At 46.7% G+C, this 144,179-nt stretch overlaps 3 protein-coding genes across 7 annotated transcripts; 2 read left to right on the top strand and 1 right to left on the bottom strand.

The window, feature by feature from the left end:
• Positions 1-49,239: 49,239 nt before the first annotated feature.
• On the bottom strand, positions 49,240-50,154 carry LOC146566703 (cyclin-dependent kinase 3-like). The gene has a single exon (XM_085287857.1). It carries the CDS (start codon positions 50,152-50,154, stop codon positions 49,240-49,242), a length of 915 nt encoding a protein of 304 aa, XP_085143983.1.
• Positions 50,155-87,112: 36,958 nt separating this feature from the next.
• On the top strand, positions 87,113-112,418 carry LOC146566702 (MAGUK p55 subfamily member 7-like). 2 transcript variants are annotated; one of them, XM_085286300.1, is made up of 20 exons: positions 87,113-87,312; positions 87,522-87,640; positions 91,594-91,671; positions 92,808-92,888; positions 94,856-94,987; positions 95,144-95,225; positions 95,842-95,927; positions 96,424-96,498; positions 96,787-96,983; positions 97,513-97,577; positions 99,000-99,041; positions 99,591-99,611; positions 99,724-99,738; positions 100,488-100,520; positions 103,179-103,349; positions 103,800-103,880; positions 104,860-104,953; positions 105,640-105,748; positions 107,346-107,489; positions 110,233-112,418. In XM_085286300.1, exons 2-20 carry the CDS (start codon positions 87,605-87,607, stop codon positions 110,410-110,412), a joined length of 1,722 nt encoding a protein of 573 aa, XP_085142426.1. In that variant the 5' UTR covers positions 87,113-87,312; positions 87,522-87,604; the 3' UTR covers positions 110,413-112,418. The 2 variants fall into 2 exon arrangements, with proteins under 2 accessions (XP_085142426.1, XP_085142427.1); XM_085286301.1 differs by lacking the exons at positions 99,000-99,041; positions 99,591-99,611; positions 99,724-99,738; positions 100,488-100,520 and having other exon boundaries at positions 87,114-87,312.
• Positions 112,419-115,246: 2,828 nt separating this feature from the next.
• On the top strand, positions 115,247-134,937 carry LOC146566701 (outer dynein arm-docking complex subunit 2-like). Of its 4 annotated transcripts, XM_085286294.1 has the most exons (23): positions 115,249-115,421; positions 116,033-116,280; positions 116,543-116,700; positions 117,051-117,255; positions 117,392-117,498; positions 119,143-119,279; positions 119,645-119,758; positions 121,829-121,959; positions 122,428-122,559; positions 122,704-122,835; positions 122,963-123,116; positions 123,518-123,664; positions 124,005-124,214; positions 125,103-125,336; positions 127,332-127,442; positions 127,554-127,708; positions 130,601-130,781; positions 130,874-130,935; positions 131,574-131,688; positions 133,184-133,372; positions 133,582-133,803; positions 134,425-134,572; positions 134,759-134,937. In XM_085286294.1, exons 2-22 carry the CDS (start codon positions 116,057-116,059, stop codon positions 134,548-134,550), a joined length of 3,246 nt encoding a protein of 1,081 aa, XP_085142420.1. In that variant the 5' UTR covers positions 115,249-115,421; positions 116,033-116,056; the 3' UTR covers positions 134,551-134,572; positions 134,759-134,937. The 4 variants fall into 4 exon arrangements, with proteins under 4 accessions (XP_085142422.1, XP_085142420.1, XP_085142421.1 ...); XM_085286296.1 differs by lacking the exon at positions 134,759-134,937 and having other exon boundaries at positions 115,247-115,421; positions 121,832-121,959; positions 134,425-134,636; XM_085286295.1 differs by lacking the exon at positions 134,759-134,937 and having other exon boundaries at positions 116,039-116,280; positions 134,425-134,636.
• Positions 134,938-144,179: the final 9,242 nt, after the last annotated feature.

Below are 144,179 nucleotides of genomic sequence, written 5' to 3'. Positions count from 1 at the left end.
TTTGGGTTTCACCTACACAATGTGCTCACGGTGACCATGTGTCGCTTTGCGACGGCATTGCAATCAGCCGCAAATACCCCGATGAGAAGCATCCTTCTAATCGGTGGAAGAGAATATGCGGTAGCGTAGCAGCTTTGCTGAGAACCACCCCGGTGCGTTTCGAACACGGAGCCGGCTGCCTGTCTAGCTTGATCACCGAGGCCAAGGGGATCAGATTCCCCACCATACCTGAGATACTGTCGGTGGAAAGCCGTTCCGGCGTAACGGATTACTACATAGCACACAAGCTATTTGCCGCAAAGGTGGTGCATCTCACAGATGCGAAACCTTCCAACGATTTGGTCGAAGCACTGTCTTGTCGCGATGCGGTTCTTCAGTTTGGACGCAGACACCGATTTGCTCGCCACCGGAGTGTCCGTGTGAAACTTTACGCTCAGGTTCGGCTCACAGCCGGTCATATCCGATCGCACTACGCCTTCGGCGCACAGTATCAGCCGCCGTTCGGCCGCTTGGATGATTGTGACCATGGTGGTCAGCTGCGTGGAAAGCGTGTACACTCCGATCTTCCACGTTTCCAACATGTGTGACAGGCGAGTACTGTTGTTGCTGAAACGCGACGCCGTGTCGGTTTGCTTTGCAGGTAGAACTTTGGCGATCTCGCTCAGGCCTCCTTGTATCGCGGCCCTGTAATATTCCAAGACATCTATGATTCTCGGTGAGTTGTACTGCTGCGAGCCTACGGCGGCGTGCGTTCGCGACTCGGCCGTGTGATCCGGCATCCTGTTCACGATGTGAGTATCCAGTATCGCGGCTAGGTCATTGTAACTGGCGTCCAAGGACTCTACCGCGCGGTCGTATCCGAGGAGCGCGGTCCGGAGAAGCGCGTCGACCTGATTCCAGGTTCCACTCAAACACAACGAGTTGCATCCCGTGTGATATTCGACAAGTCCTTCGCACGCGATCTGTGCACACGAAGGGTGTGCGATTCGCGACTTTGAGAGATCCGCCGGACCCAAATCGAAGTTGTACGTTACGTATATAGGCGGGTCGCTTCTTCGTATCTTCCACTGAGCGGGAGTCAATACGACCCTGTGCTCCTCCTCATCCGTAGTTGTGTGAGCATCGGTTGTGGCGTTGGGTGCGATTCCGTCGGTGCCGCTGCAGCAAACGCGCACCAGCGCGCAGAAGCATAGTAAGGCGATTGCATCGTTCGCCGTCATTGTAATTTTCTATATCGGTGTTCTCTGGATCGAGGGCCCGAGTACACACAATATAGCATCACGATGCACACCACGTTGATTAATAAAGCCAGTACAGTAGCAACCAAAGAGAGCGCTGCGACGCGACTCTTGGCGGCAGCCACACGAGGCACGTTGCTTCGTAAGCGCGCCTCAGCCTCGTACGAAACTTTACCAAAGGCCACCACCGTGGCGTTCGCCTCAGCGGCGAGCCGTTCCGTTGCAGAAACACAGTCCTTCGCCCACATCGCATAACCCCCACGAGATCCGGCATCATCGCCACACGTCTCATTGTGACACAACCCTTCTGTAATGACGCGTGAAACGCGTGTGTTGATCGATTGTATCTTTCCGATCTCGGATGCGACCCGATCGAGCAACGGTCTGCGTTCGCGTCGGTAGTATCCGCTCGCTTGTCTGTTGACCCTGGTGTCGTGAGAACCGAAGGCGAACGGCTTCAGGTCGCAGGACAAAGTAACTGTGAGCGCTCCGTGGTTCGCGACGACGATCATTTTTAGCACCACTCCCGCTTCCACCTCAAACCCCCGAACGTCTACGGGGTACCCGGTTCCACCTTGAGGCCAACCGTTCTCGACCACGTTAGCCAGCGCGAGGCACGAGCTGGAGCGCTGCAGACATTGAAGGACGAGGGAAATCGCGTGCGTTTCCGCCACCGCACCAGCCTCTCGCTTTGACTCGACAGAGCTGCGCTGCTGTTCAATGTCGGCCGCGTGAGACAACCACATCGTGTCTTCGAGCGACAAAACGGGCTCGCTCATCGATCGGCGTATAAGCCGTATGTTTTCAAGTAGCGTCTCTTTCTCCGTTTCGGTCCGCGCGGGCAATGTCACCGCGAGCCTAGTGTGCCGACGGTCGCCGGGTACGCTTTGAACGCACCCGACGCCCAGTAGATTGCGCTCCGCGTGTTTGACGGCGACGCCAAAGGGCAACGTTCGAAGCGCTGCCCCCGGTGTTGTCGGTGGTGGAACGTGGTAACATATGACATCCCTGTCTGTGTCCACAAACACGACAACTCCGCTCCGATTCACAAGGACCGTCTTTGCCCCGTACGGTATGTAGCTCATTTCTCGTGCGGCGCTGGCCATTGCGAGTTTGCTGATAGGCAAAGTGGAGCCTACGTTCATATCGGAAGACAGCCCGAATTCCAACTCGGGCACACCGGGCATCGACACGAAGCTTTTCACTCGAGGACTTTTGTCCGATACGCGTCTAAAAAACATTCCTGCCTCTAGCTTGTACACGCCGTTGACTTCTACGGACGAAAACCCCCCGTCGCCAAACGCGAGGTTCCTCGTGTAGCGGTAGTGTAACGTCCTGAAACGGGTGGCGGCTACCTCGACCGCGTTGGCCAGCACGGTGAACAGCGGCACGCTACTAGCCCTAGCGAACGTATAGTCGAGGTAGCCTAAGCCATACCGAGAGACACCCCATCTGGCCATGTCTAGTGCGAGCACAGAGAGTTCTTGTTCGCTGTACATCAACGCGTTCGCCGAGCGTGCGTTGTATCTGTTTGTCGGATTCGGCGGTTCTACGCAATCGGGTCCCAGTTCGTACGCAGAAGACGGCAGAGATACTATTATGCCGCCTCGATTGTTCGAGCGTCTGCTCAGCTCGTCGAAGACATAGAGGCCCGACAGTTGCAGACGCCTAACGTCCGACACGTCGACGATGAGCTCGTGCTCGTCGGAATACCCTTCGGCTCGCCATATCTGGGGATTGAGCGTATCGCAGCAGCGCTTTTCGAATGGGACGCGCACGTTGGTCAGATCTAAAAACGCACCGTGTCGGGACACCACACGTCCCAGCGTCCGTAACGTGTTTTCCGCGGAGGTCTGCCTGGGCGTCAGTCCTGCGAGCAGTTCGGCGTGAATACCCCTGGCGAGCATTAGCTCTGCCAATGCGCTAGAGGTCAATCCCGGTTTCACGTCAAACCTAGATCCGTACGTTGTGCTGACGAGATCCAAGTCGAGAAGCGCGCCTTCCTCCAAGCTCGCGTCGATCACGACAATCTGAACGTCGCTCCTCGAGAGCGCCAGCCAGTCTAGCGCACCGGACAGTTCTTCCTGGGTTGGGGTCGTCAGAGCGTTACTGCCGTTGTGAAATCGGAGTTTCACTCCGATTTCAGTCCTCCACCTTTGGCGATCGATGATCGCAATAGCGTGCTTAACCGCGCTAGGAACACACAGCTCGCCGTTCGCCAGAGCCCCCTCGAGCGACCTCACCGGTACACGGGTGCACTTAGATGATGCCCTCGCAACGCTGTCTTGGTCCGTGGGCAGCACGGTCGCGTCCCCCCCGATTGTGAGAATGTTAAATTCTAGCAGCGTGACATCGCATCGCATCAAGTCCAAGGGAGCGGAGGGTGCTTCTGCGGTCGGTCCTTGCCAAGATGAAAAAACCGCCGGTGTCACGACGCAGAAGATCTCGGTGTTTGGTTTGATGGATCCGTGTACGACTCTGCTCCGTCCCAGCGTAGATTCTGCATGATTGTAAAAAACCTCTAGCTTCCAATCGTTGTTGGTGCCGGGCAGGCCTGAGATCACGCGCGAGAACGGCACACAGCTGGGTGAACAAGGCCCGTCGCGGTCCGTGTAGTCCGCCGTGTTCGCGCAATGGCAATCGGCGTGCCGTTTGTGTTTCCAAACATATTTCAGATGTATTCCTCGTGTGATTACACTTTCTGTAACGTTGCCGTCAGGGCCAACCCGGTCGTACCACAACTCCACTTCCAAGTGTCTAAATACGTGGAGAGACGGAGACTTGACGATCAACGAAATGTCAAACGCGTAGACAAAGAAGCCCCGCGCGTAGTCCTTATTCCACTCGGCACCCTTGGCGATATCACATCTGCGATCCACGCGGTTTACGGTCGAGTCGGTCGCGGACACCAATAGAGGGGCTGTCGTTTTCATAGGCGAGACACGTTGCACTCCGTACCACATGACGTCCGCGGATCTGAAAATGCGCTCACCGCCCAGCGGTACGGTTGCGCGGGCCTGTACGATTAGCGTGTCGCCGGAAACGTCCACCGCTAAAGGGTCTTCGTGTGTCGATTCAATTTTAACTCCGGTAGGATCCAGTCCGGGTGACATAAACGGTTTCAATATGTCTTTGTGCATTCTAGCTGCCGCGTCGAGCAAAGACAATGCGTTTAGGGCAGAGTACAGATGTTCGGCGACCCTCGACCCATCGGCAAACAAACGGTCCGCGACGATCTTGTCGGATATCGTAGACGGTGAAAAGTACTTGCGTAGTTTCATAAACTCTTCCTCGGTCAGACCCGCCATCCAGAGTTTAGTCAGCTCGTTCAAGGTGTCGACTAATGCCGTCGACGCGGGGGGTTCGACTAACGTGCGCATAGGTGTGTAATCGTCCGGCTGGCCGCATATCGTATCGTGCCAGAGGGAACCGGGAAGGATGACTTGCTGGTTCGAAGGACACGTTTTGTGCAGGGCGCATGTTTGGATGAGGGTATCTTGGCGGTCGGCCGCCCTAACGTGATAACCGTTAGGGCACGCGTCCCCACATCCCTCAAGCAGAAGAGGTCGCCCCAGCGGACACCGATATCGACATGAAAACAACCCACATGTGTTGAGTGTACTTTATTCACATTGCGAGATACACCATCCACTTAGCGTGGCGAGTCATTTGAACTGTGCGAGTACTTCTTGACGTAAGTTGGGTCGAGTCGATAAGGATGGCCGTGAGACAGCCGATCAGCTTGTAGGGTTTTGCGATGGCTTTTCAATTTCTGTTTCAGGCGGTGTTCCACAGACCTGTCCTTTGTCACCACCGTTTGCTCTGGGGGTTCTCGGCGCTCCGAGTCGCCTGGGGTATCCTCTTCGATTGTGCTCTTTGGCCCGCCGAGTTCGGAATCCTCCGAGGGTTCTCTGCCGCTGCTGCTACTGCTGCTCCGCAGATGCCCTCGACGGCCTTTTGTGTCCTCTGTGTGTAACGCTTGTAACCATCGAGATGTCGGCGGTTGCGTCGCGAAACCCCGGCGGTGTAATCGCACTTTGTCTTTCGGGGTCTTAGAATACCAGGGATTTAGGTCCCAGGGTACGGTTTCGTCGTTGTCGTCCAATACGGTGGGCCTGCATCGTAGTCCAGTGAATACGCCGCAGTTGCGGTAGGGGGAAGAGATGCCCAGGCGCCACCTGCCTTTCTGCGCGCCACCGGTCATGACGCTGGTGTCGCTCTGAACGCACGTACGTACAGATAGCACTTACCGAACCACAGCATAGTATTCGCCAATACCAGGGCACGCAGAGTTAATGCTACCAAATCCAACAGGGTCTCCTTGTTGCACTTTCGAATGCCACTGGCCATGGTGCCGGACGGCGATCTGTAAGCACGTACTCGCAGAAAAAGTATACTCGACGCCCACACCAGGGGCCCGCAGAGTTAATGTAGTGTAATCCAAGAGCTGCTCCGCGGTCCTCGTGAGCGCAGGCTTCAGATCACACGTTATCCGGGCGGTTTCATTGTAGTAGTAGTACTATCTGCGTGAATCTGATGAGCACCACGTACATAGCAATCGCTGGGATCCCGAACAACAGGGCGGATGAATCTGTCACTGGATTAAACGCCAGATGAGCCGTATTGTAAAGCAGTAGGAGCAGCGATAGGATAGCCCAACCGACAGGGGCCTGATTGTGCTGGTGTCGATTTATTATCGGTATCTCCTTTTGTCTACCAAATGCGTCGTGCTCACGTCGGTCGTCGAAAGTGGTGTGCAATGCACGAGCTTCTCTGCAAAGTGCTAACACCTCCGCGTTGCCCGTCGTCGCTACGGCAGAGTACTGCAATTGCCTGAGCGTCTCGCTTAGCACCTTGAGTTCCACGGTGCAGTAGGACCACACGGCTTTCAGTTCCGCCAAAAGAAATAGTATCCTATATCCGTAGTACCAGTCGTCCAATGCTGGAGCGGTTGCCAATGTCCACAAGGCATGCAGGCTGCATAATCCGATGGCGCACATTTGCATTTTTACCTTAACTCCCATTGTCGTGCTCTCTTGTCGTTTTTCTGTGCGTAACGCACGTTATATGTGCCTAAACAGCCGGACGAAGCCAACCGCGTTAATCCACACAAACACGCCGATCGTCCACGCGTACAGGTGTGACTCCGCTGCGTCTGCGGGAGTAGATTCGCCTTCGTGGCGGGTCCTCGAATGCAGCCACGTGCACATGTAGGCCACCATCAATTGAAAGCACAGTGCAAACGAAGATGTCTTAGATACGCCGAAATCGGGATACAAGCGGCCTTTACTGTGGTCGTAGTCGGTTCGTCTCGAGGCGCACGTGGCACCGATGTACAAACCCCAAATCAGGGTCGTGCACACCGATAGCGACCAGATGGCAGCTACTCCGCTCAGCGACTCCCAACTGTACAAACGCAGAGCGTGGGCCACTGTAGTGATAAGAATAAGACATGTCGAAAGTAACCGTAAGGCCATGTACAACTTCAGCTTCCAAAAGCGGACCTGTTCGTGCGTGTTATTTATCCAACACACCACGGGAGGGAGGTATAACGGATGAATGGCCGAAGTCGTCATGTTTTTATTCAGTACGACAGATAGCACTAACTCCTGATCGGGCAAATGCGCTCTGGGAAGCATGGTCGTTCTCGCAATGTACGTTTTTTTTTTTTGGCGGCGTTATCACCGTGAATTAATACCGCGTTGACCGCAATCAACAGGCATGCCTTAAGAGTCTAGCGGAATCTGCTGTGTTGCCGGATAACTCAGAGTCCTGGCAGCGGGATACCGCAGTATCAGCTACAGCGACCATCGTCTGGAATCCTACGTGATCTGAGTAACGCCACACGCAAGATCCGTTGCATCGGAAGGTATGGCCGTGTTCGGTCCCGATGTGCACGTAGTAGCATCGTCCGCTATTTCGAAGGTAATCGCAAAGGAGTTCGTCCTCGTCTACTGCCCACACGAGAGCGAGGGTGACACCCGCGTGGTCTTCTAGGAGAACGCGCTTCCCCGAAGAAGAAGACGATTTGGCCACCAGGTACAATTTTACAGCCGACGGAGCGCCCTTGTCGCGGGGCACGGTCGTAGCCTGAACCTCGCCCGTGTGACACATATCGCCGAGGACGGATCCGATCGAACCTACCAGCTGTAGCACCTCTTTCGCCAAATGCGGCCTAGCTACAATACAGTGTATTGCAAACCAAAGGTGTTCGCTTGACACCGGAACGTTTTTGTATGCCATGCTCATCACGTTACGCATCACCGCAGCTCTGCGGATTTCCAGAGAGCGAGCTGAGCGGGAAGCGTCGTCGCATCTGATCATTTCGTGGAAGCGACCCAACGATTTGTTCCATTCTGACACCAGCAAGTGTATCGGCATAGCGGGAATGTACAGCTCTTCCATACCGACGTACCCGCTCATCAACCTTTTTGCCATCACGCTGCTGGGTTCCGCGACGTTACTGTTGTACAGGTCCACGATACCGCAGTGCCGCCCGTCCCCGGGTGTGACCGGCATGAACCTCACACACACGTCTCCAACCTTGGGCCGCGAGGAAACGCCGTCCATGATCTGGGACGCGACGTGCTTGAAATGGATGGTCCCCATAGCCAAGTTGTTACAGCCACCGCGTAAACTCACGGTCGGACATATCACGTCGTCATGCCAGTCGTCCTGCGGAGTCCTCATGACTCGGCCATTGTTCGACGCCGCGCGATGAACACCGGAGGTTTTCAGTAGAAAACAAAGCGACTTTACGGCCATGTCTCTCTATTCTGTTGTGCATATGGTCTGTGCGCACAGACTACTACTGTGGCTTCGCCCTAATGCGTAAACAGTGCAGATCATCGTACACTGTTGTAGTACGTGTAGTTAGTTATTTGCAGTTCTTCTACCACCGCACCCACGCGTCGTGGAAATGAACCTGTGAATGCATGTTGTACGATATGCTGTATAATCAACTGGTTGTTATGTCAAATAAACACACACAAACAACAATACACAAAGGAGTCGTGTTCTTTTGAGTTTTATTCTGCAATCTGTCTCGCGACATACACGGCGTTAGAATGTTAGCCGTTTGGGCCCATTGATATGACACAAAGATTACATTTTACATTTGCCTCACACTCAACAAGGAGCCGGACTGCCAGCAGTGTGTGCTCTCACGCTCAAACGTTGGCCGACCTGGCCCCAAAAGCCTACCGACTTGCAGACAAACGTTGGCCGACCTGGGCCGAAAGTTTATTAGGCTGCGTGCTTATAACTTTCGGCGAACACAAGCAAGCAAGCAAGCGACAATGGCACATGCTGGATTTGCAGCGGCAGTTCTGATCATCGCCCTTTCAGCGGCATATGCAAGCGTAGCGATCCGGGGCCCCTTACAAGATGCCCTAGTCGATACTCTGCAAAAGCACCCAAGTGTGCGTAAGGTCACTATCGGTTCACCGGAGCTGCGCAGGGGTGTTCGACCGAAACATGTACCTGGCCGGAAAAAGCCTTCGCGTCGCAGAAGCTGTAGATGGACCATGAGAGCTCTGGTCGTTGGAGACTACGACGCCGACAACAGCTTTGTGCACATGACAACCGATGACTGCGGCCGGTACAACGAGTCCGACTGGGCTGAGACATTCCCATGTGTGTTTGACAGAGAAACTCTGACTACCACATGCAACGGCCCGCTACCACGGGGCACGAGTCAGCAGCAATGGCAAGTCGGAGCCCTTATCGTAGAACCCCAAAACATCAAGGTCCCCCGTAGCCCCGCGCCATCGCCGAGACCCATCGTGGCAACCCCCTTCACAGCAGAGCCGACGCTCAACAGTCTAGGCGGGCTGGGTTTAGCTAAAACAATACAGTGCACCGGGGTGTACTCTGGGTCTGTCAAACTAGAGTCGAGTTGGTACGGCGGTGACGTTCACGTCGGCGGCGAGTGTCCGGAGCTTTACTTTGACATGGACTTTGCGTTCGACAACGCATTTACAGCTAACGGATCTCAGGAGACTCGCTTGTCATGGTACGCTTGGGTCCAGGGCGACAAATTGATAGTGGACATGCTGTACGTCGACGAAGTTGCCGTCGTACCTACCCCGCCTGACACACAAGCCGCAGACGCAATGCGTGGCACTCGCAAAAGCGTAAGCTACAGCGCAAACGATCTGACGTCCTCAGACATCACAATAGACGGTAACGTCTACAAGTACAGGTCTAACGAACACGGACGATCGTCTGCCATGGAGCCTCGACTGTGTCCGGTTCTCACGCTGGCCACGGCGTGCAGCATCGCTAGCAATTTGGCCGAGACAGACAAGGAGCGGCTCGGTAACATAACAGGCTTTTACCTCACGTCTGCTAATAGGGATTCTGATCACTTCTACATTGCCGGGAATGTACTGGGGACCAAAGGACTGCTGAATGTAAACTACAGAGCCTCTGTACTCGATCGCAACGATCCGGCGTGGGTCGAACTGCCTATGTACACACTATCACAATGCGCACAGAGGGTCTACGATGCTGAAGAGTGTCTAGAAAGTCCCGCGTCCGACGGACCTCAGGTCGGTCCTCTGGTTTACGCGCAAAGCTACGACTTGGAGGGTCAACTACACGACATCCGTCCTGTGTTTATTGCATTTTAAGGGCTGGTGGTAATTCACATGTGTGTAACCTTATATCGATGCATATTTGCAGTGTTAAATCAAAAATCCTGCAGTAGCTACATCACTGTGTACCTACACCAACCATAAATGTGTTTTTGTGTATCTTGAAATAAAAAGGAATCGTAAGCAATCTGCCACGCTGTTGTTCTTTTTTTTTTTCCTTTGTGCTACCCACCACCTGTACGCGTTATACCAGCAACTAACTGGTTCGACTTGCATTGTTATGTTTACCACTGCCTTTCGTGCATGAAATGTCGAATGAACAAAGTTCAGGAACACATAACACGTACACACACAAGTGGATATACAACACCGTGTTTAATCACAGACATATATATATATATATATATATATATATATATATATATACAAAATACACAACATTTGATTTAGCTCTACATGGTCAGTTTGCAATAACGCAGCTTCATCAGTACGCAATCCTTGATCTCACTGCAATTAATCCTATGTTGTTGGTTCGAGGTGTAGTGTGCCCCGTAGTCAGCGGTCGCTGCACAAATGACACAGCGATAACGGCCGTTTAGTTCGACGAAACCGTAGCTGTTCTTAGCCAGTGCCTCAGGGAACGCGATCTGGCCTCTCCTGTAACGCTCGTAGCCTAGGATGAGACGTAGGTTGGCCCACTTCCCTCGGAATCTATCCTCGATGTAAGGACAAAAACCGCTCTCGTTGTACACATGGTAGATGTGCTCGCCTAGCAGCGTGTCGTTTTCAACAAAGTCCTTTACTCGTATGCCGCACGCGTCGCACTGGCGATCTTCCACGGTGCCCGATACGTGACGCATATTGGCGGGGTCCGCCTGGAACACGCAGTCCGTCCAGGATGCAGATTCACGCGTGGGTTTAAATTCCCCGGTTCGCGTGTGACGGAACACGGGGCCGTCGGTGCCGGATGCATCGAGAGCTAAAGTTTTAGCCTTTCTGGTCATCATCTCGGCCAGGGTGCTGCAATTTAAGAAATGTCCGTTCCCAAAGGTATACTTGGTCGTTTCGGCCATCGAACATATTACGCAGTGCCTGCGACCGGCAACGGTGACATAGCCCTGGTTCGAGCACAGGAGATATTGCGGCAGTGCCACGAGACCCTTGTTGAATCGCACACCTCCGTGCAAGTCGATCAAGTGGTTCTCTCGACCTCTGAATTTAGCTTTAATGTATCGACACCGAGCGGACCCCTTCCATATGTGCTCTTCCAAATTCACTGTGCCACTCTTGTATCCTGCGAGAATCACATCACAGTCATTACATTTGTACGTGTCGTAGCTGTGGGGCACCGGTGTCATTATGGCACCGTCCGCCAGTATCTGTTCCTCCGATGGATTGTTGTACCACCGGTTACTATCCGTGTGCGTTACCACAACGGGTTCCCCTTGTATTATTTGAACGCGAGGCGCATGTGGAGCGTTGGCAGCGTACGCGCGCTCTCCGGCCCGTTTCTGGGCAATCTCCTGCGCGGACAACCCTCGTTCGTCCCAGCCGAGGCCAAACGTGTCTTTGTGGAATGCGCAGGCGAACAACGTTGGGCCGAACGTTGGTTGTGACACAAGGGGTTCCGTTTGAGACTCCAGGCCTGGGATTTCCCTTTCCAGTTGATGCACAGTCGCGATTGCCATAGTCGCACCACTCTCGCCAAGCACTGCGTGTGACTCAGCCTAACCGCCGACCAAACAACTAGTACTTAGAGACCTTGTCGTGCTTACAACGCTGAGATACCAAAATCTGTTTAGTAGCGTGTTGCTGTCAGTCTAGAAATGAGGACCTCCGATCGCTGGAGCCGTGATGTCGATGCCGGTGATGGCATCGGTATCCAGAAAACAGCTAACACCACTTTGTTGTTTTTTTTTTTTACACACCGCTAGTGACCTCCGATATTGCATACATACACAGGCGGTGGCTGAGATCCGAGTGTCCACACGCAAGAGCCTTTGACGCATTTGAATCAAAATAAACCAATTGAGCTTGTAGACACTAAAAAAAAAAAGATCAACACACAATGGAAATATATGAAGCGATGAGACTTTTTATTCACTGCATAACTTGCACACTGTACAACTGGAAAACATGTAGGGTGACAAGAGTAAAGCAACAATGACACACAACACAGCCAACACATCGTGTGTCATGTTCCCGCATTTGAATCAAAATAAACCAATTGAGCTTGTAGACACTAAAAAAAAAAGATCAACACACAATGGAAATATATGAAGCGATGAGACTTTTTATTCACTGCATAACTTGCACACTGTACAACTGGAAAACATGTAGGGTGACAAGAGTAAAGCAACAATGACACACAACACAGCCAACACATCGTGTGTCATGTTCCCGAGTCCGCGACTCGGTGATTTTGTGTTTTGGAAAACAATATCGTGGGTTACACTCAACAACAAGATCGCGTAAAAACCTTCACATCTCAAATGATTATACAGCCTTGAAGGCGTAATAGAAGAAAACAGAACTCGGTGATTTTGTGCTTTGGAAAACAATATCGTGGGTTACACTCAACAACAAGATCGCGTAAAAACCTTCACATCTCAAATGATTATACAGCCTTGAAGGCGTAATAGAAGAAAACAGAAATGAACATACAGCCTTGATGGGCACAATGAAAGAAAATAAAAAAAAATAATATCGTAGGTTGCACTCAACAACAAGATCGCGTAAAAATAAAAAAAAACAAACAAACAAAACCTCCCAAATCGTGTGGGACGACACATTGGTTACAATCACATGGCCTTTATCGTTTTTTTTTGCTGTTCACCGGCTCACACTGCAAGCTTACGAAGGCCTCTTGCGAGGGATTTCACGTCTGGGCAGCACGACGGTATAGCCCTATCCATGGTAATAGGCGCCCAGGCTACATATGTGCCCGTTAGAGCGTGGACGGCGCGGCGAAAGTCCATCAACAGCTTGAAGTCGGTATCGGTGATGTACTGTTTGAGAGCGTTGAGCACGCACCCTGCGAACGTGCGGTTGCTCTCACAGGGAAAACGGATGGTTTTGTACCTACCGAGCCAATCTACAGCAGTGTTGAGATCCTCTTGCTTTCCCCTTTCCAGTATACAGGCCAACCCGTCCACGACGGCCTCTATGACAGCCGGCTCGTTCATTTCCGCGCCGCCTTTGTGCTCTGGGTGATGAGGATTGCGAGCGTAGTGGTGATAGAATCCCTGGTTCGCCATTTTGGTGAGAACCGTTTTTTCGTCGACGTGGGCATGCTGGTCGCAACCCGCTTCCGCCTCCATGAAGTACGCCATGATACCCGAGTAGGCGGCGGATTCTATGCCGCTCGTCTTACTGGAGTCGTGAATCAGTAGGTCTCTCACGTAGTATCTGTCGGCCAGTAGATCCGACCAGGGACTGTCTGCGACGCCGACGCTGGCTTGCTCCAAGGCTCTGGCCACTATAGTTCCGACCATGGTCACGAACATGGTGTGCGTTAGGAGCGCCACATGATGTTCTCGTATAGGCAGACAGGCTTTCACGGCGTCTTCGCATTCATCCGCGCCGTGGCGCTTCTCGAGTAACTTGCATATGAGGGTTACTAAATTGGCGGTTTGGTAACCGCGCTCGTTCGTGACGGGTTCGAACTTCATACGGTGAGCCTTGGAGATCTGCAACAGCTTGTTGTAGTGCTCCTTCATAAGCGCCTGGTCGTAGACATACGCAAGCCTTTCGGGGATGAGGGGAGCTGGAAGTTGTCCAGCTCTGCCTCGCGTGGCTCCTTTCGCCTGGCTCGCCGGCGTCGGTGAGGGCTTATCGACCGGTGCCGTGGCGGCCGATGTACCTTTGGCTGTCCTGGGTCGCGGAGCGGTTGTTTTTCTTGACGACATGGCGTGTCCGGAGACAATGTGTTCTAGCTGCGCGCAACGGGCATTGATGTTGAGAGTATAGTATGGGTTACATGTTAATAGTTAATATTGGCGATGATAACACAGTGTATCGTCCACGGAGGAAGGCGACTTGGTAGGTAGATGGTGCCCGCTAATGTGAATTTGGCTGTTGTGCGCCTGGGCCGCGGGACGGTCAGTTTGGCGACACCACGGGTTGTCCACAATACAATATTGCCAGTGGCGTACAGTGCAACAGAGACAGAGTGTGCGTCGCGTTACATGTTGATAATTAAGGTGGTAATGGACATTAACCACGCCAGACCACAAGCTGTGAAAGAAGGCGACTTGTTGCTAGATTCAATCGTTGTTACAGTAGACCTCGGCGACGTGCACCGGCACGGGGAGGATGGGGACATTTCCACAGTACAGTTCTTTATTTTAAAGAGCCAACATTGGTTCTGCCGGCCGACCTTCGCCCAGCGTCGACACACATAGACCCGGTCCTGTGAGCACGCCTCACGCTCAGTTACACTGAAAGCAGTGCTATTTGTGATATTGTACTTCCCCGCTAGCGAATGACGTGTGGAATATGTAGCCAGGTTTCCGCCGTTGTCAATGCGATAGATCCCTCGAAACACATCGTTGTTCGAGCATGTATACCAAGAAGTAGTCGCGAAATGGTCCGCGTTGTCGGTAGGACACGCCAGCCGTACCCATGTAGCATTGTCTCTCGCCTGAGTTGGCTGTCCGTAATCGATGGTCGCGACCTCCTCGTCGCCAGCGCTGGCAGGCCGGGACGTGACCGCTGTAGTCAGCGCGAGCTCCTCGTCGCCAGCGCTGGCAGGCCGGGACGTGACCGCTGTTGTCAGCGCGAGCTCCTCGTCGCCAGCGCTGGCAGGCCGGGACGTGACCGCTGTTGTCAGCGCGAGCTCCTCGTCGCCAGCGCTGGCAGGCCGGGACGTGACCGCTGTTGTCAGCGCGAGCTCCTCTTTTCCAGAAACAACGGACTCGAGGGTGTTAGCCGTTACGTTGGCCGAAGGTCTACGTGATTCCAAGGGCGAGCCTCGACACAGCGTGAGGTCGAGAAACAGCACAACCGCCAGTGTGTTCAGCACAACGCTTGCCATGGTAACCCTCGCTGGTCGTGAGATTGTGATTCGTCCAACGGTATGCGAGGCTAATATATAGAGTGCTGGGTGGGTGTGAAGCAATAGTCGTGCACGCGCATACGTGTGCACGTTACAGCAGCGGGAATTCCGCGATATCCCTGCGTCTCGTGATGGTAAGTTCGACCGAGGACCTCATTCTTGTGCAAATGAGAATCAACAACGGACATGTCAGAATTGACAATGCGACAGATAGAGAAGCCATAACGTTCAGACGTGCGAAGGACTGCTGGTAATCGACTGTCAGCTGTTCGCAGTGAGACCGCATAGCTCGGTCCACTTTGTCCATATACTTGAGGCTTTGAGTTTTTGTGTCTTCGATAAGACCGTGCACATCCTGAGCTCGCTGCCACAGACTCGACGTGTCCACTGTTATGTCGTGGATGTAGGCGAGGGTCTGGCGTAGGTCTGCGTTCGAAAGGGAGTGCGCTCGGGTGAGCAATCTGGGCTTTGCGGTGCGACTGAAGCCGTGCTCGGAGGCTGACGTTTCCTGGGATGTAAGAAGACTGTACGTCTCCGTGTGCGTATCGTAACACACCGGTCCGTTGCAACGTGCTCCGCATTGTATCGGACACAGCAAATCTAGCGTACCGGCGACAGAGACCTCACACGAGGGGATCGTGGTCTCGTCAAGTTGCAACGGGTCGCACAATCCCCTCGAATCGCAGTAAGGCATTTTGTAGTTTTTGCTGCCGTCCGTAATCACGGAACTAGTCAACCAACACACTCTGTTGTTTTGCGAGGTGTCAACGAACGACATGTACCACCTGGATAACGACAAAGGCTCCCAGGTTTCCCGGTGTGTGACCAAACGCTACAAGGGTGCATCGGGTCTCATGTTCACGTACCCTAGCATCATGTCGGATGAGTACGAAGGTCTGATCGCCAGGTTTCGCGGAGACTATATAATTTACACGGGCGACTTGCATTTCACCGGACACGCGACGACTCCAACTGAGCTGCTGAAACAAATCACCTGGTGTTTCACCGAGCTCATACGTGTCAGCTTCGCAGGCTGGCGTGGGACATCGCACCCAGGGCATCTGGTGCTTTACACGAGAAGGAAACTACACTAAGTCCCTCCGTTAAGAGTTGTGTGCCTCTGTTGCTGGCGGACCGCAGAATGTCACATGTTTCTCTGTGCTATAATACGTTGTTACGTGTAACCTCTCGAATAAAGCCGTTGAGATGTGTGTACAATGTGGACCGTGTCATTGTTTCAGGCCTTATTTTCATTTTGACTTTGATACATTGAGTCGTGATGATATGGTTATACTTTTGCAGGTGGACAAATGTAGACAAGCACCCAAGTACTCGTGCTTAACCTAACATCTAGCTGTCACATAATGTACGAGTCACACGTCAGTTACCAGACGCGTGTGGTTTGAACAGCACACGAATAAATAAAGATGGGACATTCCACACGTTGTTCCACGGTGGTCGTTTATTATCAAATGTGATACAAAAACACAAAGCATGCATCCACCACGGTGGTCGTTTATTATCAAATGTGATACAAAAACACAAAGCATGCAAATTTCATCGTTCGCAGGTCAGTGTCAGCACAGAATCATCGACACACATAATCACTTGCGAGACACACTAGACGGGTTCCGTTTGGCATTTATTTGGAGGACAGTTTGCGGTCTTCTTCGGAATGGCTTTCGTGTCTCCCCAACTTGGGGAGCCCTGCGGTGTGATCTCACCGCGGCACTTTTTCCTCAGTCGCGATACGCCGCCAACCACTCGTACTCGTCGCTGCCAGTCCACTCGGGCCTTGATACCCCACGTTCTCCGGCAGACCGTCTCGGTGGCGGATAAGGATAGCCTTCCTCTAGTTCACGAGTACCTGTCGGGGGCTTTAACTCTCTGCGAACAACGGGACGATCCCCGTGCGTCTCGCGCGCGACCCGGTTCACGCCGGGTTTAGTGTTCCTGTTGACAGGACGCGGTGGCGGCAACACCAAAGGTCGTCCGCCGTCGTAGGAAGCAGCCTCGCGGTCTGACGTTACTCGTAAGTCTCCCATCATATCGCAGATTCCTTGAGGATACGAGGCCTCTCGGTCGGCCGTTTCCAAGCCTCTGATCATGTCGTAGTGATCTTTATCTACCGCGCGCTCGGTCGCCTGCTTTCTGCAATACAGCGTGAGCGACTCCATGTTCGGAAACACAAAGCGATCGGGGGGTTCGATGCCAGAAGACAAGACATACTCCACGCATTTTCCGTCTGGATCTCGAAACACAATCCGAGCGGTGGACCCACTGCCAGAAGACAAGACGTACTCCGTGCACGTCTCGTCTGGGCCGACTGTGTATTTCCAGATACACCCCTTGCCTTTAGTGAACAACTCGAACGTGGCTAGGTCACCGTCGGGGCCGTGCGTCAGGGCAACATACCCCGGTCCCGGCTTAGACATCGCAGAAAAGCATTGGGTTCTGCTTGGGAAGTAGGGAGTCGCACCGGCAACGACGGCACTTCGCCAAGTGGCAAAGACGCACCTGTCACGTTCTCGCATCTCAATCCTCAAGGCTCCTTTTCGGTTAAGCTGCTCCGCCATGGTGTGAAGCTAGATATATATATATATATTATATATATGTCCACCGTGGATACACTGAGTTTGTAGGATGTGCACGACTAGTTGTCCGATGAGTGTTAGTACTGTTTCATCGGTACGTGCGGTCTAGCCTACATGGCGGACATTAACATCGTGACTCTGATGCACATTCTTGTGAACCAGTTGTGTTTTACACGCAAGGTGAACAGCGTTTCGTTGCGATCGTGTTCCACCAACCATCGAGCCCCAAGCGACTCCACTCGATCCCGTAGGTCAACGGCGTTGTTCTGGTCCGTTATAAAGTCAAAGTATTTCTCATAGATCGGACTGAGGTACACCAACAGCTGATCCCCGTCGCGAATCTCAATGCCGCACACGTCCCTTTCCTCACACACGTGTAGCTCGCAGCCAGCGAGTTCGTCCGGTTCACCCTGCACGGGCAGCGGGTAGTTGGCATACAGATTATAGAACCTCCCGTTGCTAGACACGCTAGCGCGTTCGCATATGCGGATGAGGTTAGAATAGGCCGACGCGGACTCCCTCATCGTTTGACCACACAGCTCCGGATTGCTGGTCCACAGCGATAGTGCCACGCTGCGGTTTCTAGCTCTGATCGACCGGAATTTCATGTCCTCCGAACTACTTGTCACGTACACCAAATTGCCTTCGCTGGTTAACCAAAAGGCCCTGAGCGCCTCGTGTCGCCGATCGCACCGGCGTTCGAGATCCACGTCGTTGGGCAGCTCGCTCGTCATCATAAGTCTGTTTCGTTCGACCAAATCTCTATCGGTTAATGCATCCCCTCCGTTGGTGAAAATGTAGCAGTTGTCGGTAGGTGTACCCGAAAACAACCAGCAGTATCTGAAGTATATTTTATTCGGAAGGACAAACTGCATCAGAGAGGCCTTGGTGGGACACCTCAGTTCTTTTTCCGTGTGACACAACGCAGGACTATTTGCGAGAAGTCGAGCGGGACAGAGTTCCGCGCCGTCGCCGTGGACGAAATAATTGTCGCTTCCGTCCGCTCGACACTCTCCGGCTGTGGCGATGTTGCACCGCGGTGCGCTGTCCCCGTGCGCGGAGGATACCCAGTGGCTGTTGACAGAGTTCACCAGGGATCCCATCGTTACATCTCAAGTGGCTCCGATCGGGGTGTCGGTGGACTGTATCCGAATCAGACTGTCCAAGATGACGAGAGACAGCGAGAAGGACAGGGAACACACTGAAACGATGGCCGAGTACACGCAGTTGCTCACGAACCGCACAGCGCAAGCCCTTTTGATACAGCGGCTCGGCTTAGAAGGAGCTCGGGCGAGGATGCGGACTTTGCAAACGACCGACGCCCTTAGTAAGCAGGACTCGCATTCTGTCATGTGCAGATTCGGCCGCATGATCGACCGGGTGTTTGAATATTTCCGAGTCAAAGACATGAGATTGGAACCCTTTCAAATTGAACTCCTGCGAGGTGTGGTGTTAGGTGTTACGCTCACCCAACTGGGCGACAATCTCTACAAGTACAAACACGCATTACTGTCCAAACTCGGACTGGCTCCCCTGGGATCCGAGGCGTACGACCACGCGAAACCCACGCAAAGTCACTGGTATCACATAGAGAAGGACTTTCGGCGTTACGCAAATCCGTACACGCTTTGCCTAGCGCCGAGGCAGTGCGGCAAGAGTCTGATGATGAGACTGCTCCTAGCGTCTGTGTTGTTGCACTTGGACATCAACGTTATGGTCCAGGCTCAAAATAACCACATGTGCACTACGTTGAGATTGGGTGTAGAATCTGCCATGGAAGAACTGCAGAGGTTGCCGTCGTTCAAGGAGGAAGAGAAACCAGTCGGCGTGTACGGCAGTCCCGAGAATAGGATCTACAGATTTCGCGATGGATACAAGGGCTCGGCTTTTATCCACTTCCTCGCTTCTAGTAACGACGTACGTATCGCCGTGTTGGTTTCGACGTCTTGTCAACTTGACCTCGTTTTCTGTTTCTTAAAGCTTTTTTTCTTGTTCTTCTTTTTGTTCTTCTTCTTCTAATTTTTCTTCTTCACACACCCACACGTGCATATATGTATAAAAAACCGGGTAAGTGGCGTACACACGGTAAGTGCTATATGTTGCTACAGTTTCTGCACAAACATAACCTTCCAGCGCACCGATGGACATGGACGCCGAGCCCGCTGTTGCGAACCAGACGACACCTAGTCTACAGGAACACTGCTTCTTGACAAGAGGAGCGGAGGCCGATGTGTGGCACCTGTGGAATTCGTCTCGTTCGGCCTTAGCCTTACGCAAAGACGACATCGCCCGCGTCCACGCGGTGAGGTCGGACATGGAACGTACCACGTTCTGTCAACTACGTATCGTGCGAGACGTGGCGGTGCCCGGGTTGAAGGATCGTCGGTGTGTGGCAGGCCATGACATAGAGCTCCAAGAACCTCTCGCCGATGTCTCGCTTGCTGCCGCTGACAGCGAGCTGGTACGAATGTGTATGTCGAAGGGAATAAAATGTGCTGCGTTCCTGGAGCATTACGTTAAACGCGCTGACACCGAGGAACTTGACCTGGGCGAACGCATGCATTCGCTGTTTGTTTGCGCGACACGAGAAATGCTGACCAGGAAGTACGATATTATGCACCATTACCCACTTTTCAACCGGATGATGAGCATCTACTATGTGGAGAAGGACACCACAGCCCCCCCTTCGCTGCAAGATGTAATCGACCACGGAGGGCTGTTGGACAAGAGTGTTGGTGAACACGAGTCCTTACACGGACTTTCGGTCACGGGCCTGGACCACCTAGCCTTCAAACGTTGGAATTACCCTTACGTGAAGGACAACTCGCTAGACGTGACCTGTGGCGAAGACGAACCAGCTGAACCGGCTCAGGTTATTACACCGGAGCTAAAGTTCGAACTGCAGTCCGATCCCAAGTCCGAGTCGCTTACGTCCGACCGCACCTTTGTGAACAGAGATTCGGTGGCGGAACGGGAAGTCAAACCGACCGATGGGGTACACCAACACCCCACAACCCCCGGTTCACCGTTTCTAACGACGCACGCGCCCTCTCACACCGCGCCTTCGCAGCAGCGGGTGGAACACGACGGCACGATACACTGGTTCAATAACCACCCGGGGACTTTGACGGACAGACCCGCGGCGTTCCCTTGCAGGTTCGCCGTGCACGTGGGACAAGGTGTCACGTTCAACGATCTGATCCAGTACTGCGTGACGCGAGAACCTCAGGCTCAGATTGGATCGCTGCCGTCGCGTAGAGAATGGGGCTCTGTGAACCCAGTGCTGCTTATGGAGGACAATGTCGATCCTGCTACCGGGAAGACTGCGCATTCTTACGTCGTAACATCCAGAGGACACCTCAGCGAGCTGACGACTCGGCCTTGTTACAATGAGGTCTTTCTGCCCGGAAGACCAGTGACTCGGTTGAATCTCGATGTGGACATGAAGTGCTGCGCGTCGTGTCACGCACGGTACACGGTGAAGGCCAACTGCGCGACGAGACGCAAGGTTAGCCGAGCGATGGCGAGTAGTTTGTTGTTGGTGGTAGCCGAGTCGTTACTGTCCATGGTGAACGCAACGCCAACGGCGCAAAGGGCCCAACGGCCCAATAGCCCCCCTGATGGCGTAAGCCTGAAGGAGCTCACGAGAGCAATCGGTAAAGTGGCCGTGTACATCAGATCGTCGTCCGTGCAATCTAAGTTGAGCCTTAGGATGCTGTGGTATCTGCCCGTGGAACTGTGCAGTGTCCGTGGCATAGAGGCGTACAGGCCGTTATTGCAAGAAATGGAGAAGGTTTCTCTGCGCTACCTGTTGCTTTCGTACCCAGAGGAGACACGGGCCTGCAGCCTGTGCGATCTGAGCAAGGCGATATCGCAGAGCGCCTCAAAGAACGACGTTCGCTGTTTGCGACTGAGCGCAGACGCGCCTCGCAAAACGACAAGGCGTTCGGCCATCGACAGGGCTCCGTATGCCTTCAGAAAATCAGTGCGATTGCCCAACTGTTACAAACAGGGCACCGGATTCGAATACGTAGAAACGTTCAACGATCAGATCAATCTCCCCGGGTCCGGGTTCGACCATCATCTTTCTCTTTCTGTGGGACTTTCCTCCAATCCCATCGCCGACGACGTCACGTTTCTGGGTGACCGATTCGCGGACTTACTGAAAGAACGCCAGGGGTTGCCTGCAATCCAATTCGACGCCGAAGAAGACAGCCCCGACGGCGAACGGGTGGAGAATGAGGCTAAACGACTTATGGATTTGTGGGGGGTGCCTGTGACTGTTAGGCAAACTGGAACGGGGTTGTTCTGCGTGCAAGCCACGGAGAAGTCGACGACGTACCCGTGCCCCAAACATAACAGAGTGCACTCTACCTCTAAACTCAGCGCTCTCGTGTTTGCTACACAAACCAAACACAAATGTTTTGTCACTTAACAGTAATAATGCGTTTGGTGTTTGTTATGTATGTACAACAAATAAAGAATCCACTGTGGAAACACTCGTGTTTGCTGTTATTGAGTACGTGTCTGAAAGCAATAATAAGTAAGAGAGACACACCGTGATATTACTACAAAATATACAGTTTATTCAATTCAGGAAACACAACAAAGGTACACGCATACATTGATCACAAAGTAGTACATCATTGACATTAGAAAATATGCTCTCAGCACAGATCATAAAACAAAATAAGTAACACGGTAAGTGACAGGGCCGATGCTATCGTCGTAACCGCATACTCAAGCAGTACGAGGAAGATGTGGCATTAAAGCCCTAATGCGTCTAACGTCGGTGTAACATGAGCAAATGGGACGATGACGATATACAACAAAGCCGACAACAGGCAGAAGTAGTAGGCCGACGACGACAGCTACGATCGCGTAGATCCTGGCTCCATCTGCTGATGTAGAAAAAGCAACAAGGTCACCGCAAACACATACACACACACACACACAAAGCGACCAACTGTGAATTGTACACAGAAAGGTCTGAGTGTTGTTCTTTTCTGAGTGTTCTCACCGTTTGTTGGAGTAGTGTCTCGATGATCTGCAGTTGTTAGAGTTTGCAGCGGTGCCTCTGTTGTCGAGTTTCTGACAAACGTCAGCGGTGCCTCTGTTGTCGAGTTTCTGACAAACGTCAAATCTAAACGACAAAAAAAAACAAAGAGTCAACGCTCGTCATCACACTGTAGCCTGTGTGAGTGAGCTTGGCACCACACAACACCTTCTTCACCACCAACAACAACAACAAAAAAAAAAAAAAAAAAAAAAACATTTGCTCTCACCGACTAAAAGTTCGACGATCGCAAATTTCACCCGACTCTGTAGCTTTGGTACAAAACAGCGGTATCTGCCTGCGTCTCCCTCGGACACATTCGTGATCTGGAGGGAAATGTTCCCGTGTTTCATGGCGTCCGCGAACAACTGCGTCCTCTTGAGGTACGACGCGATCTTCATGTCGGGAACATCGTTCTTGTCTCTGTATAGGTGAACGTACCCCACTCGGCTGAGCCGGTCGGACGGGTCAGGTTTGAGGTCGGGTCTGGACCACTCCACCGTCAAACCCCGGACGTCGAACGCGGGCTCCAGGTGACACGGCAGCACCACGGTGTCACCCAGAGCGGCTACGGTGGGATTCGAACCAACCACCAGAATCTCACCTGGACAGAGACAGAAAAGCATACACCGTAAACTAACAGCTACACAGCTCCCCTGTGTTTAAGTCTTCGCAAGGTTACGTTTAGCGACATTGTAGACATAACCGGGGTCCTGATATTATAACACACGCTTTGTGTTGTCGTGAATGAATAAAAAAATGCCGTTGATCAACCAGCATTCGCTTGTTGTCGCTGCTTCACAATAAAGAAGAAGACCACGCTCAATGAGTACAGGTTTCTTTTTTATTTGGTTCACATGTGGAAAACACAATATCAAGATGTACTACAGCATTCAGACGGAGTGCACAGAACACCGCGGACACACAACATTAGATCAGGCCCCTCACGATACACATAAACGACCATTACATGAACGAAACGGCCGTTAGAACTTGTGCATCTTGCCACGCCTGATGTTCTGTGGCGGTCCGGTGAATCGAGCCGGCGGCTGGGGCGTTTCGCATTCAGTGAAATGGTAGACCCTCTCGGCACAACGCGCCAGAGGTCCGATGGGTAACTCCATCCACGCCGGATCGTCGGAGTTCAACATGGGACTTCTGTATTTTACGTCGATAAGCAGTCCCTTTGTCCCACGCACGTTGCCTGTGGTGCAAATGTACTTCTGTCCTTTACGCCCACATCTATTCAAATCACGGAGATAGAACGCAGTGAGATTGCCGCCGAGTTTCCGCAGCTGGGTTTCGTCTGTCACAATGACATTCATGATAGCGCAGGCACTTGTTAGGGTGATCACGGGACACAGTCTGGGTTCGTGCTCTGCAGACTTCAACAACGCAGCGTAATGTAACCTGTGTACCTCGCCAGCCACGGTAACGTCGGAAGACTCTATGTCGTTTCTACTGTAACTCACAATGGCGCGCGCCGTGTGTTTCACCGGGGCGGCGGGCGGCGGCGGTCTGTCGATTACATCGACGTGGGACACTGCGGCACTCTCTGTGTCGTCGCGGCTAGCGTTGTAGCGCGCGATGATATCGCGAAGGCCCTTGCTGACCTCTGCTGTGTCATTGGCAATTGCAACCAAGCTGTTTTCCGTTGCCGCGATGATGTCGCGAAGTTCCCTGCTGACTTCTGCTGTGTCATTGGCAATTGCAACCAAGCTGTTTTCCGTTGCCGCGATGATGTCGCGAAGTTCCCTGCTGACTTCTGCTGTGTCATTGGCAATTGGAACCAAGTTGGTCTTCGTTCGATTAATTTGCTCTTCCACTTTGGCAACTAGGGTTAAAGTGTGCAAATCTAGACCTAATGTGGATGTTATCGCAGCCAAGCCCGGGGAACGTTTCTTCCTATCCGTGCGTTTTGACGGCGCGTCGGCCTCGGCGATGTAGTCGTAGTCATCGGTTTCCGACGGGTGTTGTAGGCTTACGTTGTACCAGGACGCGTGCATGTCCACAATCAGTCTATTGCCCGCAGTCCAAGCGCACCAGGATACGTTGACGTCCCTGTACTTTTCCGCTTCTGAGACGTCTATCTTCAAATCCAACGAAAACATTACATCTTTAGAATTTAGGGTAACGTACAACACGTCGTCGTACCAAGACGATGCAATCACGCCAGACCCGGAGTACTCCCCGGACATCTGTACGGCTTTCGCTAACCCTAAGCCCGCCAGGCTTAGTAGAGTTGGCTCTGCTGCGAAAGGTGTCGCCGTGACGTTTCTGCTGAACGGTGGGGGTTTCTGTGGAAGCACGGTGTTTTCGGGATCGACAATCGTGTAGCCTAAGAGCCACGTTCCGTTCTCCGCTCCTACGGGGAGAGGGCCTTTGCACGTGGTGGTTAAATCTCCTCTGTTGAATACGCAGGGAAATGTACCCGACCAATGCTGAGTGGTGTACTCCGAGCAGTTGTCCGATTTCATGGAGATCTGAGTCTCGTCCACGGCGTAATCACCTACGATATGGGCTGTCATCCTCCAGTCGCATCTCGGAGGACTAGGCCCCAAACGCCACCTAACGATCGACTTGTGTGGATCGTACACTGTCACCTGTCGCATGGTAGGGTGTGAGTTCAGACCTTCGAGCATGGCGGCGTGCAGGGATCCTCGGTCGACGATCCCGCCACATGCTCCGGCGATGGCAAGCGCAAGAAGCGCTACGGTAAAGTGTAAGCGTGCCATCTGTGTTCGAGTGGTCCTAATCAAAACCTTCTGCGCTTATCCCCTAGGTAGCCTGTGAATTGACCCTGAAGTGTTTTCGCCTCGGTTGGGAAGGGTTTATCTATACCGCAGCTGGGGGGGGGGGGGGATCTACAGCCTGTGGTGGCTAGGTTTGTGCTGTAGGTCGGCGGCTCCAAACCCGTAGGTCGGCGGCTCCAAACCCACAGGTCGGCGGCTCCAAACCCGCAGGTCGGCGGCTCCAAACCCACAGGTCGGCGGCTCCAAACCCGCAGGTCGGCGGCTCCAAACCCGTAGGTCGGCGGCTCCAAACCCGTAGGTCGGCGGCTTCAAACCTGCGGGTTGGCCAACCTAACGATTACACAGAAGAGCTGTGTGTAGTGTTACAATAAATCTAATCGTGTGTAGTGTTACAATAAATCACGCTGTGTAATTGTGGTGTCTTTCAACAAATGAATAAAAATAAAGACAACTTTCACTTACAACTCACCATGCCTCAAAGGTTCTTTATTTGTTTGTTTTTTTTTGTTTTTTTTTTACATGCACAATACACAGCTCAACATGAAATAAAAAAAAAGACAACGATACACAGACGTACGAGACAAAGGGTTGCATCTATTGCATCTATCGTCCATTCACAGTATCCCACTTTGGCTCCGCTTTCGCCTTGTGTACGCCGTCCCTAGTGCGTGAGGGCGAAGAGTCGACGTGTCGGAAAATAACCTCGACCAAATCCGCAGGATAAGCGTGGAGCTGATCGCGAGTATGGTACCGTTTTCCCGGTGCACCAGGCGACGCTTTAGTATGAGCCCTCGGGCCTCTCTGGGCCACTTCTACATGTCTTCCTCCCACCATGCTAGCACACCTCCCGTTGCACATCAAGCCCGCGAAGGGGTTGTTGGTCATCAGTCTCGTTCGCTTCCTGTACTTGGCCTTGTACTGACAATAATCAAGCCGCATCACATGTTTGTCTCCACGAGACACCTTCGCGACATTAGCTGTCAGCTTCCACTGACTGACTTTCCTGTTCTTGCGGAGCATTGCAGCGGTCACGCTCTTTGGGTGTTTGCCCACGTCATGGTACAGCCTGTGAGAGACCCATCGTTTCCACACCATGCTCGAGTCAGGGTTCTCCACAAAGTACTGTAGCGAGCGGTTTCTTTTGTGGAAATAGTCGATTATCTCCGTGGTTTTAGCCACCAGCGAATCGGCCAACGTCAGATTCCGCGGCGTCTTAGCCGTACTTCTGGCCATGCTGTATTGCTCGCACGGCGGACCTGCGAATATCACATCGGGAGGTGGTCCGGACCAGTCCTTGGACGGATCCCAGTCCAAGATATCCACAACGATGTCAGCGCCGTGTCGACCGTCGACGTCTAGCCTCCGCACCAGCCACCCGTTATCCACGAACGGTTTACATATACTACCAGTGCCATCGAACAGACTCAACAGTGTCCGACGAAGGGAAACGTTAGGCATTGTGGAGTAGACATTGTCTTTTTTACTAATCCGTTTACGTTAACCAAACGATTTGTCGTGGTGCGTGAGTGAAAGTGCACGGCGATGGCTCTGTTCTCGCTCGCGTTCGTCGTCCGCTTGACCATGTTGGCCGTACTGTCGACGGCCCACGAGAGAGCTGCGTATGTAGTACCCGCTGCGTCTAATTTGAGCACCTGTACGCATAACGCCGTCGGCTGTCCAAACCCGACGCATGTCATACTCCACTGCGACAACACCAGGAGGCCGATCTGCAGATATCGGTGTCCGCTGGGGCGACCTCTTCTGCTTGAGGGATGTGGGGACGCGTGCCCTAACGGTTATCACGTTAGGGCGGCCGACCGCCAAGATACCCTCATCCAAACATGCGCCCTGCACAAAACGTGTCCTTCGAACCAGCAAGTCATCCTTCCCGGTTCCCTCTGGCACGATACGATATGCGGCCAGCCGGACGATTACACACCTATGCGCACGTTAGTCGAACCCCCCGCGTCGACGGCATTAGTCGACACCTTGAACGAGCTGACTAAACTCTGGATGGCGGGTCTGACCGAGGAAGAGTTTATGAAACTACGCAAGTACTTTTCACCGTCTACGATATCCGACAAGATCGTCGCGGACCGTTTGTTTGCCGATGGGTCGAGGGTCGCCGAACATCTGTACTCTGCCCTAAACGCATTGTCTTTGCTCGACGCGGCAGCTAGAATGCACAAAGACATATTGAAACCGTTTATGTCACCCGGACTGGATCCTACCGGAGTTAAAATTGAATCGACACACGAAGACCCTTTAGCGGTGGACGTTTCCGGCGACACGCTAATCGTACAGGCCCGCGCAACCGTACCGCTGGGCGGTGAGCGCATTTTCAGATCCGCGGACGTCATGTGGTACGGAGTGCAACGTGTCTCGCCTATGAAAACGACAGCCCCTCTATTGGTGTCCGCGACCGACTCGACCGTAAACCGCGTGGATCGCAGATGTGATATCGCCAAGGGTGCCGAGTGGAATAAGGACTACGCGCGGGGCTTCTTTGTCTACGCGTTTGACATTTCGTTGATCGTCAAGTCTCCGTCTCTCCACGTATTTAGACACTTGGAAGTGGAGTTGTGGTACGACCGGGTTGGCCCTGACGGCAACGTTACAGAAAGTGTAATCACACGAGGAATACATCTGAAATATGTTTGGAAACACAAACGGCACGCCGATTGCCATTGCGCGAACACGGCGGACTACACGGACCGCGACGGGCCTTGTTCACCCAGCTGTGTGCCGTTCTCGCGCGTGATCTCAGGCCTGCCCGGCACCAACAACGATTGGAAGCTAGAGGTTTTTTACAATCATGCAGAATCTACGCTGGGACGGAGCAGAGTCGTACACGGATCCATCAAACCAAACACCGAGATCTTCTGCGTCGTGACACCGGCGGTTTTTTCATCTTGGCAAGGACCGACCGCAGAAGCACCCTCCGCTCCCTTGGACTTGATGCGATGCGATGTCACGCTGCTAGAATTTAACATTCTCACAATCGGGGGGGACGCGACCGTGCTGCCCACGGACCAAGACAGCGTTGCGAGGGCATCATCTAAGTGCACCCGTGTACCGGTGAGGTCGCTCGAGGGGGCTCTGGCGAACGGCGAGCTGTGTGTTCCTAGCGCGGTTAAGCACGCTATTGCGATCATCGATCGCCAAAGGTGGAGGACTGAAATCGGAGTGAAACTCCGATTTCACAACGGCAGTAACGCTCTGACGACCCCAACCCAGGAAGAACTGTCCGGTGCGCTAGACTGGCTGGCGCTCTCGAGGAGCGACGTTCAGATTGTCGTGATCGACGCGAGCTTGGAGGAAGGCGCGCTTCTCGACTTGGATCTCGTCAGCACAACGTACGGATCTAGGTTTGACGTGAAACCGGGATTGACCTCTAGCGCATTGGCAGAGCTAATGCTCGCCAGGGGTATTCACGCCGAACTGCTCGCAGGACTGACGCCCAGGCAGACCTCCGCGGAAAACACGTTACGGACGCTGGGACGTGTGGTGTCCCGACACGGTGCGTTTTTAGATCTGACCAACGTGCGCGTCCCATTCGAAAAGCGCTGCTGCGATACGCTCAATCCCCAGATATGGCGAGCCGAAGGGTATTCCGACGAGCACGAGCTCATCGTCGACGTGTCGGACGTTAGGCGTCTGCAACTGTCGGGCCTCTATGTCTTCGACGAGCTGAGCAGACGCTCGAACAATCGAGGCGGCATAATAGTATCTCTGCCGTCTTCTGCGTACGAACTGGGACCCGATTGCGTAGAACCGCCGAATCCGACAAACAGATACAACGCACGCTCGGCGAACGCGTTGATGTACAGCGAACAAGAACTCTCTGTGCTCGCACTAGACATGGCCAGATGGGGTGTCTCTCGGTATGGCTTAGGCTACCTCGACTATACGTTCGCTAGGGCTAGTAGCGTGCCGCTGTTCACCGTGCTGGCCAACGCGGTCGAGGTAGCCGCCACCCGTTTCAGGACGTTACACTACCGCTACACGAGGAACCTCGCGTTTGGCGACGGGGGGTTTTCGTCCGTAGAAGTCAACGGCGTGTACAAGCTAGAGGCAGGAATGTTTTTTAGACGCGTATCGGACAAAAGTCCTCGAGTGAAAAGCTTCGTGTCGATGCCCGGTGTGCCCGAGTTGGAATTCGGGCTGTCTTCCGATATGAACGTAGGCTCCACTTTGCCTATCAGCAAACTCGCAATGGCCAGCGCCGCACGAGAAATGAGCTACATACCGTACGGGGCAAAGACGGTCCTTGTGAATCGGAGCGGAGTTGTCGTGTTTGTGGACACAGACAGGGATGTCATATGTTACCACGTTCCACCACCGACAACACCGGGGGCAGCGCTTCGAACGTTGCCCTTTGGCGTCGCCGTCAAACACGCGGAGCGCAATCTACTGGGCGTCGGGTGCGTTCAAAGCGTACCCGGCGACCGTCGGCACACTAGGCTCGCGGTGACATTGCCCGCGCGGACCGAAACGGAGAAAGAGACGCTACTTGAAAACATACGGCTTATACGCCGATCGATGAGCGAGCCCGTTTTGTCGCTCGAAGACACGATGTGGTTGTCTCACGCGGCCGACATTGAACAGCAGCGCAGCTCTGTCGAGTCAAAGCGAGAGGCTGGTGCGGTGGCGGAAACGCACGCGATTTCCCTCGTCCTTCAATGTCTGCAGCGCTCCAGCTCGTGCCTCGCGCTGGCTAACGTGGTCGAGAACGGTTGGCCTCAAGGTGGAACCGGGTACCCCGTAGACGTTCGGGGGTTTGAGGTGGAAGCGGGAGTGGTGCTAAAAATGATCGTCGTCGCGAACCACGGAGCGCTCACAGTTACTTTGTCCTGCGACCTGAAGCCGTTCGCCTTCGGTTCTCACGACACCAGGGTCAACAGACAAGCGAGCGGATACTACCGACGCGAACGCAGACCGTTGCTCGATCGGGTCGCATCCGAGATCGGAAAGATACAATCGATCAACACACGCGTTTCACGCGTCATTACAGAAGGGTTGTGTCACAATGAGACGTGTGGCGATGATGCCGGATCTCGTGGGGGTTATGCGATGTGGGCGAAGGACTGTGTTTCTGCAACGGAACGGCTCGCCGCTGAGGCGAACGCCACGGTGGTGGCCTTTGGTAAAGTTTCGTACGAGGCTGAGGCGCGCTTACGAAGCAACGTGCCTCGTGTGGCTGCCGCCAAGAGTCGCGTCGCAGCGCTCTCTTTGGTTGCTACTGTACTGGCTTTATTAATCAACGTGGTGTGCATCGTGATGCTATATTGTGTGTACTCGGGCCCTCGATCCAGAGAACACCGATATAGAAAATTACAATGACGGCGAACGATGCAATCGCCTTACTATGCTTCTGCGCGCTGGTGCGCGTTTGCTGCAGCGGCACCGACGGAATCGCACCCAACGCCACAACCGATGCTCACACAACTACGGATGAGGAGGAGCACAGGGTCGTATTGACTCCCGCTCAGTGGAAGATACGAAGAAGCGACCCGCCTATATACGTAACGTACAACTTCGATTTGGGTCCGGCGGATCTCTCAAAGTCGCGAATCGCACACCCTTCGTGTGCACAGATCGCGTGCGAAGGACTTGTCGAATATCACACGGGATGCAACTCGTTGTGTTTGAGTGGAACCTGGAATCAGGTCGACGCGCTTCTCCGGACCGCGCTCCTCGGATACGACCGCGCGGTAGAGTCCTTGGACGCCAGTTACAATGACCTAGCCGCGATACTGGATACTCACATCGTGAACAGGATGCCGGATCACACGGCCGAGTCGCGAACGCACGCCGCCGTAGGCTCGCAGCAGTACAACTCACCGAGAATCATAGATGTCTTGGAATATTACAGGGCCGCGATACAAGGAGGCCTGAGCGAGATCGCCAAAGTTCTACCTGCAAAGCAAACCGACACGGCGTCGCGTTTCAGCAACAACAGTACTCGCCTGTCACACATGTTGGAAACGTGGAAGATCGGAGTGTACACGCTTTCCACGCAGCTGACCACCATGGTCACAATCATCCAAGCGGCCGAACGGCGGCTGATACTGTGCGCCGAAGGCGTAGTGCGATCGGATATGACCGGCTGTGAGCCGAACCTGAGCGTAAAGTTTCACACGGACACTCCGGTGGCGAGCAAATCGGTGTCTGCGTCCAAACTGACTTTGGTCACACACCGGGAAACCTGGGAGCCTTTGTCGTTATCCAGGTGGTACATGTCGTTCGTTGACACCTCGCAAAACAACAGAGTGTGTTGGTTGACTAGTTCCGTGATTACGGACGGCAGCAAAAACTACAAAATGCCTTACTGCGATTCGAGGGGATTGTGCGACCCGTTGCAACTTGACGAGACCACGATCCCCTCGTGTGAGGTCTCTGTCGCCGGTACGCTAGATTTGCTGTGTCCGATACAATGCGGAGCACGTTGCAACGGACCGGTGTGTTACGATACGCACACGGAGACGTACAGTCTTCTTACATCCCAGGAAACGTCAGCCTCCGAGCACGGCTTCAGTCGCACCGCAAAGCCCAGATTGCTCACCCGAGCGCACTCCCTTTCGAACGCAGACCTACGCCAGACCCTCGCCTACATCCACGACATAACAGTGGACACGTCGAGTCTGTGGCAGCGAGCTCAGGATGTGCACGGTCTTATCGAAGACACAAAAACTCAAAGCCTCAAGTATATGGACAAAGTGGACCGAGCTATGCGGTCTCACTGCGAACAGCTGACAGTCGATTACCAGCAGTCCTTCGCACGTCTGAACGTTATGGCTTCTCTATCTGTCGCATTGTCAATTCTGACATGTCCGTTGTTGATTCTCATTTGCACAAGAATGAGGTCCTCGGTCGAACTTACCATCACGAGACGCAGGGATATCGCGGAATTCCCGCTGCTGTAACGTGCACACGTATGCGCGTGCACGACTATTGCTTCACACCCACCCAGCACTCTATATATTAGCCTCGCATACCGTTGGACGAATCACAATCTCACGACCAGCGAGGGTTACCATGGCAAGCGTTGTGCTGAACACACTGGCGGTTGTGCTGTTTCTCGACCTCACGCTGTGTCGAGGCTCGCCCTTGGAATCACGTAGACCTTCGGCCAACGTAACGGCTAACACCCTCGAGTCCGTTGTTTCTGGAAAAGAGGAGCTCGCGCTGACAACAGCGGTCACGTCCCGGCCTGCCAGCGCTGGCGACGAGGAGCTCGCGCTGACAACAGCGGTCACGTCCCGGCCTGCCAGCGCTGGCGACGAGGAGCTCGCGCTGACAACAGCGGTCACGTCCCGGCCTGCCAGCGCTGGCGACGAGGAGCTCGCGCTGACTACAGCGGTCACGTCCCGGCCTGCCAGCGCTGGCGACGAGGAGGTCGCGACCATCGATTACGGACAGCCAACTCAGGCGAGAGACAATGCTACATGGGTACGGCTGGCGTGTCCTACCGACAACGCGGACCATTTCGCGACTACTTCTTGGTATACATGCTCGAACAACGATGTGTTTCGAGGGATCTATCGCATTGACAACGGCGGAAACCTGGCTACATATTCCACACGTCATTCGCTAGCGGGGAAGTACAATATCACAAATAGCACTGCTTTCAGTGTAACTGAGCGTGAGGCGTGCTCACAGGACCGGGTCTATGTGTGTCGACGCTGGGCGAAGGTCGGCCGGCAGAACCAATGTTGGCTCTTTAAAATAAAGAACTGTACTGTGGAAATGTCCCCATCCTCCCCGTGCCGGTGCACGTCGCCGAGGTCTACTGTAACAACGATTGAATCTAGCAACAAGTCGCCTTCTTTCACAGCTTGTGGTCTGGCGTGGTTAATGTCCATTACCACCTTAATTATCAACATGTAACGCGACGCACACTCTGTCTCTGTTGCACTGTACGCCACTGGCAATATTGTATTGTGGACAACCCGTGGTGTCGCCAAACTGACCGTCCCGCGGCCCAGGCGCACAACAGCCAAATTCACATTAGCGGGCACCATCTACCTACCAAGTCGCCTTCCTCCGTGGACGATACACTGTGTTATCATCGCCAATATTAACTATTAACATGTAACCCATACTATACTCTCAACATCAATGCCCGTTGCGCGCAGCTAGAACACATTGTCTCCGGACACGCCATGTCGTCAAGAAAAACAACCGCTCCGCGACCCAGGACAGCCAAAGGTACATCGGCCGCCACGGCACCGGTCGATAAGCCCTCACCGACGCCGGCGAGCCAGGCGAAAGGAGCCACGCGAGGCAGAGCTGGACAACTTCCAGCTCCCCTCATCCCCGAAAGGCTTGCGTATGTCTACGACCAGGCGCTTATGAAGGAGCACTACAACAAGCTGTTGCAGATCTCCAAGGCTCACCGTATGAAGTTCGAACCCGTCACGAACGAGCGCGGTTACCAAACCGCCAATTTAGTAACCCTCATATGCAAGTTACTCGAGAAGCGCCACGGCGCGGATGAATGCGAAGACGCCGTGAAAGCCTGTCTGCCTATACGAGAACATCATGTGGCGCTCCTAACGCACACCATGTTCGTGACCATGGTCGGAACTATAGTGGCCAGAGCCTTGGAGCAAGCCAGCGTCGGCGTCGCAGACAGTCCCTGGTCGGATCTACTGGCCGACAGATACTACGTGAGAGACCTACTGATTCACGACTCCAGTAAGACGAGCGGCATAGAATCCGCCGCCTACTCGGGTATCATGGCGTACTTCATGGAGGCGGAAGCGGGTTGCGACCAGCATGCCCACGTCGACGAAAAAACGGTTCTCACCAAAATGGCGAACCAGGGATTCTATCACCACTACGCTCGCAATCCTCATCACCCAGAGCACAAAGGCGGCGCGGAAATGAACGAGCCGGCTGTCATAGAGGCCGTCGTGGACGGGTTGGCCTGTATACTGGAAAGGGGAAAGCAAGAGGATCTCAACACTGCTGTAGATTGGCTCGGTAGGTACAAAACCATCCGTTTTCCCTGTGAGAGCAACCGCACGTTCGCAGGGTGCGTGCTCAACGCTCTCAAACAGTACATCACCGATACCGACTTCAAGCTGTTGATGGACTTTCGCCGCGCCGTCCACGCTCTAACGGGCACATATGTAGCCTGGGCGCCTATTACCATGGATAGGGCTATACCGTCGTGCTGCCCAGACGTGAAATCCCTCGCAAGAGGCCTTCGTAAGCTTGCAGTGTGAGCCGGTGAACAGCAAAAAAAAACGATAAAGGCCATGTGATTGTAACCAATGTGTCGTCCCACACGATTTGGGAGGTTTTGTTTGTTTGTTTTTTTTTATTTTTACGCGATCTTGTTGTTGAGTGCAACCTACGATATTATTTTTTTTTATTTTCTTTCATTGTGCCCATCAAGGCTGTATGTTCATTTCTGTTTTCTTCTATTACGCCTTCAAGGCTGTATAATCATTTGAGATGTGAAGGTTTTTACGCGATCTTGTTGTTGAGTGTAACCCACGATATTGTTTTCCAAAGCACAAAATCACCGAGTTCTGTTTTCTTCTATTACGCCTTCAAGGCTGTATAATCATTTGAGATGTGAAGGTTTTTACGCGATCTTGTTGTTGAGTGTAACCCACGATATTGTTTTCCAAAACACAAAATCACCGAGTCGCGGACTCGGGAACATGACACACGATGTGTTGGCTGTGTTGTGTGTCATTGTTGCTTTACTCTTGTCACCCTACATGTTTTCCAGTTGTACAGTGTGCAAGTTATGCAGTGAATAAAAAGTCTCATCGCTTCATATATTTCCATTGTGTGTTGATCTTTTTTTTTTAGTGTCTACAAGCTCAATTGGTTTATTTTGATTCAAATGCGGGAACATGACACACGATGTGTTGGCTGTGTTGTGTGTCATTGTTGCTTTACTCTTGTCACCCTACATGTTTTCCAGTTGTACAGTGTGCAAGTTATGCAGTGAATAAAAAGTCTCATCGCTTCATATATTTCCATTGTGTGTTGATCTTTTTTTTTTTAGTGTCTACAAGCTCAATTGGTTTATTTTGATTCAAATGCGTCAAAGGCTCTTGCGTGTGGACACTCGGATCTCAGCCACCGCCTGTGTATGTATGCAATATCGGAGGTCACTAGCGGTGTGTAAAAAAAAAAAACAACAAAGTGGTGTTAGCTGTTTTCTGGATACCGATGCCATCACCGGCATCGACATCACGGCTCCAGCGATCGGAGGTCCTCATTTCTAGACTGACAGCAACACGCTACTAAACAGATTTTGGTATCTCAGCGTTGTAAGCACGACAAGGTCTCTAAGTACTAGTTGTTTGGTCGGCGGTTAGGCTGAGTCACACGCAGTGCTTGGCGAGAGTGGTGCGACTATGGCAATCGCGACTGTGCATCAACTGGAAAGGGAAATCCCAGGCCTGGAGTCTCAAACGGAACCCCTTGTGTCACAACCAACGTTCGGCCCAACGTTGTTCGCCTGCGCATTCCACAAAGACACGTTTGGCCTCGGCTGGGACGAACGAGGGTTGTCCGCGCAGGAGATTGCCCAGAAACGGGCCGGAGAGCGCGCGTACGCTGCCAACGCTCCACATGCGCCTCGCGTTCAAATAATACAAGGGGAACCCGTTGTGGTAACGCACACGGATAGTAACCGGTGGTACAACAATCCATCGGAGGAACAGATACTGGCGGACGGTGCCATAATGACACCGGTGCCCCACAGCTACGACACGTACAAATGTAATGACTGTGATGTGATTCTCGCAGGATACAAGAGTGGCACAGTGAATTTGGAAGAGCACATATGGAAGGGGTCCGCTCGGTGTCGATACATTAAAGCTAAATTCAGAGGTCGAGAGAACCACTTGATCGACTTGCACGGAGGTGTGCGATTCAACAAGGGTCTCGTGGCACTGCCGCAATATCTCCTGTGCTCGAACCAGGGCTATGTCACCGTTGCCGGTCGCAGGCACTGCGTAATATGTTCGATGGCCGAAACGACCAAGTATACCTTTGGGAACGGACATTTCTTAAATTGCAGCACCCTGGCCGAGATGATGACCAGAAAGGCTAAAACTTTAGCTCTCGATGCATCCGGCACCGACGGCCCCGTGTTCCGTCACACGCGAACCGGGGAATTTAAACCCACGCGTGAATCTGCATCCTGGACGGACTGCGTGTTCCAGGCGGACCCCGCCAATATGCGTCACGTATCGGGCACCGTGGAAGATCGCCAGTGCGACGCGTGCGGCATACGAGTAAAGGACTTTGTTGAAAACGACACGCTGCTAGGCGAGCACATCTACCATGTGTACAACGAGAGCGGTTTTTGTCCTTACATCGAGGATAGATTCCGAGGGAAGTGGGCCAACCTACGTCTCATCCTAGGCTACGAGCGTTACAGGAGAGGCCAGATCGCGTTCCCTGAGGCACTGGCTAAGAACAGCTACGGTTTCGTCGAACTAAACGGCCGTTATCGCTGTGTCATTTGTGCAGCGACCGCTGACTACGGGGCACACTACACCTCGAACCAACAACATAGGATTAATTGCAGTGAGATCAAGGATTGCGTACTGATGAAGCTGCGTTATTGCAAACTGACCATGTAGAGCTAAATCAAATGTTGTGTATTTTGTATATATATATATATATATATATATATATATATATATATGTCTGTGATTAAACACGGTGTTGTATATCCACTTGTGTGTGTACGTGTTATGTGTTCCTGAACTTTGTTCATTCGACATTTCATGCACGAAAGGCAGTGGTAAACATAACAATGCAAGTCGAACCAGTTAGTTGCTGGTATAACGCGTACAGGTGGTGGGTAGCACAAAGGAAAAAAAAAAAGAACAACAGCGTGGCAGATTGCTTACGATTCCTTTTTATTTCAAGATACACAAAAACACATTTATGGTTGGTGTAGGTACACAGTGATGTAGCTACTGCAGGATTTTTGATTTAACACTGCAAATATGCATCGATATAAGGTTACACACATGTGAATTACCACCAGCCCTTAAAATGCAATAAACACAGGACGGATGTCGTGTAGTTGACCCTCCAAGTCGTAGCTTTGCGCGTAAACCAGAGGACCGACCTGAGGTCCGTCGGACGCGGGACTTTCTAGACACTCTTCAGCATCGTAGACCCTCTGTGCGCATTGTGATAGTGTGTACATAGGCAGTTCGACCCACGCCGGATCGTTGCGATCGAGTACAGAGGCTCTGTAGTTTACATTCAGCAGTCCTTTGGTCCCCAGTACATTCCCGGCAATGTAGAAGTGATCAGAATCCCTATTAGCAGACGTGAGGTAAAAGCCTGTTATGTTACCGAGCCGCTCCTTGTCTGTCTCGGCCAAATTGCTAGCGATGCTGCACGCCGTGGCCAGCGTGAGAACCGGACACAGTCGAGGCTCCATGGCAGACGATCGTCCGTGTTCGTTAGACCTGTACTTGTAGACGTTACCGTCTATTGTGATGTCTGAGGACGTCAGATCGTTTGCGCTGTAGCTTACGCTTTTGCGAGTGCCACGCATTGCGTCTGCGGCTTGTGTGTCAGGCGGGGTAGGTACGACGGCAACTTCGTCGACGTACAGCATGTCCACTATCAATTTGTCGCCCTGGACCCAAGCGTACCATGACAAGCGAGTCTCCTGAGATCCGTTAGCTGTAAATGCGTTGTCGAACGCAAAGTCCATGTCAAAGTAAAGCTCCGGACACTCGCCGCCGACGTGAACGTCACCGCCGTACCAACTCGACTCTAGTTTGACAGACCCAGAGTACACCCCGGTGCACTGTATTGTTTTAGCTAAACCCAGCCCGCCTAGACTGTTGAGCGTCGGCTCTGCTGTGAAGGGGGTTGCCACGATGGGTCTCGGCGATGGCGCGGGGCTACGGGGGACCTTGATGTTTTGGGGTTCTACGATAAGGGCTCCGACTTGCCATTGCTGCTGACTCGTGCCCCGTGGTAGCGGGCCGTTGCATGTGGTAGTCAGAGTTTCTCTGTCAAACACACATGGGAATGTCTCAGCCCAGTCGGACTCGTTGTACCGGCCGCAGTCATCGGTTGTCATGTGCACAAAGCTGTTGTCGGCGTCGTAGTCTCCAACGACCAGAGCTCTCATGGTCCATCTACAGCTTCTGCGACGCGAAGGCTTTTTCCGGCCAGGTACATGTTTCGGTCGAACACCCCTGCGCAGCTCCGGTGAACCGATAGTGACCTTACGCACACTTGGGTGCTTTTGCAGAGTATCGACTAGGGCATCTTGTAAGGGGCCCCGGATCGCTACGCTTGCATATGCCGCTGAAAGGGCGATGATCAGAACTGCCGCTGCAAATCCAGCATGTGCCATTGTCGCTTGCTTGCTTGCTTGTGTTCGCCGAAAGTTATAAGCACGCAGCCTAATAAACTTTCGGCCCAGGTCGGCCAACGTTTGTCTGCAAGTCGGTAGGCTTTTGGGGCCAGGTCGGCCAACGTTTGAGCGTGAGAGCACACACTGCTGGCAGTCCGGCTCCTTGTTGAGTGTGAGGCAAATGTAAAATGTAATCTTTGTGTCATATCAATGGGCCCAAACGGCTAACATTCTAACGCCGTGTATGTCGCGAGACAGATTGCAGAATAAAACTCAAAAGAACACGACTCCTTTGTGTATTGTTGTTTGTGTGTGTTTATTTGACATAACAACCAGTTGATTATACAGCATATCGTACAACATGCATTCACAGGTTCATTTCCACGACGCGTGGGTGCGGTGGTAGAAGAACTGCAAATAACTAACTACACGTACTACAACAGTGTACGATGATCTGCACTGTTTACGCATTAGGGCGAAGCCACAGTAGTAGTCTGTGCGCACAGACCATATGCACAACAGAATAGAGAGACATGGCCGTAAAGTCGCTTTGTTTTCTACTGAAAACCTCCGGTGTTCATCGCGCGGCGTCGAACAATGGCCGAGTCATGAGGACTCCGCAGGACGACTGGCATGACGACGTGATATGTCCGACCGTGAGTTTACGCGGTGGCTGTAACAACTTGGCTATGGGGACCATCCATTTCAAGCACGTCGCGTCCCAGATCATGGACGGCGTTTCCTCGCGGCCCAAGGTTGGAGACGTGTGTGTGAGGTTCATGCCGGTCACACCCGGGGACGGGCGGCACTGCGGTATCGTGGACCTGTACAACAGTAACGTCGCGGAACCCAGCAGCGTGATGGCAAAAAGGTTGATGAGCGGGTACGTCGGTATGGAAGAGCTGTACATTCCCGCTATGCCGATACACTTGCTGGTGTCAGAATGGAACAAATCGTTGGGTCGCTTCCACGAAATGATCAGATGCGACGACGCTTCCCGCTCAGCTCGCTCTCTGGAAATCCGCAGAGCTGCGGTGATGCGTAACGTGATGAGCATGGCATACAAAAACGTTCCGGTGTCAAGCGAACACCTTTGGTTTGCAATACACTGTATTGTAGCTAGGCCGCATTTGGCGAAAGAGGTGCTACAGCTGGTAGGTTCGATCGGATCCGTCCTCGGCGATATGTGTCACACGGGCGAGGTTCAGGCTACGACCGTGCCCCGCGACAAGGGCGCTCCGTCGGCTGTAAAATTGTACCTGGTGGCCAAATCGTCTTCTTCTTCGGGGAAGCGCGTTCTCCTAGAAGACCACGCGGGTGTCACCCTCGCTCTCGTGTGGGCAGTAGACGAGGACGAACTCCTTTGCGATTACCTTCGAAATAGCGGACGATGCTACTACGTGCACATCGGGACCGAACACGGCCATACCTTCCGATGCAACGGATCTTGCGTGTGGCGTTACTCAGATCACGTAGGATTCCAGACGATGGTCGCTGTAGCTGATACTGCGGTATCCCGCTGCCAGGACTCTGAGTTATCCGGCAACACAGCAGATTCCGCTAGACTCTTAAGGCATGCCTGTTGATTGCGGTCAACGCGGTATTAATTCACGGTGATAACGCCGCCAAAAAAAAAAAACGTACATTGCGAGAACGACCATGCTTCCCAGAGCGCATTTGCCCGATCAGGAGTTAGTGCTATCTGTCGTACTGAATAAAAACATGACGACTTCGGCCATTCATCCGTTATACCTCCCTCCCGTGGTGTGTTGGATAAATAACACGCACGAACAGGTCCGCTTTTGGAAGCTGAAGTTGTACATGGCCTTACGGTTACTTTCGACATGTCTTATTCTTATCACTACAGTGGCCCACGCTCTGCGTTTGTACAGTTGGGAGTCGCTGAGCGGAGTAGCTGCCATCTGGTCGCTATCGGTGTGCACGACCCTGATTTGGGGTTTGTACATCGGTGCCACGTGCGCCTCGAGACGAACCGACTACGACCACAGTAAAGGCCGCTTGTATCCCGATTTCGGCGTATCTAAGACATCTTCGTTTGCACTGTGCTTTCAATTGATGGTGGCCTACATGTGCACGTGGCTGCATTCGAGGACCCGCCACGAAGGCGAATCTACTCCCGCAGACGCAGCGGAGTCACACCTGTACGCGTGGACGATCGGCGTGTTTGTGTGGATTAACGCGGTTGGCTTCGTCCGGCTGTTTAGGCACATATAACGTGCGTTACGCACAGAAAAACGACAAGAGAGCACGACAATGGGAGTTAAGGTAAAAATGCAAATGTGCGCCATCGGATTATGCAGCCTGCATGCCTTGTGGACATTGGCAACCGCTCCAGCATTGGACGACTGGTACTACGGATATAGGATACTATTTCTTTTGGCGGAACTGAAAGCCGTGTGGTCCTACTGCACCGTGGAACTCAAGGTGCTAAGCGAGACGCTCAGGCAATTGCAGTACTCTGCCGTAGCGACGACGGGCAACGCGGAGGTGTTAGCACTTTGCAGAGAAGCTCGTGCATTGCACACCACTTTCGACGACCGACGTGAGCACGACGCATTTGGTAGACAAAAGGAGATACCGATAATAAATCGACACCAGCACAATCAGGCCCCTGTCGGTTGGGCTATCCTATCGCTGCTCCTACTGCTTTACAATACGGCTCATCTGGCGTTTAATCCAGTGACAGATTCATCCGCCCTGTTGTTCGGGATCCCAGCGATTGCTATGTACGTGGTGCTCATCAGATTCACGCAGATAGTACTACTACTACAATGAAACCGCCCGGATAACGTGTGATCTGAAGCCTGCGCTCACGAGGACCGCGGAGCAGCTCTTGGATTACACTACATTAACTCTGCGGGCCCCTGGTGTGGGCGTCGAGTATACTTTTTCTGCGAGTACGTGCTTACAGATCGCCGTCCGGCACCATGGCCAGTGGCATTCGAAAGTGCAACAAGGAGACCCTGTTGGATTTGGTAGCATTAACTCTGCGTGCCCTGGTATTGGCGAATACTATGCTGTGGTTCGGTAAGTGCTATCTGTACGTACGTGCGTTCAGAGCGACACCAGCGTCATGACCGGTGGCGCGCAGAAAGGCAGGTGGCGCCTGGGCATCTCTTCCCCCTACCGCAACTGCGGCGTATTCACTGGACTACGATGCAGGCCCACCGTATTGGACGACAACGACGAAACCGTACCCTGGGACCTAAATCCCTGGTATTCTAAGACCCCGAAAGACAAAGTGCGATTACACCGCCGGGGTTTCGCGACGCAACCGCCGACATCTCGATGGTTACAAGCGTTACACACAGAGGACACAAAAGGCCGTCGAGGGCATCTGCGGAGCAGCAGTAGCAGCAGCGGCAGAGAACCCTCGGAGGATTCCGAACTCGGCGGGCCAAAGAGCACAATCGAAGAGGATACCCCAGGCGACTCGGAGCGCCGAGAACCCCCAGAGCAAACGGTGGTGACAAAGGACAGGTCTGTGGAACACCGCCTGAAACAGAAATTGAAAAGCCATCGCAAAACCCTACAAGCTGATCGGCTGTCTCACGGCCATCCTTATCGACTCGACCCAACTTACGTCAAGAAGTACTCGCACAGTTCAAATGACTCGCCACGCTAAGTGGATGGTGTATCTCGCAATGTGAATAAAGTACACTCAACACATGTGGGTTGTTTTCATGTCGATATCGGTGTCCGCTGGGGCGACCTCTTCTGCTTGAGGGATGTGGGGACGCGTGCCCTAACGGTTATCACGTTAGGGCGGCCGACCGCCAAGATACCCTCATCCAAACATGCGCCCTGCACAAAACGTGTCCTTCGAACCAGCAAGTCATCCTTCCCGGTTCCCTCTGGCACGATACGATATGCGGCCAGCCGGACGATTACACACCTATGCGCACGTTAGTCGAACCCCCCGCGTCGACGGCATTAGTCGACACCTTGAACGAGCTGACTAAACTCTGGATGGCGGGTCTGACCGAGGAAGAGTTTATGAAACTACGCAAGTACTTTTCACCGTCTACGATATCCGACAAGATCGTCGCGGACCGTTTGTTTGCCGATGGGTCGAGGGTCGCCGAACATCTGTACTCTGCCCTAAACGCATTGTCTTTGCTCGACGCGGCAGCTAGAATGCACAAAGACATATTGAAACCGTTTATGTCACCCGGACTGGATCCTACCGGAGTTAAAATTGAATCGACACACGAAGACCCTTTAGCGGTGGACGTTTCCGGCGACACGCTAATCGTACAGGCCCGCGCAACCGTACCGCTGGGCGGTGAGCGCATTTTCAGATCCGCGGACGTCATGTGGTACGGAGTGCAACGTGTCTCGCCTATGAAAACGACAGCCCCTCTATTGGTGTCCGCGACCGACTCGACCGTAAACCGCGTGGATCGCAGATGTGATATCGCCAAGGGTGCCGAGTGGAATAAGGACTACGCGCGGGGCTTCTTTGTCTACGCGTTTGACATTTCGTTGATCGTCAAGTCTCCGTCTCTCCACGTATTTAGACACTTGGAAGTGGAGTTGTGGTACGACCGGGTTGGCCCTGACGGCAACGTTACAGAAAGTGTAATCACACGAGGAATACATCTGAAATATGTTTGGAAACACAAACGGCACGCCGATTGCCATTGCGCGAACACGGCGGACTACACGGACCGCGACGGGCCTTGTTCACCCAGCTGTGTGCCGTTCTCGCGCGTGATCTCAGGCCTGCCCGGCACCAACAACGATTGGAAGCTAGAGGTTTTTTACAATCATGCAGAATCTACGCTGGGACGGAGCAGAGTCGTACACGGATCCATCAAACCAAACACCGAGATCTTCTGCGTCGTGACACCGGCGGTTTTTTCATCTTGGCAAGGACCGACCGCAGAAGCACCCTCCGCTCCCTTGGACTTGATGCGATGCGATGTCACGCTGCTAGAATTTAACATTCTCACAATCGGGGGGGACGCGACCGTGCTGCCCACGGACCAAGACAGCGTTGCGAGGGCATCATCTAAGTGCACCCGTGTACCGGTGAGGTCGCTCGAGGGGGCTCTGGCGAACGGCGAGCTGTGTGTTCCTAGCGCGGTTAAGCACGCTATTGCGATCATCGATCGCCAAAGGTGGAGGACTGAAATCGGAGTGAAACTCCGATTTCACAACGGCAGTAACGCTCTGACGACCCCAACCCAGGAAGAACTGTCCGGTGCGCTAGACTGGCTGGCGCTCTCGAGGAGCGACGTTCAGATTGTCGTGATCGACGCGAGCTTGGAGGAAGGCGCGCTTCTCGACTTGGATCTCGTCAGCACAACGTACGGATCTAGGTTTGACGTGAAACCGGGATTGACCTCTAGCGCATTGGCAGAGCTAATGCTCGCCAGGGGTATTCACGCCGAACTGCTCGCAGGACTGACGCCCAGGCAGACCTCCGCGGAAAACACGTTACGGACGCTGGGACGTGTGGTGTCCCGACACGGTGCGTTTTTAGATCTGACCAACGTGCGCGTCCCATTCGAAAAGCGCTGCTGCGATACGCTCAATCCCCAGATATGGCGAGCCGAAGGGTATTCCGACGAGCACGAGCTCATCGTCGACGTGTCGGACGTTAGGCGTCTGCAACTGTCGGGCCTCTATGTCTTCGACGAGCTGAGCAGACGCTCGAACAATCGAGGCGGCATAATAGTATCTCTGCCGTCTTCTGCGTACGAACTGGGACCCGATTGCGTAGAACCGCCGAATCCGACAAACAGATACAACGCACGCTCGGCGAACGCGTTGATGTACAGCGAACAAGAACTCTCTGTGCTCGCACTAGACATGGCCAGATGGGGTGTCTCTCGGTATGGCTTAGGCTACCTCGACTATACGTTCGCTAGGGCTAGTAGCGTGCCGCTGTTCACCGTGCTGGCCAACGCGGTCGAGGTAGCCGCCACCCGTTTCAGGACGTTACACTACCGCTACACGAGGAACCTCGCGTTTGGCGACGGGGGGTTTTCGTCCGTAGAAGTCAACGGCGTGTACAAGCTAGAGGCAGGAATGTTTTTTAGACGCGTATCGGACAAAAGTCCTCGAGTGAAAAGCTTCGTGTCGATGCCCGGTGTGCCCGAGTTGGAATTCGGGCTGTCTTCCGATATGAACGTAGGCTCCACTTTGCCTATCAGCAAACTCGCAATGGCCAGCGCCGCACGAGAAATGAGCTACATACCGTACGGGGCAAAGACGGTCCTTGTGAATCGGAGCGGAGTTGTCGTGTTTGTGGACACAGACAGGGATGTCATATGTTACCACGTTCCACCACCGACAACACCGGGGGCAGCGCTTCGAACGTTGCCCTTTGGCGTCGCCGTCAAACACGCGGAGCGCAATCTACTGGGCGTCGGGTGCGTTCAAAGCGTACCCGGCGACCGTCGGCACACTAGGCTCGCGGTGACATTGCCCGCGCGGACCGAAACGGAGAAAGAGACGCTACTTGAAAACATACGGCTTATACGCCGATCGATGAGCGAGCCCGTTTTGTCGCTCGAAGACACGATGTGGTTGTCTCACGCGGCCGACATTGAACAGCAGCGCAGCTCTGTCGAGTCAAAGCGAGAGGCTGGTGCGGTGGCGGAAACGCACGCGATTTCCCTCGTCCTTCAATGTCTGCAGCGCTCCAGCTCGTGCCTCGCGCTGGCTAACGTGGTCGAGAACGGTTGGCCTCAAGGTGGAACCGGGTACCCCGTAGACGTTCGGGGGTTTGAGGTGGAAGCGGGAGTGGTGCTAAAAATGATCGTCGTCGCGAACCACGGAGCGCTCACAGTTACTTTGTCCTGCGACCTGAAGCCGTTCGCCTTCGGTTCTCACGACACCAGGGTCAACAGACAAGCGAGCGGATACTACCGACGCGAACGCAGACCGTTGCTCGATCGGGTCGCATCCGAGATCGGAAAGATACAATCGATCAACACACGCGTTTCACGCGTCATTACAGAAGGGTTGTGTCACAATGAGACGTGTGGCGATGATGCCGGATCTCGTGGGGGTTATGCGATGTGGGCGAAGGACTGTGTTTCTGCAACGGAACGGCTCGCCGCTGAGGCGAACGCCACGGTGGTGGCCTTTGGTAAAGTTTCGTACGAGGCTGAGGCGCGCTTACGAAGCAACGTGCCTCGTGTGGCTGCCGCCAAGAGTCGCGTCGCAGCGCTCTCTTTGGTTGCTACTGTACTGGCTTTATTAATCAACGTGGTGTGCATCGTGATGCTATATTGTGTGTACTCGGGCCCTCGATCCAGAGAACACCGATATAGAAAATTACAATGACGGCGAACGATGCAATCGCCTTACTATGCTTCTGCGCGCTGGTGCGCGTTTGCTGCAGCGGCACCGACGGAATCGCACCCAACGCCACAACCGATGCTCACACAACTACGGATGAGGAGGAGCACAGGGTCGTATTGACTCCCGCTCAGTGGAAGATACGAAGAAGCGACCCGCCTATATACGTAACGTACAACTTCGATTTGGGTCCGGCGGATCTCTCAAAGTCGCGAATCGCACACCCTTCGTGTGCACAGATCGCGTGCGAAGGACTTGTCGAATATCACACGGGATGCAACTCGTTGTGTTTGAGTGGAACCTGGAATCAGGTCGACGCGCTTCTCCGGACCGCGCTCCTCGGATACGACCGCGCGGTAGAGTCCTTGGACGCCAGTTACAATGACCTAGCCGCGATACTGGATACTCACATCGTGAACAGGATGCCGGATCACACGGCCGAGTCGCGAACGCACGCCGCCGTAGGCTCGCAGCAGTACAACTCACCGAGAATCATAGATGTCTTGGAATATTACAGGGCCGCGATACAAGGAGGCCTGAGCGAGATCGCCAAAGTTCTACCTGCAAAGCAAACCGACACGGCGTCGCGTTTCAGCAACAACAGTACTCGCCTGTCACACATGTTGGAAACGTGGAAGATCGGAGTGTACACGCTTTCCACGCAGCTGACCACCATGGTCACAATCATCCAAGCGGCCGAACGGCGGCTGATACTGTGCGCCGAAGGCGTAGTGCGATCGGATATGACCGGCTGTGAGCCGAACCTGAGCGTAAAGTTTCACACGGACACTCCGGTGGCGAGCAAATCGGTGTCTGCGTCCAAACTGAAGAACCGCATCGCGACAAGACAGTGCTTCGACCAAATCGTTGGAAGGTTTCGCATCTGTGAGATGCACCACCTTTGCGGCAAATAGCTTGTGTGCTATGTAGTAATCCGTTACGCCGGAACGGCTTTCCACCGACAGTATCTCAGGTATGGTGGGGAATCTGATCCCCTTGGCCTCGGTGATCAAGCTAGACAGGCAGCCGGCTCCGTGTTCGAAACGCACCGGGGTGGTTCTCAGCAAAGCTGCTACGCTACCGCATATTCTCTTCCACCGATTAGAAGGATGCTTCTCATCGGGGTATTTGCGGCTGATTGCAATGCCGTCGCAAAGCGACACATGGTCACCGTGAGCACATTGTGTAGGTGAAACCCAAACCGACCGGGTGTCATTCTTCTCCATAGTTGCGAGCTGGGTCTCGGAGCAAGTGCACCGTAAGTCGTCCTCGTGTTCCATACGTGCAGCCAGCATATTCCTAGGTCGGCCAGTCTTCCGGCGTCTAGGTCGGCCGCTCCCGACGTGTAGGTCGGCCGCTCCCGACGTGTAGGTCGGCCGCTCCCGACGTCTAGGTCGGCCGCCCCCTACGTCTAGGTCGGCCGCCCCCGACGTCTAGGTCGGCCGCTCCCGACGTCTAGGTCGGCCGCTCCCGACGTCTAGGTCGGCCGCTCCCGACGTCTAGGTCGGCCGCCCCCTACGTCTAGGTCGGTCGCTCCCAACGTCTAGGTCGGTCGCCCCCGACGTCTAGGTCGGCCAGTCTTACGGCCGTCTGTAAAAACATGGTACACAAAAACACACACAAGCATCAGTGTACCGACCAACATATGTACCACTTGATGTATAAAGTACGCAGCATACACAAAATGCATATACTATACACCATGTTCAGTGGGGAAAAAAAACAGAACGGTGTGTACCGAACAAAAACTCTGTCTCTGTCAGCATTCTAGGTCGGCGGTTGCTCGTTCTCAGTCGGTCCGACTCACACTCACCGAACCCTTTCACAAGAGTATAAAGCCCCAAGACTACCGGTGTGTTCGTCGATTGCAAGTGGGTTTGCTGGAAAACATGTGGCAGTCAAAAGCTTGCGTTCGAGTGCTAGTCAGCCTGCTAGCACTTTGGCTGGAGTGTTGCAACCAAAGTGCGATTGGCTACGCTGGCCAAGAACAAGTAGCTGTATTTGGGAAACTGTCTTATTCGCTCTCATTACCTGGCTATTTGGAAAGTCCTACTTCTGTCTTTCGAAAAAACGGTCAGGTCGTCAGGCCAGCTAGCCACCATCTGTATGAAGTGACACACACTAGATTGGGGTACCAGGTCACCATTCGATTTCTTACTTGCAATGACGAAGGGCAATATGTGTTAGGCGGGGCGAGATTCACTGTCATCGCAAACCCAATCGATCGAGGTATATATTATTACACGTCAAAGGCGCGCTGTGGAACGGGAAGGACGCCGTGTAGCGTAACAGACAGCACAGCAGTTATCGCTCCGCTAGATGGAGTCGGCGCAATTTACAAGTTTCACGTTGAGACTCCCGACATCTGGCGTGTAATAGAGATATGGAACCACACTATGAGCCCAACACAAAGGCTGACCGGTGGCTGTTTTATAACCCCAAACGGTACGACGTTTGTGGGGCGCGGCAATGTAAACTACAAGTATTTCATTTACACACGGCAAAGTGCTGAAGCGGATCAGTCCTGTTCACAAGTCAGTCGGTCTCTCGACGGTAATCCGGACGACGCTGATTCAATCGATGATCCTGCCACTGGGAGCACGGCAGAGGAACCCGAGCACATGACACCGCAGACTACCACTCGCTGTACGTAGTAAGCACATATTCCCCCCCCCCCCCTGCGATATCACGATATCGACACGGTTGTTGGATGGGGTGTCGAGTAAAAAAAAAAATAACAATGCACTCTTTTCATCCTTAGTGTGCACAGACGACTGCCGCATTGCCATACCCAAATTGGTCCCCCTGCAGCCCGTGGACACCACCAAGGTGCAGCTGTATGCCATTTTAGCCAAACGTAAGCCCGCCGAATGCCACACGTGTGTATGTTTGTGTAATATATAAACTACGTGTTAATTACCATGGTATATGTTCACAGTTGACAGGATAGAAGCCACGATCAACAAAGTCAACGTTTGCCGTTCCGACGCCAGCCGCAACGGAGGACTCGACGCAAAAGTGTTCCTCCTGCCACTGTTTGCGCGTCTCTACATATGAACAACGACGCTGTTGGGGTCTGCTCAGTGTCAACATGTGGTATTATATGGACTCTGGTTGTATGCATAACAATCTTGTCTTCCACGCAAATAAAACAAACATGACAGCACAATGACAAAGGGAGTGAGATGCTTTATTGTATGAATGCACAAACATACACATACACATACATATGAGCACACTAGTGTGATTTACAGGCTGTGCGCTGAATGCCAGCGTAACGTTTCACACGGTCAATATCAACATCGGTGATCGCGGCGGCGATCCGTTTCCATCTACTGTCATCCAGTAACGTCCGCGCAGTGAGTCTGCGCTTCGGGTCGTACTGAAGCAATGCCAACGCGATTCTCTTCACCTCTGTACACCGCATCAGGGTGGGCATTACACACATGGGATTCCAGATGCTTTCGTCGTCGTGGTCGTCGCGACCGAGAGTTTCATTGATGATTTTATACGTTGGAAAGTTTTTACTGTGAAAGGTCATCGTCGCCTCCATGGCATCTACTATCAGCACGCCCAGGCTCCACATGTCGATAGCGCAGGTGTACTGCGCGATACCCTCCTTCTTTGTGTCAAATAATTCCGGGGCTCTGTAGGACTCCGTTACCAACCCAGAACTCATGGACTTCGCAGCATACCTAGAAAGGCCCATATCTGCCACCTTCACGGTTAGCGTGTCCGCTGTGAGCAACACATTAGCGGGTGTCAGATCTCTGTGTATCATGTTAAGCCCGTGCATGTAAGCCAGAGCGTCGGCGATCTCCAGAGAGAAACGGCCGATAAACGTAATCGGCAACAGGCCCGAGTGATAGCGACCCTGGTAGATCACCTCAAACAGCGTTAAAGGGAGGTAGGGCATGAGCGTTGCTATCTCGCCATCGTGAAGAAAACAGTCCAGCGTCTCCACTATATTAGGATGGCCTCTCAAAGCCGATAGACAAGACAGTTCCCGGACGGTGGAGTCCGTCATAGTGCCGTTTTCGTAATTGCGGTGGCACTTCAACGCATAGCGTTGATCGGTAACGCGACACTTAACGTGGTACACAACACCATATGCCCCTTCGCCTACCTGTGCAACAATCTCGTACTTGTCCATGGCGGTCACGCGAGACGCATGTAATGTTAATCCGCTACAGTGACAAAAGAGCGATGGCGGTGGTACAACCGCAGAAGCACTTCGCAGGTGTTGATGTTTAACAGAGCCTTGGTGGTTTCGCACGTGTCGATGTCGGCCGAGGTAATGGGCTGTAATTCGGTGGCACGCTTACGGCGTGCCAACCAGTTAATTTCTCTGCAAAACACACTGTTCCATTGACGACTGTTGGAATTGGAACTGCGGCGGACCGCTGATCGTTTAGCTCTTCTTGTAGCCGTTGCGCGGCGAGCTAGAGTGCTCGCCGATACAGGTTCGGCTTTCTGAGTCTCGGAAATCACAGCGAGCAACTGCGACTCTGGTTGCTCGAGTATCGGTGTGCCTGCTGGCGGATCGCGTATAACAATGACATCAGAACACCCGGGTTTGTTTTCCACCTGATATCTTCGAACCAGCAACTTAGACTCCCCCGTCGAAGTGGAGCTGTGTGTCGGAGCGATTACGTTGTTCACGTCGTCCGTTCTTTGGTCTTTCGCACATAGAACGGCAGCGTTTCCGTTGGACACTATAGACTTGTAGAAGTCAATGGCGTCCCCGTCAGTTGTGCCCGCGTCGACTGGGTCGATAATCAGGTTGCCGCTTAATGATTTCCTAATGAGCCGCGAGCACTTGGCATCTTTCGCATGTATGAACCCACACACGGTACTATCTTCCTGCAATAATACTATGCACGACACGTAGTTGGATGTCTCCAGGTCGGCCACCAGACACGATAGATCCGTGGAAGTGTAGCCTGTTGCGGCAAACGTATACCTTGTCACCGCTCTGATATCGAATTCCTCTCCGTGTTGCTGTTCGAGCACACCGCCGCCGTGCTGCACAAGCGCGGAGTACTCCCGGAGCAAGGTGTTGGCGGACTCACGCTGAGGAATTGGTGTTACTTCTACTCGGCAGTTTGATGCTATGCTATTTAAGTACGTGTCCACACTGTTGATAGTACCTTGCGTTCTTAAATAAACAAAACCACTAAGCGTCTGGTCGCCCGTAGATCTGATCACCGTGGAATACGAAACCAACGCCTTGTCCCTGAGTCGTTCCAATAAGTCCTTTGTGAAGCTCTCTGAGTATATAGGTGTAGTGAATCTAAAGCGGTTTAGGTAGTATCTCATCGTTTGTAGGGTAATGTAACCCTCATGCCGTCCCTGTGTATGATCAACAAACACAAGGCAACACAGCACAGCACGTTACTGCCCGCCGTCCCCACAGGTCGACGATATATAATGCCCGCCGGCTTGCCTGCTGGACACTTATTGGCTGTGTACTGCCTTTTTATTGCGTCTGTGTGTAATGTAACAATAACCGAAACCCTGATATGACAAAAGAAATACAAATGACATTGGGTTCATTGTGACATTGAAGACTTTATTGTTATTCATATGTACACAATTTTTTGATTACATTATTCAAATAAAAGACAACCATCGCCACCTTCAGCCTAGAGACCAGGTGATAGTGTCACTCCAGTCGCTCCAGTATTTCTGAACTGCCATTGGGATCCCGGGTGTCCATCTAGCTCTCGCGGTCACGGTTCCATCTTCGTACGAGGCAGGAACCTTTAGTTGACAGCTCTTGTTCCTGAAACACCTTCGAATCTCTCTGAAAAGATAGAGCGTTTTCGTCGTTCCGCCACTCTACGTCCACGTACATGCTGCAGTTCCAAAGCCCCCGACCTGCAGTTCCAAAGCCCCCGACCTGCAGTTCCAAAGCCCCCCGACCTGCAGTTCCAAAGCCCCCGACCTGCAGTTCCAAAGCCCCCGACCTGCAGTTCCAACTCTCCCGACCTACAGCGACCGTTTTGTATTGAGTTGAGGTTGAGCACATTGATGTGGTGCATGTTGTGAGCTTTCTATTGACCTATGCTGTTACTTTTTGTTACAATGGATCGCAACAAAGGGCCCCCAGAGCGGGTTGTGGGACTGTTGTCCAGAAAGAGGAAACTAGGTTCTTGCACCCCTGTAAATCAACCAGCTGACACATGTGTTCTTCGTGGCAACTCCGACTGTGCGGCGAACACCGACGACCAACTTGTCATTCCCACGCCAGACATGGAATTAGGCTTACAGTCGATGACTAAGGAGGATCTGAACAAGGCCGACTGTGCGGCGAACACCGACGACCAACTTGTCATTCCCACGCCAGACATGGAATTAGGCTTACAGTCGATGAATAAGGAGGATCTGAAGAAGGCCGACTGTGCGGCGAACACCGACGACCAACTTGTCATTCCCACGCCAGACATGGAATTCGGCTTACAGTCGATGACCATGGAGGATGTGAAGAAGGCCGCCGTGAGCCAAGTTCGTCTACACCGTGTCCACGCACCAGCGGCTTTGGTGCACGCCCAAGGCCTGCATGGTATAAACCTGGAGAGGTACAACAATTACAGACTGGCCGCGGTGTCGTGGTTTGCATACATCGTACCACTCTGCACATCCGCGGATGTGCACACGGTGGTTTCGGCCACACTCGATCTGTTGGACAGACATGTGGTAACGTCACTGCAAAACGGCATCGAGCTCCAGGACCTGTTGCACGAGATTAGATCTACACGTGCGGCATGCTTGATGCTTTCGTGTCACATGCACTGCGTTTTCAGGACCGTGGGGTTGCAGCATGTGTGTCTCGCGTATCGCTGGCCTGTGAAAGCGGTTACCGCGGACCCCAACTGTGACGAGGACGACGAGCAATGTACTACAGTGGACGGTGTACGGCGAAAACTCCAAGAGATAACAGTGACACTAAAAGGCAGCCTATTCCCCACGCACACAGAGACTGCGATCAGCGTGCTTTGCAAGTACATGCTCCTAGAGCATGTGGGTGAGACGGCGAATCGAGATGCATTCGCAACGGAGCCGCGTATACGGTCTTTAGCCATGAAATTGTACGCACGACGAGCCCTGACCGTAGAACTGCTTAAATATAAGCCTGTCCGCTGCATGGCAGCGTGTTGCCTAATGGCCATGACCAAGACGTTAGACATTGCACCCGTCAACGCAAAAACATTACGGCTGACTGTGATAGATCTGCTTCTGGACATGAACTGTCAGGGCGTGAGTGAACAAGAGCTAAATGACATGGCTAGTCTACTGGCGCCGGAGGACTGCGTGGTGTGCACCGGTCCATTTGTGACGACCGCTTGTGCAGAGAGAGCATTGCGAACATTGTCGGCTTCATCCTGCTGCGGTTGTAAAGAACTGGTCGGATGACATTGCTGTACAAAGCGTTTGTGTCATGTATACACATTGTGAAAACAAATAAACAAATGCATTTGATATATCAGACTGTATGTTTTCTTTATTTGTGGTTGGAACATAAACACATTTTCCTTGTTACATTCACACATTATGCACATGGATGAACAAGCAAAAAAAAAAAAAGATCGTTCGAATGGCACGTTCATCACTAACTACATCCATAGTCGTTGGCGTGTAACACAAGAGGAATCGTGCCGACTTCGTTGCCTCGCCCGTCTCTTGTAGGTTCCACGTCCCGTATTTGCCCGGTGCCGCTACGATCCCGGACGGCTTCTTTGATTCTGCTGTCACAACACCAGGCTTCAGTCGGTGAGGCCCACGCTAGTATCACCGCGGGGGTCTCGTTTGTGCACAGCCATACCCTCGAGACCGATCCTGGGTTCGTAGTATATGTCACCTCGATGTGTTCTCCAATGCAATACACGCGAAGAGGTCGAGCTAGGATCCCCGCTTTAATCAGCGCATCTAGGCCGGTCGAGATATTTGTTTCGAAAATAGCCCCTTTTAAGTCGAAGAAACGTTTGGGGCACAAGCACCTGCCCAACGGGTTTTGATCGGGGCGCCTACGGCGGTCCCGCGTGTACACACGGGTTTTGACGATCGTCTGTGTGACCACCAGCTCGGTTTCACCATTGTTCGCTCGTAGTTCCACGGCGGTATTCATATTTGGGGTTTTTTGTTGTTGTTGTTGTTGTTGTTGTTGTGTAATTTACACAGAGTAGATGAGAAAGACCACAGGTTTGCTCCTTGTCCACTCCCAGCGATCGACAACAAGTGTCGTGTGCTGCAAAGGGTTGTTACCGGCTTTGTGTGAACCTCGGCGAATGAACGCTCTGAGTCGGCGGGCGGACTTATGCTCTGGGAAGGCGGACGAATGGTTCGAGTCGGTGGATGAATCCTCTTGGTCGGCGGACGAATCCTCTGGGTCGGCGGACGAATCCTGTGGGTCGGCAGACTAATGCTCTGGGTCGGCGGACGAATGAGCTGAGTAGGCGGACGATTGCTCTGCGTCGGCGGACGAATGCGCTGAGTCGGCGCACGAACGCTCTGAGTCGGCGGACGAATGCTCCGGGTTGGCGGACGAATGCTCTGAGCCGGCGGACGAATGCCCTGAGTCGCTGTGAATGGACATCGCGGTGAATGGCACTGCGCATCACTGTGAATGGCATTGTGCATCACTGTGAATGACAACAAACTGTGAAATGTCAGATACCGGTTTATTATAAACTCTGTGGAGTGCACTCTCAGCTGAACACAAACGGTCGGCGATGACAACCAAAGACACTGATTAACACCCAGGAATTCATCGCTTACAACCGCTAGAACACCATGGCCAGTAACTCAAGAGACCTTGATGAGATGCCACAACCGCGGACCTCAGAGCGCGTGGTGAGACCGTGCTGGCTGAACATAGACGCATCGGGTCCACGTGTTATCGTCTCTGACGGGTTGAGCCAAAGTGTCCGGCATCTCAACGACCCCCCCACCTTCGGATCCGGTTGGATGGCAGACGCCACGGGCATGATTCACATCGCAGGGTCGTACGACACGTACAAATGCGTAGACTGCAACATAGTCTTGTCGGGATACAAAAAGGCCGACAGAAGCCTAAACGAGCACGTCCTTCGTAACGCTGCCACAGGGCACCGATGCCGTTACCTAAAGGCTAAGTTCAAACGACGCGAGAACGAACTGCGGCTGTTGGAAGGCCTGCTACGCTTCCAGGAAGGTCGAGTTGCTTTCCCGTTGCACCTGCTGCTCGCAAAAGAGCAGTACATGATACTGGCGGGGTGCTGGTATTGCGTGCTGTGCTCGCAGAAAAGGGGAGACGTTCACCATCCAGCATGTGCCGACATGGCGTCGGAGTTGAAACAGTTTCTCATCAAGACAACTCTGGCGACAAGGCCCGCGGGAGCGCCGTTGTTCACCAAAGCGGCGGTTCCTGGGACCGTAGACTATTATGCACTGGGCGATATATGGGAATCCGACGCATCCGCCATTCGCACCGTTTGCGATTTCTCGGAGTTAGGCGATAAGGCGAACATGGAACATCTGCCATGGACTCGGGACAAACACCAATGCGCTGCTTGTGATTTGTTTCTCCACAGCTTTGTGGTAGGAGACACCTTTGTGGGCGAGCACATCTATTACATATACAACGAAGGTAAGCGTTGTCCGTATATCGACGCGAGATACAGCAGAGACGAGATACTCTACGAACTCGGACGGCAACGTTCCCGGAGAGGACTACTCGCCTTCCCGAGTCGCGTACTCACAGCCGAGCGGGGCTACAGCTCCGTGGCCGATCTGGAACGATGCCTAGTGTGTGGAGTTACCACTTTACAGGAAAAGTATCTGCCTTCGCTTGGTCATGATGCCTGGTGCTGTGATATGAAAAAGGCCTTGGAGAATAAACTGGAAAATCTGCGACTCGTGTAAATCCTAAAGACAACACGGTTCATTTTCTTCCTCTACAATTTGATATATGTCTGTGCGCTTCGCACCTCATATGTTACACAAGTTGATATCACCCCCCCCCCTCCCTATGTTTTCATGTGCTCTCGTTTAGCTCTCGATAGAGTGTAGCGGATTGTTGTACTAAGGGACCGTGTTCACAATAAACAATCTTTCTGTGGAAAACCTAGTATTGTTTTTGTTTCTGTTTCTGCCTCTTCTTTTTCCACCACCACTCACACTACTGTAGCGCAGGGTTGCAGACGCCATGACAGAACACAACCCCTCGGTTGCTTATCAAGATAGCGTAGACACGCTGCTCTTGACCGTAATAGATGGAACGATAACACACCGTACCCAGCAGTGTGTCGCTAATAAAGGGCGAGCATTTAGGGTGTTGAAACGTGCAGTCCGTGATGTGTTGTGGACGCAAAGAACGGAATACTGCGGTAAGTGTTGGGTGTTTCTCCACGACGACTATCTGCAATAGTGTCGTTGGCGGACAGCAACGTAGTGTACTTTGAAAAACTTGCAATTGTAATAACCACACGCACGTCCACACAGGCATGCTCTCACTGCAGACCACCGCCGCCGAAGTGCCAATGGTCACACGTGTGGCACGCACCTTGTTTTCAGACGGCATTATAAACTGGGGACGCATAGTAAGCCTTGTGGCTTACGGCACAGTGTTACTGCAAGCGTCGAAGTCAACCTTGGGACCCGAGTGCGCTTACGCGATCGGCGTGTCGATAGCGGCTTACATTACAGACAATCACATGGATTGGCTCGCTGGCACCGATGGTTGGGTATGTTCTTTCTTTACTGTTTTTTTTTCGTCACTTTTGCCTAGTAGACACTTTTAAGCATTTACAATGATGGACACAACAACCCTCACATCTGTTGTCACGTGTTGCTTTTTTCAGGACGGATTCGTGGACACCTTCGACCGAGTACACCAACGGCCGTGGCTGTCAACGGAAGGAAAGCTGCTTTTGCTTTGTGTGGGATTCGGTTTATTGTCAGTTTTACTGTGATACAAGATAATAAATACTTACACACACACACACACACACACACACACTTGGTACATGTCTTCTTTCCATGCTTACACTGCGCAATGTACATGGGGAACATGCACCATCACCATCACAACCTACAAACATATCACATCTCAGCCCCAAACCCCGTGACTTCGAACGGTTCCAGTTCCAGTGTGAGGTCGAAAGTCGACGTTTGGTCTCCGGAATAGGGTTCTTCTAGGTTAGACGAAAGCCAACTTGTCAACACATCCCATTCGTCGTAGACACACTCGTGACCCGTGTGCACATTTACACTGTCCAACATAGGGTCTGAGTCCAGTAATACATCCTCTGGTACAGCTGACGTGACGTGAAGCGCACCACCGGAGCTCGTGCGCTTCTTGGGCGTAGCGTTCCTTCTCACCCCGGCGTTTGCGGCTGCAATAATCACTTGACGATGAATTAACATCGTGCGATCCACCTCTCCCCAGTACTCACACAGGCGGCCCCACCAATAAGCTGCGCTTTCGTCGAGCCAGGGTGTCAGAACGTAACGTCTTATGTCATGGTACACCAGACCGATTGCGTGTAACACATTTAAAATATCGTACACCCTTCTTTCTTTGACGTTCAGTGTCACGGAGAGACTCCTGGGGACATAGGGTCCGGGATTACTGTGCACGTGCCGATACACCACCTCGGTGTAGTGCAGCAGACGACAATCTCGGTTTTTCTTGTGTCGGTTACATATCTCCATCACAGGCACGACTTTGAGGGCCTGCAGGACGTGCAGCGCGTCGTAGAATCTGCGCACCGAGGTCTGAGTTTCATGTTGAGCCCGCAACCCCTTCAAGGCGCCTTGAACATGTTCCGGTTCAGTGTGGCGCATTATCGTCAGCATTTTGGTAACGTGGATCTGCAGACGAGTTTCGCTCCCACGCCTCCGAGGTGCCATGGTGACAGTGTGTAGCATTGGCGCTCCACCGCCGCTGCTTTTGTACTGCCCTTCGCAGGGTCCGGTCGGTGGGTCGGTCGGGTCTTTTTCCGACCGACCCACCGACCGGGCGCAGTGTTGTAACACTTACTTAAGGTATACAGAAGACAACACAAAATGGGTCTAGCGCGATAGCTTTCGCATGAGGCGAGGCAAACTATTAAAGGTTGAAGTAGTACACTACGGCAACCGAGGACTGTGCTAGAATGTCGCGGGTTAACGCCCGCACAGGGCGCCCGGTGGTCGATCAGACAGTTTACAAGTTGGTCAGTGGTTGGTTGGGTGATGTTCCGGAAAGTTTGAACGTGAGACTACGTGAACTTCTCAAGATGAGTCAAAGTGAAGCAAACAGATACGGAAACGTGTTCGCCAGACGCCATCGGCTCCTCGTCAACTACATTCTGGACCACTATGCGGACTCACGGGACTTAATTGACAAGGGCGAGGACGACGACGACGACGGTGTCGTTGGTGATGGTGATGATGATGATGATGATGATGATGATGGCAACGAGGACGAGGGGGCTAACAGCATCACGCCACACGAGTTAAGGCAAGGGAGTGCGGAGGACCGGCTCTATGAAGACGATGACACTATACCCTACGTGTTACGCAACACTAACAACGTGTTCAGCTCCGGCGATGAGACTACATTTCACGCGTTGTACTTCGGCTCCGGCGATGAGACTACATTTCACGCGTTCGGCGAAGCTAGTGAAATGATGTACTTCAACTCAGACACTTGTGACGCTTTAATCGGAAGGAGTCCGACGAACCCACCCGAAGCTAGTGAAATGTACTTCAACTCTGACACTTGTGACGCTTTAATCGGAAGGAGTCAGACGAACCCACCGCACAACCACGTCGATTACGCTACATCTCAGGCGTCAGGGGAAGAAGGCATGTGGATGGGACAGTAGGACGATGAAGACGACACGATACTAGGTGTCACGCGTTACTGGACGAGAGTCAGCTGCTACTACATTAAAAAAACGCATGTAGGGTATTAGTGGATGGTGTCCACTCACATACTAACCATCCACCCCAAGCTATAAAAATACGCTTTACACCTTTTCATACCAGGCGCGTCGAAATGGCGACCGAGTCAATGTCACACTTCATCCGAACCTTCCTAGACAAACACAAGTGCTACGCTCTGGCCGAACACTTGCAGGGCATGTCATACAATGCCTTTCTTCAGACATCAGCTTGGACATTGTCGCAGTGGGGCGCATCTTGGGATTGCATTTTCGATCACACAAAGTTGGTGTACGACACCTACCGCGCTCGCACCTGCATTAAGGGCCTGCGCGAGGTGCCGCCCGGGACAACGCCAGAGGCGACGCACAAGGACTTTTCCCGGGGCCGCGGCCGAACAAACGACCGGGGCGTGCCTAAAGTCTTAAGGGCCATGACGACCGAGGAACCCGTGATGAGAAGTCGAGCACAAACAATGGGGGATCGGTGCTGCGGCCAGCGCGCAACGTACCAGAAGGCTGTCGACCCGGAGGCAGGCGAACGTGCCACGGTTCGCCGAGCTAGTCCCGACCACTACCGCACCAAACCGCAGCTGTTTTAACGAACGCCACAGGCTTGCGTGGCAATAATTTGGTCTACGAGGTCCTGGGATGACATCGCTCGGAATCTTACACACACACACACACACACACACACACACACACACACACACACAGAGGGCGCTTCGTTCGAACACTCCTAAAAACACAAGGCGGAGTTCTGGTGGGCATGTGTGCATAAATGAGACCGCCTGGCTTCGTGCATACCACCAACGCTCCACACAGCATATGCGTCTGACACGAATAGAATGTCTCACTACGGCCATCCGAATATGTCGCTTTCCACATCAACCCTGACGACCGACACCAAGACGTACGTCTCGACGAGTCTAAGCGGTGAGCCGCAAGTCACGTGGTGTCAAGTAGGCCACGGTGGAGGTTCGCCTTCTGCGCAAATAGACGAGCGCGCCCCCGAAGCCACATCGCTTCGATCGAACTCCGGGTCTTTGTGCGAGTCTGACACAGATGAAAATTATGTGCACGAAGAGGGTTGTTCTTGTGGCGACGACACCAGTGACTCCGACGACGCGTGTGAGAGCGACGACGCGAGTGAGACCGATGCCGACAGTCACGACGAAGGCCAGTGTAACGACCCGTTCTGCTGCGATCCGGCTCTGATGTACCACTCCGAGGACGAGGTCTCGTACTACCGGAACAGAGGCATGGCCTTCGAGGACCAGGGTGACGGCACCGGCTTTTGGTACGACCCTGGGCCTTGGATGTCGTTTGGAAAAGCGACCGGTGTTGTGTTTGAAGACTAACGTCGGTCTCCGCCACCACCACCACCACCACCACCACCACCAACAACAACCCAGGATTGTTTATTGCTTTGTTGTATATGTTACCCACGGCCACGTAATACTCGTGTGTGTATCGTTTTTTACCTACAGTATATCTCAAGTTGTGCCCATATGTTGTGTGTATGTTCTCATCCTAAGACCTCACATGAGCCTTAATTAAAATAAATGCAGTTGACAGAGCGATTTGGGATCTTTCTTTTTATTGAGTCTGCTTTCTCTCCTCTTTCACATCATACAAAGACACACCACAGTATAGCACATTGTGCACCACGTTTAGTGTGCGCATTTCCAATAATCACAATTCTCCTCACATAAAAAAAAACACACAATCTTCAATGGTAGTGTTTGTGTGCGTAGGTTGGTTGGTTACGGTCGATCCGGCTTGTTCTGGGACTGTGGATGCTCTGGAAAAACAAACAGACACCGCCGACTCAGAGCATTTTGTCGGCCGACTCAGAGCATTTTGTCAGCCGTGCCGACCCAGCGCAAAAAGCTCCCTGACCTGGAACACTCACCGACCCAGCGCACGGTCGCAGAATGCGCATAAAACACAGCCGACCTGGCTACATTACCCGGCCGACCCGCGGGTCGGGAGCCGCCGACCTGGCTACATTACCCGGCCGACCCGCGGGTCGGCAGCCGCCGACCTGGCTACATTACCCGGCCGACCCGCGGGTCGGGAGCCGCCGACCTGGCTACATTACCCGGCCGACCCGCGGGTCGGGAGCCGCTGACCTGGCTACATTACCCTGCCGACCCGCGGGTCGGGAGCCGCCGACCTGTAGGTCGGGACTCGCTGACCTCGAACTCAACTCGTGTGCATATGCATAAATAGCAGTGTTGTTAACTGGTTGACTTTCACAAAGTCTTAGTGCTTGAGACCCATTCGACATGATGCCTGGCCTCATGTGGGTTCTCAGGATCGCAACTGCCCTGTTGTGCACCTCAGCTATAGAGGGAGCTGCTATAGCGGGATCAGCTGCTCTAGAGGACCCACCACCTTTAGAGGGAGGAATTAACAAGGACTATGTTGTGCGACTGGGCCTCTGGGCAGCGAGGCAAGCCGTAGCCCTGAATCCTCAAAAAGTCCTGAATGCTCAGAAACCTGAAACCCCTGCGACTCCAGGACCCATTCCTGTCCCTGCGCCTGCTCAGAAACCTGAAACCCCTGCAACTCCAGGACCCATTCCTGTCCCTGCGCCTCCAAGACCTCTGAAGTCAGCAGACGTAACTAGGAAAGTGACTGTGCAGCGCGATGCGTACGTCGAGTTACAGTGTCCAATTGAGGGGTCTCCTGTGACATGGACCGTGGTTTCTGGTCAGGCTAACGTCATAATGACGGCTCGTCTGTTGGTGTTTCCTCGCATGGGTGGTGCCGCCGCACAGGAGTACCGTTGTGAAGTCTCCAACAGAACAGCCGCTCTCCTGCTCAGTGTCATCGATGAAATTCCGGCTGATCAGAAGGATGGTGATATAAACTATTGCCGACACGGCACACTATGTTTGGTTCCCTGTGCGGATAAAGCTGAGTGGAAAGGTGTCAACTGCACCAAGGAACAATGGACCCCTTTGACTTGGACAACGGCTTACAAGGTAATATACCACCTTATGCATCGGCTTTGGTGACATTTGCATTCCCGCTGCTGTGTGTGTAACATTGTCACTTGTTTGGGTTTGACCATTTACCTTTTTTCTAGCCTGAACCATTCTTCGTTGGTAACGGAATTCTGGCAGCGGATGCAGTCACCAACCCATCCCGAATGGCGTGCAACTACAAGTGTTCTATAACAGAAGAGGGCGAGCGTGCATCTGGACTCCGCGTTGGCACTGAACTTGATGGTCAAAAGAAGGTGTATGGCATTTACATCAACCCACCAAAGCCAATGTTTATACGGCCAGTGTTGCGTTTTGAGCGTAGTACTGTCAGACAGCCCGTATGCGTTGGTAAGCCGACGACCATACTTTGTGACGGCCAGGTGTCTGGTATCATGGGGGAGGCATTTTGGTTGACACGGTTAGGCTCCAATGAACCAAAGTTCTTACCATGGAACGACTCATCCCTGTATGAGACAACTGTTCCGTCCTCAATCGCCAAATCCGCATTGGGCGTAGGTGTTGCCAGTATGCTAACAATCAACCCGGTAAAGAAAGAGCATTTGGGTACCCTTTTTGTGTGCAAACTGGCAAGCAGTGACGGGGCGGCATTTTTACCTGTTGAGCTCTATCCAAACAATGCTGTTTGTCAGTAAACGAATGTGTCTACTAACTTCAACCTGATGTGCCCACTAACTTCCCACTGTGGGTACTTATTTTGTTTTTTTTGGGGTTGTTTTTTTTTTGGTTTTTCATGCGCCTACAACTCCCACAGAGGAGATAGTAGGTGCTTATTGCCTTACGTGCCGCAGTACGGGGTATGTTGACGTTTAGTCTATGTGTAATGCCATTGATGTTGTATTACATATTTGTTCACACGCATGGTCATTTATGTTGAATGCGGTCTTTTATATTACGCATACTACAATGCAGTGATTTTTTTTTATATTCCTTGGTATTGGTGTATGTTTTGTTTTCTGGGGTTGGTTTATGGGGGTTTCATTTATGGTGTATTTTTTTTGTTTTGTTGGGTTGGTTTATGTGTTGTATGTGGTTATATTACGCATACTACAATGCAGTGACTTTATATTCCTTGGTAGTGGTTTATGTTTTTGGTTTTTTTTTGGGGGGGTTGGGGGTTTCAGAGTAGCTTTTGCATGCTGTCATGGATTGTGTATCTTGTATATGCGCATCTTATATATCTTGTATATGAGCATCGTCCTTTATCTTCTTGAACGTACGTACTATTAATCATTCTTGTATGTACTATTAATCATTCTTGTATGTACTACTATTAATCATTCTTGTATGTACTATTAATCACGCATAATACAATAAAGTGATTTATACACCCCAAGAGAGTTTATTGGTTTCTTACACACAATAATAAAGTCCCACTCAGTATAATACAAAACACAAGACATCGAAAACTGTATACTACATTTCTAGACTGCCATTATAGTCACCAGCATGCACATTGAGGCTATTACACCAAGGCCTCCTCTATGTTGCGGGGAGTGTGACGAACGATGACCCTCTTTGGACACTTTGTCGCCAACGGACCCTTCGTAGTCCGCGGACCCCCGTCGGACGGGTTGTTTGCCTACAACCAGAGGTGTATGGGTTGGATCCCAAATCTTTGGAATAAGGACTGTCAATTGGGGACTCTCGCTCTCGGTCAGGGGACTGAGAGCGAAAAAACCCCACACTCGTTCTAGTGGAGTGTCGTGTTTGATTTGATATTTTGGTTGTTGCCGTATGTTCGGTGTACTGTGCTTGTGATAAATAAAGACACGTTGAAAAAGAACAGGTTCCATCGAGTTTCTCTTTTTATTCAGGACATACACAATCATCATGTCACATACAGCATGTTGCAATATCCCACTATCGTTAGTCGCTGCAATCTGTGGCATTGCGGCCGCCACACGAGTGTTTGTTCTCAATAGCCGCTAGAGTCGGAACGTTCGAGCCTTTGGCGTGTTTCTCTCCAGAGCGTTTCGTTCCAGATGGCGAAACCGTACACATTAGCCGGTGTAGCGCTCAAGGTGCATATTTCCATGTAGTCTGACACATCATCTTTGTCGGAGGGCACGCCGTCCACTTTCACATACTTGAGTCTGAATGCCGATTGCGACGTCGTCGCTTTGCTCGAAGAAGCGGTGGGGGAATCGTTACGCTCGTTTGTTCTCCTGGCCGCTTCCATGACAGCGTACGCCAACATGTTGAAATATCCGGTCTCCATTTCTTTGGTATCGGAGTGGCTTTGTTTGTGTACAACTCCAACACATTGTTTCTTCAGGTTACACACCAAAGTTATGTCTGGAGCAAAATAAACATTGTCACAGCTCAGGTCAGGTTGCAAAAGCAGTAGATTTTCGTCGTCGAGATGGAATTCGTTCGGCGTGATCCCACCGGCCGTCCACACCTCCCTGAGAAGCGAAGCCATGAGTTTCACCCTCAGGTACGGCTTCACGTTACCGCACAGTTTCAGGGTCACTTTTGCGCACGATTCTAATCTTGCGGTGAGCTTGGACCACATCGCGACGGTTTTGAGGAAAATACCCTTCAGACGACCGAAGGACATCGGAATGTGAGCCAAAACCATCATCGCTCGGACGAGTTCCTTCAACAACCGCGACTTTGTGTATGGCTGAACCGAAATTGCGTCGACGATCTTGCGGGCGGCGGGCATTTTCTCATTCTCTGTTCCAAAGTAGAATGTGCGACACAACGTGTACGTCTCCTTCATCTGACACGTCTCGCGGGTAAGCCAGTCTACCGTCTGGCGCTCAGCTCGCTCGGGGAAACATTCGCACACATACGTACGGCACGCCTTTACGTCGGTGTCCGGAAATTTGTCAGCGTGTATCAACGATATTGCGGCTTTACAGGCGTCTCTGAAGTCGCCCCATACCCCGGCCGTTGTTAGCATGTCGCGAGCAGCGTTGTCGAACTCATTCGTAGAAGCTAGCAAACGTGGATAGCAGGCAGCGAACGTCAACGTGGTCCTCGTTCGATTCCACACAGTGCTTGCGCAGGGGTCGTCTGCGAGAGTACCGGGTAGATTGAGCGCCAGAGCGGCGCATTCTTCCGTGTACAACGTTTGAGGATCGGTGGAGAGCAAAGTTTCCATGGTCGATCACACGTGTAGGTTCCAGGTGATTCACAAAGAATTAATAATGATAGTGCACAGGGTAACTGCTTATATATCTCCGAGATGTGGTGCGCACATGCACACGCGCGCACACAATCAGATTATGCGCAATGTGGACTTGATGCACATCACAACCGTCTCATGGGCGACGATGGACGAGTAGCTGAGGGGACTGTGGTACACCTAAATGTAATAAACTCAATACTTCTCGGACACGAGTGTGCTTATTCACATCGCTCTCTCTCTCTCTCTCAAGCGTGAAGGAAATGAAGTGTGTTGAGATGCAACAGTTCTACCATGAGTACAATCCTACGATACGCACAGCCCAAAGTGTGCAGGTCCTCTCGCGTCGTAAAGATAAACTGTTGTTCCAGGCTGCCCAATGTACTGCCCAGATTCGAGTGCGACACCCTCGGTAGTCGCATCTTGGCGCGCGGGGTTATTCTGCTGTATTCCTCCAAGGCTCTGTGATAATCGGCCTCCTGACAAGGACTCAGGCTCAACTCCCCGTGTTGGACTCTGGACGCCACGAGCGGATTGAGTATCCCGGTGACGGAGACTAGCCGGTCGTGCTGCTGCTGGCCCGCTTGAGCACGCGTGAACTTACACACGGGCTTCTCGGACGGGTTCTGTTTAAGCGCGACGGGTGGATTGAACGCACATATGCCGTATATGTTCATGAAGTCGTAAGAGGCAGAGGGTGTGCTCATACGTTCTACGTATTCTCTCACCAACGTTCGCATATCCCCGAGCGCTCTAGTCCTTAGCTCATAATACACACGCCTGTATTCCGCGTCGAGAGCGGTGGTCCCGTCGCGCTTGGCCTGTGCGTTCGAGGGCAGAGCGTCCACCCTAGGTCGCTTGGCATCGTGTTCGGTCGGTCGTTCGAGCTCCACGCAATCTGACAATTTGCCGTAGCAAGCTTTAATGGCCGTGGCGACGAAGAACTGTTCGGGCGCACCTTTGTCGGATCCGGGCCGACGTCGGCCCGCAGGACACGTGAGCATTCTGAAATACGACGGCTTTCTGAGATACTTGGTGGACGAGCTGGAACGTGCGACCGAGCGTGAAATTCGCCTGTGCGACGAAGCCTTAATAGAATGTCTGGTAAAGCACAGGGAATTGACAAACGGTCCGTACGTGTGGTCGCCTCTAGCCCGATCGTACCTTCCTTTCCAAGAAGCTAGGCACGGGCACTTCTCCGCCCTAGTGCCAAAGGGCCCGTGTGTTGTCAAGTACGTCGACGCGTTGCTGCCGCTTTACTGTAAGCTGTGTTTCGCGGCCGACTGTCACGATCGAGCCGGCTGTACGGCTCGATCGCTGTTATCGCGCCTGCGACGCGTGGCTAGTTGCCCACCGGACCCCACGCTGGCGTACGAGCTCAGAGCGGCGGAATATTTGATCGACAACCTTTCGGCTTCCCCGCCTCGAGAATGGGGAGACGTAGCTAGGTCGCCCGACGTTTCGGTGGACACAAAGGTAGCGGTGGAATTACTTTGGTCTCATTTGGTCTTGGTGTACTCGGGGAATAGACGGCTTTTGCTGCACAACGTCGAACGATTCTTCACCACACCGCAAAACTCTTTCGCCCTGTGCCCCGTGGAACTGCGCGCGGCTCTATTCGCACACGGGCGACACGACCCCATCTCCAAGCGCCATGACCGATACCGCAGAGACCACGTATCGCGACGGACGACGTGTCCGGTGTCACCTCGGCAGACCGAGCACCACCGTAATAAGCGCAGCAGACAACATACGCTCAACAACAGCTTATACGAATCCCGATTATCGCGACTCTGCTGGCTCGGGGCCCTGTGGCTTTTGGACTTCGAGTGCAACGAGACCTTTTGCCGCTGGCTTCGCAAACCTGAGCCGTACAGAGCCCAGTCCGAACGCTCTGGCGACGACCCTCGAGGAACACTGTGAATGGCAAAACTCCAGGGCCAGGGGTCCTACGGGACATTCACCTCCGTAGTCCTAGGAACGGGAGAGACCATGATGAGTAACATGCTGTTCGCTGCGTACAGTCTCCAACCGCCCCCCGCCAACAAAGGTGTTCGTGCTACGTTGGCCTCGCCGTACAAACCAGTGCCTCGCCGCGCCGACACCGTGACAGACGTGTACATGTACGCTAGATATCATCACAGGCTGAACTCGGGGGAATTCACCGAAGTTGCACATGTGAAACCCGCAAAGGATTCCCCCCAGGCCAATATGGTCATGGAGACGACTCTGACGCCAAACAGCAAGTACAAGGTCACCGCGGTGCACGGCGCCTTGCCCATGTGCGGGCTAACGCTGGCGCTTACCGTCAGACAGACGATGATAATGGTGACTGGCTTTCTGTGCGCGGAGATAGCGCGGTGCATCTACGGGACCAAGTCCGGCGACATGATGACCGTATGCAGGAGCATCACAGCGCTGAGCATGTCCTGTAAATTCAAGCTGCCTAAAAGCGACGACCAGGAAACACTCAACACGCTCAAAACCCCTTTCGGCGAACTCTTGAAGGTGACAGGTCCCATGTTCGGCAATTCCTCGAACAGAGCACGCCTCGATCTCAACGCGTTGGAGTGGCTTGACGCCAAAGACTACAGGCTGCCCGAATACTTGCGCACGTCGCTGAACATGTTGGGGGACACCAGGCAGCAAGTGGAACAGATCATGAGAGACAAGAACATGTCGTACAACAGGGTCGTGTTCCTCAGCGACAATAGTAGAATGAGCATGACGCAGTTGTACGAAAACGAAAAGGGTATGGTGAATGCCCCTCTGATGGCGATGTGTAACATGAGGTTGTTCACCAACAACACCAAGAGCTACGCCGCTTGTAAATTTTCCAACAAGGGCGGCTACTACCTGGTCAACGTGTTTAGCAATACTTGCATAAAGACACAGCTGTATCACCGAGACGACTCGTTGGAACTCCAGTGTTTGATGCGACCCACGCAAAGCACAGTGGACGAAGTGATGGAAAGCATCGCGAAGGAGGTATCTTTCACGGTGCCTCGCATAGACATCAACCGGGTACGAATGTTGGCGGTGGATTTGAGAGCGGAGGACTTTGAGTCTTTGATCTGCGCTATTGAGAAGAAAAACATCCAAGTGACCGGTCTGGTTTCGCTGCCCTCGGCTTCAGCCAAGAAGCCGAGCCCGTCGCCTGCGTCGCAGACATCGACACAGGCACGGGATGAGGCCGATCGAAACGACAACCGTCGGGCGGACTATTCCTTGAAGAGAAAGGACAGGGAAGAGGAAGAACCCGCCAACTCGCTCTCCGGCGGTAACAAGAGTAGCAAGATTGCACACGTTTCGGCTAGCAACGCGGCCCTCGATAGCTACGGTGAGACAGAACGTTCTGCACCTGCGGAATTGTCCGTGGTGGATGACAGCGACGCAGACTGCGGATACGACGACTCTGACTAACCGGAATACTCCTTCTTACTATGATAATGATAATGATAATGATGATAATGATGATAATGATGATAATGATGATAATGATAATGATAATGATGCCGATGATGTTTTTTTTGTGATGCCACTGTCTAGTTTACATGATTTTTCATGTTCTCGTAAAAATAAAGACAACCTTAAACCATAACAGTTCCCGTACAGTGTCTGTGTTTATTCGAGACATATACACTCGTAGTGCTTACAGCGTGTCGCATGTAATATATTGCCAATACATTGCCAATCGTAATATTATGAACGCGTTGGGTGTCAATATAAAACCATCGCGTCGAAACGATGTGCCTCAGTCGGACACTCTCACTCTCAGTCGGAGACAGATGTACGTCAGTCGGTGAGATCGCATTGCCCGCAAGAGGAGAAAGTGAAAAACACCACACATTGCATTCCTCACAGTCCAAGGCCTCACAACACTTCTTTCCGTATAACACCCACGTCGGTCGCGCTACCCTTTGTGATTGTCGTCGTGTGCTGTCAACTGATTGGTCTTGCACGGTGACTTGCTAAAGGGTAAATCGGTGAGAGACTACGTGAAGGAAAGCAAAGAGCTACAAAGAGTGATAAACCAGTGTGGCGGAAGGTACCACACGCTGAGCAACACTCAGAGAGTAAACCAAACCCAAGTGGATACTCTGTTGAGTAAAATAGAGGACATGGTAGAATTCAACGGAGGTGAGCACTACAGCAACGATATGTACAAGGCAGCGCAGAAGAAACTCGAAAGAGACAGGGAGCGGAAGAGGAAAGAGCAAGACCAAATGCGAAAAGAGCACGAAGACATTATTAAGACAAGGGGAATGGTGTAGATTCTTCGGTCTTACGTCTCTGGGATTATTTGGAGCAGGAGCATACTTGTCCTCTTACGTGCTAATGGGGATCGGTGGGGCGATTGGGTACTCTCAGTTTAATTGTTCTGTGGCCATGTTCAGTTAGGTAGGCTACCTGCTGCTACGACAAACTGGCCCCCATCAGAGCCGTGTGGGACGAGTGGTGCGCGAGGTTGCCCGCCATGTACCGCCCGGGACCGGAGGTCACCGTCGACGAGAGACTGGTGCCGTTCAGAGGTACGTACGTACTATGTGGTGTGTGTGTGTGTGTGTGTGTGTGTGTGTGTGTGTGTGACTGGGGGAAGAGAGGAGGAATAGGAGCGGGAATGACGAAAACGGGCTAGCTCGCTGCTCTGTTGCATACTCGTGTTGGGTTCCGCGTTTGTGCTGCTTTCGCATGACTCTTTATGTCTATGAAGCTATGAAGCTATGAAGTCTATGACTCTTTATGTCTTTATGTCTATGAAGCTATGAAGCTATGAAGTCTATGACTCTTTATGTCTTTGGATCTATGAAGCGCCTTGAGGCGACTTTTGTTGTGATTTGGCGCTATATAAATAAAATTGAATTGAATTGAATGTCTTCTCCTTGCGTTTCTGCCCCAATCTCCCCCCCACACTTTCCCACATCTCTCTCTCTCTCTCTCTCTCTCTCTCTCTCTCTCTCTCTCTCTCTCTCTCTCTCTCTCTCTCTCCATCCATCCATCAGGACGGTGTCCGTTCAGACAGTACATGCCCAGCAAGCCGGCCAGGTACGGGATCAAGATATGGGTGGCGTGCGACGCGCGTTCCAGCTACGCGTGGAAGATGCAAGTCTACACCGGCAAGCCCGACAAGCGCGGCCCTCCCGAGAAGCACCTGGCCACTCGAGTGGTCGTGGACCTCACCGAGGGACTGACTCCGGGACGCAACGTCACGTGCGACAACTTTTTCACCTCGCGCGAGCTCGCCGATAGGCTCTATCGCGAGAGAGGCCACACCGTGCTGGGCACTCTGCGGTCGAACAGACCCGAGATCCCCAGAGAGCTGCGCTGCGTCAAGGGCAGGGCCGTGGGCTCCGTCGAATCCGTGGTACTCGGCGGCTCCGCGGGACGAGGGGGAGAAAGAGGAGGACGAGAAGGAGGAGGAGGAGGAGGAGGGCCCGACACGATCATCCTCTCCTACGTGGCCAAGAAGAACAAGAACGTGCTGCTCCTCACCACAGCTCCTCGTTATAACCACCATCGCTCCGGCCCCGAGCCCCGGCCTAGCCGCCGCATCAGCAACAGCAGCAGCAACAGAAGCGGCGCGAAACCGCCCTTGGTGCTGCATTACAACCGCACCAAGGGAGGAGTGGACAACCTGGACAAGGTCGTGAGCACGTACAGCTGCAGGAGAAAGACCCGCAGGTGGCCCGTGGCCCTTTTCCACAACATGGTCGACGTGGCGGCCTACAACGCGTTCGTGCTGTGGAGGGAAATTCACCCCGACTGGATGCCGGGCAAGCTCAACAGACGACGGCTCTTCCTCGAGCGACTGGGCAAAGCGCTCGCGCGCCCCATGCTCGAAGCCAGGGCGGCTTTAGCGCGAGGACCGGGAGGAGGAGGAGGAGGAGGCAGAGTCGCGGCCCGAGGCGCTACCGCCGAGGCAGCCTCTAACAACAACGCTACGCCACGCGACTCCTCTCCGGTCAAGAGGCGCAGGTGCCGCGTGTGTCCCAGGAGCAAAGACGTCAAGACCAAGATCCTGTGCCGCGAGTGCCGAGCGCACGTGTGTACAAACTGCGCCGTCACGTACTGTCCCAACTGCGCCGCTTCTTCTTCTTCTTCTTCTTCTTCCCGCGACGCCGCTCCCCGGACGCCACCGACGCCGTGATAACACAAGCGCCCCAACGGTGGTCCCCTAGCGACCCACCCCCACCCCACCCCACCCTATCATCATCATCATCATCATCATCATCATCATCATCACACAATATATGCCCCCGGGGGGTCCTAGTGACCCCAAACCTATCATCATCATCATCATCATCATCATCATCATCACATATGCCCCCCGGGGGGGTCCTAGTGACCCCAAACCTATCATCATCATCATCATCATCATCATCATCACATATGCCCCCCGGGGGGGTCCTAGTGACCCCAAACCTATCATCATCATCATCATCATCATCATCATCATCATCATCATCACATATGCCCCCCGGGGGGGGTCCTAGTGACCCCAAACCTATCATCATCATCATCATCATCATCATCATCATCATCATCATCATCATCATCACACAATATATGCCCCCGGGGGGTCCTAGTGACCCCAAACCTATCATCATCATCATCATCATCATCATCATCATCACATATGCCCCCCGGGAGGGGTCCTAGTGACCCCAAACCTATCATCATCATCATCATCATCATCATCATCATCATCATCACATATGCCCCCCAGGAGGGGTCCTAGTGACCCCAAACCTATCATCATAAAACACACATATCCCCCCCCCCCAGGGGATTACCAAGACCCCCCATCGCCACCACCACCATCATCAGGATCATCATCATCATCATCATCACACACACACACACACACACACACACACACACACACTCATCATCATCATCATCATCATCACACACACACACACACACACACACACACACACACACACCTCGGGGGGTCACCACGACCCACGCCCCGAGAACAGGCGGGCGCACAAGGGTTAACAGGGGATTTCTGTGGGGTTGGAGCTTTTACAGAACTAGATGTATATTCAGAAGATGGAACCAGGTGTTTTTTGAATGTAGAAATGATCGTTTCTTGGTGTTTTTCGTCTAAAACCATGGTGGAGAAAACAGCATGCTCTGGAATAGCCAGCTCCTTACAGATGTCAGAGAAAATGACAGTTTCCACATTTTCTGCGATTTCTACATCTTTAGACTCCAGCTCAGGCCAGAGTTTGTCAAACATTTCTTTCTTGTAATTTTCAGCAGAGAGATGTGCTGCTTTTTCGGCCTGAAAAATCACACCGTCAATGACTGACTGTACGGTGTAATCCATAGGAACGTCACAAGATGTTACATTGACTGGATTTTCTATGGCGCTTTCAACTCCGTCTGCGGAGCTGACAGAACTTGACTGACGCCTACAGCGCATCCACGGGTTTTTGAGTTTTTTCTTTAACCCACCGCCACGTGCAGTCTTCCTTCGCTTGACTATTTTTCTGCCAGCAGTGGCAGAGGAGACGTCAAGTGCAGGGGTGGCCTGGGAAGACCCCTGGTTTGCAGCTGTCGACTGCGAGCACAGGGTCACCATGTTTGCCACAAATTGAGAGAGCTGTTGTGTGGTGACCTTGTCTGCGCGACCTAACAGAAACTCGTCCCACTGCCCCGCTGTAATGTTGTCGAACAACTGGCGCACAAGTGATTTCACAGCACTTACTGTGTCATCAGTTGTACAATTATCCAGATTACTCCTAGCTTTTATATTTTTCATTGTGTTTAAATTTCTCTTTGCTTCGTGAAAATTTATTCTAGGTTTGTTATTAAGCAAGTAACTGCGTTTGAACCCAAGCGGTGTGTGTGTCTAGACATTGCCTTGCCTTCTATATATAGATACACGTTGCCTGTGACGTGACTACTCCTTTGATCCCTGGTTGTGATGTCATTTGATCTGCGTTTAACCCCGCCCACCCTCAAAGAAAAAACGAGAAACTGTTGCCTAGCAACCGCTACACGCTGTCTGAGCCGCAGAACCGTTTGTTGTTGTTTTTTTTGTAAAAGTAGGGAAAAATGAATTGCATGGGTCTAAGGCATGCATGCCAACCGTCCCGATTTCTCCGGGAGTGCCCCTTCCGAAAATCTCCCGGAGCCACCATTCTCCCGAATTTCTCCCGATTTTCCACCCGGACAACAAAGTTGAAAAACCATATCCCAGAATTCAAAGCACGGTCCAGCCAATTCCAGTTTCCAACAATGGCGGCAGCTACTTAGTGTTAATATTACTCTTATTATTCTTTCTGGGTCGCAAAATAAACTTTTAACATATTTTCAGGCGAGAATGTAGGTGTGTAAACCTTAAATATCTGAGCCGGCGAGAGCAGCAAACCCCCGCGGTTTTCGCTACTCAGGTTAAACATGATAAGTCACTTGGATAACTTAAAAATGTTATTGTCTGGCTTTTTTCAGTGTTTTATTTATTCGTGAGTAAATCGGTTTGGCTGAGATGATTAGAGTCAATAAAACTTTATTAAGCCCTCTGGAGGATTCCTGAGTATTTCACACAACTGAATAAACGTCAAACAGAAAACCGATTAAACAGAAGTGTGAGATGGTCGAGAATTTGCGCCAAAGTCCGGTTATATTTTAGATAGCAAGCAGCAGACGGCAGAGTTGATCTCCACCGAGAGAGCTCGTGACGTAATTCTGACCGTCCAATTTCACAGTCGCTCACTTCAGCCTACCTGGCTTTCGGAGGACCCGGCGCACTTAGACCGCGAAGGCCTCGGGTGGATATGGCCTCTGAATTTTGACACCCCTGCTGCTTCCAGCCGGACAATAATAACGATGAAATTTAACTTACTTTATCCGATAAATAAACACTGTAAAATTAAAGTTTTGTTGTTGTTTTTTAGCATATATATATATATATATATAATTTTTTATGTTTGTGTGCCACCTTAACTATATGAGGATCAAAAGCTAAACAGTCTCCTCTGTGGCCCCTTCGTATCATTAGGAATAAGGGGCCCTGCGTGGAAGGCAGTGGATGAGATTACTGATGTCTGAACACAAAAATACAGATACTGAAGCCGCAATGTAAACCTAAGGTACCTACCATTCTCCAATACAGGGTTTGTGTGTTATATTTTCAGTGGGCTGATTGCGCCATCTAGTGATTATTTTTTATCATCACATTCTTAAAAGACATCTGCAGTGTAGCATGCTTTACTTAACTTTACTTAACATCTTATCTGGACATATTTGGAGTTTACAGTGTTATTATACTATATCTATATACATATATATATATATATATATATATATATATATATATATATATATATATATATATATATATATATATATATATATGCTAAAAAACAACAACAAAACTTTATATATATATATATAGAGAGAGAGATAGATAGATAGATAGATAGATAGATAGATAGATAGATAGATAGATAGATAGATAGATAGATAGATAGATAGATAGATATGGTGTATCGACATCTAGTGTATATAATCAGTGTGACTTTTTCCCTTGAAAAATCTAAATAAATTGCACAATACATTTTAAGCAAAATTCCAGATGTAGCAAATACTATAAAAATTAAGAATACATTTTATAACAAATTTGTCAAATGGTTCAATAATCTCAAAAGAAAAAAGGAATTTGCCTGAAATGATTTCATGTTTCAGGCTTTAAAGGGTTAAAAAACATGTTTAACTAAACTGTATGTCAACACAAATGGAATGAAAAATTCCAGTTTCTCAAAAAGTCTTTTATAATTTTCTTTTTGTTTTTTGGGGGGTCAAACTGGATAAAACCTTCCCTGTCTGTTCACTATTGATTTGTAGTGTTAAGTAAATGGTCTGACTCTTATATAGCCTTTTTCTACTTCCCCAGAGTAGTCAAAGCGCTCTATACAACATGCCACATTCACCCAATTCAGATTTTGTTCTTTACTAATATTCATGCTCTCATTGATGCATCAGAAAGCAACTTGCCCAAGGATACTCGGCATATAGACTGGAGGAGCCAGGGATCAAACCACTAACCTTCTGAGCAGTAGATGACCTGCTCTACCTCCTGAGCTACAGCCACCCCTATTTAACTTACAGCCATACCACCCTGAGCACCTCCGATCTCGTCTAAAGTAAAAGAGGGAGAAGCACAGTCAAACCTTAGGCAGAAACTTGATTTCCAGGTCTGTTCAGGTGAGCTGACACACCTGGCGGGTGGGTATCATCCTGTATTCCTGTAGATTTTTGGCTGGTTGGCTTACTCAAATCTATTTCTGTGGTCAAATGATTTTTGTGTAGACAAAGTGACTTTTGTCACTTTTTATCATTATTCGTACAGTTCATACTGATTGATACGATAACCTTGTAACTCAGAGCTTATATTAACACGGGAAGTGTGAGGGTCTGGTGCAAAGTTCAAAACCTACCAGTTATTTACTGGAGTTTTCTATAGGAAATAAAAAATACAGTAGACTCATGTTGATTTTCTTGGCGTGCACTAAGTAAGGAGAGAATGATTTCACATATCTAAGCACTCTGTAAGGACAGGTTGACCTAAACACAGATTTATATCTGTATAGCATGTATTTGTTCATGTGTGTACATATATAAGCAGAAGTATTTTATGTGGAAAAACTAGAGAATCATGAGGAACACATGGCTGAGTGCTGATTCTGTCTGAGCTGTCAAAAAAATCACACCTGAGCAACACTACTAATATGTGTCATTTAGAAGAAATTGCTAAAGGACTTATTTGATTCATGCTATTATGTGGCTCCACAGCATACAAATAGAAGAGTATGAATGCAAGTCTGACCTCAGCTGAAAAATGAATACATCTTTATTTAAATGTCAGTATAGCCTGTTGGTGCGCCCACCACTTCAAGGGGAGCCCAAATTTAATTTCAGTGTAGAAAAGAATTACTATTCGTGTGCCTCAGGGTACTTTTTCTTCACTCGAGTGGACCATGTAAAACTGCGGTTGGAAAATAAACCAAAGTCTATTTTCGCTCCATTTTGTGCCCAGCTCAATGAAAAGCATACTGCTGTGAATTTACAGTTTAACAACATAGAGCAAAACGATGTTAAAATACATACACCGTGCTCTCGCCTTCCAGTTGTGAGGAGTGCGTGTGTGTGATGTCAGAACGAGGAACATGTCAGACTTGTCATCACAGAGACAGCTGGCAGAAATCACCACCTCTCCCCTCAGGAACGCTTTCCTCCTCTCAGACCGGCTTAATGGGCAGCTACATCACTGTGCACGCACACACAGAGGTCTTGACAAGCTCCGAACAGCATGAGGACAAAAGGAGGAGAGACATTAAGTCTTACGCTGATGGATAAAGAGCGTGTGTTTTTCTGTGTCCAGACTTTTAACAGAGTAAAGAGCACCAGGGTGGCTGTAGCTCAGGTGATAGATCAGGTCAGCTACTCATTGGAAGGTTGGTGGTTCGATCCCTGGCTCCCCCTAGTCTGCATGCCAAAAATCCTTGAGCAAGATTCTAACCCCCGGTTGCTCTCCAATACATCCGTCGCAGCGTGAATGTGCGTGAATGTTTGCTAAACATCCCTGAAGTATAGAAGAATGAATGGGGGGGAATGTGGCATGTTGTGCTTTGAGTGCTCTGGGAGAGTAGAAAAGCGCTATATAAGAATCAGTCCATTTACTAGTAACCAAAGGTCCTGTTGTTCTGGAAATTTGTAGAGGCAAAGTAGAAAGCCGTGAAGTTGTGTGTGCAGGTGAAACCTAATGAGCATTATGGATGAATGTTGTGTTACAGGTTGGGAGAAGTCATAAATGCTTGTGGTTAGCCTGGCATAGGGAGTGACCGACGTTCGCACAGATTACTGGTAGTATTACTCCTGGTATCCTAAGAAAGCTGTTGATTTAGGAGCCAAAGTTCTGTGAGAATGATGGAAAAAAGAATTCATAGTTTTCAAGAAAAAAAGCAACCATTTAATTGATAAATACATTTTTAGATCAGCTGTGACTTAAAACTACAGCTTCAAAATGTAATAAGGAAATAACATCTTAAAAAATATGATGACTCCTGGTGCACCACTGTTGTTTAATCTGTTTCAATACAATCTGTACTTCCAGCTGGAAGACATATGATAGATAATATTTTATTGAATTTCCTTTCTGCAATGTAGTTTTATATTTGCCATGCCCTGGTTTTAAAGGTTGCTCTGCTACCACAAATAAGCCACAAAAATGATGATGATGAAACTCTGCAGAATCGTGTGACGAGTGAGAGGCCAAGCACGAGAGAGAAGAAATGAGAAACTGAGATAAACTAAAGTGAACGGCAGTTATGGCATGGGGAGAAAGGTTTGTGCTATGCTGAGGTTTGTTGCACCCTTAGCAAGGTATTACGCGATCACACCTTCCTACCACACGAAGAATGAACAACATCCATCCATCCATCAATCACCCTGTATCAGGGACGTGCAGAGGGGGGGGCTAGAGGGGCTTGAGCACCCGCCCCTTTCCTGATGAGTGCCCAAAGTGCCCTTTTGTTGAGGCAACTTTTAAATTTTATTTATTTATTTATTTTATGTGTGTGTGCGTGCGGAGTCCTGTCTGTGCCCCTCAACAATAATATTTAACTATTAATCATAGTTTTGCTAAATAAAAGGATCTGGCTTGCATCAGTCACATGATCACATTTAACCAATGATCGCCCTCGACGGCAGAACGCGCTGGTTACGAGCCGGGAACGAGCTCACAAAGAGCACGCGCATTTTTAGCGGTCCGGAGCTGTAGGAGAAACACAAGTTAACTCAGAGACACAGACTGATGCGACAAAACCAGTAAGTAGGTGTACAGCGTACACTGTAGTGTGTAGCACACAGGAGTATTAGCTTATTACGTACACGTTGGTAAGCTGTCTTGGTGCTGTGTGTGCAACAGCGCGACAAACATTACCTGTCCTTTTATTAACTGCACAAGTAGTGCTGGTCATAGCTGCTGGCTACCTGTGTAAGGCTGTCATGGGTCTGTAGCTCTGTCACCGTTTTAGGGAACATATTTAGTTTTAAAGTAAGTTTCTGGGCATTTCCTGCCTTTCTGGAGGGATTATATTTCACTAAAAAACGATCTAATATGCATGTCCACATAATAATTATTATAATTATAATATATTAAAAAACACACGCTGTATTTTAAAGAACATACATTAAGAAGCAGATTATATTAGATTTATATTTTAAATAAGACAAAAGTTGGATTTTACAGCAGTAAAAATACAGTTTAAAAATGTAATAAGCTTTGCCCTGCACAGAGTGGATAGTGAAACAAATGGAATCATCATAAATACATTATTTCATATTTATTACTTCCCCCTCCTCATTGCTTTATTATTGTAGCTCTAGTAATAAATAATAATGTAAGGATGCCCATAGTATATACAGTATTCTGAAGAAGGTCTAAAATGTCACTGTGTGTGCATGTGTGTGTTTTATTTAGCTGGATTTAAAAAAATATTACTCATGATATAACATTGTGCAGACATGGCTGGTAAGGACATGAGGAGGAAACAGTAGGAGCTGTATGAGGCTACTAAAGGCAGTGCTATAACATTTTTCTGTCATCATTTTATTATAGATTAAGTGCAAGAGTTGTTAGGTGTGGATAATTAGATTATAGTTTATTGCAATAGCAAGTTGTGCCTTGTTCTCAGATAGACAGCAAGTGGAGAGTGATATATGAAATGATGGGAAGGAAGGAAGAAGAGAAGCAAAGAGTGATTCACAGGCAGAGCCGAGTTTATGTCACAGTTTTTCGTTGCCTTATGGTTCCAAGCGCTGTCACCAATCTTTGCATTTTGTTATTATCTCATGACACTTGTTTAATCAGCTACCATCTCTCCTGTGGACTTTTTAATGTCTACAGTCTCAGATCAACACAGCCCTGCCCTTCCCATATTAGATTCTTGATGAATGTGTGTTGTTGTTATTCAGCATGGTTCAATGTGCCCCTTTTTAACTTTGAGCACCCGCCCCTTTAAACCTCTCTGCACGTCCCTGCCCTGTATCGTAGTTAAGCAGCAGCAGCCTGAGCAGAGAAGCCCAGACTTCCCTCACCCTGGCTGCCTTATCTTTAGTCAGAGAAAGGAGGCTCTTCTAGGGGACACCAAGACTTCAACAGAGCCAATCAACAGATATAATCTCTCCAGCAAGTCATTGGTCTGCTCTGGGGTTACCCCATGGTAGGACATGCCCAAAATACAGTGGGGCAAAAAAGTATTTAGTCAGCCACCGATTGTGCAAGTTCCCCCACTTAAAATGATGACAGAGGTCAGTAATTTGCACCAGAGGTACACTTCAACTGTGAGAGACAGAATGTGAAAAAAAAATCCATGAATCCACATGGTAGGATTTGTAAAGAATTTATTCGTAAATTAGGGTGGAAAATAAGTATTTGGTCACCACAAACAAGGAAAATCTCTGGCTCTCACAGACCTGTAACGTCTTCTGTAAGAAGCTTTTCTGTCCCCCACTCGTTACCTGTATGAATGGCACCTGTTTGAACTCATCATCTGTATAAAAGACACCTGTCCACAGCCTCAAACAGTCAGACTCCAAACTCCGCCATGGCCAAGACCAAAGAGCTTTCGAAGGACACCAGGAAAAGTATTGTAGACCTGCACCAGACTGGGAAGAGTGAATCTACAATAGGCAAGCAGCTTGATGTGAAAAAATCAACTGTGGGAGCAATCATCAGAAATTGGAAGACATACAAGACCACTGATAATCTCCCTCGATCTGGGGCTCCACGCAAGATCTCATCCCGTGGGGTCAAAATGATCATGAGAACGGTGAGCAAAGATCCCAGAACCACACGGGGGGACCTGGTGAATGACCTGCAGAGAGCTGGGACCAAAGTAACAAAGGTCACCATCAGTAACACACTACAACGGCAGGGAATCAAATCCCGCAGTGCCAGACGTGTTCCGCTGCTGAAGCCAGTGCATGTCCAGGCCCGTCTGAAGTTTGCCAGAGAGCACATGGATGATACAGCAGAGGATTGGGAGAATGTCATGTGGTCAGATGAAACCAAAGTAGAACTTTTTGGTATAAACTCAACTCGTCGTGTTTGGAGGAAGAAGAATACTGAGTTGCATCCCAAGAACACCATACCTACTGTGAAGCATGGGGGTGGAAACATCATGCTATGGGGCTGTTTTTCTGCCAAGGGGACAGGACGACTGATCCGTGTTAAGGACAGAATGAATGGGGCCATGTATCGTGAGATCTTGAGCCAAAACCTCCTTCCATCAGTGAGAACTTTGAAGATGAAACGAGGCTGGGTCTTCCAACATGACAATGATCCAAAACACACCGCCCGGGCAACAAAGGAGTGGCTCCGTAAGAAGCATTTGAAAGTCCTGTTGAAAGTCCTGGAGTGGCCTAGCCAGTCTCCAGACCTCAACCCCATAGAAAATCTGTGGCGGGAGTTGAAAGTCCGTGTTGCTCGGCGACAGCCCCAAAACGTCACTGCTCTCGAGAAGATCTGCATGGAGGAATGGGCCAAAATACCAGCTACTGTGTGTGCAAACCTGGTAAAGGCCTATAGTAAACGTTTGACCTCTGTTATTGCCAACAAAGGTTATGTTACAAAGTATTAGATTATTCTGTTACTATATGTTACCTTATACAGTGGGGCAAAAAAGTATTTAGTCAGCCACCGATTGTGCAAGTTCCCCCACTTAAAATGATGACAGAGGTCAGTAATTTGCACCAGAGGTACACTTCAACTGTGAGAGACAGAATGTGAAAAAAAAATCCATGAATCCACATGGTAGGATTTGTAAAGAATTTATTCGTAAATCAGGGTGGAAAATAAGTATTTGGTCAATAACAAAAATACAACTCAATACTTTGTAACATAACCTTTGTTGGCAATAACAGAGGTCAAACGTTTACTATAGGTCTTTACCAGGTTTGCACACACAGTAGCTGGTATTTTGGCCCATTCCTCCATGCAGATCTTCTCGAGAGCAGTGATGTTTTGGGGCTGTCGCCGAGCAACACGGACTTTCAACTCCCGCCACAGATTTTCTATGGGGTTGAGGTCTGGAGACTGGCTAGGCCACTCCAGGACTTTCAAATGCTTCTTACGGAGCCACTCCTTTGTTGCCCGGGCGGTGTGTTTTGGATCATTGTCATGTTGGAAGACCCAGCCTCGTTTCATCTTCAAAGTTCTCACTGATGGAAGGAGGTTTTGGCTCAAAATCTCACGATACATGGCCCCATTCATTCTGTCCTTAACACGGATCAGTCGTCCTGTCCCGTTGGCAGAAAAACAGCCCCATAGCATGATGTTTCCACCCCCATGCTTCACAGTAGGTATGGTGTTCTTGGGATGCAACTCAGTATTCTTCGTCCTCCAAACACGACGAGTTGAGTTTATACCAAAAAGTTCGACTTTGGTTTCATCTGACCACATGACATTCTCCCAATCCTCTGCTGTATCATCCATGTGCTCTCTGGCAAACTTCAGACGGGCCTGGACATGCACTGGCTTCAGCAGCGGAACACGTCTGGCACTGCGGGATTTGATTCCCTGCCGTTGTAGTGTGTTACTGATGGTGACCTTTGTTACTTTGGTCCCAGCTCTCTGCAGGTCATTCACCAGGTCCCCCCGTGTGGTTCTGGGATCTTTGCTCACCGTTCTCATGATCATTTTGACCCCACGGGATGAGATCTTGCGTGGAGCCCCAGATCGAGGGAGATTATCAGTGGTCTTGTATGTCTTCCATTTTCTGATGATTGCTCCCACAGTTGATTTTTTCACACCAAGCTGCTTGCCTATTGTAGATTCACTCTTCCCAGTCTGGTGCAGGTCTACAATACTTTTCCTGGTGTCCTTCGAAAGCTCTTTGGTCTTGGCCAAGGCGGAGTTTGGAGTCTGACTGTTTGAGGCTGTGGACAGGTGTCTTTTATACAGATGATGAGTTCAAACAGGTGCCATCCATACAGGTAACGAGTGGGGGACAGAAAAGCTTCTTACAGGAGACGTTACAGGTCTGTGAGAGCCAGAGATTTTCCTTGTTTGAGGTGACCAAATACTTATTTTCCACCCTGATTTACGAATAAATTCTTTACAAATCCTACCATGTGGATTCATGGATTTTTTTTTCACATTCTGTCTCTCACAGTTGAAGTGTACCTCTGGTGCAAATTACTGACCTCTGTCATCATTTTAAGTGGGGGAACTTGCACAATCGGTGGCTGACTAAATACTTTTTTGCCCCACTGTATATGTAATCAAAGTAGTTGAATTATAATACTGCTGTAGATCATATTATACCCTTTAATATAGAGGGTGTGATCTGTATGTAGTTTAGTTCTCATTATACTTTTGAGTTAACAGAACATATTCACATATTAGTTCATTAGATAAATGTGCATCACTCTGTATCCTTGATCTGCTGGGAATGTGTTACACTGTTTTCTTGACATGCTCTATTGTTGAATCATAAAAAGAAGGTTGTAAGCAGGAGACTTGGTGTCTAAGACAGGGGAGATAGACCACATTCCATACCCCCACCTTTCAGAAGAGCAGAAAGACAGGGAGCCGAGGTCATAACTTAGGCGCCGTAAGAGAGAAAGAATGTAATGTTTAGGCTTTTACGACTAGGTGGGGGCCACCAGAGACTATAAGAAGCTGAATAACCCGTCACCATTTTGAGACTGCTGTGACCCTCTTCAGGCAGGTCTCCCCATCATGATGGTCCTTATGCTCTTAAGTGTTGAATTGTATGGAAATAAATGATTGTTGATTGAGCATAAATACACCGAGTATTGTCCTTCCTTCAGCCCAAAGATTCAAAGAATTGGGAAATTTCAACAAAAGTATTGAGTTGTATTTTTGTTATTGACCAAATACTTATTTTCCACCCTGATTTACGAATAAATTCTTTACAAATCCTACCATGTGGATTCATGGATTTTTTTTTCACATTCTGTCTCTCACAGTTGAAGTGTACCTCTGGTGCAAATTACTGACCTCTGTCATCATTTTAGGTGGGGGAACTTGCACAATCGGTGGCTGACTAAATACTTTTTTGCCCCACTGTACTTCATCTAGCAGGCATCCAGATGGCATCCTAGTCAGATCCCTTATTTATCTGACTCCTTTAAATGCGGAGCAGCAGCTGCTCTACTCCGAGCTCCTCATCCTGTCTCTAAGGGACAGCCCAGCCATCCTTGGAAGTATGGATGGGAATTGATCAGAATTTATTGATTCTGATTCCATTATCAATATCAGCTGTTGTCACCATTGTTAAGTAGGATCTCAAAGACATTACATTTGTTCAAATTAATTACAGACTGTATGTTCAAAGGTTTGTGCTCGTCTGTTTGTAATCTGTTGAAGTTCAGGGTCTGGGGTTGCCATTCACTCAGCTTTAACATCACTTTAGGTTCTTGGCTAGCTTAGCATTAGCATGTTGTCTATGCAGATACTTGCAAAGAGCCAAAGTTGTGTTAAGAGCATAGTACAGTTGTTTCTGTCCTGGATATCATTTGCACTTTAACACCCGCTGATTGTAGAGCAAGTGCAAGTGGATAAGTGGAATCGATAGGCAAGCACATTAACGGTTCCAAGGACTTGGACTACTGGGAACTGTTTCTCTACAAGAACTTGTTATTGATTCCCATCCTTAATTAGAATGAAACTCATTTTTCTGCCAAATCTATCTTTAAAAGTGAAAGCCCAAAGAGGAACCAACATTTAAAATGAAAGAGGTAGGAACTGAAAAAAAAGGAGAGAATAAACTCAGACAATAACACATAGACAAAGAGGACATAGAGTAAAGGAAGTTACATTCAACAACACAAAGGCTTATACAAACAAGCACTTCCATAGATTTATTCAGAGGTAAGAGAAATGAATCTAAGCTAAACTTCAGGAGGAAATAAAGAATATGGTACTTACACTGTGACACCTGACTTTAAAAGAATCATGAGAAGAAAACAGACAATATGGTAGGGATGGTGTCACACACATTAAATTACTAATGTGTGTTTTTTAAAGGGAGTTCCTGACTTGATGAGTGGGAAAAAATGACATTTTCCATACCTATGATTTGTTGCCAAAAAGCCACGCCATTGTTTATATAATAATTCATATAAATTTAATAACTTGAAAAATGTTAACCTCTAAAAACTGTAAGTATGTCTGTAAACTTCAATTTGTAGATACATTTCATCAAAATGTTTGTGTTTTGATGTGTATTTTCCTGAATTTGTATGCAGCACACATCCCCACATAGCAAAATTTGTAAGGCCCGGATCTGGCCCACACATTGTGCTTACACGTGGCACACATACCACAAAGAATGACGGCCCTTTGGTGGCCCAGATCAGGTTACCAGAGGTGGCCCACACATGGGCCAGCACAGGGCCAGTTGCAGACACACTGCTGGCCCTGTGCTGGCCCAGAACAGTTTCACCTCTGGCCCCAGATATCAGCCTAATGTGTACCTTAATCAAGCCATGTAATAACAACATGTGCTGGAACATAATAGAACAAAAGTAACATGACGAAACTGTGTTCAGACAGTGAATGGACTGATTCTTAACTCAGTGCTTCCTAACTACATTCGTACACATTCACACTCTTGACATGCAGACTGGAGGAGCCAGGGATCGAATCACTAAGCTTCCGATCAGTAGATGACCTGCTCTACCTCCTGAACTACAGCCACCCAGTGGTAAACATGAGTAAACTGTCACTAGGTTTTGGATAAAGTGTACACTCATAAACCTGTCAAACCTGCATTTGAAACGTTGGCTACCATAGCAGTATAGTATTGCAACATGGCATTTGGGTCTTCTAACTAAAATAGGAAAATAGGAACATAAATAGTGCCATCATTGCCAGACCTGGCCCACATCTGGTTGACATACACCCTGCCATGACACCAGTCAGTCAGAAGTGCCAGCTTGATCCCAGATCCGGGCCAGACCTATTTTCTATGAGCCTGGGCCACATACACCAAATCACATCGGGCCAAATGTGGCATGCCATCACATAAACAGTGCCATCTATGCCAGGCCTGGCCCATATCTGGATGACATATCACTTACCATGCCGGAAGTCAGCCAGCAGTGCCGGCTTGACACCAGATCCGGGCCAGACCTGTCTGCTATTTGGGCCCTTGTATGTCATCTGACAGTTCTAGCTTATTAAACTGGCAGGTCATAGTGACAAATAATGGGGTTTTGAGATTTTCCATCCAAATCCATCAGTCTGCAACTTCTGCTGTCACCCTGTTCCCACATTTATACTCAAAACATGTCAAATCTGTCAGCAAAACACCAAACACATGCCTGACAAAAATTCACGCTCCTCAGTGTGATTGCAGTTATCCATCAGTACATCCTCTTCTGTAATTTCTTTTATCAAAGTTCACTGAAAACCGTTTTTTTCAGCAAGTTTGGCAAAAAAAAAATTCAAATAAGTATCTTTTACTATCAAGTCTACTGCTTTGTCAGTAAAGCTGTTGCTTGAGGCTGTCTTTCCTCCTCTCTCAACTGGAGAACAGGAAGGTAAATCAAGCCTCAAGTGGATTAGTGAACATGACTCTCAGACATGTTCACAAGGCAGTGTTTGAAATATGTTGTCACAACACTATTCCCCCAGCAGTCTGGCAAACCTCGTAAATCCCCCCATATATTGAGGGGGGTCCATAATTCACCGAGCACCTGGGAGAAAGACAAAACCCAGCGTTCATTTCCTCTATTCAAACGAGTTTGTTTTCATCAGTTCGTATTTTGTAAGAAGATCAGTATAGTGTGGGAAGTGGGCTCCCTTAGCAGCCCTTTCTACACCCATCACCTCATCCCATGTCTCTTTAAATCCTTTAGTTGAATATATTATGTGAGATGTTCTGTAGAGAGTTCCAAGTTGTAAATGATTGAGAGGGCCAGCTGCCCTCAGTCGGCTTTTGTTAGCTACAAAGCAAACTTTCTGGTGATGAGGACACCAGAACCTGCATCTGGCCTGCATCATTATGTGTAAAAGTTCTCTTGGTCTCTCTTCCCCCCTTTTTTTTTCTCCAGAGAAACGGTGAGGTATGAGGCGCTAACACTGCACAGGAATCATGTCAGGGTTTAGAGAAAAGGACAGGATATCATACTGATGTATCCTGGTGCCCAACAGCAGCAGATGGAGAGCATGACATAAGCTCTCCCACAAAACGTCCAGAGCTGCCAGTACACACTGACTCTAACCTGGTCAGAACCCAGTTCAGTCAGTCGCTCGTCCAGCAGTCAACGTCAACCATCAATCAGTCCTTTTCAGCTCTGACTTACTCTGCTTCTGTCTGTGGTGATTTTTTGCTCTCTCCTTTCTCTCTGTTGCCCTGTGCTCTGATGAAAGACACTCTCAGAGAGGTAGCCAAGCTACTTGTCTTTGTTTTGACGTTTCAGTGGCTCTGCTGTGGATATGTTTAGAACTTCTTCACGTGATCAGTGTTAGTTCAAAGGCTTTAAAGCACCGTGTGGTTGTGTTTGTGGAGTTTGAAACTGGGGGGCCTTTTCTGGAGAATTAGTGAAGGGGTCTTTGATGCAGCTTGACTGCATTCAGTATGAGCCTGACCTTTAATGCATCACCTAGTTTGGTGGATCACAGCCAGGCTAAGGACCAGAAGTGAGCAGCAAACAAGTATCTGCTACCACTCTCCATCAGCTGTGCTCCAAGACTGTGTTGTGTTTGGATGTAACCCCACTCACTCACTGGTTTTGTGCTCTCTCCGTCTTGAGTGCTTCACCTCCCCCCTGCTTAATCTTGAAACCATCAGCTCCCCAGTCTGGTTCTCTTTAAATTGAATTTGAAATCTTCATTCTTTTTATAAGCTGGGTGAGTAAAACCCTGAAAGGCCTTGTGGATTTCAGCATCCGCTGTTCTGAGAGGATTCAGATTTATTCCCTGTTTTTTTTCAGTTGTTTCTAATCATGGACAGAAGCGTCCCTCAAACAACAGGAAGGTCTGGAACAAAAGCAAGAAGTAAAGGCGGGGGAAGGGAAATAGTTTATTGCCTTTACGTTTCCTCTTCTTTCCAGTGGCAAGAAAGGGAGGGATATCATCGTCTGTTTTGTCGCTCGTAGAAGTTTGAACCATACATTTTTGTTTCTGTTTTTTTTAATGCGTAATAGAATCAGCATGGAAGGAAAAGGAAGAGCATCCACAGATTATAATTAGAGCTGTAGTCTGTGTAAGTATGTACTCCTTCCTAAAGGCACTAGTACAGGACTTTGTGTGTTTTGTTTTTACGTGTGCATCTGCTTTCTGCCTGACTCTGGGTGTGTTGGGTGTATATGTATTCATGCACACATACAGCACTTGTGTCTTTTGCTGTGCATGCAACAACTCACACCTCCCACTACCACACTGACCCCTCCTGCTTCCTCTTTCCTTCTGCAGGTCTGTATGAGCTGCTGGCGGCCCTGCCATCCCAGCTGCAGCCTCATGTCAACTGCTCTGAGGACAACACCTTCCTTCAGGATATGTTTGGAGAGAGAAGTCTCCACTCACTTGTTAAGGTACAACAAACAAATAGAGTTATAGGAATTTCGCCTACATATTTTTCAGAAAATCACGTGTTGTTTAACTCATATATGCACGCACTGATAACTCTTAAATACACTTAAAACACTTAAGTAATTTCATTTAAGTGCTATACATATGAATACCTCAGTTTAACCAAGCCTAGCTTTAATTGCACATGTAGATTGTGTACAAAGTTTATTGTCAAGAAGGCAGACAACTAAATTAGTCACATAAAAAGTCTTGAAAAGAGGAGCCCCCGGCCTCCAAAGCAATTATTATTCATGAATTACAGTCCTATTGCACCATCTACCTGCCCAGATCTTCTAATTCCTTCCTCTACCAGCAGGAAGGGGCCTGTGGTTTGGTTACTGCCTGTTAAACTAGATAGCTGCAGAGATTGGGGAGAAGGTTTGTCTGAAATCTTTCTCTGATTTTTGTTGTTAAATAGAGAACAATTTTCCCCCCTAAACATGGGGTAGTTTCCTGCAAATCGGCTTTCCATTCTTTATTATTCAGTAAATAAATGTAATAGCTGCTCGACTGCTGTGTCTGACTGATTAACTGAGCCATCCTAGTGAGCCAAATGGACAGACGGGCAGACTTTAAAACGCACACAAGTACTAAACAACCATCTCGTCTTACTCAGAAACCAGATGCAGCATTCAGGCTAACATCATGGACACACCATTAATAAAACCTTAATTATCCTCTTCCTAAAGCTCGGCCACCAAATCGCCACAGTCCACCTTTATTTGGGATTTGTGTAAGGTTGTAGAGGGGATACGAAAGAATGGCTAAACAGCAGAGAGAAAACACACACATCAAGTTAATCTGACAGGCTTCCCAACCCAGGTCGCTCACTGGTTGTAATTGCCTCACCTGGGTAATTACAACCAGTTGTTGGTCACTCTGTCTGGAAGGAGAGAGACGGTCCAGAGGAGGAGGTGTCACAGATGGAGAGAGAAACAAGAAAGAAGTAGAGAATTCAGAGTAACATGAAGACTTAAACCAGACATATGCTCTTTCTGTCTCTCTCACCTGTACTCACCAGATGGTCAGGACGTCTCACATCCATCCTAATCCGATTATGTTACAGAGATGAAAGAATTATTGTCCGATATCATCTTTCAGCTTTTATTTACATCTGTTTGTTGCTAGAAAATATTCTCATGACACGAGCCAGGTGCTTATTTATATTTTAAAAGCCTCACTTGAATCCAAAATATATCCCCTTCCTTGCACTGTCTTACTTTGGATTTAGGCTGCCTTCCAAATATTTTCATTAAAGTTCAATGGTCGACTGCAGCCCAGATTTACCGGATCAAGCACGTTGTTCACAAACAAGTACCTCTGAAATGAGCCAAAAGTGGCTAGATGATGATAGATGAAGCCAAATGCAAGGTTATGATAGGGACAGGGGAAGGAAGAAGGAAACTCCATATTGCAGCAGACAGGTCACAGTATGCTGTTGACTACTGAAAAACTTTTTGAACCATGTCAAGCACACTGGAGGGACAATTAAAACAAGAAGAAAGCTACAGGTCAACCAGTCCCTATTCTATCATTTTGTATTGTCTGTATTGGTAATCAAGGAAAATCCCACAGCCATTACTCCAGTTTCATCCATCCCTCCATCCATTCTCTGCTGCTTTTCAGAGTTGCGGGGGGACTGTGGAGCCTATCCCAGCTGTCTTAGGGCGAGAAGCAGGGTACACCGTGGACAGGTCGCCAGTCTGTCACAGGGTTTTGCTCCGGGTCACTTTGAAAAAGATGTTCAGCTTGTAAAGGATGTGATGTGAAGTTTTCTGGGCAGAGGTCTTAAGCCTGCTTAAATACTATGTTTTATGTCTTCGGGTATTTTGAAAAGTCTCCAAAGTGTGCAACCCTGACCCTAAACATTACATTAGTTCATGTTAGCAAACTAGTGACAGATTATTTCAAACCAATAACTCAGTGGAAAGAAAAATAAAACTAGTTAGCCATAATGTTAGGGCTTATAGATGATGTTCACAAGATGCAGTTAGCACTGTTTTATATAGTGTTATAGAGTGATTTGACCCCCATTTATCTCAGGATTAATTCTGAGATAATTGGGGGTCTAAAAAAGTTTACAGCATGACAGGTTGCCGAAGCATCAACAGCAGTCCTAACATCCATCAGCATGTCCACAGGGGAAAAACATGTTTACCTCCACGACACGCCTAATGCACCGTGTTTTATTGCTGAGTAATAACGGCTTTATGCAGGATTTGAACTTCTAAGCTGACCTTGAAACATGACTGTTGTGCTGGCCAAGACAGAGTCCTAACAGGCTGTGATTTATCTCGGCAGACTGTGTGGATAAGTCCAGCTGAAATGGCTGTAGCTGTTTAAGGCCAAGATTTAAACTGGAATCTTGATGGGGAGAGACGATGTAAAGACATTTCACACGTCGTTGCGTCGCGTTTTCTTCACTGGAAAGTTATAAAAGTGATTTTGATGGGTGACATTTGGTGTTTGGGTAATGTTTTTGAATGACATCATGTTTTGGATTTTGGTGTTGGTCCCTGGTGATTATCGAAGCCAGATGACAGCTTGAAGAGACTCAAATCAACTCATCTACGCACGCTGCTCATGTTATTGCTAATCAGAACTTCTGCCAGGGCCAAAAACATTGAGGTCAAATACCGTCCTGTGACTGTGTCAGAACATTCAACTGTCAGTGATTCTGACTTGCTTTCCTCCGTATTTACAGTACTGCTACCATCTAGCTTTAAAACATAATCACCTGTGTTGCGAGGAGTAAAAACTATGTCTAACATTCCTAAAACAGATGTTTTAATTGCACAAAGCATCTGTAGCCGTTCAGTGTGACAGCAAACAAACTGCTTTTCTTGTCTTTTTCTGTCCTGCTGAGTGATTTTCTGTCACACATTGTCACGGCTCCATCTGTGTGTGTGTGTGTGTGTGTGTGTGTGTGTGTGTGTGTGTGTGTGTGTGTGTGTGTGTGTGTGTGTGCGCACTCCCGCATGTGTGGATTTGGCCCTTTAGATATAGAAGTGGCCCAGAGCGTCTCTGTCACTCTCTCCTCAGCCAGAGGCTCCTCTGTTCCACCATCCTCCTGGAATGCTTTCTAGGACATCCAGCTGGAAGCTCCAGGCTCGGGGCCCAGCTATCAGTCAGACCCGTGGCCCAGATCCCCTTCACCATGCTGGGCCTGAGGAAGGAGAGACGCAGGAGTGGCTGCTGGGAGGAAAGCTGTCCCTGTCTGTTCCTTGATGGGACCTGACAGCAGCCTGTAGGCTGTCAATGCATTCCTGCGCAGCTGCTTTTAAATCACAAATGGGATATCTGTAGTGTTTTTTGTGAGTCTGTGTGTGCGTAGGCACAAGTGTGCAACTGTGCCTTTGACGTTGTGTGCGTGGGTGTGAACGTGTGCTTTGTGTGTATATAAATTATTCCATCTCTGCTCCACATATGATGAAGTGGTTTTGCGTGTATAAATGAGTGAAAGTGAGCGCACGAGTCAGGCTTACTTTCCATTTTAGCAACTCTCCAGAGACGCAGCTCTGTCTCTCAACACTGTGCAGTCACAGCGCTGAGGCTGATAAGGAAATGTTTAGCCAATTTCACCAGACTGTTGAAATGATTTGGAATCATCACGGGGCCACTGGGACATATCGAATGCATGGTGGAAAACTGGATTGTTTGTACAGTGGCTAAGCTAACTGAAATACTTAGTGGATCGAGGGAGTGAAAGATCTTTGTGTGTGCTTTTGGTATTTAAGGACATGATTTAATGAACTCTGTGTATGTACAAGATGGTGCTGATGAAGGTTGTACATGTTTTCTCACATGTCTGTTTGGAGACGTGCACATGGCTTCCAGCGTGCACACTTTTTCTTCCACATGTGCTCACTACTATCTCAATAACTACCTTAATAATGAATACAATCTGTCCTTTCAGATCCACGAACGGCTGCAGCACTATGAAGAGAGCAAGCCCGCCCCTGTCCTGGAAGGAGCTGCACCTCTGGCACGTGACGTAAGTGTTTTAAAAAACTTGTTTAAACTGATCGATTTTTTTATTGGCTGGGAGGCAAATGAATCGATTAAAGGAACCTTTGGTGAACAGTGTCTGTCTAGATGGGTTTCGGTTAATGGAGGTTTAATTTATTGACTAACATAAAATGACACTTCAACCCTCGTCTGGCCCCGGCCGTACTGTCTAGAACTCCCAGCAAGTGACTGCCACCGCTCAAGTGAAACCAGCATGGCCAGTGCCGTTGGTGTAAGCAAGTGAGACACACCACATCATCAATAAATAGTTCAAATGATGGCCACTGATCTAGAACTGTATGGTTGTTATGGTTGACTTGTATCCTTCTCCCTGTTGGAAAACCGTTTTCCTCTTCTGGCTGACTTCCAAACATCTTAATACAAACTCTGCTGTTACTTGGACAGATCACTTGGTGCCATCAGAGAGCATTGGTCTGCATTTTATTCCTGCAGGGTCAGATACGAAAAATACAAACACAGAGAAAGGGTTCATCAGTGTCAAGTGGCTTTCATGTCAGTTTTTACTGTGTGGGATGGCTTGCTGCTCCTTTCCACACTCCAACCAAGTCCAGGAGGATCTTCCATAAATCAGTGATGCTCTCAGAGCTCCCATTGTTTCCAGGTTTAACTGACTGTTTTCTTTAGTTCTTGAGATTCTCATTGGAAAATGATCTGGTACAATAGAAGATTTATCAAAGGGCAGGTGCCAGTAGGTGGGAGTTCTAGGCCACATGACAAAGTGTGGCCTTGCCTCCAGCTGCGATTTACCTTATTTAAGACAAGATGAAGCTGCAGATAAATCCTGTAACTGAAAGAGCTGCATTTTTATGTCTTAATACAATATGATACAAATAGAAGATACACCAACATAACTTCTTTAGATAAAGCATAACTAGTATGTTTATCTCTCTAAATGCAAGTCCTCTATTCATTACTGACACAAAGCACACCTTGCAGAGTTGAACTGTTAATTACAAACCTCTACCATTGGTTTTTCATTATACAGACTGCTGTTGTCTTCTTGTCGAAGCATTGAATGTTCACATGCACACCTGAAAAAGAGAAGCATGCTTAATGGTCTGAGCACAGTTGTGTGAACATTGTGTCCTTGACTATTTTCAGGTGTCTGATGAGCTGGAAGGCAAATCAGCCAGTCAGGATGTCAAAGAGCTTCTTAAACTGCTGGCAAACCCACATGTAAAGGTGAGTAAAGGATTTGCTTATTTTGTACTGAGCAGGTTTTAACAAACTAAAACCACATATTCTCTTTGTGGAGGATTGTATTATTCCATCCAAAAAACAGCAAAGCATTTGGCAATTCTGGCTCTGGATCTTTGCTGTTTGCACAGCAGCCACATTAAAGCGTTACAATCATCGTGCTGTACACAAAATAACACGCCTGTTAGATCCAGGCCTTGTCTCGTTTTCTTGGCTGCCGTTGCTGACCTCGTTAGCCAGATGCAGACAGCTACAAAATAAATTTACACATTTTTATTTTCTAATGCATAACTGGGGCCATCCATCAGGGCCTCCAGGTGTCTCAGCCAGACAGAGCTGCCTTCACGACGGCAGGATAGAAGCAGAGTTGGACAGGCTCCGTTTTTAATGCGCTGTCGTCATGCTTGTTTGGGCTCTGCCAGAAACAACAGCTCTCTAGTTCTCCCCCAACATAGCACACACACACACACACTTACAGTACATGCAAATATTTAATACCTATCAGTGTCAAACAGCAGGAATTCAAGAGATGGTGGTTCCCAAACATGGATTTTTCAATGTCTGAGCTGGTAATTATGATTCATTTCCTAAATTCTCCAAACACATTAAGAACAACTACATTAATCTGTTCAAAGACAAGTGTGGAGCATGTGTTTTTTACAGGTGCTATAGGTACAGACACACATATTTCACCAGGCAGCACATATTTTAGACATAGAATCAGCAACTCCACACACACCTCCAGCAAACTGGTACTCATTTGGCTCATTACTATGTTTTTCCCCTGCACCTAACACATATAATTGCTGCTGTAGTTGTGCAGTGGTCTCTCAGCTCCAGTGCAGAATGGGGTCAGCCAAGCAATTCCCCACCAAACAATGGAAAATGTTCTTTCTGCTACTGCTTCCTCCATTGCTGGCTGGTGAATTTTGGCAGACGGTGTAGCAGCACAAGCCAAAGAAGACAAGCTGGAGAGGAGTGGCATTTTATCTCTGAAGTAGGATCAAAACCAACCATTTTTAAAGATTTCCTGGCTGTGAGATTTTCTTTACATGTGTTATTCATTTGGGATTCTCTTGATCGAAAGAAGTTATTATTTTTAGTTATAATAAGGTAATACAGACTCTTTGCCTTCCAAAGACTACTCACATAGCTCCAGTTGTGTCTCCTCCTCTCATCTGCTCCCAGTTAGCAACATCTTGAATGCTGTACTGCAGCATGCTCCCATGTCATAAAACACACTGCTTCTCTTCTCACCATATCCTTCTCTTTCTTCCCTGTTTCTCTTGCTCTCCACCCCTCTACTTTTGTCTGGCACTTTGGTTGGAAGATGTTTTTCTCAATTTTTCCCCCCCCCTCTAAACCACAGAAAAAGCAGCACGCATCTAGCTGCATCTTGGTCCGGACACGCGGTTGTTAAATACTTTGAAAAATGAATGTCTCCTGAATGGCATCATTCCCGTCTGCGTCCCGTCTCTTTTTATGCCTGCTCGTGAAAGTGTGAAATATCTGAGCTGAGAACTTTGCTTTTGAGTCTTCACCACCTTACCCTGCAAAGTGTGGATTTTGTGGTGGTCACATTTGCAGCTCTTGCTGAGCAATGGTGCAGGGCGAGCCTGGGTTGCCTTTAATCAGAGAGATGTATGGAGGGAGAGCACGGGCCTAATGGCAATTAACGCTTGTTCATCTACAAGCTCTGGCCTTGAATGCTTTCAAATCCATCACCCAGCACATGAGGGAGACAACCCAATTCATAACCATCCTCCCTGCAGTCTGCAGTGTCTCTGTCCTGCTTAAAAAAGGAAGTGATAGATCGGACTCTTAATAGCATGCATGGCCATACTTTACTTAGCTAAGTGGACTGGGGTAAAGTTGAGGCCTTCGTGGCTTGACAGATAACCCTTGCCTGTTTTGTGTTTCCTCCCATAAATCCTATTTTCTCCTTTTTCTAGAGCCTCCTGTCCGTCCACGACGCAGTTGCCCAAAAGAAGTATGACCCCGAACTACCTCCGCTGCCTGAAGACATCGATGACGATGAAGATTCTGTGAAAATTATAAGATTGGTCAAGAACAAGGAGCCACTGGTAAGTAACTTAACAATCATCCTGTGTGCAGTATCTATCTGTCTCTACGCCTTAATTTTCATCTTTACAGTGATTTTAGGTCATTGCTGTTTGACTTGCACATCATAATGTCATAAAGGTAGAAATGCTGTTATAATGACTATTCTTCTTTTATAGGGAGCAACAATAAGACGTGATGAGAGCACAGGTGCCATCATTGTGGCCCGGATCATGAAGGGAGGGCCAGCTGACAGAAGTGGTTGGTTCCAGCCTTTTTCTCTCTTTTATAAGTTTGCGTGTGTGTGTGTGTGTGTGTGTGTGTGTGTGTGTGTGTGTACTCGATTCTACTCAGTTTTCTGTCATTTTCTGTCACTGTGTAGCACCTCAGTTTACATAGGGTCGTTATAGCAACTCATTTAAAAGTCCCATGATGTCATTTGTATGCAACACAAACCCAGCACACAACAGTGGACATGGAGGCGTTGGTATACCTGTCCGATCCCTGGATGCCGTGTTTCAAAAAGGGCAGTTTTGATGTTTGTGAAGGAATCACTTTCATGACTCATCAAGTGACATAATTGACTGGCATCACATGGTGGCATGGAGTCTGTTGACGTCACAGTTTCAGATCAACTCAGGTTGCTCAAAACGACTGCTCTAGTAGGTATCAGGTGCTGCCATCTAATAGAAAACCCTAAAAAACAGAGTCAAGTCAAGATGAGCAAAGTAGATACTAGTGGAAAAGAGCCATACAAGTCTGTAGTGTGGAATATATTGGGATTGCACAGAATTTAGTACCTCGCTTACATCAGGGCGTTAAAATAATAGAATGCCAGAATGACTGCAAATTAGTAACGTCTGTTTATGTGTGGCAGGTTTAATTCATGTAGGGGATGAACTGAAGGAGGTCAATGGAATCCCTGTGGACGACAAGAAACCAGAGGAAATCATTCGTATTCTGGTAAGTCTTGTCTTTCTATGGACGTTTGTGAGACTGAGGGTTTTTCAGCTCCACTCCCTTGGTACCAGCCTTTGTTTATAATGACAGAAACCTCCCCTTATCAACTCATCCACGACCCAGGCCTCCCATTGCCGTGTTGATGGCCGATAGATCACATGCAGAGTCTCTGTGGATGAGGCTGATGATGTGTAGTTCCTCCACGCAGCTTTGGTCACAGGCCTAAATGAGCTCTGTCATGTGCCTGGGATCTTAAACTCTTAAGGCCTTCTCAGACACAAAAGTCTTTGAGCTCTCAACACTCCTCCTTTACACCCCTGCACTGTACTCCCTAATTCTGTCAAGAATGGTTATACTATCCCACTAAACCTTCCTTTGTTGAAAAATCAATGCTTGACGCTATGTCACTGTAACTAGATTAGGTCTCTTATAAAATACTTAAAAGGATAGGAAAACTATCCTTTACAATTACTCCAACTTCTGTTCCTACATTATTTAGGCACAGTCACAAGGAGCCATTACCTTTAAAGTTGTCCCTGGTGCAAAGGACGAGGCATCTATCAAGGAGCCACAGGTAGGTCCTGTCTTTCTCTGTTATTTGGTTTATCCACTTGTTAAGTGATTTAGACCCTTTGATAGTGGAAAGTCATTGAAAGACCATCTTGGCCATCACTTGCAGCGTTTACCATCGATTGCTGTAATCTTTTGAGAATAATCACTCTGAGCTTTGGTGAATCACCTTTAACCATGATGACAATGTTTTAGAAAGAAAACATTTTATATACAACATAGTGAACTTGTTCCTGTTGTGTCTTCAATCCTCCTCTTTGTTTTCTTGCCTTTCCCTCATGATGATGTACAGATGTTTGTGAAGGCGCTCTTTGACTACGACCCAAAAGATGACAACACCATCCCATGTAAGGAAGCTGGTTTGGCCTTCAAGAAGGGTTGCATCCTACAGATCATGAGCCAAGATGATGCAACCTGGTGGCAGGCCAAACACGAGGGCGACACAAATCCTCGTGCTGGCTTAATACCATCCAAACAGTTCCAGGAGAGGTGAGAAACACAAGGCTGACCTTATTGGCTCCAGTGCTGTCACTGTCATAGATGTTCCATCTCCTTTCTCTCCCTCTTTAATCCATGTATTCTTGCTTCACTCTGCCAAAGTAGTCTGGGTTTCCACACATTTTCTGGTCCAAAGTGAGTAATGACAGAAAATGATAGCGCTGGTACCAATCCACATTGAACTGCAAGTGGATGGAAAACACACACCAGACCTACACAGAGCTCAGGAGGCTTGGGCAGAAAGAGGAAGGCTGAAGAGTAAAGGGATCGAGTAGAACATTTTATATTCAGGTTTATTATTCTACTTTTTTCAATAGAAAGATGTTCTGTTCTTCACCTCCTCAATCTTTGGTTTCACCAGTCTCAGCTGACAGAATAGAAATGAAGGATATTGTAGAGCAGGGTTTCTGTAGCATAGCAGAGTGTTTATTATTCCCAGAGTGACCATGAAAACTGATGGTTTTCTTTTTTCTGTTCTTTCCTTTTTCTTCTCTTTCTTTATCCATCTTTTTGCTTTCAGGAGACTTGCATTTCAGCAACCTGTTACAACTCTTTCGTCCCTAAGGAGGTCTACTAGACGATCATGTAAGCATATATTATTTGCTGTGTTAGCGACTAATAAACCACAACAAGACAGTTGTCTTTAACAGGTGGATGGGAGGAAGAGAAGAATGGCAAAAGTGAGGAATGCTGGTCAGGACAGTTTGTGGAGTTCATTTCTGAAACAGACTCATCCTTCTGCTGATTCCACCACTGGAGTCTTTCGTGTAGTTGTGTAGTTCATGCTGGTCGTCTGGAGAAGCAATTTAGATTTATCTTTGTTTTCATTTTCCTTCCTGTCTGCTCAATGTTTCTCCCTCTAAATTTCTATCCAGAGTCTGTTCCATGTGTCTTCTACAGCCTCTTTGTGTGTTGTTCACTAAGTCCACAGCATGTCTTTTATCCTGTCTTCCTTTGCTCCCCCCAACCGGTCACGGCAGATGGCCGCCCGTCCCTAAACCTGGTTCTGCCAGAGGTTTCTTCCTGTTAAAAGGGAGTTTTTCCTTCCCAATGTTACCAAAGTGCTTGCTCATAGGGGGTCATATGATTGTTGTTGTAGTCACGCAGGAGCTTTAATATGAATTAGGAGAGGGTTTGCCCTCTGGCTGTTACTCTAGCTAAAGAGATGATTGATTTTCTAAAAGCTGTGCATAATGCAGATAGCAAAGATAAAAGACAAGTTCATGTGAACTGGTATTGTCACTTGGCTGCCTGGCTTCTAATTTGGATAATCACTTATACTCTTGGGGTGATGATGATGATGAGGGTAATAACAAGGATGGTTTTGATGGCAGCCTGTTATTCAGCAATTGTCCGTGATTGACTCCAACTGCAGAGTTCAACTCCTTATCATCACTGCCGGAAGAGAGAATGAAGACAAACAGTATTACAGTATTATTACATTATTACCCAGATTTTTCCAATGTAAACATTCCTGGCAGCTCACCCATGGACTTGATAAAGGTGGACTAATCATACATCTTTATGGCAGTTTTCATCACATTCTTTCTTTAAGGTTTAGTTTCAAATAAATTAGATAATTAAATCTGGCTAAACTCTTATTCACAGTACAGTAATTCTCATCCTTCTTAAAACCACATTTTGAGGTCGCTGTCCCAACTTAAGATGCCACATTAGAGCAGGAAGAGGGCAACATCAGTGGGAAAACTGACCTGGCCACTGACATTTGAAACAAGATGTCAGATAAAGGTACACACACTTCAGAACAGCTGCCGCTCTCGTGCCTGATGCGTCTAGCCTACAAACAACCTTGCACAGATAGGTCTTGACTGTTGTTTTGGTTAGACATTAATTCTGGACATGCTGAACAACACTCTGGAAAATGAATGCAGTGATGTAAGGTGAGCTTCATACTGTTAAATACTTACAGAGGACTGTATCAGTATTACAATATCAATCATTTGGAGGCTTATGAATCTAAATGGCTTTTTCCCCCCCTGTAAATAGTGACTGCACCACAGACATGTACCGCAGATTGTGTATCACTAGGTAACAATGGATATACATTTCTATCAAAATAGGAGCAAATAGAAAGTAAATGTTTGTTATATTCTCATAAAACCTGAACTCAAGCTCCACTTACTGGTGTTTTTGTAACCTTTTAGTAGCAGCATGGCTTATGAAGGGTTTCTGTACGTGTTCTTTTTAAACCCAACCTTAAAAAAAGAAAGAAGTTAAGGATAAGATTTCCTCAATGAGTTCCATCAATTTATGTCATGACAGCTGAGTGTACTGCAACTTCCTCTCAGGAAGACCTGACGAGTGTTTCAGAACCAAGTGGAACTTGAGTTATTTTATTATTTGAAACGTAGATAGTTAAACTAGTGATACCATTAGAGTGATACTGGGAGTTACAGTGTAGTGGTCAAGCTCGGTATTTTTCACAAACATTACAAAACTGAAGAGAATTGTTTGCTTTTTCAGTGTTTTGTGAGAAATGACTGAATTGAACCTGCATAGGATGTTTGTGGATGTGGCACTCAGCTTTAAAATGTTTTATAATGTTCTCTCTGTTGTCTTTTGCTCTGCTTTTCTAAGATGATGTGACAGTAGAGTTTGGTAGGTTTCTTCTTATATTTCTTCCTCATCCCTGAGTTATGTTTACTTTCCTAATCTAATATTTTGTTTAGTATTACCTAATTTCCATTCCTTGCTTCTCTTGCACTCAAAGCTGAAGAGATTGAAGGTACTACTTTTCTGACATCCTCCACCGAGTAGGACTTTACTAACCCAACCATCTGTGATTGGTTCCCCTTCATGCTATTTGTGTGTAATGAGGTCCACTTCTTACCTCATCTCCCCAATTGACCCATTAAAGCTATTCACCATTTAAGAGTAACATTAGTTGTCACAGTCAATGGTTCCTCATAGATTTTATTGACTTTAACATTTTACAAAGCCTCATCTTTCCTCGACTCATTTTCACAAATGTGGACATCATTTTTGAGAATCATCCCGTCACAAGTAATATTTGTTGGACTCAGTCACAGCACAAACTGATTCACTGTCTCCAAGAATCGTCCAACACCACAGCCAAGAATGTAGTGGCCTGTAAGGCTAAATGGGGCTTAGTCAGTTAGCTGGGATCATCAACATTTTTCAGCATTGTTAGTTCTGTAAAGAAAAAGAGAGTATTTTGTTTATTTTGGTCAACTTTAGCTGCTCACTAGATGGAGGTTATATGTAACCTGTCCTTGAATTTACCTCTACATGCGTGGCTGTCATTCTGGGCAAAGGCCAATATTTAAAAATAACGAACACACTATAAAATGTAACTCAAGCAAAATTTACCCCAAACCTCTCTGATCACTCTCTTCTTAACAGCACCTGTGTGTTTTTCCCCTTTATCATATTTAGAGGGCCGCAGCTCATTTCTGACTATTCTATTTAACTTGATGTTGTGGTTCTCTTTGGCTCCTTTCTTTTCATCACCAGAGGATGCTGATTATAGTGGTGGATTTCACCTAGGTGAGAGATTGTCTTCTTTTGTCTTCTTGCCTTTTCCTGCCAGATGTGGTCATTTCACTGTTACAATAAATATGAGGACAGTGGCCAAGTACAAGTTTTGTTTTTTCCACATGAATCCTTCATATATCATCTTCTAAGAACTATTAAGTCATACATGTTTCACGGGACGGAACAGTTGTTCATACCTTTGACCTGTTCTTCTAACTCACAGAGCACTTGTGGGGCAAATAATTCACTTCTTAAACCTTCTTACATAATTCACTTTTTGGACTTTAATAGTTTTGTACTTTCTCACTGTGCTGTGCTATTTGTGCTCCCATGCTGACAGCATGAGTGCACTGGCAGATCATGTCATGGATTTGCAGTATGTAGTTATCCTGTTCTGCCTCTGCTGTGGGTCTGAGGACTTCTTTGAGAGGTTCTGGTTGGAGTTGGCTTAAAAGAAAGGTTTGTGTGCTTCGCTGCATTGTGGAGGTCCGGATGAAGGCCGGTCTTGCTGATGTGGTTCCAGTCAGACTTAATGACAATTACCATGGCCCACTTTGGTTCTGCAACCACTTTAATTCCAGAGAGCTGCTTCCAAATCCCTGTCTTGTACAGAAAATGTTTCCCATCGTGTTTTTATTACCACTGTCATTTGCACATTTAGACTCCAGATTTCACAGGATATCCAGAGCACACGCAAGTTTATAAATACTACATTTGAGTCATGTCTGCCAAGCTCAATCAGGGTCACTCCCAAAGCCGAACTCTGCCAAACATTATTCCATTTTTTTGCCCAAAAAAGTCCAGCACCTTGAGTCCAGCAGCCAAGAACGAGGTTTAAATGAAATGAGAGAACCTCGGGAGAAGAAGTAAAAAATAGTGAGTTATAATAACATCTTCTCTATGAGAGTACTTGCTGCATGGCTTTTCAGCCTGTTGGATGTGGTTGTATGATTTAAAGTTGGCCTGTCCCTAAAAGTTTGAAATCTTAGAACTTACAGATGCTTTTGCAATGCTGCTGAGGTTGCATGGGGAAATAAAGGAGTGGGAGGGGGCGGCAGTTGTTGTCCTTAGTTTTTGGTTTGTTTTCTCCCCATGCCTCTCAATGATGCAACGTCTGTAACTTCCATTGCCAGAGTCATTCTTGAGCACAACTTTGGGATGAACAGATTCCTGAATTTACAGCCTGCAAACTTGAGAATGATATCTCCTTAGTAAGCACTGTTTAGAGGCTACTTCATTACTGTACTTAAGTAGAACCTTCAGGTATCTGTACTTTACCTGAGTATTTACTCTTATTCTCTACATTTTTGCACAAATATCATTTTTAAAACAGGCTCGTTACTCTAGACTCAACAGTATCAGCTGAAATTGAGTCGGAAAAAATGCGTTTGTCTGTATGTTTTAGTCAGCTTGTAGCTAGTGTTACAAAAGAGGAATGAGTATAAAGGGAGTAACCTTGCTTCACAACATAATGTTTCTACAACATTTCTATCAGCTCAACAAACATCAGCAGACTCAAGCTGTTTGTGTGCTGTTCGTCTCAGTGTGTTGCTAGTTAAAGGTCCAGCTGCTGTATTTCACAAGGAGAGAAAAGAAAGAGAGCTAACTTCACTCAGAGACGGAGAAAGATAAGAAAGTCAGGTCAGGAGAGAAAGAGTAGAGATTATTTTTAAAGCTGATCTCTGCTCTGGGACATTTAATGACCTGCAGATTTAAAGGTTACATGTCAAAATTTTTAATCACATATCACATATGTGTTTTGACAAATGGTCTATTTTCATTGTGTGAGTATACTAACTTTGTCTTTCTATAATATCATATTTGCAGAATAAACAGGTTAGCTTGCATTAATGTGGTGAAATCACAGTAAAGCTCTGTGTTGGGCTGATACAGAGCAGCTGTGGGGGTCAGTGTTAGGTTACATCAAGTGTAGAGATTAATTTACATTTAAGCTGATGACGCTTAGATTCATTCACTGATTTCAATCTTTACACCAACTTTCTGTTTTCATTTAACTGTTTGTTTGTGGAAGTAAAGTCGCTTCCTGTATGTATCTGTGTGTAAGTGTGCGTCGTCCCAGCTTGTGTTAAATATGCTCATCTTTTTCCTTCACATTTTTGCACTTCTACTTTACTGAAGGGGCTTTGAATCAAAGTAGAGATCGGAACTTTGTGCCAGTTCCTTTCTTTTTACTAACTTGTTCGTGTTTGGATCATCTTATGAGGCTTTCCAGAACAAATGAGCAAGCTTCGTTTACCCATACCTGACTTGTTCTAAAATTTGGAGCACATTCATTGTCATCCTCTCTGTGTAATACAGTTTCCACTGGTATGGAAGACAGGATGGTTGTTGTTGTTGTTGTTGTTGTGTAATTAGTTACCTGTGTTATTTTAGTGAGTGTGTCAGCGGGTGCAAGAGGAGAGAGGGACTGTATTTTGGATGATGATAGACCTATGATGAGTTTTCACCTGTTTGATGTCACCTGGGGAAAGTAATGTTTGTGTGGAGGTGTTTGCCAAGATCCTGAAACAACTATAAATTGAAGTCCACAGTATTTGTATGTGTACATACGGTTGTGCTGGATTTTACACTACTGACAAAGAATTTTCTTTTTTTGTATTGATTGATCTGTTTCTTCTGTCTCCTCTTTTGGCTCATGCTGACCTCCAGCTGGGTTCAGGAGAAGCTTTCGCCTCAGCAGGAGAGACAGAAAGACCACCAAGTCCATGTACGAGGCGAAGAAGAGTGAAATGTACGACATGGCTGACGTGCCCACATACGAGGAAGTCGTCCCGTACCGCAGGCAAAGGGGAGACAAACACAGGCTGGTGGTGCTAGTAGGTGAGTAAAGAGAAATTTAAGTTCTCAAACTCTGATGTCGCTGCTTACCTCACACACTGTTGCTGTTAGGATACCGAATTTAATGAAAATCCTCACCTTCAATCTCATTGTCACATAGAGACGACAGAAACAATAAAGGTGGCCCAGCTCTGCAAGAGAGAAGCTGAATATTATGTTTCTCTATCATCTGTTCCTAAGAAGTGAATATGAATAACCAGAAAGTAACTTTAGATCTTTTGGATACAAATTTTCATTAGTTCATCATTTGATCCTATTAGACATTTGAATTTATATTCTCATCATTAGTGTTTGAGGTCTTGAGTTAACCTCGGCAACTCTAACCACCAAGTACAGACGAAAGAAAGTTTGAATGTCTCATATCATGTTATGGATGTGATAATAACGTGATGAGGAGTTTGGCAGAGTTTATAATTAGATGTTTGTGTGTAGGACCCACAGGTGTCGGCTTGAGTGAACTGAAGAAGAAACTGTTGATCTCTGACCCCCAGCACTTCAGTGTGACCATTCCACGTAAGTGTCCTGTAAAAGAGACATTGGGTGTCAGTGTGACTACCTGTGTAAATAAAGGTTAAATTAAAAAAAAGGAAAAAAGATAACTTCACTCTTCTGATTTAAGCCCACCAAACTTTGGCTGAACAGTACAGTTCATTTGTCTTTCGCTCTGCATGTTTCTTTGTTCTTATCTCTGCGTCTTATATGTGAATGTGTGCTTTATACTAGTTAATAGAATAGAAGTTAATTCGCTGACCATTAAATGTGGTGTTCCCAACAATCTCTTTTCTCTTTGTTTCATCCCAAAGAAACCTTTAAACATTTGTGTGCCGAAACTAAAGTTTCTGTCTTTCTTCCGTTCTGTGCTTTATCTTGAATTGAGGATGCAACATAAATGAAATAAAATAAAATGTAATAAAAACGTGGCTGTATTATTCTCACTGTTCTCACTATTTGAAATATTTCTTTACATAGAGAGATTTTTTTAATTATTGAAAAAAAAAACTTTTATAACCAAGTTTTATGACTTTATTGTCTTCCCCCAGCCAAAGTCTGACACTTGAAATGTCCCCGGTATTAAAATCCCATTGGCGTGGCCTTTTTCTCTCCACACAGCCTGTTAATTGTTCTCAAATGTGACCTGTGCTGCTGTTGTTTAATAGAGCCCAGACAGTCTGATTCAGACCCGTATAGGAAACGTATGGCACAGGTCCTGGCTCTCATTGAGAGGAAGGAGAATCGGAAAGTGTCTCGTCTCGCTCTTTTTGAATGTTTGATCGCTGCCAGTGGACACATGGATATGTTTAACACTTGCTGTTGTTTCGGGTTAAGCCCAAAAGTGTTGCTTCTTTTTGTTAATTTGAAAACCGGAGCTTTGGAGACCACCGGCTCTCTCTCTGTCTCTCTGCTTGTTGCACACAAGGAGCATTGCACTATTCATTGCAATGACTCACAGGCATCACTCCCTCTCTTTCCATCTTCATCTTCTTTCACTCAGACACCAGTCGACCCAAGAAGAACCAGGAGACCGATGGTGTGGATTACCACTTCATCTCCAAGCAGCTCTTTGAGACGGACATCCAAAACAACAAGTAAGCAAAACTGATGAATTCAATCACAACACACATTCAGACTTTATGCAGCAGAGATGAACAATTGATATTCATACTCTGGCCAAAACAAAAGTACTTTTTCCCTGGGAAAAAAAAGAGAACAACTTTTTTGGATATCCTGCTGTGTGTAGATTATATGTTTGTACGTCTCTATTTCAAACGGCCTTTCTTTAATGTTTACTACAATGGAGAGAACAATTATGAATTGTTTTGGTTTATCACCATTTCTCAAAACTCTAATCTCAGAAATCACAGTGATTGTAGAAAATTAATTATAAAAATGAAAGTTGAAAGTTGCTGTTTAAAAAAAAAAATCCTGCTCTTATGAGGATATATAAAAAAATCTTAAAAGCACAAATTAACATATCTAATACAGTGGAAAAAGGTTTGTTTGTTTTATGTAAACTAGTTTAAAAATGTCCTCCTGATGCTCATTTCAAGATCTATATTTTCTTTCTTGGACAATATATGCAGTTAAAAATAATCCTTGTCTCGTCACAGTCTAAAAGAACCTCTTTTAGCTCAGGTACAAGGCCTGAGCTTTAACTCAGATTACAGTAATTACTCTTCTAAAAACTGACATAATTATTTGAAACTTTGTCCATGTGTCCATCCAAAGATGTGCGTTCGTGCTTTTTCTCATCACTCTTCTTTTCATGTCTCAGGTTCATTGAGCATGGCGAGTACAAAGGGAATTTCTACGGCACAAGTCTGGACTCGATACGTTCAATCCTCTCAAAGAAGAAAGTGTGCCTGCTGGATGTCCAGCCTCATGTGAGTGACACCTTCTTTCTCACCATCCCTGTACTGTATTCTTAGCCTGTTTTGGAAACTACCTGTCTCAGAAGCAGATCGCCCTGTTACTTTATTTGAAGATTTCCTCTTTGGCTTATGTCACCATAAACCTCCACAGTAATGCCATTTCTCAGTTATTGACCAACTGAGTGAATGATGGAAGCTGTTTCCCAGTGGTTCCGCTGCTGCCTCTCCATTAAGTTTTTTATCCATCTTGTTGTGAGTTGTGGGTCTTGACCCACTGCTATTAGCATAGCAAGAAGGTCAGATGATCATGCCAGAACCAGACACCAGACACCACCTCTAATCAAATCTCATCTCTCTCATACCTCTGAAGGGCCTTTCACATTGGGCGCACCTACCACGAGCTGGAGCGAGTGGCCTAAAATTTGTCTTGCAGTGGTTGTTGCGCTCTTGTACGTCGAAAACTCGATGGACCAGCTATTTCTCATCCATAAAAAAGAAAGCTTTGGCACTGTCCCCACAAGTGAACACTTGTGTTGTTTCCTCCCAAAGTCTCAGTATGCATGTCAACTTGTGTCATGAAGTTTGTTGAACTCGGAAACACACACAATCAACTTTTCCTCCTTGTTTTCATTCATTGTGTGGTTGAACTTAGTAGGGCTGTTTGCTTCGTTTCTGTTGGTCGTGCGACGGTACGTCGCAGCAGTCAAAGTTTAACCAAGTTTAACCCAGTTAAACGTTGACCCTTGCATGCAAGAGTACTCTTACCGGCGCACTTGCTCTTTAAAACTGTTATTGAGTGGCGCAAGCAATAGAAACAAATGGGTTTCAGAGCTCTGCACTTGCCATATCCTATGTGAAAGGCCCTTGAGGTACCAGATTGGCATGTTATTTCAGAAAACTGTCACCACAAAGAAGAGACAGACACAAAGATCAGGCATAAATAAAAACATATATATCCTCCACTATCTTCCAAAAGAATTTAAAAGCTGTGATGAGTTAGTGTGAGTAGTCTTTATCCCTCAGATTGGTGTTTGTGAGTCATTTTTAAATGACAAAAACTATAAACATGATTTCAAAGTTCTAGATTCACTCAGAATGATGGGAAGTCATCTGCTCTGTGGTCATTATTAATTGTTCTGTCCAACTAATAAGTCATTTATGCAAAGACTTCTTCATTCTAGAGAGGTCAATAAGTTAAAAGGTAATTTAAGATTTAATGCTTCAGCAAAACAGAAATATATTCGGTTTACAATGAGAGAATAGAAGAAAAGCCTCAACTTTTCATGTCTGAGGAACTTAAGGCAGAAAATGTCTTTGCTTAAAAATAGAAGGAAGATTTTAATTTTTAATATCTTCTCGATTGGAAATCAGCAGACTGAATCTGTTAAACTGGACTTTGTGACAACCCCATAATCCAGTTCATATCACTATTACAAGTGGACCATGAATTGGCAACCTTTTTTTTTTCAGGATTATATTTTTAAACGTTTTGTCTATTAATTTTTTCACAGTCTGTTTATACCATACGTGACACACTTTGTGATTACGTCTTAATGTGCTGCCAAATGCCTAACTCCTTTTTCTCTGCATCCACTTTTATTCTTTTCAGCTAATAAAGCATCTTCGAACAGCAGAGTTTAAACCTTTCGTTGTGTTCGTGAAGCCCCCGACCGTCGACAGACTGAGAGAGACCAGAAAGAAAACCCAAATTATATCAGGCAAAGACGACAAGGACTCCACCAAACCCTTCACGGTAAAAACTTATTTCTAGTGTGTGGGTTGTACATGGCTGATAGTTTATATCGTATGTTAATCAGATATTACCTCCCTGCTTAAGTTGAGATAGAAAAGCAAGAGGAAATTGTTACTGTGTAACTGTGACTTGGTCGGGTTTAAATGTATCTTTCTCTCTGTCCACACGACCTGTTTTATGTGATTTGTTCTGATGTATTTTTTGCTTGAGGTACATCGTGGTGCTTGGTTGATTCAAACAGATGTTTTCAAAGTGCAGCCTTGGGGCAAATGGCCGTTCTGAAGACCAACAAGGAACGAATACAATCCTGTACATTTCATTCAAGCACGGTTCACGTGATACTGTGAAATAAAAATATTTCTCTTCAGTTTCAACAGCTCTATTTGAGCTAACATAGCAGTTAAACCTTCCTAAAGTTGTCAAATCAAGCATAGCATTACTTCAGGCAGGACATGCAGTCAAATTAAGCTGCAATTCCAGCAGATCTTAATTCCACATCAGTTGATGACTCCACTGATACATTTCTAGTCATAGCTCTATCAACTCTATACTGACACCAGAATGGACCATAGAGAAATTACAAACTGGTACAAATTAATTTCCCAAACACAACCCCATAAAAATTAAAAGCCTGGTAGTCAGACCCGATCTGAAATGACCTGAAAATAAGCAGTCTCTGGCAATTATATTACGATGAACTACAAGTCACACACATGCAATCTGCAGTGATACAGTCACAGGACTTTAGTTGACCTCTGTAGAACAACTGGCAATATTTCAGGGCTTCTGGTATAGGCAGCAGACATCTGAGCCAAAGGGGTCATTGTTTAGGAATGTAGAAAACTTTTGAAAGCTAATAAAAAGCTAATTTGTCATCAGTCGATAGCCAGTGGTTTCATTTCCACATGTGTTGATTTACCTTTAACTCACATGTCAAATCAAAAGGTCAAACATTACTCTGTTTAAAAAAGTTACAACACATATGCCCAGAGCTGATAGTTAGTCAAGTCATATTCACACAAAATATAATAGGATCCGACTTATTGAGGCATAATTTAGTGCATTTATGGGTAATAAGTGTTGAGGAAAATGCTAGAGTACAATACACTTTCACCTAGAACATGCAGTGAATTTATGGTTGAAGGTCAGCTTGTTAAACCTTGATACAGACACAGCATCAGCTTATATTATTCACACAGGTAAACATAATTCTGTCTCAGTCCGCTCCTTATTTCCCAGCTGGGTCTTGAGAACAATAAGCTTTAGTTGTCAGAAGCAATCTGGTTGTGAACAGTCTGTTGCAGTTTTAACGTCCCTTTATTAGCTTCTGTTATTCTCTCATGTAATACAAATATACTTCTATAAAGCTGTGTGACAGCGGGCTGTATTTCAACCAGCTAACAAACAAAGTCTCTGTGTAAATGTTCATGTACACTGACAGAACCAAACCCATCTTATATTTACTATTAAATGAAGGGAAGCTGTTGTTGGGCAAGTCGTCCCAGACATTTTCAATCCAACGCTAGCTGTATTTTTCTTTGCAAGAGACAGGTCTGCTTTAATGATAAAGGCCGAGGAACAGTCGTCTCATTGTTTCAGTCGAGCTGGCTGGAAGCGTGATGTGAATACAAGCAAAACAATCTGATGTAATGCAAAATCCCAGCTGTAATGTGGTTAGCATAGAAACTGGCACCCAATCTGAAAGAACCACAGGCATTTCAAAGTGATTTGAGGAAATCTCTTTGGTTTCTGACACTTTTTTAAAACGCAAAGACAGGTGGGTTTTATTGGCACAACAAAGCAGGTGTCCAGCAGAGAACGTGGTTGCTTGTAAAAGAGGATACTGAGGCTGACACGTGCTGCTTCATGCCACTGAAATGCGTAAAGATTTATAGTCCTGTAAGGTAAAAGCAACAAATGTATAAAGGCTACAAATAAAAGAATTACAATAAAAACAGAGGGAACGTTCACCTAAACTGTGACTCAGTATTTAGTTGCTGTGCAATGAAATTTATCTATGCTGTTACAAAGTACTTAAACAGGCACAAGATGCTACATAACTTCTTGTGGAAATTAGGCCACCTAGTGGGAATAAACGAGTCCCGGGTGTGCTTTTTCTCAAGTTTGGTCCCCCAGAAGAGGCATCATCCTAAACCAATCTTTTCTTTTTAAGTTCTCTGATTTTCTATTCATCTTCCAAACCCAGCTTGCTGTTCCTTAAACGGCTTCCTGCTCAGATTAATGTTCTTGTTGGGCAGACAAAAACACAGCTAATCCATTATGAAGCAGAAACCACCAGAAACATTCTGAAGGAACTGCTGGCAAAAGTCCCTGTAAGAGACAGCTTCATCATGACAACGTGTAAAAGCAAAGCTGTCAATTCATCCGTGGATCTATGTCCCTCCCCTCATCTATGGTCATGAACTTTGGGTAGTGATTGAAAGAACGAGATCACAGATACAAGCAGCGAAAATGAGCTAAAGTCCAATTTAAAGTTAAGTGTTCCCAGTAAAAACACAGCACCCTAACCTACCAAGAGATACCTGGGCTCATTTAGAAAGGCAGTATTTACTTGAATGATAAATGATAAAATAAGTTCTCCAAAAGTTGATTCTGTTCATCTGGACGTAGCGTTCTCAGTGGGAGAAACGTTTCATCAGTCACTTGGACGACTGACGAAAGAGATTTTATTCGTTTTGTGTTTTTAACTTCCATCTATTTTGTCTCTTCCCTCTTTTCCCAGGAGGAAGACTTTCAGGAGATGGTGAACACGGCCCAGACAATGGAGACTCAGTACAGCCATCTGTTTGAGATGGTTATAGTCAACGACAACCTCGATGTTGCCTTCAGCGAGCTGCAGTTGGCACTAAAGAAAGTGGAGACAGAGACACACTGGATTCCAGTCAGCTGGACTCACTCCTGAGAGACATACTGACTGTAAAAGGAGAAAAGGGAAGCGCTTTGACAAAAATATGCAGGTTTTCTATCTTTTTAAAAAAATATTTGCCAGGGACGGTGTTGGGAAGTAAATCAGGAATAAAACAGTGCCTGGCTGCTGTGTCGCCATACCTGAACTGCATCGAGCTAAAAATAAGCTTCTGCCTGGGATCAGGTTGGATTTAGACCTCAGCTGTGGTCTGGAAGCTCCAGGTCTGACCAGATGTGATCAGGTTGTGGCTGCAGGCTTCTTTCCAGAATCTAAGACTTTGACATTGATCAGGGTCTCAGTCTGGGTCACACATCCATGGCCACAACTTGGAGCGCCTTGGTCCAAACCGGAACGTGGAGCGAGCTTGGAGCATCGTAGCACCAGCAGTCCTGCCAGCACATCAGTAAACCGGCCAAACAGGACTCCTTTAGTGGTTTTATAACATTAGACCATTAGAAACCAAAGGGATTGATGTATTTCTTCTTCGTGGACAACTTACATGTGTTTGTCTGTAAAAGAGCACAGCACCAGGGAAAGAGGAGAAAGGAAAACATACTTGCCTTCTGTCTTACTAGACTTTTGTACATCTAAAATCTTCCATGACTGTTATTCCAAGCAAAACACTGTCAGGTACACTTTTGAGAAAGGGCAATAAGTGTAATTTTATTTAAAAGAAATTAATATATTTTCTAATATCTGCTTGTAGTCCTTTTTATGCATTTTATATACATTTATGACTTTAATATGATCTTAGCTGTAGCCATCTCTGTGACAGCCTCTTTTTACTAGAAGCATTTTTTTCTCTCAATCTAGCATTTTTTTGTTCGTCACCCTAGTTTAGTTTTTTGGCTCTGTCAGCTCTACTTGGCTTTATTTGGCTCTATTATCAGCACTGCTACAATTCTCCTAGCTCCAGATTTTGCTCTCTTGTTGATTCTGGGACAAGCTGACCTCCTTTAAATTAAGGGGAGACTATAATTCCAGCTACATTTTTATTCACCAGAATTCACACAAAAACAATCCATATTTTATTTATTTATGCTTTGGGCTGTTGTTTTGTTTTGTTTTGTTTTTTAACTTCCTGCTCCTTAAAAGTATACTTTCTTTGATTGGTTGCCCCTCACCTAGCCTGTGCAAACAGAAACTAGTGCTCGTATGCACTGCCTCCCAGAGATGACCTTTTGCATATTTTGCATATTTAGCAGTGTTTAATATCTGCTTAGTATATGACAAAATACAAGCCAATGGATAAGTTGTCCTTTATACATGGAGGTAGAGCGCAAGGATAGTTGGAGACTGGAAACAATTAGGAGGAGCTAGCCTATGTCTGCTAGTCTTTCTGAACTTGTGATTTTAGTACATTGTTCATCCCTATTAATAACAGTTAGTTCATATTGAATTCATCTCTTAATTTCTGTGCTTGCTCAGCTGATTGCCTCCAATCTCTAGCTGCATTTAAAACTCTAAGAGTGCTATCAGTCTTCCAAAGTCTCAGTAAAAAAAAGCATTAAGCATATTATCCAAACTGTCTAAATGATTCCTTAAACTCTATATTTATTCTTTTTTTTCTTTACTCTAAGAATACTCTCTTACTCTGCTGAATGTCCAGCTCAGGTTGTATGTTTCCAAATTGTGCATCATTTATTTCTCCCTTTCCACCAACTGTGACATATACAAACTTGATTTGTGTCCTTTTTTTTAAGTGTAAGCATGATTGGTTATACTGCTCTGATGTAATATGATTTAAAAGTCTTTAACACTCTTGTCTGCCATACTTTGTCCCAACATTTTTTTGTCTTTTTGTTTATTCAGTTTTTCTACCTCCCCACCCCCCTGCTGCCCATCTTACAGATCAAAGTCACATTTGTACAGTCACCAGAAAATACCTTTTTAATGTCTCCCTGTAATGATATACTCTTTAAGTGGCACATTGTATGAATTTACATTATTCTTGATAACTGCTGCATTTTTTATTAAAGAAAATACGACTAAACTTGTAATTGCAATGTCCCCAAATTAATTCATATATGTTGTTAGCCAAGCAAAGAGTGAACACAACTTTATGTTTACCAGCACAATCCCTACTTCTCTTTAATAAAATGTTGCATATTTTGTGAATAAAGGTAATGAACAGGTGGAGGTGGTGAAAGGGGGGGGGCTCCTAAGAAGAGGATTTAGCCGCCCTCCGCTTGATGTTCAAAAGAAATCCTGTACAGATCAAAATCAGGTTGACTTAACCCAAACACCTTCCATGGTGCTCACTTTGAGAGTAGAGCAGAGCAAAGGAGAGTTAATGGTGTTGGGCAGAGAAGTGCTAGGTGGGGGAAGAGGAGGAGAAGCCACTTACTCAGTTTGTCCACACATTGCTGCTGATGTCTTTCACTCATTCCTGCTTCATAATTAGGATACTAGAGTAAAGGGGGACACAAAATGGCTGCTTTCACATACAGTAATGTGGCACTAACCCTCCACACTCCCAAGGCTGTACGCACAAGTGAATGAATGGGCAAATACGTTTTTCCCCCCCAAAAGCAATCAAGGTCAGTGGCTCATTTTTAATATGCGGAGATGTACTGGGTACTGGCAACAGCACCTCCAGGCTGTCTAAAGCTTGCACAGTGATGGGTTTAGGAGGTGCTAAGTAAGTGTATTTGACCAAATTTTCTCTTAAATTGTTAATACCACAAGTTGCTTTGCATCTTTTAAGGAAGACACTCTAGCCCTCCTGTTGTCCTCATGTCCTGTACACGCCTAGGGTCAAAAATGACCCAAACTCACTAAAAATCTAAAATCTGAAGAACCTTTACCCACTTGTCCCACACCTCTGTTATGGGAGCTATGTCTTGATGCATGTTCAGTCATCCAAGTAAGTAAATCCCCAAAAGTTCTGTTCATCTGGACGTAGCGTCTTCAGTGGGAGGAACATTTTGTCACTCCTCTAAGTGACGACTTTGAGTCTCAGCTGACTGCAGGATTTTCACAACCTTATAAACAGTACCTTTGAACAATGACTGAAACTAGCACCACTGAAAGAACAATGGGCTGTGAGGTCAGTTCCTTGATTATTAATGATTATGGAACCGACCTCAAAGCCCATTGTTCATTCAGTGGGCTAGTTTAAGGCAGCTAGTTTGTCATCACACATATTGCAGGTCTTGACTCGAGGTTATCAAACTGTATCATCCTTGAGAAAGTGTGACAAATTTTCAGTGGCATTTTGGTACTCACTGTATCTAAGAGACACACGTGGCATAGCCATAGTTATGGCTATTGCCAAGTTATGGCAATAGCCATAACTTCATGAAAAAATCACAATTATAAATTATTTCCCAACACACATAAGATCACCCAGCAGCTGTGTTTTCATACACCTCTCACATGCAAACTATCACACAGAGTGATTTTTATAATTATCTCATTTGTTACACACTAACCTTCCACAGGCTAAATCCTGAACATTTCATAGCTTTTTATTTTACTGGTTTATGTGACTTACTAAACACAAATATTATCCGTGAAAAGTTTACTACACTTCTGTGATCATTAAAATAACAAAGTAGTACAGTACAGGAGAACTGGTGCCAGAGGAACAACCTCCTTCTAAACGTCAGTAAGACAAAGGAGCTGATAGTGGACTTCAGCACTAAGCAGGAGAGGAACTACCAGACCCCCGTCATCAACGAGTGCCCAGTGGAGAGAGTGGACAGCTTCAAATACCTCGGAGTTCACATCACGCAGGACCTGTCATGGTCCTGTCACATCAACACCGTGGTGAAAAAGGCCCGTCAGCGTCTCTACCACCTCAGACGCTTGAGAGACTTCCAACTGCCCTCCAAGGTGCTCAGGAACTTTTACTCGTGCACCATAGAGAGCATCCTGACGGGAAACATCTCAACCTGGTTCAGGAACATCACCATGCAGGACAGACGACGAGCTCTACAGAGGGTTGTGCGATCAGCTGAGCGCACCATCCGCTCCGAGCTCCCTGACCTGCACTCAATCTACAGCAGACGGTGCTGGACCAAGGCCAGGAAGATCGTGAAGGACCTCAGCCATCCCAACAACAGACTGTTCTCTCTGTTGAGGTCAGGAAAGCGATTCCGCTCCCTGAAGACCAACACAGAGAGACTGAGGAGGAGCTTCTTCCCGCAGGCGATACGGTCTCTCAATCACATCACCACATAATACTGACCCACACATATGGTTCTTACACACACACTGGACATTCCGGACATTTGTTTACACTAGTGGGCACTTCACAACTACACTGCATGGTCATCTAATCAAATCACTCACTTAGTCACACGTCACTTAAATAAATCACTTTTAAGCATTTTTGCACTGCACAAGACACTTAAATATGTGGATTGCACAACCCTGGACATTACATTTCTTTCATTACCATTTATTACTTGTACAGCTGCTCTTATTGTTCTATATTTCTTCATATATTCTTATATATTTTCTATATTGTGTATTTTGTTGTACAGTTATTTTATTTTTAACTTTCTTTTTTTTTTAATTTTCATATTTATTTCCTATCCTATTCATAGTCTTTTATTTTAGGTCACGAGCAGTTGTCTAAGCATTTCACTGCATATCGTGCTGTGTATGACTGTGTATGTGACAAATAAAATTTGAATTTGAATACAGTAAGTGATTGGGTCGCAGGACATGACTTGTAGGCTCCTAACATGTTCACCAGCAGCTGAAAAGATTGCCAACTTCAGTAAGTGACAACAACAACACTTGACACCACCTTTCTTCTTCTTCTTCTTCTTCTTCTTCTTCTCTATATAAAAAGTCGTTTTCTATCGTCATGTGTCAACTGAAACAATTGGTTTTGTGAATTTTGACTTAACTCGCTTGCCGTTTCGTTTACCAGTGTCATGGCAACAAAAGTGGGAGGGGCACTTACTAGAGCCGATAGTGGTCTTGTTTCTATGGACACTGTGGTTGACTAGCTACCAGTAAAGGTGTTGTAAAGCAAGTTAAAATACACGGTAAGTTTGTACTAATACAGGTAAAAAACAGATAGTCATAACGTCATGACAGACAGCGGAAGAGACTTGCTTCATGGTGAATTAATGAGGAATACCTCGGTGTGGTTTCAGTTGTTGTATCTAATATTAGCTGAAGACCATCGGCTTTTCTAATAACGGGACTCTGTAGCATAAAAATACGCTTAACTGTAGTCACTCCTGTCCCAAGAAAGTGTGCTGGTGCTCTTCACAGTCTCGTTAACGCCGTTATTATAATACATTACTTGTTTATTTTTGCATTGCTGTCCTCTAGCGAGTTTTGATTGTTGGATATGTCTTTCTTTTGTTAAAGTTCTGCAGCTAACACAGACGTAAGGGTCTGGCTCTCTAGATTTTATTTAGCTATAATAATGATGGGAGGAGGGAGGGGATTATATAGTGTATATAGTACATGCCATTTATTTGAATGACCCACTATGGCCATCATGATACCAGTGCAAGCATCTGTCTTCTTTTTTTTTTTTAAATTATCCATGAATCCATCCAGAAATATTTATTTATTTCCTGTCATATCCAACAAGCAAACCAAGACTTAAAAGGCTGTTTTAAATGGTTCCTTTGTTAATGTTAAGTTTTAGAGTATCCCAGACACAGCGATGGGGATATCATTGACCAGGGCTGCCCAATGGACCATGGTCAGCTCCAGTACTGCAAAGCTGGCATCCACACCAATGAATGAGTCCTTGTTGAAAGAAATCCTGCACTTTGTGGAGCACTTTAGTTCCCAACACCCACAGGAAGCTGAACATGTGTTTGAGGAGCCACTCCAGTGGAGTACCACTTTAGTGGCGTCTGATTTCAAAACAGACTACGACATCAGGTTGGTCTAATCATGAAGTGGGCAGCTGGCTGGCTCTCAGTATTATGTGTCTGTGCAGGATTTGCTGTCACCATGGTCTCCAAATGTTTTTACCTTAGACATACTCAAAGCTGCATGTGGACTGTAATTAATTTGTTTTTCAGCTTCAGTAAGATTGAGAACGTTCCACTGTATTTCATCAGAAGTACAAAAACAAAGACTCAGATCTCCATTAAGCATTTCAGGCAATTAAAGTTTCTTTTTTGTTTTATTTCCTACTCAGTGACTCAGATGTTCAGTCCCACGAAAGAGATAGTGAGGGCCATCCACTCCTGCAGCTCTCTCCACCGACTGTTTATGTACGCAGCTTCAGCCAGCTCTCTAAACTGCTTCATCTGGCAGATGATAAGAAGTTGGTGGAGGTTCGGGCATGTCTAGAAGGTAAATTTGAGTCCAATTTGCATCCTAAGCAGTCCAACCACCAGCATTCCTCCATAACCCACAGACTTAATGTGTTTGTCCTCCTTGTTACTGTGTACAGCCATCCAATTATGCCACCATTGGTAATTCTTTCTCTGAACTAATATATATTTCTTTAACAGATGGACACATGATGAATATAGTAATACTTATTTCATACTGCCAGTGGATTTGTTATGGAGAGATAATATTAGCTTAGTTTTGAAAAGAAACAAAGTACAGTCAAAGCCAGCTGTTTTTATAGTTCAGAATGAATCCAACTCATAGCATTTGAATTTGAATCGCTAAACCTCCCCTCTTTTGTTGTTCAGAAAACAAAGAGCCCCTGGTTAAGATTCTTGGTAGGAGCTTTTCCTCTGACCTGGCGATAGAAGCCCATGACGATGCAGTAAGTGTGGTAGACAGGACGAAGGAGGAAGGCTTATCTAAGGACTTGGAGGTCAAGGTCAAACTGTTTCAGTTGTTCCAAGACATGGACAAACAGATCCTTGACAAGCTTCTTAAAGACATATCAGAGTGAGTGCTCCACAATATTTCCATTTAGACATGTTCAAGCACATTTGAAACAGCCTATCTGATTGGACTAGGAAGCATATTGAAAAAAGTAACTACTAATGAATTATTGTTTTGTTTTCCTTAATATTCACAAAAGACAAGTAAGGCTGAACCCCAAAGCAGTGAAGAATGAAGTGGAAATCCTTCAAATGTTCTGCGGTGGAGGGGATAAAGGGCTGTTGAAGTCGCTGCGATACACATCAGGTTTGAATCAGTTCCACATTTTACTGGAATACGAGGAAAGCAGTCACTGTTAACTCTAATGCTGCATAAAAGCTGTGTTCTGCTGCTCTCAAAGACATGAGAGACAGATTCCAGTTTACAAAGTCATTTTTCAGCTCAGGTATTTTGCTTCATTGCATTGCATTTAGCAGCATGCACACATAATGACACATTTTATTCTATTCTACAGAAAAAGCAAACAAACAAAAAACCCCCATTCAAATCCGATTTATATTGCAAGTATAACTATAGACATCATAACCAATGATATCATGCTGCACTGTTAGATGTCAGTAGATTAGCTACTGTAGAAAACATCAAAAACATGAAATTTAGACTGTGCCCCATGATGGCTGCACCAGCTGGTGTGGTTCAACTACTGTTTGCGTAAAAAGAAAATTGTTACACACTATATTTTTACTTTAATTCAAAACAATTTATATAGTGCCAAATCACAACCATCACCTTTATTTTGTAAGCTAAGCACCTAAAATAATACAGAGAAAACCTCAACAATCAGACAGCCCCTCTATGAGCAAGACAGCAGAGAAATTTAAGTGTTTTAATATATTAATATTTCATACTTTAAGGCTGCCTGTTTGTTTAAGGGAGATGAACAACACATTATAATTTTGCATAATTATATCACAGATGATAGACTAAATAAATAGATTTTAGGTAGATGCTTGTGCATTCTTAAAGTCCCTTCACCTAATTTATTTAAAAGTATTTTATAGCATATAACACCTTTAACTCCAGAAAATCATAAATCAAAATATGGATATTACCTGTCCACAGATTCATGGTGACATAGCTGCTCTTTTAACTGTTTGGTATCTTCGCTTTTTTTGGTTGTTGTTGAAATGGTTTACATGATTTTCTGGCTGAGATTCGGAGGTTTCTATGGACACTACTCACGTCGGCACTTATATTTCTGACCTCTTGTTATAACCGATTAAACGCGATCTCCTCCCTTTTGCCCCCATTTTTCTGGGCATGGGTGCTTAAAAAAAACAAACATCTGTCTCCTATTTTTGTGTCACATAGGAAAGAAGCATCAATACCTGATAAGAGACTTATTAATTTGGCCTTGCTGTGTATTATTGTGGTGTTTGGTGCAGTTTTCTTGTTTTGTGGGGTTGTTGTTTTTTTCAAGTGGAGATGAATATCTCTAACAAGTTCATTTGTTCACATTTGCATATCTTAATTTTTAAGAGAAATGTGTTTGAGTTTGTATACTATATGCATATAAGGCAACCATTTCCTTTTTCAGTATTTTTGTGTGGTGCATTTTTCTCTGTTTTAACAAGAGGCACAAAGTACATTTAAGTCGACCTAAGATGGTTTGTTTTAATTTTTACATGGTCTTACTGAGGTGATGCAAAGTGAAACAGGCATTCTTTTTTTTTGGTAATGTGCTGGAAAAGCTTGAAAATGGACCTTGAAAGTGCTTGAATTTGATGCTCAAAAATGCGTATGAACCCTGGTTAGAACCCTAACTTGAGTTCAGGAGATGAGGCTTGAAGCTGAATTCTTTTTTTCTGTGAAATAAACTCGAAAATCAACGGACTGTACCTTTAACCATTTCCAAGGTTATTAAGTTGGCTTTCTTGTTTTTGTTTTCAGACTTTCAATTTTCAAATGGCTATCGTGCCCCCCTGTGGAGACAGGTGCAGGGTGACATTTGCTACCTTGTGATTGAGCCCTGTGACACTGAAACCCTCTACATTACCTGTAGCACTGCTGGGAGTTTTCTCAATGGGGTAAGACTAGAAGTGAAAGGTACGGAAGAGGATTAGGGCCACTGGAAAAAAAAAGTGGGCACGTCTTTTTTTTTCTTCTTTTCCTGAATTCTGAGAAAAAAGTCAGAATTCTAACTTTTTTCTCAGATTTTTTTTCCAGTGGCCCTAATCCTCTTCCGTAGAAAGGCAGTGTGGTCCACATTGTGATCTTTTATATTTCTATGTAAATATGACTTAAAACATAATCATTTCATTTTCACACAAGCTTTCAGATATGTTCTAACCTCAGCTCAACTGTAACTTTAACTAACAACAGCTGACATGTGAGCCACAATAAATTGTGGTTTTTGGAATAAAAAAAAGTTAATTTAACTTTGTTTTCACAGGGCATAAAACAGGAGGGGGAGGAGAATGGATATGAGCGAACAAGTGATGCTTATGAAGACCTGGTAACACTTCTGAAGAGCAGATCTCCACATTTTGCTGATAAAATAAACCAGGTAGAGTAGAATTATAGCAATTAACATAAACACATTAAGGTGTGTCTTTTTTTTTGCTGTGAATTGTAACTCTCTAAGCAAAAGTGTGTGGGTTCTCAAATGCCTCTTTGTCTTATGAACCTTCTCTCTAATCCTGTGATTTTATGACTGATGCTGTGTGATTCATATCTGTACACAGAGTTGGGATTCTGTAATCCAGGCTAAAAAATTTCGTTAGAGACCAAACAGACAGCAAAGCAGGGTATGCTTCTGGACATGACTTCAATGATTGAGCAGTTGTTAGTATATGAACCTGCAGTGTCCCTGTTTTTTTTACTTTTTATCAGACTTTGCTAATCAGTCAATAGTCTGCACCAACTCCCAGTTTATATTAGCATGTTGTACTACTCTCAGCCATTTAAGCTGAGTGAATGAATGTGAATTTTTTGCAATAGTGCAATACTATACATCTGTATATATGCCCAGATATACTGATGATAAGTGGACTACTGGAACTACTACTTGTCCATGTATGCCTTATACATGGACAAGGACTGACAACACAGAATTGATGGATGCTACTATTCCAGCCAATGCAGTAAGAGATCAGTTATCTTTAACACATGTGGGAACTATGGATGAACACAAAAGCCAACATCCACACTGCCCAAGAAGCACCTGGCAGCTCACTGCAATGACATCAATAAAAGATGAAGCTGGAGTTTAAGAGGCTATTGCACAGTGGAAACAGTAGTGAGCAATATGGACATAATGAACCAACTGTAGTAAAAGAGACCAGCAGAATTGAACTAGTTGATACCCAGCTGCCTACAGGGACAGAAGGATCTAATCTTTATCAGAGGAAAAAGATTGTGCCCAACCTCAAGTAGCCACTCAACCAAGAGCAGGAGTCCCCCGGCTCACTGGCAAAATCCCATCAGTGAGGGAACATTACATCACCAGGATCATTAGCGAGGATATCAAGATGTCATTCAGACTGGGAACGTGTAGGCGAATAGCTGCAAAGAGAGGGAAGGTGATCCAAACTTGCTAGAAGATAGAATATCAGATAAAAAGTGCAGCTGCAAGTACCTTCTTATCCCACAGGCCAGTGGGAACTGAGGTGAAGTGAAGGCCTGCCATAGCCAAGTACCTCTAGAAGGTAAAAAAGGTTCTGAAAAGCAAACTGAACAGCAGGAATAAGATCATATGCTGATAGGGCATATGTATTGATGGAATAATAAGCTGGCCACAGGAGGTGATAGGTGGCATTGATGCCAAGACATAAAAAACTCCTTACAGTGCATTGAGGTCTCCACCTGAAGTCCGTGAAACCAACCCCCCTCTCTCTCTCCCTGCTTTCCTGTCTTTCTTCACTGCATCTGTCCAAATAAAGGCTAAAAGCAAAAAAAGGACAGCACAGAGACATTGTGTATAGGAAACATCTGTGCCGCATATGGACTAGACGTCCCCAAGTATCAATGGGAGAAACCACCAAAGTTGGCTGAGAACAACAGGGCTAATTTCCTGTAGTACTTTTGAGTTCCAGGCAGACAAGTACGAATTTGTCCATTTCTCATATAGTAGAACTGGAGAAAGTTGGTTAGCCTAGTAAAGTCAAACTGTGGGTTTGTATATTGACATACGTTTCCAATAGCACTTTGTGTTTTATAAAACACAAGCCAATGAAAAAAGCAATTGGGCATGCTTGGCTCTAGCTAATGCACAAACACAGCCCAAATAAATAAGTCCATATATTGTTGAGTACGGGCTCTTATGTCAATTTTGTGTTTTTAATTATAACTTTTTACTCTTTCGTGGTTTTTATATGAGTCTTCCTTGAGTGGCATGACCAAGACTTTGTCAGACATAGAGTTGCAAAAATGGATGGAAAATACAGCACGCTGATTGACAAGAAGTCAAAGAAATGCTAATCAGCTTAATCAGAATAGCTTTTTTTATATAAGCAAGAATTTGAGAAATGTACAGTCAGACTACAAAGCACTTTACAGTCAAATTTCGCTTGTTTTGTTGCAAATTGGAAGAGGTATTTACATTCATTCTTCAACTTCTCGCTTTCCCCCTTACCAGCAGGCTTCTGCAGTTCAAGAACTATCAACAAAAAAGGAAAAGACTGTGAATGAGCAACTACAGCTTGAGCTGCACACAACACGTAGGAACATATATGAACCAAGACCAAGTGGTATCTTGTCTACATGTGGGTATGTGATGATTCCTCACTTAAGAATTCTTCTGAATATTCATTGCATTGCAGGTATTCTTCTTGAAGAGCAGATGAACTTTGATGACCATGATGCCAAGTCTTTAATGCATGTGTTTAGTGTATCTGCTAAGATGTTATAAAAACATCGTTATATGGTTTAGAAATTCAAGGGAAACCCTCTTTGCTCTCTGCTAAACACAAAACTTAGGAATAAGTATGAGAAAAGAATCCCCAAAAGATCTATCAAATTTGGTCTTTGATTGATAAATAGATCTAGCAAGGGCTGAGCTGTTGCAGCTTTACCTCAGGATATTTGTACCCATCTGAGGAGAAACTGGTCTTTTTAATCTTAATTGCTTAAAAAATGCTGAACCCTGTCCTGAATTGTTAAATAATGATTATGCCAGAAAAATGACCATCTCAAAATAGAAGTAGGTATAATGAGTCTTATTTCACATCATTACAGTAAAACAGAGGAAAATAAAGGCCATAAGAGTTCTGAAGAGGAGGAAAAAAGTCTTAGACAAGGAGCCAAGAGCAAAATAAAAGCAGAATTCTCTGCATCTTCTTCACCTGGACACATGTCCTCCCAAAAACGGTAAGATCTCTTTTGTCAAAACCTACAAGGGTTCCTTCTTGCACTGCAGCTGGGCTAAATTAAACTAAGCAGAGGTTAAAAGTGCAAGGGATCTGATTGTAGCCATGAAGCAGCTATAATGACTCTTATTTCACCTCATTATAGTAAAACAGAGGAAAATAAACCCCTTAAGAGTTCTGAAGATGAGCACAAAAATCTAAGACAAAGAGCCAAGAGCAAGACGAAAGCAGAATTATCTGCATCTTCTTCACCTGGACACGTGTCTTCCCAGAAACTGTAAGTTTTCCTTTTAAGAGTTTCCTCTAGATCTGCAATTGGGGTAAATTCAACCAAGACGTTAGACATATAGGGTTTTGATTGTATGTCTAATTAAAAAGGCAGAAGTTGCTCTTGTGTATTTTAGGAAGACATCAGCAGGAGCCCTGCCAGGGGAACTTTTCAGTGAGAGCTCCACTGAGAGTGAAGAGGAAGAGGAGCAGCCATATCGCCATCCAGAGACTAACACAGACCTGCCCTCTGAATACTGGCAAATCCAGAAACTGGTTAAGTATCTCAAGGTATGATAAGTTCACTCTGCACAACAGAAGCAAACTCAGGTTTCACAAAAACCTCTTTGTGTGTGTGTGTGTGTCTGGACGCCACACAGCACAGTTATTTATAGTTTGCCCAGTAGTCATTTTATAATATCATTACCATTAGATGCTGAAACCTACCATGAGCCAAACTGAACACCAGGAATTCAGCAAATCATTTTTTTTCTATCAGTGTTAACCAGCACAACGCTAAACACTTAAAGTACAAGGCTGTGGCATCAATGAAACAGCTCCAGCATGTGTAGCATTATGAAAAAAAACAACAGAGTAAGAGGGAAGAGCAGTATAAGAGAATGGAGAATTCTTAATGTTATTTCCTCCTCTCCTACTTTTTAATTCATTTGTGTTTGAAATTATTGTTTCAGGATGGTGACCAGATAGTCACTGTTGACACTCTTTGTGCCATGATGGACTTTAATTTGATGCAGGAGTCATGCCAAATGGCTATCCAGGACACAGGTGGCCTTAAAGTCCTCCTTAACTTGCTGGATACAGATGAACACAAATGCAAAGTGAGTTGCCATGACAAAGTTGGACCTGCATGGCCTGCTGGCATGAACAGAGCTGGCCATGTGTGCCAGCCTGTGTTTTAGTTTCAGAAACATGAGTGCAAGGTAGAAAGCATGCTGTTTAAAAAATGGGGTAGCAATTATTCTATAGCATTCCTAATGAGATGTGTGGGTTGGTGCTTTTCAACTGGGTTGTACTGCAACATTTTATCTACTTTTAGTGGAAAGTTTTGCTACTTTTTTGGCTACTAGAGACCTCTTGTAGGCATAAGTTTCTTTATCATAAAACAAACATAATTTTTAACTGGTTATATTTAATATTAATGTGTGTTCTTGTGATTAGATCGGATCTCTAAAAATACTGAGAACCATCAGCCACAACTCGCAAATCCGTCGGGTTATTGTTGACATGAAAGGCGTGCAGAGCATAGTGAAGATCCTGGACTCACCAGTCAAGGAACTGAAGGCCTTAGCTGCCGAGACCATCGCTAACGTGGCCAAGTTCCGCAGAGCAAGAAGAAATGTCAGGTTATATGGTGGTATCAATAAACTGGTGAGTGTAAGCACAGTAAAATGTAAGTCCAGAGTGTGACATGGCTCAAGCTCTACAATCCCATGGTGAGGAATGCAGCAGGAAAAAACACTGCAGATTTGAGCCTGATCTTTCTGTACTGGTAATAACGAAAAATGTCCAACAGTGGCAGATTTTCCTTGAAAACACAGGTCAGCTTATTTATGATGTAGTATTTCTTTGTAATAACCTCAGAAAACCTGAAAACCTTGAGAAAAATTCTGTTTTATTCTGATGAAATCCATATATTAACATAGTTCAAAGGTTTTTTTTTGTTGTTTTGGCTTCCTTGAAGTAAAGAATTATGTTCCCTTTTCACACAATAGATGCCTGATAGTGGTCATCAGTTTTTTTTTTAAATTAGAAAGTGGGTGCTGGGTACCAGATAGAATGTCTCCTACATCCTCTGACCTGCATTTGTGATTATTGATGGAGGGATCTTTGACTGGACTGCCTTCCTAATTTAGCCACCATGTCTTGTTTATTTTGTTCAGCTCCAAATCAAATGAACACAGAATGATGGCTTTAAATGGTCACACTGGGCTTTTCAGCATCAACATCTATCCTGACAGTTTTCCACTCCTAACTTCTCTGTTGTTTTAATTCTCCCTGAATGAAATGTTCTAGTAACAGAACTTTAATCCCACCCATCATGACCAAAAATGAGCTATTTCCATCTGGAACCATCAATTATTACCCAAATCTAGCAAATAAATTTTTTGAGTTTAGTTCTTGAATTTGTGTTAGGCTCACAGATCTTATATGTAGAGAATATCAGATTAAATACAGAGTGTGTTTGCTTGTCTGCACACAGCTTCATCTGTGTGTTTATATACATGTAAGTTTTGGGGTGTCTATATCTCCAATCAGGTAAAGCTGCTGGACTGCCTTCCTAATTTCGCCAGCCTTACTCCCAGCCAGGAGGAGGATATAGAGGTGGCCTGTTGTGGGGCTTTAGCATTATGGAGCTGCAGCAGGAGCACCAAGAACAAGAAGGCCATTCGGAAGGCTGGGGGTATCCCTCTGCTGGGACGCCTGCTCAAGTCTCCACTTCAGAAAATGCTTATTCCAGTGGTTGGCACCCTACAGGAATGTGCTTCAGAGGTGAGAGGGGCCTAGGATTGACAACAAGTCGTCAAATTAAAACATCTATTCAAAGTGTTAAAACAAATACTGCAAATCATTTTTATTAAATGACAATGCCAGTAATTTCCCTTTCTTTTTTATTGTAAATACATTTATAGAACTGATAATAGTTTTGCATTTTCTAATTAGTTTTTATTTTTATTTCATTTTAACTTTAAAAAAAATTAAAATTTAGTTTCAGAGTTAACTTTCTTATTTACATTTTCTTTGTTGTTGTTTAAAAATGTTTAGTTTTTAGTTTCTGCTGGTTTTCTACTAGTTTCAAAGCTTGTGACCATAGGTGAGGGTAGGGACGTAAATAGACCGGTAAATCGACAGCTTTGCTTTCACATTTAGCTTTCTTTTGACCACGACGGACGAGTACAGCAGCCGCAATCTATTTGTCAATCTTCTGCCCCTGTCTTCCCTCAATCAAGGGAACAAGAATCCCTCCACTTGGGACAGCAACGAGCCCCTTATCTGGAGGGGTCAAAATATTTACCCTATTTCTGCTGATGGCCATGGCCTTAGACGTGTAGGAGTTAATTCTCATATTCACTGGTTCATGCTCGACTGTGAATTGCTCCAGTGTGAGCTGGAGACCACCGCCTGCAGCCAACAAGACCACATGAGATACTGGGTGCCACGAACCGTAACTTTCCGATGCTTGGTTGTTCATACAAATTCTGTGCTTAAAGGTTATGAACAAAATGTGTGACATAGGAGAGCACTGGATGAGCACAAAACAATTCTGACTTATTGTCATTCTTTCCTTAACTCTCCCCACAAAGTTGGAAGCATGAACTTGTCAGAAATGCTTTGGTATGCTGAAAATTTTTTAATTCCTTCTACTGGAACTAAGGGGCAAAGCCCAAGTCCTGAAAAACAACCACACACCATAATCCCCCATCCACCAAACTTTACACTTGGCACAGTGCAGTTAGTCAAGTATCACTCCAACCACCAAACCAGACTCTTCCAGCCAGAGAAGCATGATTTTTCACTCCAGGCATGCTTTACAACATGGCATCCAACACTTTGCATTGCACTTATAGATGTAAGGCTTAATTGGAGCTCCTCGGCCATGGAAAACAAATCCATGAAGCTCTCTATGCACTGTTCTTGAGCTAATACCACTAATAGTTGACTGTCGGCTGTCTAGTAGCTAGGAAGTATTCATGGCTGGACTTGTTGCACAGGTGGCATCCTATCACAGTGCAACGCTGGAATTCACTGAGCTCCTGAGAGCAACCCATTCTTTCTTTCTAATGTTTATAGAAACAGTGTGCATTCCTAAGTGCTTGATTTTATATACCTGTGACCACAGAAGTGATTGGAACACCTACATTCAGTGATTTGGATAGATGAGTGAATACATTTGGCAATATAGTGCAGGTCCAATAACAGAACACCATTTGGTTTTACTATTGTTGCCTATATGAGTGTGGAAGTCTCCTAGTAGGAAAACAGAGGCTCCAGACAGAGCACTGTCGAGCACACCACCCAGCAACTCCAAGAAGGGTGGATACTATGGGTACACTGGGTACTCCAAGCGCAAACAACATCCAGGACCTATTCCCTGGCTTGCAGGTGCAGGGATCAAACGCTCTTGTCCACTGATTAAAACTCTAATTCAAGGATGCCCACCGCAGCCCACCACCTCCCATTGAAGGCAACTCTAGACTAGAACAGAGTCCAGTCCTTCTCTAGGAGACTGGTTCCATAGCTCAAGCCATGTGTTGAGGTGAGGCTATATCTAGCCAGTATCTCTCAACCTCACACACTAGTTCAGGCTCCTTCCCCACTAGAGAGGAGACTGGGAGGCTGGGACTCAGTCGCCAGCCTCAATAGCCACCAATTGGTCCTCCATGGCCTTCACTCTTGGCTGCTGCCTGAGACACACTGAGCCTAACCCTACAGCACCTCATGGTTCATTCATGGTTATGTGATCTGTTTATTCTTGTGTCACTACAGGAGAGCTACAGGAATGACATTCAGACTTTAGGCATGATCAAAGATTTGGTCAGAAACCTAAGCAGTGACAACGATGAGCTACAAATGCACTGTGCCAGTGCTATCTTTAAGGTACCGTGTTTCTTGTCTGTGTCTTGGATCCATTGGAGAATAAAGGATTTGGACTAAAAGAGTTCTATACAGTGTTAACATAGCTCTCACTTCTTTCTTTTTGCTCTGCAGTGTGCAGAGGATAAGCAAACCCGTGACCTGGTGCGCAAGTATAAAGGTCTGCAGCCACTGGTCTCACTGCTGCATAAAGCAGACAACAAGCAACTTCTGGCTGCTGCTACCGGAGCAATATGGAAATGTTCCATAAGCCAGGAGAATGTAACTAAGTATGAATACCTCAGACAGCACAGCGGTACCACTCATTAACACACACAGATTTTAAAAGAGAATATAAAAGAGACACAAAGAACAATGTATTCATAACTTTTTAGTGTTCGTTATTAGATGTAACAGATTAGTATGACTTTGACAAATCTCTTGATGAAATAGTTTGATAGCAGTAAAACACTGAATCGTCCACATATGCCCATGCCTTTCGAACATATGTTTGCCAGAATGATGCAGTCTGTGAACACATGAGTAGCAGCGGTGGATATAGAACGCATCCTGCCGACTTCTGTGCATGAGGGACATTATACCATCACCACATGTTATTTTTATAGATTTCAGTTTTTTCCACAGCTAAACAAAAGGATCAGCGTGGATGCTGATTGCATAGACGTCAGGATGTGTTGGTTATTCCCTTCAGTTTAGCAAATGAACTCATAAGCTAGTCTGTTGTAATAATTGTTATGATTTAAAAAAAAAAAAAGTACTATATGAAGTTGAAAGCTTTTTCCTGAGGTGAGAAAATGCATTTTTTCTTATGTGTAGTTCAGATTTTAGTGGAATTCTAAAAATAATTAGAAAAAGGGTTCAGTAGCACTCACAAGGCTTTCTGCACTTCATATATCATAACTGACACAATGAAAGCTTAACTGGCCATGACTAATTTAGCAGCTTAAAACACTTGTTGTCAGTACAGGGTCTCTGCCTCACTTAATGAATTGTCACACTATAAAACAGTTATCCAGCTACCGATAATGATAATAATAATAACAGAAGAAGCGCTCAGACAGTGCAAACCTCAGCCAAGGCAGCTCACTCTCTGGGCTGTATTTACTTTCAAGGAAACAGTATTGTATTTTGTTCCTATCGTTTTCTTTGTTCTTTGAAAGTGAGGTCAGAGGTCAAATGTTACATGATATTTGGATGAAAACTATAAAGTAATATTTAGAATTCCCATATGCCAGTATCACTTCCTAAATTTTTCCACTACAAACAATGGCAGTAGAATTTTAAGCAGTTTACGACATAAAAGACATTTTATGAACATTTGACCATGAAAGAGAGGTGAGAGGTCCAAAGTAATGTGATATTTAGAATCTCTTATATGCTGTTATCATACAAACAATGGCAGTAACAAACATAGTTTTAAATAGGTCTTTGTACGGTACTTTCTCTATGTTGACAATACACTCTACACTTGAAGCTATTTACCAATTTTTGACCAATTAATTATCAACTCAACCTTTGAGACCTCGGAGGATGTTAGCCAAACTTTAATGGATAGTAAACATGACCCCACTCTACAGCCTTAGACATTTTTATAAGGATTATAAAAACAATTTTAGTGTTTACAGAAAGAATGACATGCATGCATGCACACACGCACAAACACTTTCACGTACATAACCTCCATGGGAGAAGAAATGATGCCATTAATCTTATGTAAAGCACATTTAGTGACACTACAAAGACTAAAAAACACTTTGGTTGTCCTCACTCTAACTTTAACTTATCACAAAGGTTGACAGCGTTCTCTCATTTTGTGGTTTGGTTTCCGTGTGTTGTGTTATGTTGTGTTTTTTGGATGACATGCACAGCTGGATATGAATGAAGGTGAAATTGGCCGCCTCTTCGGGAGGAAACCAGCATGATGTACAGCAAATGTTTTTAATTCCCACTTGAATGTGTAAGTGGATCTGTTTTTTCGAACTCTCTCAGGCTTATCACTTAACCTTCTAGGACCTGGCGTCCACATATTTGGACATCACATTTTGGGTTATTTAGACCAAAATACTCAATTTTGCTCGACAAGGGCCTGATATCCACTTACAAGGACATTATACTGCTACTGTTCTATCAAAATTTTAAACGAATATCCTCATATGTGGCTCTTATTTTTCTTAAAAACAAAAATAAGGCCCCAATGTGACCAAATATCAAAGAGAAATGAAAAATGCATGCTGTAGAGGAGTGCGGGTCTTAGGAGGTTGAAATGTCTAGGTCAGGCAAAAGTTTGGAATGAAGCGACAGAGCCATTACTGTCAAAAAGGAAAGGCTGTTAATGGTAACAGGGTTTTAGGGGCATGCGCTCATTTCAGAATCAGTCACAGGCTGAGTGGCGTACTGAAATGACAATCATTTTTGAATATGTTTTGTTACAGGAGTATTGAGAGGGAAGTCGACTTTCTTCTCTTTTCCGTCATTAAGTTCATGGTCAAATGAGACCCTGTGGCCCACTGCAAACAACAGGATGTTTTTTTCTTTTCTGTGACTGATGATTTACATGGTCTGGACAGCAGCACATATTAGCCATTTTCTTGATTAATGATAATACAGACATTGATTCCATGGTGCAGTTAAAAGGCAAAACTGGAGCCACACAGTGTGCTGGCTGTTGACATTTTACATTTATTTTTGACTTGGTTTTCTTCCCATTGTAGATATGCATGTGTTTTCCTAGTATTTCATGCTGGATTTAGTCAGAAACGGCATGAAAGGAGAAGGGGAGTAGAGGTGGGTTGCAGTGTGGCTTGCAGATGCAACTAAGTCAATGCTAAGTTTGAGTAGTATGCCCTGCATGGGGTTCTAGACATAGTGATAGTCATCAGTCTGTTGTTCAAACCACTTCACACCGTGGTCCAGACATGGTTCAGACTAGTGAATGGATTAAAAAGTGAGATAAGAAGTACTTTATTCATCCCCTGACTTTCCACCTATGTATTTTTTTGCTGCCAATGGTAGCACAAATGTTTACAGTTCCCAGTCTAGCACAACCTGGTAAACACTACTAAACTCTTAGTGTTGTTTTACATTCTTTGGTTAATATAATTAATTGCTAAATTATTCTAAGTGATATCATACAACCCCAGTTTTGTCTTCTTTCCTTAAAGGTTTCAAGAGTACAAAGCCTTGGAGATCTTGGTGAATCTACTAACTGATCAACCCGAAGAAGTCTTGGTCAATGTAGTGGGAGCCCTGGGAGAATTTGCCCAGATACCTGCTAACAAGGCTGCCATCCGTGAGTTTGGAGGCATCAAACCACTAGTTAAGTTGCTCACAAGCCCAAACCAGGTATCTAGATTTTTTTTCTATTTTTGCATTAATGGTGATGCCATGTTTACAACTTGCTCCTTTACCGATTCATCTTCCTGTAATCTAACCAGGCGCTGCTTGTGAATGTTACCAAAGCAGTGGGTGCCTGTGCAACAAATAAGGATAACATGGTGTAAGTCTGTCTCTTTCTGTACATCACAAGTACAATTTACACAAGACAAACTGCCTGTTAAAATGTGATGTGTCTGACTCATATATTCATACACTCACATATTCTTGACAATACGGTCATACCGTTTTACAAAAGAATGACATCAAGTCAAGGATCTAAACACGGTATCATTAACTGGTCATGCATTGATGCTTCAAGAAATCTCCTGTTTTTTACATTTGTAATTATGCAGGTAGGTTACCCTGTTATCCCCGGCTTAATGACAGGTTTTAAAAGCTTTGTTTATTGTACCTGCTGTGTTAAATGTGGTTGTGGTTTAATTCCCAGTGTTTTACTATCGGCCTGCAGTCACTGTTAGGAGGTGAGCTGGTCAGACTAACATACCTAAACCTAAATACAACTTAATGTCAGAATTCACGTTGTTAGTTATCTATTAGTGCTAACTAACAATAAACCCATTACATGTGTTTGGGATAAAAAGCCCAATAAAAAATTGTTAGTATGATAAAATATAGCCAGTTACTGTGGGGAGTTTCACACAGTGGGCAAAATGTGTTTACAATTGTTTATTTGTTTGTTCATTCCGTCTTTCATTCCCTCTTTTCTCACAACACTTCCATGTCTTTCTCTCTCTTCAGAATCATTGACCAGCTTGATGGAATCCGTCTGGTGTGGTCGCTGCTAAAAACCCCCAGTGCAGATGTTCAGTCTAGTGCTGCTTGGGCTCTTTGTGCATGCATTGAAAATGCAGAGGTATGTATTTCTTTAGTTGTCTGTGACTTAAAACTGGGTCTTTTGTGTCTCCTGTTTGTGTGAAGTGAAGCACATATTTATCCTGTAAACCAAAGAGTTCTGCAGTGTTTTTGCCAGACTGAGTAAATATCCTGTGGCATGGCTTCTGATTTCCCAGCTGAAAATCTTCTCTGAACATGCTACCAGCTCCAGAGGCACACAGTTGGGGTGGCTGTAGCTCAGAGGACAGAGCAACCATGCACAGAATAACATTATATTCATTTGTAACCGTGGTATGTTAAAAGCATAGAAAACATATAAACTTATGAAATGCTGTAAATTAAATATTGATGTACCCACTGTGTCCAAATCCAGTGGACTACCACCTTTAAACCTCTAGCTCAGCAGTTTGGACATTTTTGTGTTGTTATTGTGTGCCAATATTTGAACAAGGTTATGCTAAGTTGTGTGGTTAGCAAGGCCAATCCATATTTTGGACCAGTGTAGATTCCAGTTAAATTGAGCTTTAACACAGAAAATAATTTAAGCATCAGTTACTCGTGTTGTTTGTCAGAGTCCACTTCAGTGATTTGAAAGTTGATAGATCGATAGATCGATTTATAGATAGATAGATGATAGATAAAAATTAAAATTAAAAAGAAAAAAAATGTGGAGGAGTTCAAGTATCTCGGGGTCTTGTTCGCGAGTGATGGGAGAAGGGAGCCGGAGATCGACAGACGGATTGGGGCTGCAGCTGCAGTAATGCAGACGCTGCACCGGTCCGTCGTGGTGAAGAGGGAGCTGAGTGTAAAGGCAAAGCTCTCAATTTACCGGTCGATCTACGCCCCTACCCTCACCTATGGCCACGAGCTGTGGGTAGTGACCGAAAGAACGAGATCGCGGATACAAGCGGCAGAAATGAGCTTCCTCCGAAGGGTGGCTGGCCTCTCCCTTAGAGATAGGGTGAGAAGTTCGGCCATCCGGGAGGGGCTCAGAGTGGAGCCGCTGCTCCACATCGAAAGGAGCCAGCTGAGGTGGTTCGGGCATCTGACAAGGATGCCTCCTGGGCGCTTCCTGAGTGAGGTGTTCCAGGCATGTCCCACCGGGAGGAGGCCCCGGGGCAGACCCAGGACACGCTGGAGAGATTATATCTCTCGGCTGGCCTGGGAACGCCTTGGTGTTCCCCCGGATAAGCTGGAGGAGGTGGCTGGGGAGAGGGAGGTCTGGGCCTCTTTGCTTAGGCTGCTGCCCCCACGACCCGGCCTCGGATAAAGCGGATGAAGATGGATGGATGGATGGATGGATGGATGGATGGATGGATGGAAGAAAAAAAATGTAAATGCTTGCATTCTGTTTTTATTTACATTTTAAAAGGCATCCTGATATTTTCTGGAAACAGGGTCGGGCTTTGTTAGTACTTATTCACTGGATCCACTGGACTGGATTCTTAGGACTGCTCCCCTATTGATCATCTTCTGTGTTCATTTGCAGCTAATAACAGACTTTTTGACTCTAGGATGCAGGAGAAACTGCACGCTCGCTCATCGGTGGATTCCAACTGATTGTTAAATTGCTGAGCTCAACAAACAATGAGGTGCTGGCAAGTATTTGTGCTGCCATCTGCAAAATAGCCAAAGATGAGGAGAATCTGGCAATCCTCACTGATTTCGGGGTTGTCCCATCGCTGGCCAAGCTGACTAACACAGTAAGAACACCTCACAGCTGGAGAAAAACAACAGGGTTGTAGTGTTGTTGTCAGTATTCATATACCGTCTTTATGCTGAGTTTAGGTGCTCTTTAATCACTCACTGCTGTATGAATCCAGCTAATGAGGGGTGCATTAGTAGACACAACTTGTTCTGGGCAATGTAAAAAATGATGTCTGGGATTCAGTAGCGTCTTATTTCTCTCCAGACTCATGACAGGCTCCGTCACCATCTTGCTGATGCCATCGCACAGTGCTGCATGTGGGGCAGCAATAGGGCATCATTTGGTGAGGCTGGAGCTGTGGCACCACTTGTGCGTAACCTTAAGTCGAAAGAAGGCTCGGTACAGCGGAGCACAGCCATGGCCCTGTATCAGCTGTCAAGGAATCCCAACAACTGTATTACCATGCATGAAAAAGAAGTAGTTCAGGTCAGTTACAGTGCTGTGGTACCTAGATATCTGACTCCAAAATTCAGTCACATTCAAACTGCTTTTTTGTTTCCTCCATTTAGACTTACATTTTTATTAGATTTTTTTTAACGGGTGGTAAGAATGTGCCAATTTAAGAAATACTTTTTAAATCTGTGTCTATGTTTGCCCTTATTAATGTACCAGTTAAGAGTTGCAACACTACTCCATAATGTATATTTGGATTTTAATCACATGAAACACAAATGTTTCACACACACTCCTCGACACTGAGCAGACTGCTTTTGTATTTTTCTACAAAATAATGTGGTTATAAGTAGAAGAACAGCAGTTTTTTAGATTTTAACCGGACTTATTCTGTAAGTTCACAGCTTTTTCATCCACAGGCTAGCTCACTTCATCTTCTGGTTTTTCTGGGAAAATCCTAGGAATGCCTTGCCTCTGCTTCTTTGCTAACCACACCGATGTGTGGACTGGTGTATTATAATGCATCTCATGCTTTGAAATGTGATGTGTTTCTGGTGTTTTAATTCAGTTTTGAGAAACACTCTTTAGTAAATGAGATTTGTTGGGAATACATTCTTCTGCTGGTTGTCAGCTCTGTCCTGTATACTTCCACAGCCACTGATCCACATGATGGGATCCAATGACGAGGAGCTTCAAGAAGCTGCTGCCGGCTGTGTGCGCAGCATCCGACTACTGTACATGGCTAACAGGAATGCTGAGTTATTCACTTTTAGAAACTGATCACAGCAACACCCCTGGATATGTAAGAGGGACTATACAAAAATGATCAGCGCAGTTATGTAATGTGTTACTTTAAAGAACTGTTTTTCCAGGCTTATCAAATTTCGTTTGGACCATTTAATTGTTAGAAAAAAAATTCCCACCTTTGAAGATCTCATTTGTTCATATTTTTTTTGCTTTGAATCAACATCTCCTCTTTCCTTTACAGGTATCTCTTTCACCTCTCCCTAAAAGCCAAAATTTGCTCTCAGTTTAGTTCAGGTTGAATAAGTGAACGTGCCTACAGAGCCGTCATGGTTCATTACTCAACCCTTTGGCCTGAGACATCGATCAGTGAAAACTGTGGGCCAATAAGGAGCGTCACATGCCTTCTGAAGGTGGGTGTCATGTTGAAAAGGAAGTGTATCCTGTTCAATGTCTATTTTAAAAATGTATTTATTTTAAATATATCTACATTTCAGAAAATCTCATCATTCGAAACTGAGTAAATCCAAAATGTTTCACTTAATCACTTTGTCAAAAGATTAAAATTTCTTGTATTTAATCTTCCAAAATTTGGTGCAGTTATATTCTTGTCTGGTAACAATAATAGACTCAGCTGGCTCTTTTCTTTTATCTCCTTTAAAAAATGCTACATTGTCTTCTTCCACACATAAATCAATGTATGTTTTGAAATAAGTCAGATACAAAATATCACATTCTGCTTTATTAAACGGTATTCTGCCATGTTCAGATTTTTGAAAGGTTTAAAAATAGGTTACACGTTTAAATGAAACACGAAGTTGGTAAGAATGAATTTGTTCAACTCACAGACAATGAAATCAAACAGAAATCAGGGCATGAAATGTAAACATTTTTATTGACATTAACTTGAAGCGCTGAATTAGTTGTGTTTTCGGTTCAATTCAGTTCACTTCAATCTGTAAGGGAAAGTAAATGATGGTCTTTTCACACTGTAAGGTTTCCTTACAGTAATACACTGTAAGGAAACCTTACAATGTATTACTGTAAGGTTTGGTACCTTCCAGTGTTAAAAAGAAAACCCCAGCAGACACACCCCTCTGAGCAAGCACTCGGCGACAGTGGGGAGGAAAAACTTTCTTTTAAGAGAAAGAAACCTCCGACAGAACCAGGCTCAGTGAGGGGACGGCCATCTGTCGCGACCGGTCCGCGGAGTTTCATAAATGATCCAATTAATTAAAGAGCCATTATGATTTTAAAAATGGCTCCAATTAGTTTTTAAGAAATGTTTTCAGTTGATTTCCCTACATTACAGAAACCTTATTGTGTCTTTTGCTCCGGCAAAAAAAATTGCGTGCAGATGCTAAAAATTGGCGGATGGAACCCGGTTTCTTAGATAATTTTGCTATTTGGTTTTTGAACACGTCCACGATTGTTTCCTCAACTATTGGGTACTGTAACTGCATGAACAGGAGAACGTTCTCAGGCGTTTTATACTTTTTGCAAAGAGATTTGTAAACCAGCTTGCTGAGGTTTTTAAAGTTCTCCAATGGAACTTTAACACATTCTTCTTTGAGTTCTTTCCAGACTACAGTGGTAAATCTGTTTTGGATGGCTTCAATCATGTCTGGGGGCATGAAAATGCCTGCCTTATCAAAAGCACACCTAATCACGTCCCCATTACAGAGTTCCACAGAAAGTCTGTATTTTTCTTCTTTCTCACGTGATTCAACTTCACACGTGTCTGTTAATGCCAATAGGTGTTGTTTGAACACACAAAAAACTGTGGTGTCACTCAGTGATTCATCTAAAGCAGTTAATTTTTCATTTAGATCACTGAAAATGTCCTTGGCAACCTTTTCCAGCACTTCTGGGCCTAAAGGCACTTTAATGTTCTGGATTTCAGCCCAGACCTCCTCCAACAAACGTTCATGCAGAGAATCGGAAGAGGGGGACACTGATATTTTAGCAAACTCTGAAAACACAGTTTGAATAAGTTTGCTCAGCCATATTTTATCCTCAGAGTTGTTTTCAGCCGGCACGCTTTCATGTTTAACAGGGGATTTCTGTGGGGTTGGAGCTTTTACAGAACTAGATGTATATTCAGAAGATGGAACCAGGTGTTTTTTGAATGTAGAAATGATCGTTTCTTGGTGTTTTTCGTCTAAAACCATGGTGGAGAAAACAGCATGCTCTGGAATAGCCAGCTCCTTACAGATGTCAGAGAAAATGACAGTTTCCACATTTTCTGCGATTTCTACATCTTTAGACTCCAGCTCAGGCCAGAGTTTGTCAAACATTTCTTTCTTGTAATTTTCAGCAGAGAGATGTGCTGCTTTTTCGGCCTGAAAAATCACACCGTCAATGACTGACTGTACGGTGTAATCCATAGGAACGTCACAAGATGTTACATTGACTGGATTTTCTATGGCGCTTTCAACTCCGTCTGCGGAGCTGACAGAACTTGACTGACGCCTACAGCGCATCCACGGGTTTTTGAGTTTTTTCTTTAACCCACCGCCACGTGCAGTCTTCCTTCGCTTGACTATTTTTCTGCCAGCAGTGGCAGAGGAGACGTCAAGTGCAGGGGTGGCCTGGGAAGACCCCTGGTTTGCAGCTGTCGACTGCGAGCACAGGGTCACCATGTTTGCCACAAATTGAGAGAGCTGTTGTGTGGTGACCTTGTCTGCGCGACCTAACAGAAACTCGTCCCACTGCCCCGCTGTAATGTTGTCGAACAACTGGCGCACAAGTGATTTCACAGCACTTACTGTGTCATCAGTTGTACAATTATCCAGATTACTCCTAGCTTTTATATTTTTCATTGTGTTTAAATTTCTCTTTGCTTCGTGAAAATTTATTCTAGGTTTGTTATTAAGCAAGTAACTGCGTTTGAACCCAAGCGGTGTGTGTGTCTAGACATTGCCTTGCCTTCTATATATAGATACACGTTGCCTGTGACGTGACTACTCCTTTGATCCCTGGTTGTGATGTCATTTGATCTGCGTTTAACCCCGCCCACCCTCAAAGAAAAAACGAGAAACTGTTGCCTAGCAACCGCTACACGCTGTCTGAGCCGCAGAACCGTTTGTTTGTTTTGTTTTGTTTTTTTTTTTGTAAAAGTAGGGAAAAATGAATTGCATGGGTCTAAGGCATGCATGCCAACCGTCCCGATTTCTCCGGGAGTGCCCCTTCCGAAAATCTCCCGGAGCCACCATTCTCCCGAATTTCTCCCGATTTTCCACCCGGACAACAAAGTTGAAAAACCATATCCCAGAATTCAAAGCACGGTCCAGCCAATTCCAGTTTCCAACAATGGCGGCAGCTACTTAGTGTTAATATTACTCTTATTATTCTTTCTGGGTCGCAAAATAAACTTTTAACATATTTTCAGGCGAGAATGTAGGTGTGTAAACCTTAAATATCTGAGCCGGCGAGAGCAGCAAACCCCCGCGGTTTTCGCTACTCAGGTTAAACATGATAAGTCACTTGGATAACTTAAAAATGTTATTGTCTGGCTTTTTTCAGTGTTTTATTTATTCGTGAGTAAATCGGTTTGGCTGAGATGATTAGAGTCAATAAAACTTTATTAAGCCCTCTGGAGGATTCCTGAGTATTTCACACAACTGAATAAACGTCAAACAGAAAACCGATTAAACAGAAGTGTGAGATGGTCGAGAATTTGCGCCAAAGTCCGGTTATATTTTAGATAGCAAGCAGCAGACGGCAGAGTTGATCTCCACCGAGAGAGCTCGTGACGTAATTCTGACCGTCCAATTTCACAGTCGCTCACTTCAGCCTACCTGGCTTTCGGAGGACCCGGCGCACTTAGACCGCGAAGGCCTCGGGTGGATATGGCCTCTGAATTTTGACACCCCTGCTGCTTCCAGCCGGACAATAATAACGATGAAATTTAACTTACTTTATCCGATAAATAAACACTGTAAAATTAAAGTTTTGTTGTTGTTTTTTAGCATATATATATATATATATATATATATATATATATATATATATATATATATATATATATATATATATGTAATTATATAATTTTTTATGTTTGTGTGCCACCTTAACTATATGAGGATCAAAAGCTAAACAGTCTCCTCTGTGGCCCCTTCGTATCATTAGGAATAAGGGGCCCTGCGTGGAAGGCAGTGGATGAGATTACTGATGTCTGAACACAAAAATACAGATACTGAAGCCGCAATGTAAACCTAAGGTACCTACCATTCTCCAATACAGGGTTTGTGTGTTATATTTTCAGTGGGCTGATTGCGCCATCTAGTGATTATTTTTTATCATCACATTCTTAAAAGACATCTGCAGTGTAGCATGCTTTACTTAACTTTACTTAACATCTTATCTGGACATATTTGGAGTTTACAGTGTTATTATACTATATATATATCTATATCTATATCTATATATCTATATATAGATATAGATAGATAGATAGATAGATAGATAGATAGATAGATAGATAGATAGATAGATAGATAGATAGATAGATAGATAGATAGATAGATAGATAGATAGATAGATAGATACATATGGTGTATCGACATCTAGTGTATATAATCAGTGTGACTTTTTCCCTTGAAAAATCTAAATAAATTGCACAATACATTTTAAGCAAAATTCCAGATGTAGCAAATACTATAAAAATTAAGAATACATTTTATAACAAATTTGTCAAATGGTTCAATAATCTCAAAAGAAAAAAGGAATTTGCCTTTTCTTTTCTCTCCTTTAAAAAATGCTACATTGTCTTCTTCCACACATAAATCAATGTATGTTTTGAAATAAGTCAGATACAAAATATCACATTCTGCTTTATTAAACGGTATTCTGCCATGTTCAGATTTTTGAAAGGTTTAAAAATAGGTTACACGTTTAAATGAAACACGAAGTTGGTAAGAATGAATTTGTTCAACTCACAGACAATGAAATCAAACAGAAATCAGGGCATGAAATGTAAACATTTTTATTGACATTAACTTGAAGCGCTGAATTAGTTGTGTTTTCGGTTCAATTCAGTTCACTTCAATCTGTAAGGGAAAGTAAATGATGGTCTTTTCACACTGTAAGGTTTCCTTACAGTAATACACTGTAAGGAAACCTTACAATGTATTACTGTAAGGTTTGGTACCTTCCAGTGTTAAAAAGAAAACCCCAGCAGACACACCCCTCTGAGCAAGCACTTGGCGACAGTGGGGAGGAAAAACTTTCTTTTAAGAGAAAGAAACCTCCGACAGAACCAGGCTCAGTGAGGGGACGGCCATCTGTCGCGACCGGTCCGCGGAGTTTCATAAATGATCCAATTAATTAAAGAGCCATTATGATTTTAAAAATGGCTCCAATTAGTTTTTAAGAAATGTTTTCAGTTGATTTCCCTACATTACAGAAACCTTATTGTGTCTTTTGCTCCGGCAAAAAAAATTGCGTGCAGATGCTAAAAATTGGCGGATGGAACCCGGTTTCTTAGATAATTTTGCTATTTGGTTTTTGAACACGTCCACGATTGTTTCCTCAACTATTGGGTACTGTAACTGCATGAACAGGAGAACGTTCTCAGGCGTTTTATACTTTTTGCAAAGAGATTTGTAAACCAGCTTGCTGAGGTTTTTAAAGTTCTCCAATGGAACTTTAACACATTCTTCTTTGAGTTCTTTCCAGACTACAGTGGTAAATCTGTTTTGGATGGCTTCAATCATGTCTGGGGGCATGAAAATGCCTGCCTTATCAAAAGCACACCTAATCACGTCCCCATTACAGAGTTCCACAGAAAGTCTGTATTTTTCTTCTTTTTCACGTGATTCAACTTCACACGTGTCTGTTAATGCCAATAGGTGTTGTTTGAACACACAAAAAACTGTGGTGTCACTCAGTGATTCATCTAAAGCAGTTAATTTTTCATTTAGATCACTGAAAATGTCCTTGGCAACCTTTTCCAGCACTTCTGGGCCTAAAGGCACTTTAATGTTCTGGATTTCAGCCCAGACCTTCTCCAACAAACGTTCATGCAGAGAATCGGAAGAGGGGGACACTGATATTTTAGCAAACTCTGAAAACACAGTTTGAATAAGTTTGCTCAGCCATATTTTATCCTCAGAGTTGTTTTCAGCCGGCACGCTTTCATGTTTAACAGGGGATTTCTGTGGGGTTGGAGCTTTTACAGAACTAGATGTATATTCAGAAGATGGAACCAGGTGTTTTTTGAATGTAGAAATGATCGTTTCTTGGTGTTTTTCGTCTAAAACCATGGTGGAGAAAACCGCATGCTCTGGAATAGCCAGTTCCTTACAGATGTCAGAGAAAATGACCGTTTCCACATTTTCTGCGATTTCTACATCTTTAGACTCCAGCTCAGGCCAGAGTTTGTCAAACATTTCTTTCTTGTAATTTTCAGCAGAGAGATGTGCTGCTTTTTCGGCCTGAAAAATCACACCGTCAATGACTGACTGTACGGTGTAATCCATAGGAACGTCACAAGATGTTACATTGACTGGATTTTCTATGGCGCTTTCAACTCCGTCTGCGGAGCTGACAGAACTTGACTGACGCCTACAGCGCATCCACGGGTTTTTGAGTTTTTTCTTTAACCCACCGCCACGTGCAGTCTTCCTTCGCTTGACTATTTTTCTGCCAGCAGTGGCAGAGGAGACGTCAAGTGCAGGGGTGGCCTGGGAAGACCCCTGGTTTGCAGCTGTCGACTGCGAGCACAGGGTCACCATGTTTGCCACAAATTGAGAGAGCTGTTGTGTGGTGACCTTGTCTGCGCGACCTAACAGAAACTCGTCCCACTGCCCCGCTGTAATGTTGTCGAACAACTGGCGCACAAGTGATTTCACAGCACTTACTGTGTCATCAGTTGTACAATTATCCAGATTACTCCTAGCTTTTATATTTTTCATTGTGTTTAAATTTCTCTTTGCTTCGTGAAAATTTATTCTAGGTTTGTTATTAAGCAAGTAACTGCGTTTGAACCCAAGCGGTGTGTGTGTCTAGACATTGCCTTGCCTTCTATATATAGATACACGTTGCCTGTGACGTGACTACTCCTTTGATCCCTGGTTGTGATGTCATTTGATCTGCGTTTAACCCCGCCCACCCTCAAAGAAAAAACGAGAAACTGTTGCCTAGCAACCGCTACACGCTGTCTGAGCCGCAGAACCGTTTGTTTGTTTGTTTTTTGTTTTTTTTTGTAAAAGTAGGGAAAAATGAATTGCATGGGTCTAAGGCATGCATGCCAACCGTCCCGATTTCTCCGGGAGTGCCCCTTCCGAAAATCTCCCGGAGCCACCATTCTCCCGAATTTCTCCCGATTTTCCACCCGGACAACAAAGTTGAAAAACCATATCCCAGAATTCAAAGCACGGTCCAGCCAATTCCAGTTTCCAACAATGGCGGCAGCTACTTAGTGTTAATATTACTCTTATTATTCTTTCTGGGTCGCAAAATAAACTTTTAACATATTTTCAGGCGAGAATGTAGGTGTGTAAACCTTAAATATCTGAGCCGGCGAGAGCAGCAAACCCCCGCGGTTTTTGCTACTCAGGTTAAACATGATAAGTCACTTGGATAACTTAAAAATGTTATTGTCTGGCTTTTTTCAGTGTTTTATTTATTCGTGAGTAAATCGGTTTGGCTGAGATGATTAGAGTCAATAAAACTTTATTAAGCCCTCTGGAGGATTCCTGAGTATTTCACACAACTGAATAAACGTCAAACAGAAAACCGATTAAACAGAAGTGTGAGATGGTCGAGAATTTGCGCCAAAGTCCGGTTATATTTTAGATAGCAAGCAGCAGACGGCAGAGTTGATCTCCACCGAGAGAGCCCGTGACGTAATTCTGACCGTCCAATTTCACAGTCGCTCACTTCAGCCTACCTGGCTTTCGGAGGACCCGGCGCACTTAGACCGCGAAGGCCTCGGGTGGATATGGCCTCTGAATTTTGACACCCCTGCTGCTTCCAGCCGGACAATAATAACGATGAAATTTAACTTACTTTATCCGATAAATAAACACTGTAAAATTAAAGTTTTGTTGTTGTTTTTTAGCATATATATATATATATATATAATATATATATATATATATATATATATATATATATATATATATATATATATATATATATATATATATATATATATATATATATAATTTTTTATGTTTGTGTGCCACCTTAACTATATGAGGATCAAAAGCTAAACAGTCTCCTCTGTGGCCCCTTCGTATCATTAGGAATAAGGGGCCCTGCGTGGAAGGCAGTGGATGAGATTACTGATGTCTGAACACAAAAATACAGATACTGAAGCCGCAATGTAAACCTAAGGTACCTACCATTCTCCAATACAGGGTTTGTGTGTTATATTTTCAGTGGGCTGATTGCGCCATCTAGTGATTATTTTTTATCATCACATTCTTAAAAGACATCTGCAGTGTAGCATGCTTTACTTAACTTTACTTAACATCTTATCTGGACATATTTGGAGTTTACAGTGTTATTATACTATATATATATCTATATCTATATCTATATATCTATATATATATATAGATAGATAGATAGATAGATAGATAGATAGATAGATAGATAGATAGATAGATAGATAGATAGATAGATAGATAGATAGATAGATAGATAGATAGATAGATACATATATATATAGATATATATGGTGTATCGACATCTAGTGTATATAATCAGTGTGACTTTTTCCCTTGAAAAATCTAAATAAATTGCACAATACATTTTAAGCAAAATTCCAGATGTAGCAAATACTATAAAAATTAAGAATACATTTTATAACAAATTTGTCAAATGGTTCAATAATCTCAAAAGAAAAAAGGAATTTGCCTTTTCTTTTCTCTCCTTTAAAAAATGCTACATTGTCTTCTTCCACACATAAATCAATGTATGTTTTGAAATAAGTCAGATACAAAATATCACATTCTGCTTTATTAAACGGTATTCTGCCATGTTCAGATTTTTGAAAGGTTTAAAAATAGGTTACACGTTTAAATGAAACACGAAGTTGGTAAGAATGAATTTGTTCAACTCACAGACAATGAAATCAAACAGAAATCAGGGCATGAAATGTAAACATTTTTATTGACATTAACTTGAAGCGCTGAATTAGTTGTGTTTTCGGTTCAATTCAGTTCACTTCAATCTGTAAGGGAAAGTAAATGATGGTCTTTTCACACTGTAAGGTTTCCTTACAGTAATACACTGTAAGGAAACCTTACAATGTATTACTGTAAGGTTTGGTACCTTCCAGTGTTAAAAAGAAAACCCCAGCAGACACACCCCTCTGAGCAAGCACTCGGCGACAGTGGGGAGGAAAAACTTTCTTTTAAGAGAAAGAAACCTCCGACAGAACCAGGCTCAGTGAGGGGACGGCCATCTGTCGCGACCGGTCCGCGGAGTTTCATAAATGATCCAATTAATTAAAGAGCCATTATGATTTTAAAAATGGCTCCAATTAGTTTTTAAGAAATGTTTTCAGTTGATTTCCCTACATTACAGAAACCTTATTGTGTCTTTTGCTCCGGCAAAAAAAATTGCGTGCAGATGCTAAAAATTGGCGGATGGAACCCGGTTTCTTAGATAATTTTGCTATTTGGTTTTTGAACACGTCCACGATTGTTTCC

This window comes from Mchenga conophoros, linkage group LG9 (assembly GCF_057382185.1).
Source record: "Mchenga conophoros isolate Kocher_MC1m ecotype Shallow Benthic linkage group LG9, M_conophoros_male_GT1.1, whole genome shotgun sequence".
Taxonomy (NCBI): Eukaryota; Metazoa; Chordata; class Actinopteri; order Cichliformes; family Cichlidae; genus Mchenga; species Mchenga conophoros.
The sequence above is the reverse complement of the archived record's forward strand: the minus strand, read 5'-3'. Positions and strand labels throughout refer to the sequence as shown.

What these genes read in the sequence shown, in the direction of transcription:
- LOC146566703 (XM_085287857.1), bottom strand. Translation starts at nt 50,154, where the DNA reads ATGGACAAGTACGAGATTGTTGCACAGGTAGGCGAAGGGGCATATGGT.
- LOC146566702 (XM_085286300.1), top strand. Translation starts at nt 87,605, where the DNA reads ATGTTTGGAGAGAGAAGTCTCCACTCACTTGTTAAG. An exon ending in TGGCAAACCCACATGTAAAG is followed by an intron (nt 92,889 to 94,855) that starts GTGAGTAAAGGA and finishes TCCTTTTTCTAG; the next exon opens with AGCCTCCTGTCCGTCCACGA. An exon ending in ACGGACATCCAAAACAACAA is followed by an intron (nt 104,954 to 105,639) that starts GTAAGCAAAACT and finishes TTCATGTCTCAG; the next exon opens with GTTCATTGAGCATGGCGAGT.
- LOC146566701 (XM_085286294.1), top strand. Translation starts at nt 116,057, where the DNA reads ATGGGGATATCATTGACCAGGGCTGCCCAATGGACCATGGTCAGCTCC. An exon ending in CTTCTTAAAGACATATCAGA is followed by an intron (nt 117,256 to 117,391) that starts GTGAGTGCTCCA and finishes TATTCACAAAAG; the next exon opens with ACAAGTAAGGCTGAACCCCA. An exon ending in GTCGCTGCGATACACATCAG is followed by an intron (nt 117,499 to 119,142) that starts GTTTGAATCAGT and finishes TTTTGTTTTCAG; the next exon opens with ACTTTCAATTTTCAAATGGC.